The following is a 144,179-nucleotide window of genomic DNA, read 5'->3' on the forward strand; positions in this document are numbered from 1 at the left end:
AAATTAATTTTAATATAGTCAGATTTATAAATCTTTTGTTTTAATTTGTATTTTGGGGGGCCTTGTTGAATAACTTATTCCCTACCCCAAAGTCATATGTTCTATGTGTACTTCAGGACTGTTTAAATTTTTGCTTTTCCTCTTTCGAGCTTCCATTTTTCTGGAATTTATTTTTGTAAATAGTGTGAGGTTTGTGTCCAATTTGATCATTTCCATATGGATAGCCACTTGTTGCAGCATCCTTTATTGAACTGTGCATTCTTTTCGCATTGATAAATAATGAATCTCTGGGCTTCCCTGGTGGTGCAGTGGTTGAGAGTCTGCCTGCCAATGCAGGGGACACGGGTTTGTGCCCCGGTCCGGGAAGATCCCACATGTCGCGGAGCGGCTGGGCCCGTGAGCCATGGCTGCTGAGCCTGCGTGTCCAGAGCCTGTGCTCCACAACGGGAGAGGCCACAACAGTGAGAGGCCCGCGTACCGCAAAAAATTAAAAAAAATAAAAATAAGGCATCTCTGTCAACTACCTATTTCCCATGTAAATGGTCCATTTTTAGGCAGTCTGTTCTGTTCTACTGGTGTGTCTATCTCCTGTAGCAATACCATGATAATTAAATTATTATAGATTGATACTATATCTCAATACTTGAGAGAACATATACCCTTTCTTCTTCAAAATTGACTGTTCTTACCATTTTATGTAGCATTTTAATACCACCTTTTCAAATTCTGTTAAAAATTGGAACTTTGGCTCACTGCATTAAATATATAGTTAGATGTCAAGGAGGAAAGGCCGTTCTTACAATACCGAATCTTCCTATTCATGAATATAGTGCATCTTTTCATTTATTTAGGCATTCTTTTATGTGCTAGAATGTTTTCATTTTATCCATTATACCTTTTGCTAGGTTTATTCTTTAGATCTTTATAGTTTTTGTTGCTATCACTAATGATACATTTTTAAATATTACATTTTAAAATTAGTTGTTACTGGTGTGTAGGAATACTATTAACTTTTGCATATTGATGTTGATTCAGCAATCTTGTTGAACTTTCTTATTAGTTCTAAGAATTTGTGTTTAGAGAATCTTTGGTTTTCTATACAAGCAATTATCATATCTGCAAATAATGACAATTTTGTTCCTAGCTTATATATAAGGTACTAAAAAGAGAAAGGTATGAAATATACTTTGTTAATAGGAGCAGAGTTTGGGAAATTGAGAGAATGGTACCTGCTAAAATTTCAGTGCTGGAAGCCACCAAATACAAAAGTTTTTCACTAACTTCCATCCACCCTCCTATTATTAAACCTCTTCCCTATAATCTTACAAGTTAGGCATTTTTACTTCAATTCTGTTCTGTTTTACAGAACTTTTTTTAGGTGAAAATATATTAGGCTAATCATGAGACTAGATGCCAGTATGTCAAAGATCCACCTTGCTGCTTAGAGGAACTCCATTCATTGTGGGCTGTGGGCATACACACTGAGTATGATCACTGGGGAATGGAAGGTGGGATTTGAGTGTCCCTCTGTAGAAACCCCAGGGTCTCCTCCAGGCCAGACTGAGATCCACTTCTTTTTTGTGTTCTGAAACAAAGTAGGAACTCAGTAATTTTTTTCTTAAATTGCCCAGATATCTCCCTTTGTCTGTCAGAGCTTGAAATGTCACTGTTAGAATCTCATTCTGGTAGGATTTAAGGTTTATTCACGTTTAACAATCTTTCCAGTAAACATCCTTAGGTTGTACTTTATTCTTTTAATTTACTGTGTCTACAAACAAAGCTTACTTCGTACCTTCTTCCTGTTCCATTCCAGCACTGGTGTATAATATTTGACAAGTTATGCCTGTTTCCTCATCTATTTAAGTGGCATAATTTAAAGGACCTTATAGTGTTGTTATGAAAATTCAACTAAAGTATATAAAACTTTAGGACAGTGCTTGGTGTATAATAAGTAATAAATGTTACTTTTATTAATAAGTCATCATCATTGACCAGGAGACAGGAACAAGAGAACAAAACAGACACTAGGAATAGACACACAGGTATACATATACAAATTTTCATATGCAGGTTAACATATATAAGAAAATAAATGCCTAGGTGAAGAATTTCAATTAGAACAAAAAAGATCTATGAAAATATCAAATGGAAGTTTTAGAACTTTAAAATATAATCAGTTAATACCTCAGTAGAAGTTTTACAACAGATCAAAAGAGCTGAAAGGAGAACTAGTGGCGTACAAAATATTACAGAAGAAAATAATAGACTGAAGATGAAGTAAAAAAGGAAAGAAAATTCAGACTAGTAAATATGACACAAATGGGATATGGTGCAAATGTCTTAGATATGTATAATTGGAGTCCAAGAAAGAGTGATAGAGAAAAAGTGACAGAGGCCATAATTTAGAAGGTGATGAGCAAAAATTAGTTTTAATTAAGAACAGTCTCAGGGGGATAAATAAATTAGGAGTATGGGATTAACAGAGACACACTGCTATATATAAAATAGATAAATAATAAGGATTTACTGGATAGTATAGGAAACTATATTCAATATCTTATAATCTATAATGGAAAATAATCTGAAAAAAATGTCTATATAACTAAATCACTTTGCTATATACCTAACTATATACTAACACAGTATTGTAAATCAACTATGATTCAATTAAAAAAATAAGAAAAATCTCAGTTCACAGAATTAAGAAGTATTATAAATTTCAAGCAGGGTAAGTATAAGGAAAACCATACCTAGGGCATGCCATAATAAACATTTTTAGATAATTCAATATATATTTGTTTTTGTCACTCAGCATCTGTTTTTTAAAAACCGTATTGTAAAAGGTCTTCTATTTCTAGACTAGATATACTCCACTTATAGTTTACTTAAAATAGAAATTTTTGAATTTGTAAGCAATCTTAGTAGTTATGCAGTTAAATCTGCTCATTATGTCAATAATGACACTGAGGTCCAGAAAAGTTGTGTGACTTATTTAAAAGTACTCCACCATAAAAAGCAATATTTAAAAAAAAATAGTAACATTTTTAAAATGTTCAAAATAATGCAGTATAAGAACATTTAAAATTTTAATTCAAATTCTAATTGTCGTAGAAATCATTATTTATTTACCAAAATATTCATTCCATTCTTTATACTAATAGCAGAACTCTGATTTTGGGGTATCTGTGTATAATTGTTGGGAGACAATTCTCCATAAATATTTTTACATTTCTGCATGGTTGAAGACTTCTGAGTAATCACTGACAAGGTTTATTAAAGGATGATTGAACAGCTAACATATCTTGAGAACTAGCAATAGTTTATTTCTTAGAAGAGATTTAGAAATGTATCTCCCCAAAGATAATTGCTTACAATCCAAGCAAAGACTCAACCTATCTCTCACTTCTCCAGAGAACATTTGTTTACATTCCAGAGTAAAATTCTTTTTCTTTCTGGAGGAGAATATGGATAATTATGCCAGAATTCTCTCTATAAACTCTGAGTCTCAAAATTTTGATTCCTGTGAGTCAAAATTTTGACTCAGAGTCCCATAATTTTGACTCCTGAGATATAAATGCACTGCATCTGCAGACAGTATCTTAGTTCTTAGTCCTGTTGATCTGTGAGAACTTAGGGTGGGGGAACTGACTCAGTCTGTGAGTAATTAACTGTCTGGAGCTATGATCCAGAAACCTTGAGGCTCCTGTCAGTACTTATATATAAAAGTTTGACAGGATAAGTTATTTGCTTGTAAATAGGGTAAAATCTTCACCATTTTTAACCGAAGTGCCAATGTTCAACTAAAATACTGTACTTCCTGGCCTCCATTGTGGTTAAAAGTAGCAAAGTGACCAAAATCTCAGCAATGATATGACAGCAGAAGTTGGTGTTTAGGAATTTTAGAACATGCCCTTCTCCCTAATTTTAATGTCTTGAGCTATGGTTATGATGGCTGGGGATATAGCATTCTTCTTTTACCATAAAGTGATTTTGAGAAGGGGATAATGAGTATTTTGATGTAATAATGACAAAAGGGTTATTCCTAACCAGGAAGACATGCCATGAAAGAGAAGAGGGATTCTATCATCCACTCACTCAGTCAACAAATATCATATTGGCAGAATCTGTGTTGGGTGCTCTGGATACCAAGATGAATAAAACCTGGTTTTTACCCTCAAAAAGCTCAAATGGGGGAGGAAAGACAAAAGCTGATGATTAAAATAATTTGTAGGAAGAGCTATATAGTGACATGTATATTATATAATCAACCTTTATACTTACGTACACTTATAATTCCTTTGTCTTTCTCTTGCTTCCTAGTACATGCTTGGCTAAACCAATCTTGGTAATACTGAACTCTCAGACTAGTCACGCCTGTCTGCCTGAGGTTGAAGGGGGCTGAAAAAACACATAGCAGACTATTCCCGGAAATTTGTAGTCCATTCAATTTCTATTCTCTTAGATGAGATTTTATCTCTTCTCTCTTTTCTAATATTTAACATCTCCTCTACAAACTACCTTCTCCACTACTTTCATGGTCAACTAATGGATGAACTTCTTATTTCATTGAGAAGAAAGAAACAGTTAGAAAAGAACTTCCACAAGTTCCCATGAACACATCTACCCCTTTACCTCTACTTTCTCTTATGTTTTTATGGATCAATTTTACTATCTCATACGTAGGACTAACCCCTCCACTTACAAAAATTTCTTATCCCCTCTTGATATTTAAAGACATTGTTCCATAAATGTCCTCAACTCTTTCAAAAAATTTTCCTATTCTTTATTGGATTATTCTCATAAGTAAATGAACCCCAGGACATGTTATTCAAGAGGTGAGCCAAAGCCGGAAGAGATTTCCAGATCATTAAGTATGAGGAAAACTTAGAATGATAGAGATTGATCAATAAATGGAGACAAAAGGATAGAGTATCCATCTCAGCAAATGTCCACATGTATGACGGGTGGTCAGGGACCAAATGCCCCTTCTGATTCCCTGGCCTATAAATATTTTAAGGAATTTAGATGCAACTCTAAGACAGAAAAGTAGATAAATAAAACTTTGAAAAGATTAAGAACACTTTTGATTTGATTACAATGTTCTGGTTATCAGAGGAAAGGAAAGTTGTGATGGTTAATCTTATCTGTCAACTTGACTGAGCTAAGGGATGCCCAGATAGCTGGTAAAATATTACCTGGGGGTGTCCATAAGAGTGTTTCCAGAAGAGATTAACATTTGAAGAAGTAGACAGAGTAAAGGAGATGCACTTACTGAGTAAAGGAGATGCTGGTGGGCATCATTCAATCAACTGAGGACTTGAATAGAACAAAAAAGGTACAGAAGGGTAAATTTGCTCTTTTTCTTGTGCTAGAACATCCATCTTCTTCTGCCCTGGGACTTTGGTGCTCCTGGTTCTCAGGCATTTGGGTTTGGACTGGAACTACACCACTGCTTCCTTGGGCCTCCAAGGAGCAGATGGCAGACCATCTCAGCCTCCATAATCATTTGAGGCAATCCATCATAATAAATCTCTTTCTCTGTATCTATATATATATATATAACTCATTGGTTCTCTGTCTCTGAAGAACCCTGACTAATACAAGACCAAATATAAAATAGTACCATATAAATAAAATAGATATTTTTTGAGCAGGGGAACAATTGAATATGTCATCTCAGATCCTAGGTATACTACAAGGGTTATTTTAAAGTTTTATCTTATTTTTATTATAGATTTTGAGAGTATGACAAAAAACCTTATAAACTTAAAACTCTAATGTGAAAATGATCCATCAAATCACTAATCAAAAAATAAGACACACCATTTAAAGGTTCAACAAGGGGGAATCGGGAAGATGGCGGAGGAGTAAGATGCGGAGATCACCTTCCTCCCCACAGATACACCAGAAATACATCTACACCTGGAACAACTCCTACAGAACACCTACTGAATGCTGGCAGAAGACCTCAGACCTCCCAAAAGGCAAGAAACTCCCCACGTACCTGGGTAGGGCAAAAGAAAAAAGAATAAACAGAGACAAAAGGATAGGGATGGGACCCGCACCAGTGGGAGGGAGCCATGAAGGAGGAAAGGTTTCCATACACTAGGAAGCCCCTTCGCGGGCAGAGACTGCCGGTGGCGGAGAGGGGAAGCTTTGGGGCCGTGGAGAACACAGCAACAGGGCTGCGGAGGGCAAAGTGGAGAGATTCCCGCACAGAGGATCGGTGCCCACTGGCACTCACCAGCCCGAGAGGCTTGTCTGCTCACCCGCCGGGGCGGGCGGGGCTGGGAGCTGAGGCTTGGGCTTCGATTGGATGGCAGGGAGAGGACTGGGGTTGGCAGCGTGAACACAGCCTGCAGGGGGTTAGTACACCATGGCTAGCCGGGAGGGAGTCCAGGGAAAAGTCTGGACCTGACGAAGAGGCAAAAGACTTTTTCTTACCTCTTTGTTTCCTGGTGTGCGAGGAGAGGGGATTAAGAGCACTACTTAAAGGAGCTCCAGAGATGGGCGCGAGCCGCAGCTAACAGTGCGGACCCCAGAGACGGGCATGAGACGCTAAGGCAGCTGCTGCCGCCACCAAGAAGCCTGTGTGCGAGCACAGGTCACTATCCACACCTCCCTTCCGGAAAGCCTGTGCAGTCCGCCACTGCCAGTGTTCCGGGATCCAGGGACAACTTCCCCGGGAGAACGCAGCACGGCGTGCCTCAGGCTGGTGCAACGTCATGCCGGCCTCTGCCACCGAAGGCTCGCCCAGCACTCTGTACCCCTTCCTCCCCCAGGCCTGAGTGAGGCGGAGTCCCCAAAGCAGCTGCTCCTTTAACCTCGTCCTGTTTGAGCGAAGAACAGATGCCCTTCAGTGACCTACACGCAGAGGCAGGGCCAAATCCAAAGCTGAGCCCCGGGAGCTATGCGAACAAAGAAGAGAAAGGAAAATCTCTCCCAGCCGCCTTAGAAGCAGCGGATTAAAGCTCCACAATCAACTTGATGTACCCTGCATCTGTGAATACATGAACAGACAACGAATCATCCCAAACTGAGGAGGTGGACTTTGAGAGCAAAATATATTATTTTTTCTACTTTTCCTCTTTTTGTGAGTGTGTATGTGTATGCTTCTGTGTGAGATTTTGTCTGTATAGCTTTGCTTTCACCATTTGTCCTAGGGTTCTATCCATCCATTGTTTTTCTTTTTTCTTTAAAAAAAATTTTTTTTTAATAATTATTTTTTATTTTAATAACTTTATTTTATCTTACTTTATTTTATTTCATTTTATCTTCTTTCCTTCCTTCCTTCTTCCTTCTTCCTTCTTCCTTCCTTCTTCCTACCTTCTTCCTTCCTTGCTTCCTTCCTTCCTTCCTCCCTCCCTCCTTCCCTCCTTCCCTCCTTCCCTCCTTCCTTCCTTCCTTCCTTCTTCCCTCCCTCCCTCCGTCTCTTTTTTTCTTTCTTTCTACTTTTTCTCTCTTTTATTCTGAGCCGTGTGGATGAAAGGCTCTTGGTGCTGCAGCCAAGAGTCAATGCTGTGCCTCTGAGGTGGGAGAGCCAACTTCAGGACACTGGTCCCCAAGAGACCTCCCAGCTTCACATAATATCAAACAGTGAAAATCTCCCAGAGATCTCCATCTCAACACCAGCACCCAGCTTCCTCAACGACCAGCAAGCTACAGTGCTGGACACCCTATGCCAAACAACTAGCAAGACAGGAACACAACCCCACCCATTAGCAGAGAGGCTGCCTAAAATCATAAGTCAACAGACACCCCAAAACACACCACCAGACGTGGACCTGCCCACCAAAAAGACAAGATCCAGCCTCATCCACCAGAACACAGGCACTAGTCCCCTCCACCGGAAAGCCTACACAACCCACTGAACGCAACTTAGCCACTGGGGCCAGACACCAAAAACAATGGGAACTACGAACCTGCAGCCTGCAAAAAGGAGACCCCAAACACAGTAAGATAAGCAAAATGAGAAGACAGAAAAACACACCGCAGATGAAGGAGCAAGATAAAAACCCACCAGACCTAACAAATGAAGAGGAAATAGGCAGTCTACCTGAAAAAGAATTCAGAATAATGAGAGTAAAGATGATCCAAAATCTTGGAAATAGAATAGACAAAATGCAAGAAACATTTAACAAGGATCTAGAAGAACTAAAGATGAAACAAGCAATGATGAACAACACAATAAATGAAATTAAAAATAGTCTAGATGGGATCAATAGCAGAATAACTGAGGCAGAAGAACGGATAAGTGACCTGGAAGATAAAATAGTGGAAATAACTTCTGCAGAGCAGAATAAAGAATGAAAAGAACTGAGGACAGTCTCAGAGACCTCTGGGACAATATTAAACACACGAACATTCGAATTATAGGGGTTCCAGAAGAAGAAGAGAAAAAGAAAGGGACTGAGAAAATATTTGAAGAGATTATAGTTGAAAACTTCCCTAATATGGGAAAGGAAATAGTTAATCAAGTCCAGGAAGCACAGAGAGTCCCATACAGGATAAATCCAAGGAGAAATACACCAAGACACATATGAATCAAACTGTCAAAAATTAAATACAAAGAAAACATATTAAAAGCAGCAGGAAAAAACAACAAATAACACACAAGGGAATCCCCATAAGGTTAACAGCTGAACTTTTAGCAGAAACTCTGCAAGCCAGAAGGGAGTGACAGGACATATTTAAAGTGATGAAGGAGAAAAACGTGCAACAAAGATTACTGTACCCAGCAAGGATCTCATTCAGATTTGATGGAGAAATTAAAACCTTTACAAACAAGCAAAACCTGAGAGCTTTCAGCACCACCAAACGAACTTTACAACAAATGCTAAAGGAACTTCTCTAGGCAAGAAACACAAGAGAAGGAAAAGACCTACAATAGCGAACCCAAAACAATTAAGAAAATGGGAATAGGAACATACATATCGGTAATTACCTTAAATGTAAATGGGCTACATGCTCCTGCCAAAAGACAGATTGGCTGAATGGATACAAAAACAATACCCATATATATGCTGTCTACAAGAGACCCACTTCCGACCCAGAGACACATACAGACTGAAAGTGAGGGGATGGAAAAAGATATTCCATGCAAATGGAAACCAAAAGAAAGCTGGAGTAGCAATTCTCATATCAGACAAAATAGACTTTAAAATAAAGACTATTAGAAGAGACAAAGAAGGACACTACATAATGATCAAGGGATTGATTCAAGAAGAAGATATAACAATTGTAAATACTTATGCACCCAACATAGGAGCACCTCAATACATAAGGTAAATACTAACAGCCATAAAAGGGGAAATCGACAGTAACACATTCATAGTAGGGGACTTCAACACCCCACTTTCACCAATGGACAGATCATCCAAAATGAAAATAAATAAGTAAACACAAGCTTTAAATGATACATTAAACAATATGGACTTAATTGATATTTATAGGACACTCCATCCAAACACAACAGAATACACATTTTTCTCAAGTGCTCATGGAACATTCTCCAGGATAGATCATATCTTAGGTCACAAATCAAGCCTTGGTAAATTTAAGAAAATTGAAATTGTATCAAGTATCTTTTCCGACCACAACGCTATGAGACTAGATATGAATTACAGGAAAAGGTCTGTAAAAAATACAAACACATGGAGGCTAAAGAATACACTACTTAATAACGAAGTGATCACTGAAGAAATCAAAGAGGAAATCAAAAAATACCTAGAGACAAATGACAGTGGAGACGTGACGACCCAAAACCTATGGAATGCAGCAGAAACAGATCTAAGATGGAAGGTTATAGCAATACAATCCTACCTTAAGAAACAGGAAACATCTTGAATAAACAACCTAACCTTACACCTAAAGCAATTAGAGAAAGAAGAACAAAAATACTCAAAAGTTAGCAGAAGGAAACAAATCTTAAAGATCGGATCACAGATAAATGCAAAAGAAATGAAGGAAACGATAGCAAAGATCGATAAAACTAAAAGCTGGTTCTTCGAGACAATAAACAAAATTGACAAACCATTAACCAGACTCATCAAGAAAAAAAAGGAGAAGACTCAAATCAATAGAATTAGAAATGAAAAAGGAGAAGTAACAACTGACACTGCAGAAATACAAAAGATCATGAGAGATTACTACAAGCACTCTATGCCAATAAAATGGACAACCTGGAAGAAGTGAACAAATTCTTAGAAATGCACAACCTGCCAAGACTGAATCAGGAAGAAATAGAAAATATGAACAGACCAATCACAAGCACCTAAATTGAAACTGTGATTAAAAATCTTCCAACAAACAAAAGCTCAGGACCAGATGGCTTCACAGGCGAATTCTATCAAACATTTAGAGGAGAGCTAACACCTATCTTTCTCAAACTCTTCCAAAATGTAGCAGAGGGAGGGAGGAACACTCCCAACCTCATTCTACGAGGCCACCATCACCCTGATAACAAAACCAGACAAGGATGTCACAAAGAAGGAAAGCTACAGGCCAATATAACTGATGAACGTAGATGCAAAAGTCCTCAACAAAATACTAGCAAACAGAATCCAACAGCACATTAAATGGATCATACACCATGATCAAGTGGGGTTTATTCCAGGAATGCAAGGATTCTTCAATATATGCAAATCAATCAATGTGATAAACCATATTAACAAATTGAAGGCGAAAAACCATATGATCATCTCAGTAGGTGCAGAGAAAGCTTTCGACAAAATTCAACACCCATTTATGATAAAAACCCTGCAGAAAGTAGGCACAGGGATCTTTCCTCAACATAATAAAGGCCATATATGACAAACCCACAGCCAACATTGTCCTCAATGGTGAAAACCTGAAAGCATTTCCATTAAGATCAGGAACAAGACAAGGTTGCCACTCACCACTCTTATTCAACATAGTTTTGGAAGTTTTAGCCACAGCAATCAGAGAAGAAAAGGAATAAAAGGAATGCAAATCGGAAAAGAAGAAGTAAAGTTGTCACTGTTTGCAGATGACATGATCCTATACATAGAGAATCCTAAAGATGCTACCAGAAAAGTACTAGAGCTAATAGATGAATTTGGTAAAGTAGCAGATTACAAAATTAATGCACAGAAATCTCTGGCATTCCTATACACTAGTGATGAAAAATCTGAAAGTGAAATCAAGAAAACACTCCCATTTACCATTGCAACAAAAAGAATAAAGTATCTAGGAATAAACCTACCTAAGGAGACAAAAGACCTGTATGCAGAAAATTATAAGACACTGATGAAAGTAATTATAGATGATACAAATAGATGGAGAGATTTACCATGTTCTTGGATTGGAACAATCAACATTGTGAAAATGACTGTACTACCCAAAGCAATCTATAGATTCAATGCAATCTCTATCAAACTACCGCTGGTATTTTTCACAGAACTAGAACAAAAAATTTCACAATTTGTATGGAAATACAAAAGACCCTGAATAGCCAAAGCAATCTTGAGAATGAAAAACGGAGCTGGAGGAATCAGGCTCCCTGACTTCAGACTATACTACAAAGCTACAGTAATCAAGACAGTATGGTACTGGCACAAAAACAGAAATATAGATCAATGGAACAGGATAGAAAGCCCAGAGATAAACCCATGCACATATGATCAACTTATCTTTGATAAAGGAGGCAGGAATGTACAGTGGAGAAAGGACAGCCTCTTCAATAAGTGGTGCTGGGAAAACTGGACAGGTACATGTAAAAGTATGAGATTAGAACACTCCATAACACCATATACAAAAATAAGCTCGAAATGGATTAAAGACCTCAATGTAAGGCCAGAAACTATCAAACTCTTAGAGGAAAACATAGAACCCTCTATGACATAAACCACAGGAAGATCCTTTTTGACCCACCTCCTAGAGAAATGGAAATAAAAACAAAAATAAACAGATGGGACCTAATGAAACTGTAAAGCTTTTGCACAGCAAAGGAAACCATAAACAAGACCAAAAGACAACCCTCAGAATGGGAGAAAATATTTGCAAATGAAGCAACTGACAAAGGATTAATCTCCAAAATTTATAAGCAGCTCATGCAGCTCAATAACAAAAAAAAATAATCCAGTCCAAAAATGGGTAGAAGACCTAAATAGACATTTGTCCAAAGAAGATATATAGACTGCCAACAAACACATGAAAGAATGCTCAACATCATTAATCATTAGAGAAATGCAAATCAAATCTCCAATGAGATATCATCTCACACCAGTCAGAATGGCCATCATCAAAAAATCTTGAAACAATAAATGCTGGACAGGGTGTGGAGAAAAATGAACACTCTTGCAGTGCTGGTAGGAATGTGAATTGGTACAGCCACTATGGAGAAGAGTATGGAGTTTCCTTAAAAAACTAAAAACAGAAGTACCATATGACCCAGCAATCCCACTACTGGGCATATACCTTGAGATAACCATAATTCAAAAAGAGTCATGTACCACAATGCTCATTGCAGCACTATTTACAATAGCCAGGACATGGAAGTAACCTAAGTGTCCATCAATAGATGAGTGGATAAAGAAGATGTGTCACATATATACAATGGAATATCATTCAGTCATAGAAATAAACGAAATTGAGGTATTTGTAGTGAGGTGGATGGTCCTAGAGTGTGTTCTACAGAGTGAAATAAGTCTGAAAGAGAAAAACAAATACCGTATGCTAACACATATATATCGAATGTAAAAGACCCCAAATATGGTTCTGAGGAACCTAGGGACAGGACAGGAATAAAGACACAGATGTAGCGAATGTACTTGTGGACACGGGGAGGGGGAAGAGTAAGCTGGGATGAAGTGAGAGAGTGGCATGGACATATATACACTATCAAACGTAAAACAGATAGCTAGTGGGAAGCAGCCGCATAGCACAGGGAGATTAGTTCTGTGCTCTGTGATCACCTAGAGGGGTGGGTAGGGAGGGTGGGAGGGAGGGAGGCACAAGAGGGAAGAGATATGGGAACATATGTATATGTATAACTGATTCACTTTGTTATAAAGCAGAAAGTAACACACCATTGTAAAGAAATTATAGTCCAATAAAGATGTAAAAAAAAAATAAAGGTTCAACAAAGAGCGGTTTAACAACAATAAGTGAAGAGTCATATGGTACATTAGAGGATATTCTAATCAGCAGAAGAAGTAATAGGGCTCGGCAGGTGCTTGGGAAACCAGAATTTCATTGTAAATGCATTATACTGAAGTTACAATGCAAATCAAGATGAATTTTTTCAGTCCTCATTTTAACTGAAAGTAAATGAGAATTTCAATGGAGAAATTGCTCACTAAAAAGTTTCATATTCCAATCTCCTAAATGTTTTGCTTTTACCTAATTTTAACTACTTTTTTTAAACTTTAATTTTTTGCTTGATATAAGCTTGAATAGAATGTAAAGACATTTACCTGTATATCCGTGTATGTTTAAGACTACTGATTGTCTCTCTACTTCCTAGTGTCCAGGCCATGCAGAAACAAACCCAATTGTACGCTTTCCTTTTTCACTTGACTCAGTTTCACAGCTTGATGTACCATCAGTTTCAAGATTCTTCTAAATTTAGAAAATGAGTTTGACCATAACTTGGCACATATGAGATTCTTTTCCTTTGGTTTCTGGAAACATGACTACTGAAGCAAATGAACTTAGGTGGAAAGTATATTGACTGTTTTGTTTCCTCAAAAATATACTCTCTTAGGGTAATCACTGCGCTATCTACTAATGAGTTTGAGAGACTAATCTGACATTGATGTTTTTACGCAACATTTAATTGTTTCATGTTTAATTGCATTACAACAAAACTAACATCCATGGCAATGAAGATATAAAAGATATTTTATAAATTCAGAAAAGTAGAATGGAGTCACAGGGCAGATTTACCCATGGAAAAAAATTTACATGAAGTAGACTAACCATTTTAATGTTAAAGACAGAGGACACCATAAGAAAGCAAAGGCCAGCAAATTAATTTAAAAAAGGGATTTTAAGAACCAACAATAGATCCTAATTGATTGAAATCATAAACTATTCACTGCCTTTGTTTTAGAATAAGAATTGAGGTTTTAAGTTCTGTCCCCTTGTCTTTTATCATATGTTAGATATACAATTAATGAAGTGTCACAAAAATTTCAGGTAATAAAATACACTATAATAAAACTATCAACATATTGATGTTCATTCTTGGTGGTTATAGTGGTTTAATTTCTCCTTTATGAAATGAAGAATTCATTTTTAGATGACCTACATATGGCAATTCTAAGGTTACTATGTGCGTTTTCACCCTGTGAAAATAATTTTTATTAAAATGAACAGAAATGAAATATCTGGTATGCAGTAGAGAGGTAATGTATATTTGATAAATGAAAAAAATAAATTTATAAATTGTCTTAGAGACTGCTGTGGTGTGTGCAAGGAATGCACTAGGCCAAGATACTGAATTTGAAAAGAAGCATGAAATCCTGAAAGTCAATTTTTAATTTAATTTAATATTTTTAAAAGGATAAGAGGCATTATGAAAATTCTTCTTAAATTACTAGTAGTGGCCCCAGGGAAAAGATTTAAGGGTAAAAGATGTGATTACATTGATGTCTCTTAGACAAAGTTACCATATGTATGGGCCTAGAAAATATGATCTCATATAAACACACATCTATCAGTGGCTTCTATAAGTTATTAGCATATTTTTAACATCTAAATTTCTATAATATTAAGAAGTCAATTTATTTCGAAGTATTTATGTGGTGCATAGAAACACTAAACTGTTGATTTTAGGGAAAGCTAAAACGTGCAGGGATTCTTAAAATTTTACCTTCTCTTTGATTAAATAACTGAACAAATAAGTCAACAAAATTATATTATTGGCCAGCCACCTGGTAGGTAAGCAAATACAGAATCCCTCTCTTGATGAATTTTATGAGTTAGAGCACAAGACAGATATGAAACTGAATTTAAAGTGTGCTGAGTATACAGTGCTCTTGGTTATAGAACTAATCTGGCCTGGGCATTTGTGAGAATTGCCTGAAAATAACGTTTAAGTTGAGACTTTATTAATGGGAAGGAGTTAGCTGGGAAAGGAGAAAGAGGGGGAGAAAACAGGGGTTCAGGCAGAAGGAAGAGCAAGGCAAAGATCTCGAGGAAAAGTAGAATGTAGTTTGTCCAAGAAACGAAGTCCAGCATGGCTTGTGCATAGATTCAGGCAGAGAGTGGAAAGAAAGCAAATACGCAGGGGGAAGGTCACCGCCTCTCACAATAGTATATTGTGTGGAAATCAGAAAGCTTGAAACATTGCATGATTCCCTCAAAATGATCTCAGAATGGGTTACGTCAGTAAATGTTAACCTCCAATCAAATCCTCTTTCTGTATGGCTTTCTTCTGTAAGGGACTTACCCGAGGCCAACCTGCTGGCTGGTGGCAGTCTTCTAAACCTCCCCACCATACTTGCAGCTAAGTTGTGCCAGAGCTCTGGAAGATGATATGTCTGGAAAGTCCCATTGGAGGGCATCACATTTTTTTTTTCCCAGAATAAGTGCTAAGCATTTATTCTTTTCTTTTTTTTTTAACATCTTTATTGGAGTATAATTGGTTTACAATGGTGTGTTAGTTTCTGCTTTATAACAAAGTGAATCAGCTATATATATACATACATCCCCATATCTCCTCGCTCTTGCGTCTCCCTCTCACCCTCCCTACCCCACCCCTTTAGGTGGAAACAAAGCACCAAGCTGATCTCCCTGTGCTATGTGGCTGCTTCACACTATCTATTTTACATTTGGTAGTGTATATATGTCCATGCCACTCTCTCACTTTGTCCCAGCTTACCCTTCCCCCTCCCCATGTCCTCAAGTCCATTCTCTACGTATGCATCTTTATTCCTGTCCTGCTCCTAGGTTCTTCAGAAACAATTTTTTTTATATTCCATATATATGTGTTAGCATATGGTATTTGTTTTTCTCTTTCTGACTTACTTCACTATGTATGACAGACTCAATGTCCATCCACCTCACTACAAATAACTCAATTTCATTTCTTTTTATGGCTGAGTAATATTCCATTGTATATATGTGCCACATCTTCTTATCCATTCATCTGTCGATGGACACTTAGGTTGCTTCCATCTCCTGGCTATTGTAAACAGAGCTGCAATGAACATTGTTAATACATGACTCTTTTTGAATTATGGTTTTCTCAGAGTATATGCCGAGTAGTGAGATTGCTGGCTCATATGGTAGCTCTATTTTTAGTTTTTTAAGGAACCTCCATACTATTCTCCATAGTGGCTGTATCAATTTACATTCCCACCAAGAGTGCAAGAGTGTTCCCTATTCTCCACACCCTCTCCAGCACTTATTGTTTGTAGACTTTTCGTGATGGCCGTTCTGACTGGTGCGAGGTGATACCTCACTGTAGTTTTGATTTGCATTTCTCTAATGATTAGTGATGTTGAGCATCCATGCATGTGTTTGTTGGCAATCTGCATATCGTCTTTGGAGAAATGTCTATTTAGGTCTTCTGCCCATTTTTGGATTGGGTTTTTTGTTTCTTTGATATTGAGCAGCATGAGCTACTTGTATATTTTGGAGATTAATCCTTTGTCAGTTGCTTCATTTGCAAATATTTTCTCCCATTCTGAGGGTTGTCTTTTGGTCTTGTTTATGGTTTCCTTGGCTGTGCAAAACCTTTTAAGTTTCATTAGGTTCCATTTGTTTATTTTTATTTTTTTGTTTTTTTTTTTTGGTGGTACACGGGCTTCTCACTGTTGTGGCCTCTCCCGTTGCGGAGCACAGGCTCCGGACGCGCAGGTTCAGCGGCCATGGCTCACGGGCCCAGCCGCTCCGCAGCATGTGGGATCTTCCCAGACCGGGGCATGAACCCGTGTCCCCAGCATCGGCAGGTGGACTCTCAACCACTGTGCCACCAGGGAAGCCCTATTTTTATTTCCATTTCTCTAGGAAGTGGGTCAAAAAGGATCTTCCTGTGGTTTATGTCACTGAGTGTTCTGCCTGTGTTTTCCTCTAAGAGTTTTATAGTGTCTAGCCTTACGTGTAGGTCTTTAATCCATTTTGAGTTGATTCTTGTGTATGGTATTAGGGAGTGTTCTAATTTCATTCTTTTACATGTAGCTGTCCAGTTTTCCCAGAACCACTTATTGAAGAAGCTGTGTTTTCTCCATTGTATATTCTTGCCTCCTTTATCAAAAATAAGGTGAACATATGTGAGTGGGTTTGTCTCTGGGATTTCTATCCTGTTCTATTGGTCTATATTTCTGCTTTTGTGCCAGTACCATACTATCTTGATTACTGTGGCAAGGTAGTATAGTCTGAAGTCCGGGAGCCTGATTCCTCCAGCTCCGTTTTTTGTTTCTCAAGATTGCTTTGGCTATTCAGGGTCTTTTGTGTTTCCATACAAATTGATAAATTTTTTGTTCTAGTTCTATGAAAAATGCCCTTGGTAGTTTGATAGGGATTGTGTTGAATCTGTAGATTGCTTTGGGTAGTAAAGTCATTTTCACAATGTTGATTCTTCCAATCCAAGAACGTGGTATATCTCTCCATCTGTTTGTATCATCTTTAATTTCTTTCATCAGTGTCTTATAGTTTTCTGCATGCAGGTCTTTTTTCTCCATGGGTATGTTTATTCCTAGGTATTTTATTCTTTTTGTTGCAATGGTAAATGTGAGTGTTTCCTTAATTTCACTTTCAGATTTTTCATCATTAGTGTGTAGGAATGCCAGAGATTTCTGTGCATTAATTTTGTATCCTGCTACTTTACCAGATTCATTGATTAGGTCTAGAAGTTTTCTGGCAGCATCTTCAGGATTCTGTATGTATATTATCATGTCATCTGCAAACAGTGACACCTCTACTTCCTCTTTTCTGATTTGGATTCCTTTTATTTCTTTTTCTTCTCTGATTGCTGTGGCTAAAACTTCCAAAACTGTGTTGAACAATAGTGGTGAGAGTGGGAAACCTTGTCTTGTTACTAGTCTTAGTGGAAATGGTTTCAGTTTTTCACCATTGAGAACGACGTTGGCTATGGTTTTGTCATATATGGCCTTTATTATGTTGAGGTAAGTTCCCTCTGTGCCTACTTTCTGGAGGGTTTTTATCATAAATGGGTGTTTAATTTTGTCAGAAGCTTTTTCTGCATCTATTGAGATGATCATATTGTTTTTCTCCTTCAATTTGTTAATATGGTATATAACATTGATTGATTTGCGTATATTGAAGAATCTTTGCATTCCTGGGATAAACCCCACTTGATCATGGTGTATGATTCTTTTAATGTGCTGTTGGATTCTGTTTGCTAGTATTTTGTTGAGGACTTTTGCATCTATGTTCATCAGTGATATTGGCCTGTAGTTTTCTTTCTTTGTGACATCCCTGTCTGGTTTTGTTAACAGGGTGATGGTGGCCTCGTAGAATGAGTTTGTGAGTGTTCCTCCCTCTGCTGTATTTTGGAAGAGTTAGAGAAGGACAGGTGTTAGTTCTTCTCTAAATGTTTGATAGAATTCGCCTGTGAAGCCATCTGGTCCTGGGCATTTGTTTGTTGGAAGATTTGTAATCACAGTTTCAGTTTCAGTGCTTGTGATTGGTTTGTTGATATTTTTTATTTCTTCCTCGCTCAGCCTTGGAAGATTGTGCTTTTCTAAGAATTTGTCCATTTCTTCCAGGTTGATGATTTTATTGGCATATTGTTGCTTGTAGTTATCTCTCATGATCCTCTGTATTTCTGCAATGTCAGGTGTTACTTCTCCTTTTTCAGTTCTAATTCTGTTGATTTTAGTCTTTTCCCTTATTTTCCTGATGAGTCTGGCTAATGGTTTATCAATTTTGTTTGTCTTCTCAAAGATCCAGCTTTTAGTTTTATTGATCTTTTCTATCGTTTCCTTCATTTCTTTTTCATTTATTTGTTATCTGGTCGTTATGATTTGTTTCCTTCTGCTAACTTTTGAGTTTTTTCGTTCTTCTTTCTCTAATGGCTTTAGGTGTCAGGTTATGTTGTTTATTTGAGATGTTTCTTGTTTCTTGAGGTACAATTGTATTGCTATAAGCTTCACTCTTAAAATTGCTTTTGCTGCATCCCATAAGTTTTGCGTCGTCATGTTTTCATTGCCATTTTTTTTTTTTTTTTTTTGCGGTACGCTGGCCTCTCACTGTTGTGGCCTCTCCCGTTGCGGAGCACAGGCTCCAGACTCGCAGGCTCAGCGGCCATGGCTCACGGGCCCAGCCGCTCCACGGCATGTGGGATCTTCCCAGACCGGGGCACGAACCCGTGTCCCCTGCATCGGCAGGCGGACTCTCAACCACTGCGCCACCAGGGAAGCCCATTTTTTTCTATTTTTTGATTTCCTCTTTTTTGAGCTATTTTTTGGTTTCCTCTTTGATTTCTTCAGTGATCTCTTGGTTATTTAGTAGTGTATTGTTTAGCCTCCCGTGTTTGTATTTTTTACAATTTTTTTTCCTGTAACGGATATCTAATCTCATAGTGTTGTGGTCGGAAAAGATACTTGGTAAGATTTCAATTTTCTTAAATTTACCAAGGCTTGATTTGTGACCCAAGATATGATCTATCCTGGAGAATGTTCCTTGAGCACTTCAGAATAAAGTGTAATCTGTTGTTTTTGGATGGAATATCCTGTAAATATCAGTTAAGTGCATCTTGTTTGATGTGTCATTGAAAGCTTGTGTTTCCTTATTTATTTTCATTTTTTCCTTGGTGCTTTTAATATTTTTTCTTTGTATTTAATTTTTGATAGTTTGATTAATATGTGTCTTGGCATGTTTCTCCTTGGATTTATCCTCTATGGGACTGCCTGTGCTTCCTGGACCTGATTGACTATTTCTTTTTCCATGTTAGGGAAGTTTTCAACTATAATCTCTTCAAATATCTTCTCAGTCCCTTTTATTTCTCTTTTTTTTCTGGGATCCCTATAATAAGAATGTTGGTGCATTTAATATTGTCCCAGAGGTCTCTGAGACTGTTCTCAATTCTTTTCATTCTATTTTGTTTATTCTGCTCTGCTGTTGTTATTTCCACTATTTTATCTTCCAGGTCACTTATCCGTTCTTTTGCCTCAGTTATTCTGCTCTTGATTCCTTCTAGGGAATTTTTCATTTCATTTATTGTGTTGTTCATCATTGTTTGTTTGCTCTTTAGTTCTTCTGGGTCCTTGTTAAATGTTTCTTGTATTTTCTCCATTGCATTTCCAAGATTTTGGATCATCTTTACTATCATTACTCTGAATTATTTTTCACGTAGACTGCCTGTTTCCTCTTCATTTGTTTGGTCTGGTGGGTTTTTACCTTACTCCTGCATCTGCTGCATATTTCTCTGTCTTCTCATTTTGCTTAACTTACTGTTTTGGGGGTCTCCTTTTCACAGGCTGTGGGTTTGTAGTTCCTGTTGTTTTTGATGTCTGCCCTCTGTTCCTAAGGTTTTACCAGGGGGTTGTGTAGACTTTCTGGTGGAGGAGAATGGTGCCTGTGTTCTCTTGGATGATGCTGGATCTTGTCTTTCTGGTGGGCTGAACCATGTCTGTTTGTGTGTTTTGGGGTATGTGACCTTATTATGATTTTAAGCAGCTTCTCTGTTAATGGGTGGCTTGTGTTCCTGTTTTACTAGTTGTTTGCCATAGGGTGTCCAGCACTGTAGCTTGCTGGTTGTTGCGTAGAGCTGGGTCTTAGCATTGAGATGTAGATCTCTAGGAGAGTTCTGGCCGTTTTATAATACATGCGTCTGGGAGGCCTCTGGTGGACCAGTGTCCTGAACTAGGCTCTCCCACCTCAGAGGCTCATGCCTGACACCTGGCTGGAGCACCAAGACCCTGTCAGCCACACGGCTCAGAAGAAAAGGGAGAAAAAAGAAGGAAAGAGAGAGAGAGAGAGAGAGAGAGAGGGAGGGAGGGGGAGAGAGGTAGAGAGAGAGAGAGAAAGAAAGAAAAAGAAAGAAAGAAAGAAAGGAAGGAAGGAAAAGATAAAATAAAGTTATTAAAATAAAAAACAAAAACATTATTAAAAATAAAAAAATTAAAAAGTAATTAAAAAAAAAGAAAGAAGAGAGCAACGAAACCAAAAAACAAATCCGCCAGTGATAAGAAGCACTAAAAACTATAGTAAAAAGAAAACAAAGAAACAAACAAACAAAAAAATGGACAGACAGAACCCTAGGACAAATGGTAAAAGCAAAGCTATACAGAAAATCATACAAAAAGCATACACATACACACTCACAAAAAGAGGAAAAGGAAAAAAATATATATGTATATTTAAAAAAAAGGTAGCACAACCAACTCAATAAACAAATCTGTCAATGATAGTAAGCTCTAAATACTAAATTAAGATAAACATAAAACCAGAAACAAATTAGATGCAGGAAGCAAACCCCAAGTCTGCAGTTGCTCCCAAAGTTCACTGCCTCAATTTTGGGATGATTTGTTGTGTATTCCCTTATTCCACAGATGCAGGTTACATCAAGTTGATTGTGGAGATTTAATTCACTGTTTCTGAGGCTTTTGGGAAGTCTGAGGTCTTCTGCCGGTGTTCAGTAGGTGTTCTGTAGGAGTTGTTCCACATGTAGATGTATTTCTGATGTATAGGGAGGAAGATGATCTCCACGTCTTACTCCTCAGCCATCTTGAAGGTCCCCTGGAGGGCATCACTTTTTTTTTTTTTTTTCCAGTATGCAGGCCTCTCACTGTTGTGGCCTCTCCTGCTGTGGAGCACAGGCTCCGGACGCGCAGGCTCAGCAGCCATGGCTCATGGACCCAGCCGCTCCGCGGTATGTGGGATCTTCCCAGACCGGGGCACGAACCCGTGTCCCCTGCATCGGCAGGCGGACTCTCAACCAGTGCGCCACCAGGGAAGCCCAGGGCATCACTTCTGAATAAAAGCCAAAGCCTTACTAAGAGAAATCATTTTTACCCCTTTTACCTTTCCCCACTTTTGCTGTCTGGAAAGTAGATATGAGTCCTGGAGATGCAGCAAACACCTTACAACATGAGGATCAATCCTTGCATTTTAAGGGTGGTGATGGGAAAGATAAAAAGAGCCTGAGACTAGGCAGGGAGGATGGGACTTATTTTGCACTTGCTGTCACTGGCAGCCCCTAGTATTGTGCACTGCATAGATTATGTGGCCATACGCAGATGCCTTACCTGTGATCCCATTAGTATGTCTCATTGAGCCCCCTTATCAGAACTGAGCTGTCTATTCCCATTCTTATTTAAGCTGCCAAAATGAATATTCTGATAACTACTACCAATCACATTTCCAACTTTCAACAATGTTATATTTCACCTATTTATAGATCAAATATGAATGTTGAAAGCCTATGTATTGCCTGAAGAAACAATATTTTTGACAGTCTGCTCTTTTTATGTGAATATATAATTAGTGTCTTGGAGTACTACCTTCTCCCCCAGGCAGTGTTCTTCTAAACAATTCAAATGTCATCTCCTCAGAGAGTCTTTCCCTGCTTCCTTCAGGCGAAATTAGTTATTTCCAGGGCTCCTAAGGAACCCTAGGTGTTGACCACTTATCACTTATTATTCTCTTACAATTCTATGTTTGTATCTCCATCTTTCCTGTCAACCTGTGAGCTCTATGGGTACTATTTTATCATATATATTTTGTATCCCTATTGCCTAGAATGTTATACTATTAGCTTAGAATATTAGTGCTAGTAGTAATGTTCATTATTCTCTGTTGCATTGAAATTTTATTTTAATAAGCACTTATATAGTGCTTACCATATTCCTGACACTCTTTTAAATACTTTATAGGCCTTGTATGATTTAGTGAATTTTATACTCATAACTCCCCACTGAGGTAGACACTGTTATCATCTGTGTTTTATGGATGAGGAAATTGTGACCTAGAGGACTGAGGTAACATTCTCAAGGTCACAGATCTATTTAGTTATGGAGTTTGGATTAAAACCCAGATAACAATGTTTGTGTTTGAAATAGTGTCTCAGAATCAAATTTCAGATCAAGGAAACCTTAGAAATAATCTAATTTCCTTTGATATACAAAGAAATATTGTATACGACATAGAAATAGAGGCATAGAAATATTAGGTGACTTACTAAGTGTCAGAATGTTGACTTAGTAAGTGTCAGAATGTTAGCTGGTAAGAGCTGAGACTCTGGTCCAGCTCTCCTGATTTACAGGTTAGTGCTACTTCATTTGGCTCCCCAAACTGATTTTGTATCAGAATCATCTGGGAAGTTGTTGTGATAGTCCAGATTCTAGAGTCCACTTTCCAAAGATTCTGATTTAGAATATAGACTTTTAAAAATATTCACAAGATAAATTTCATTGTAAGACAGGTTTGAAAATTGTGAGTCAGTAGTATATGCATATCTGTCTAGGTTTGGTCAGAAAAACAGAACCAGCACAACTATTATGGGAAAAAGGTATTTAACATAGGGATTAAGATTTACATGAATTAGGGAGAAGCTGGGCTAATAAAGGTCTGGAAGAGGTAGAAAGAGGATCAGAGAAACAGCCAGTAATGACATTGGCCAGAAGCACTGGGGTATGTGGAGCAGACAGAACTTAGGGGGGAATCTGAGAAGCTACCATAACTATAACACGAGAGCATTTGAGAGGTCTGTGAAGTCTCTACGTCTGGGTGCCACAACCTCTACGGTTAGTGACTTTTACTTCACTTCTATTTTCCAAATCATACAGAAGTTCCTCTCACTGGCAAACTCTAACCCACAGTCACATACACAAGTTGGAAGATTCTGAGAATGTAGTCACTCCTTTAGAAGGGAGATAGGTGGTGCCAAGTGAACAACAGATTCAGAGCCTTCCTGATCCTCAGCTCCTGTGTTCACATCCTTGTATGATCCCCTCCCCTTAAGAGTGAGCAGGACCTGTGAGTTGTTTCTACAAAATATGACAAAGGTAATGGGATATATGTGATTATATGGGTTGGCCAAAAATTTCGTTCGGGTTTTCCCATTACATCTTATGGAAAAACCCAAACGAACTTTTTGGCCAACCCAATATTCACGTGATTATCTAAGATTGTAGTACCTCTCTTGCAGGAGTCTCTTCATCATTGGCTCTGATGAAGCAAGTTGTTATGAATTCTATAGCTGCAGGGATATGAATGTTGCCAACAACTATACAAGTGGGCAAGAGGCCTTTTCCTAGTCGAGCCTCAGGTGAGACCCTACCCCAGCATTTTGATTGTAACTTCATGTGAGAATATGAAGCAGAGAATACAGCTAAGCTATACTCAGAACCTTGACTCCCCAAAACTGTGAGATAATAAATGTGTATTATTTTAAGCCTGTAAGTTTGTTGTAATTTATTACATAGAATTGGATAACTAATATGACAGACAGTCTGGTACAAAAACACCTAATAGATTGCTGACTTTACTAGAACCTGAAATGTGGACCATTAGCTTTGGGAACAAGTAGTGAGCGGGGAGGGATTTTCATTGGACATGGAAAAATGGTGAGCTGTTTTAGTGAGTGACATTTTTGGTAAAACTCAGCGTGCTCTGACTTAGAAGAAAGTATATAGAGTGAATAATCTTGTAACTGTTTTAAGTGCTATTGAGACAAAATAATGAAATGGGAGCTGGTTGCAACTAACTGCATTTGACAAGGCACTCAATAAAGAAATAAGCTTGGGGGAAAACAAAGTGTTTGCAAGCAGAATTTAGAGGGAATGTAAATAATTCAGAAATTGCAGTGCTGTAAATGATACTACTTGTCAACAAATCCAAAGTGTGGCCATTATGGCATAGCTTCAGTTTAAAGACCAAATCAAAGCTGTGGCTGTGTGCAGCCTTTGTTAGTAGCTGGGAAGAGTTTAAGAGGATATTTAGTAGATTCTTTCATTTGGAAAAAAGGCTAAGGATATGGTCCTACAAAAGCCCAATGGATCCATAATTAAATCTATAGAAAGAAGCATGTCTTAAAAAAACAACTCTGGGGTGGATTTGGGCACATATAATTGACTAGAATCAAATACGTAGAGAGTTGTGTTTGAGACAGAGTGCTTGAGAGAGCTATGTTGCCAGCCTAAACACAAAGGATCAGAGATGCATTTGAGATGCAAAAGGACCTCTTGTTCTCACAAAAAAGCATATGTTCTCCCTTGACCTTTTCAGAGGTAGATGTCCAAAATGGTGAAAGAGGAAGGACCTCATAGAGAGCAGAGCCAAGCACTATGCAGAACAATGGACCAGAGAGCTATTCCTGGTAGAATAACTGGAACCTAATGAAGGAAAATGACCCTCTCCAGAGTAGAGCAAACTTGCAACATTTTCCAGCAGTATTTCAGAAATTTTGGGGAGTGGTAATTGCTATGGGCTGGGAAGTCTTCTGCTGTTTCAATGGAAATGTTATCTTAGTTATTCTGTCCATCTTTCACATTGGATGTTGGGCATATAACTTGCCTCTTTAGTTCCTATGTCTCTGGATTCAGTTGGAGACCTCTCTCTCTCTCTCCCTCTCTGTCTCTGTCTCTGTATCTGTCTCTCTATATGTGTGTGTGTGTGTGTGTGTGTGTGTGTGTGTATCACAGCATTCTGGATTTAATGTCTGACCATGTCTGATGTCATGATTGGGTGCGACATTTGGAATGTCTTCTTTTGGGAGTGGTATTTTGCATGAGGTAGGCACATACATAATTTTGAACAAGAAAGTGGAGTGTGATAGATTATATTATTTAGTAAATATTCACTTGTTTTTACCCCCACTTTCTTCAGAAAAGTGTATTTCCCTGCCCCACTGCTTTTGGACTTGGCATTATTACTTAATTGGTCAAAGGAGTGTGAGTAGAGGTGGCAGTGTGACAGTTATAGGTCTATACTTTAGAAGGCACCAGATATTTCTCTTTGTTCCTCAGGAAGCTATAGAATATCTTAATAAGAAGAACATAGCCCTGAGTGGCTGTTGTCCCTTCAGCCTTGGTCTAGAATGAATATACATGGAGTAGAGCCACAGACCTGTGAGTGTGAGAATAAATGTTTGTTGTTGTATGTCACCAAGTTTGGGGGTGGTTTGTCACCAAAAAAAGCTTAGTTAAATTCTTTGATTATGCTTGGGTTTATTCATATTCTGGCCTGCGACCTAATTGTAATACCCAGTCACTCTAATCCTTAGCAAATGCTTAATGCTTTATATGTAGATTCAAAACTATAGTAGAAACCATTATTCATTCATTCAAAAGTGTTCTAAACATATTAAGTACATAAGAGTAAAGGCCCATGATGGATGAGACCAACTCTCAAAGGTTAAAAAAAAGTGTATATATATATATATATATATGTATGTATGTATGAGTATGGAGAGGGAGGGAGGAAGGTGGTGGGGGAGAGAGAGAGACAGAGAGGGGGAGAGAGAGAGAGAGAGAGAGTGAGAGAGATTGAATTTTGGCCACTTAAATCTTCATTGTCATTACTGCATCATCAGTGTGTACAACCCTAGGGGTAGGTAGGGAAGAAAACAGAAAGATACAAGGAACTATGAAGTAGAAAGTTAGAATGTTATAAACCAGGGAATCCATCTGTAGTTATACTTGGAGCAACTTAAAAGGGTCCTCATCTTCATATACCTTGGGATGGGTAGAAGTACATGGATTCAAGTTGCTCTGACTTCTGTTGTTAATGTTATTAGTGTACTTCCTGAACAGTGGAAAAAAATTCTATCTCTTCTTGTCATGTTGACAGCTTTTGCTACATAAATAGATAGCTATGTAGGCAGATACCAAGGTGTGAACTTCCCCCATGCATTTTAATTGGATGCTAGACTTGAAGTGTGGGATTGAGCATTTAAATGGTAAGCGTGCCCATCAAATAAGCCCAGATACCTGCTTTAACTCAGTAAAGTGGGCACTGCATAGTTAACAGTGGGACTAGTTTGTTATATATTAGCTTGTAGATCCCAGAAGCAGCCCTAAAGAGGGTGTTTTTGTGATCTATAGAGAAAATACATCTCTCCACATTTTTTTTTTCTTGTTAAATCATTCCCAGAATAGACTGCTTTGGGAAACAAACTTTGAACTTTAAGTTTTCTTCAGACCAGAGATAAAAACCCTTTGATTACTTTTCCCCTAGAAGGTTTTAGGTTTTTTGGTTTTTTTTTTTTTTTTTTTTTTTTTTTTTGGCGATAGTGAAATATGAGTTGATGAATATTAATTGATTCATGATTAATCCATTGATAGATTAAATAAATATTTACTTAGTGTTTACAAGGTTACAGGCCCTAGAATCATCAGGTTGAAAGCACAGAAATCGCCACTGCTATCCTGAGGCTTATATTTGAAAAACCAGTAAACTAGTAAAAAGTGATATATATGAGATGATTGTAAATTACAGTGTGTTGCAGAAACAAGGGACTAAGACAGGCCAAAGAAGTAGTCCCTGAAAAGGAGAAATTTAAGCCAAAGCCTAAAGTGGGAGAAAGGGGCTGGCACGTGCATATGGAGAGGAGTGCATTTTAGTAGAAAGAAAAGTGTGTGCACAGGGCCTCAAGTGAGAAAAGCATGGTGTCTCCAAGGAAGAGCAAGGAGGATGATGAGCAAGGCCCAGGAGAAGGATGGTATAAGATAGGGTTGAGGTGATAGCTGGGAGCCAGGTCAAACAGAACCTCGTAGATCATAGGAAGGAGTTTTAGTCAATGTGCAATAGACAGCCTTTAAAGGGTCAGACAGTGATATGATTGGTTTATTTTAAGATATATTTGGTCAATGTATGGAAAGAGTATTGGAGGGCCAAGAATGGAAGTAGGGAGACCAGTTGGAAGGGTTGCAGTAGGTCAGATGAAGGGGGATGGTGACCAGATTAAAGTGGATAAAATGGACTAGGAGAGACTCAGTGGAATCTAGGTATGCTTTAGAAGTAGATCTGATGTGACCCCATTGATGGATTATTTATTAAGGGTGAATAAGAGAAAAAGAGGATCTGCCTCATGAATTTCTGATTTGAGCCATTTAGTGAAATGAAATTATGATGGGCAGAAGTTGAAAGTTCCATTTTAAGATGTCCCTGAAGCATCTAAGTATTAAAGTCAAATAATTGTGTGTATCTGTTGGGAACTCCAAGGAGAAGACTGAACTGGAGATTTAAATGTGGTAGATATCACCATAAATGTGTATTTAAAGCTCTGAGATTCTGGAGATAGTCAGTTGACAGAGTAGAGAGATAAGAGAAGAATGCCTAAGATGGAACCCTGAAGAACCAGAGCATTAAAAGATTGGTTTTGGGATAATAAACCAGCAATGGAGATGGTACAGCCAGTGTAGAAAAAAGTGATGCAGTGTGGTATGATTAAACACACATACTCCTTTAAGTGAGAGCAAAATCATGAGCAGGAGGGACGTTCCTTGTATTTACAGAGAAGACACAGAGAAAAACAAATTTCGCTCTGAACCACAGACTCTGGTCCTAAAGACTAACTTCCCAGTGCCCTGGTTTGGCATTTCATGTCTTCAGCAATCTCACTCAGACATTTCCTTTCATATCCACATGTAAAAATTTTCCCCTCCCAAGCCTTTCTCTTCTATTGAGAAGAGATACCTAGGAGGGATGGCCTTTGATTGGGTGACCAAAAAATTTATGGACCAAATTTGCACCCTTTTGACAGTAAAAAGGGAGATTATGATGATGATAATGATAGTAATAATAATAATAGTAATATTAAAAAATTGATGTAAACCTAGAATGTCCTGGGCAAACCTGGACATGTACCCATATAAGCTTTTGAGAATATTGAAATTGGATATTTGCTGTTTTCAGTGCTCTCCTCACTTTTATACATTGCAGTTGTTCTTCAGGTGCTGCCCCAAACTCTGAGAGTTTAGTTTTCCTTTTCTGGATTACGGCAAGCTACTTTTAGCAGTCCAATTGTGCCAGTTGTCTCTGGGTATCTCCCATGTTGCTTAAGTTTCCAAATTTCCTCCCAATGAAGAAACCTAACATACCTATTATAAACCAAATAGCTTATACCCAAATCCATGCTAACCATTGATTACTAATTGGTTCATGTATTTCCTTTTATAAAAAGCAATAGAATCTGCATTGTAAAGAGGACATTCAGAGACAATGCATTTAACCCAGGAGACGGTTCATTGTGAAACATTCAGGCATTGAAAAAGGTAGAAACGGGTAATTTTGAGCATCCAGAACTTCTCATGCTCCATTTTTTTCTACTGTAGAACTTGCTGCCTATTGAATATCCTTATGGTTCCAGTCCTGGACTACATAAAAGTTAGATGGGATATTAAAGATGTCAAATTTATCCTGCAGAAAGGATGACTTTTAAGCATACTGAAATCATGTTATATTCCTCAAGAAGCTGGATCTTTTACTTGTTACAGGAAGTATTTCTATACTTCTTGTTCTGTAAAGAAAGGAAGCCCTTTGAGACAAGAGCATCCATGCCCACAGTAAAGGTTTAACCTTCCGCAGCAGGACATAGAGATAATTGCTTGGCCTTTTCACTGTTTCAGTCCATCCTGTGTTTCTCGTTTGTGGCTACTGTCTGCCATTTGCTTATGTGGTGCTGACTAATCCAAAGACTAAGGCTAAAGCCATTTGTCTGCAAGCAACTTAGACAATTTAATTCCTTTCCTTTGTATTCTTGGAATTCTCCCAGGCCCCTCTCCTGGTGGGCAATTTTTTTCTTTTTCTTATTTTTTCCCTTTGGAACAGCTGACTCTTTTTGTCTTTCATTGTCAATTTATTTTATAATCATTCTGTTTTCCTCCCACTCAAGGGAGAAACATTCTAAAAGTTCAGGAAAGAAGGAGGACCTCATGAAGTCTCTATAGTTAAAATTTTTCAGGCTCCAATGATGATGGCTTAGATTTGGGATAAGTATATAGCTATAAAGTTTTAGATTTGGGTTTGTGTATTATGTATATGAAATAAAAGAATGTTACCTGTTTTGTCTAACAGTTCTTTAAACCACATGCTAAGTGATTAGAAAAAACTTTTTAATTTCACTGTCACTAACCTTCCAGAATAGAATAAGGTTAAAAATAATTAATGTGTAGGCAAACCAGTAGGAATGATGAGAGAGACTATAAAGTAGGTTAGAAGAAAATCTCTAATGACTCGCTTTGTCATTTGAGCACATTCTAAACCTCCTTGGTTTTGAAAAAACTGTCGCTTTTTGGATTGGGAGGAAAAAAAATATTTTATTGAAGTATAATTGACTTAAAATATTATATTAGTTTCAGGTATACAACATAGTGATTTGATTTTTTAATATATTATGAAAGAGAAAATATATTAAACTTGTGTCAACTGTCCACTAGTTTCTTCCTCTCTGTCTGTCTTTGGTCTAGTTGCAGTAAAACTGGGACCATGCCAAATAGGGATATATTCTTAGAAAGAAAGTTTTTGAGTCAAAAGAGCTGACTCTAGAATTTTTTAATAAGCATGGTGAAAACCCAGATCAAGTAATGTGCTAGTACTGAGTGTCACATTAAGGAAACGGAACTGCATAATTATGAAAAGTAGAGAAGATAAAAACTTTTGGAAATATACATCTCCACTTGAGAGAGTCTCGGGAAGGCTGTGGTTACACTATTAAAGAGGGAATTAGAAACTAGATGACAAGTTCTATGTGAATTTGGTTATGGAGCACATCGCAGAGTCAGCAAGTCTATCTTAGAGAATGAATTACAGAATGAATGCATGGTCATAAAAACAGAATTAAGATAAGAATATCTAACGGTAGCTATAGTAGTGGAACAAGGGTGGAAAGAATGAGTAAAAATTTTAGATTTGGAAAGGCAAATCCTCCCTCTAAACCATAAATTTCTGATACACAGTTGAGTTCAGAAGTCAAAAAAAAAGAACTAGAAATTGTGTCACTATTGTGACATTTTATTTTCTAGAGGAAAGGTGTTATCAGATTCTCAAAGAATCTTTTTTTTTTTTTTATTTTGGCTGCACTGCGTGGCTTGTGGGATATTAGCAGAGTCCTAAGCACTGGACAACCAGGGAATTCCCTCAAAGGATCTTTGTGATGTAAAAAAGGTTTGAAGTCTATTTGAGCCCTATAGATGCACATATTCGTAATATTCTATGGCAACTAGAATAATGGGATTTAGGAAATCTTTTGTTTCAATACAACTTCCCTATTGCTTAAAAACAAATTGCTTCACAAAAATGTATGGAGGTTCCTCAAAAAATTAAAGATAGAACTACCATAAGATCCAGCAATTCCACTCCTGGGTATTTATCCAAAAAACCAAAGCCAAAACAAAAAACACTAACTCGAAAAGATATATGCACCCCCATGTTCACTGCAGCATTATTTACAATAGCCAAGACATGGAAACAACCTAAGTGTCCACCAAAGGATGAATGGATAAAGGAATTGTGGTATATAAATACAGTGGAATATTCAGCCATTAAAAAGAAAGAAAATCTTGCCATTTGCAGCAATATGGATGGACCTTGAGAGCCTTATGCTAAGTGACTTAAGTTAGAGAAAGACAAATACCATACGATCTCATTTATATGTAAAAATGAACAAACAAGCTCATAGATACAGAAAGCAGATTAGTTGTTGCCAGAGGTGGCGGGTGGGAGGGTGAGCAAAATGGGTGAAGGGTGTCAAAAGTTACAAACCGCCAATTACAAGAAAAATAGGTCATGGGGGTGTAATGCACAGCATAATGACTATAGTTAATAATATTATATTGTATATTTGAAAGTTGCTAAGAGAGTTGATCTTACAAGTTCTCGTCATAAGAAAAAAAAATTTCTAACGTATGGTGACAGATGTTAACTAGACTTATTGTGGTGATCATTTTGCAGTATATACAAATATCAAATTATGTTGCACACCTGAGGATAATATAATGTTATATGTCAATTATATCCCAATTTAAAAAAATGAGGACCAACCTAAGAATACACTGCTAGCACTTCTTGGAAAAAAAATTTCGTCAGGGCTAGAGCTCCTATTACTCCAGTGTTGAATGGGCATGTCAACTAAGGCATACTAGTGGTGGAACAATTATGTCAGATACATAACTTTGGGTAAGAAATGAAATTAATATCTGTATGCAACTGATTTTGAAGATTCTGCTAACCAGAGCTTTATTCATAGACTGCCTACTGTCTGTCCACGTATCCTCTGGGCCATTTTCCTGCTCTGGTCTTCACTGGTAACTATAGAAGGCAAAGACCACTTCATATTTGTTCATACTTCTCTTTATTGTATTACCAAATGACCATTAATGGGACTATGTAAATGAACCCTAATGGTCATTGAAACCAGATTTTTACCTGTAAGCAAATGCTTCCTCTGGAAAACATAACTGACTTAAAATAACTTGGCTCTGGTGCCTTTTCCTTCCCACTTGTGAGGCCTTAGGGATGACCCTCCTTTATCAGTCATTAAGTTCTTATATTCAGGAACTTTTGGTGAAGGGAGAACGCTACATTGCATTTTCATCCTGCCACATGTTATGATACATATAGCCTTGTTTTATAAATGTTTATCAAAACTGTCAGTTACTAGAGATTGAAACTGGCATTTCTATTCTTTACTCTTCAGTGACTCACAGAAACTTATCCTTTGACTCATCCATACACTTAAATCATTTCACACTTAAAAAAAAATGTTCTGGAAATAAAATGTAGGCTATTTGTGTTCTTTCCAAAATTAGTCCAAGAAGTAGGTACAGTAAAGCTATTTGCACTGTATCAACACTCTCCAGATGGTAAAAGGAAAAAAAAAGTGCCCAGTCCACATGCCCTGCTTCCTCTCCTCTTTCTGAATGTTCAGCATAATAATAATTGTTGGTCTTAAAGTTGAAGATATTTCATTGGCCTTTAAGCTGTACTGAAAACAAGAATTAATAAAAAATGATATTATTTGAATCACCTTTTGTTTGGGAAATATCTGGGTTTTTCTCCCTCTATAGCAAACTCATCCATAGCCATTTACTTCAGTTATTTCCACTAGGGCATCAAATTCCAAATTTTGTTGCCAAATTGCCCTCTTTGAGCTTCAGACCAGTACACACAACTCCTTTCCTAATAGCCACATTTATTATTAGAGTGATGTTGTAAAAGTGTAAATTAAATTATATCACTCTGTTGTTTAGTCATCCACTGACTTCCTATTTTTTAGATACAATTCAGTATCTTAGTGGAGTATAAGAGTCTGTATCATGTTGGCTTCCACTTGGCTTTCTGGCCTCAACTTTTATCTCTCCTCCCTTTGGGGCAAAGCATGGATATGCACCCTTTCTGAGCATAAAAGGAAGATTCTATTTCTCATTCACTCTTGCTCCTAAGTTGGGAACAAATGAGCACTTTTCATCAATGGAATGTGAATGAGAGGGATGGACCCCATTTGCAATACCAGCATTTCCCATATGATCCACTCTCTTTCTTGGAGGAGAAGAGTTCTCAAATGGCAAACCCACCTAATGGAAAGAGTCTGTATGCCTGAATCATCGCTTGGAGGAGAAACACCCAGAAGAGGAATCTGACCGGCTTTAGACAGCAGTGAGACATACATTTTCATCTTGTTACGTTGTTGAGACGTTGTATTATTTACTAGAGCATTTGTGTTTTTTCATCCTAATAAGCGTCCATCTCAAGGTGCTTTTTACATTCAGTTTCTTGATCACATCTAACTCTCTCCTGTTACAGGGTCTTAGTACATGTTAATCTTATCACCAGGAATGCTCCTTCATCTGCTCTTTGATTAATTCCTGCTCATTTTCCAGCTATCAGCTTAAATCTGCAATCTATATTGTTTCCTTATTACACTAAAAAAATCTGTATTTTTCTTTCGTAAAATTAAATACACACAATACATTAAAATTTGTATTGTGTGTGTGTATATATATATATAATATTGTGTTGTATTGTATTGTGTGTGTATATATATATTTAATTTTGCATTGAAACAGGAAACTATAAGCTCCATTTTCTTTGGTTTAGCCCTATCTCATAAAAATTCTGCTAATGCCAGAGGTTGCAACCTTGAACTAATAGTTGTTCACAAAGTATATGGGACAAATAAATAGTTGTTGACTCAGCTACAGTGGGGAAACATGACTCTGAGATAAAGAAGCATTCATAGATAGCTGGTAAAAATAAGGGCTGATGTCTCAAAGCCCTTTGATTTAGAGATTAAGACTGTACATCTTTACCCGTATTGTATGAAAGACCTCTTCATATCAAACCTACACCTGTTCCATATCTTGTAATCATAAAAATGTGCTAGTTTATAAGAAGTCCACTTGAGACATCTAGATTTTATTAATGTTATGTTCTGTGAAATATTAATACACACTAAATGGTTATCTTGGAAAAAATCAGCATTTAACCATCAGGATAGAAGGTAAAATCTTTAGGCTCTAACACATGATCCATGATCTAAGTGTGGTTATCTATTCACTGAAGGGAATCCTGCCCTTAGAGATAAAAGCCTCAAATGAGATTATGATATATACGGAACACCTAGGAATTGATAGTCTGAGCATATAGGTCTTTTCCTGAAATTCAGTCAAAGAAGGTATACAGAAAAGAACATTTTTGGCTAGACTGAAATATTCTAAATATGAGCAGAACTTCACTTGGTTAGAGATATATTTAGATAGATACAAATTTGATCCAGTTCACAAAATATCGAAAGCTAGGATACGCTCATAAAGGAGTGATCACTTCGTAAAAGGCTAACTCTCTGAATTGTGTCCTAGCAAATATCACAGTTTCTTGGGCTGAGCTGATAGCACAGTCTTCTAATCACTCATTCATTCATTCAATAAATATTGATATATATGGAGTTACTCAGGTTCTGTTTTATGTATTATGAATAAAAAAGTATACAAAGCTGACAAAATCTTCTGCATTCTTGGATCTAATATACTAGTAGGGGATGATCAATGATAAATAAATTAAAATGAGTATATTACCCAGTAAATTAGAAAGTAATAAGTGCTATGGATAAAAATTAAAAAGGAACATTGACAGCAATTTTTTGGGTGGGGGAGTTATGCATGAAATTTAAAATAGCATGACCAGGGAAGGCCACACTAAAAGATAAAATATGAGCAAGGCTTGAGGCCGGTGAGACAGTCACCTATGCACGTACCTGGGGAAAGACAAATCCAGGTAGTAAAAACAGGAAGTGTAAAATCCTGATCAGGATCCAAATTTTAGAAAAGAATTCTTGAGTGTCATTTTTTCCTCAGCATCTTTGGTGCACAGGTTTACGCAGAGAGTCAAAAATATTGTGAATGCTGCAATTCTTAAGTTGGGAATGGAATCATGGTTGCTCATTTTATAATTATCCTTTATAGCTCATACCTACATTGTATACATTCTGTTGCACTATGTACCATGTATTTGTATCATACACACACACACACACACACACACACACACACACATATCACACGTGCACACATATTTGGGTAATGCTAGCTGCTGAACCAATAATCCTGCGAAGTATAAGACTGAAGTTTATTTCTTACTCATGTGAAAATCAGGGTATTCCTAGTTGGAGGACAGCATTTCTTTACGTGATGATTTTAAAGACTGAGATTCCTTCCATCTCATAGCTCTGTATTGGCAGACAAGGAAAGAACTGAGTCCCATTGGTAACTACTTTTAAAGAAGCCAAAGTATTTTTAAATTGTTAAATATATAATACATACGAAAAAGTGTACATATAATTTTAAGACAAATAAAATGAATACCCTTATATCCTCTATGCAGTTAAAGAATCAATTATTATTGGGCCTTCAGAGTCCCACCCCAATCATTTGTTCCTTCACCCAGAGGAAATCACTATCCTAAATTTTCTGTTAATCATTTTTTTGGAATTTGCCATTTATATGGGCACCTCTATTTAATGTGCTATACCATTTTTTCCTGCTTTTAAGCTATATAATTGGAATACTATTGCATATATTCATCTCTGACTTGGTTCTTTCATTTAATATTGTTTTTGTTTGTTTGTTTTTTGTTTTTTTTGCGGTGCGCGGGCCTCTCACTGCTGTGGCCTCTCCCATTGCGGAGCACAGGCTCCCGACGCGCACGCTCAGCGGCCATGGCTCACGGGCCCAGCCGCTCCGCGGCATGTGGGATCTTCCCGTACTGAGGCACGAACCCGTGTCCCCTGCATCAGCAGGCGGACTCTCAACCACTGCGCCACCAGGGAAGCCCTTAATATTGTTTTATGATTCATCCATGTTGATACTTGTGGTTATAAGTTACTAATTTCACAAGTGCTTATTATTCCACTGTATGAATGTACCACAATATAGTTTTAATTTATCCTTAAATGAACATTATATCACTTTTTCCTCCAGTTTTTTTTGTTGTTGTTGTTTTGTTTTTATTTTTTTGGCTGTGTTGGGTCTTCATTTCTGCGCGAGGGCTTTCTCTAGTTGCGGCAAGCGGGGGCCACTCTTCATCTCGGTGCCCGGGCTTCTCACTATCGCGGCCTCTCTTGTTGCGGAGCACAGGCTCCAGACGCGCAGGCTCAGTTGTTGTGGCTCACGGGCCCAGTTGCTCCGCAGCGTGTGGGATCTTCGCAGACCAGGGCTCGAACCCATGTCCCCTGCATTGGCAGACAGATTCTCAACCACTGCACTACCAGGGAAGCCCCATTTCCTCCAGTTTTGAAATATCTCTTGCTACTACACATATACCAGCAATTCTCTAGGGTGTTGTTTTGGATATTTTTTATACACCTCTTCAAGTTCTTTTACTTTCATATGTATCTTTAGCATTTTATGAACCTCAGCTACGGCCAAGATTGATATGTTATACTGATCAGCCATATACCTGAATCCCCAGACTCTTCCTGCCACTTTTGGGCTTGAGAAGTGACTGTCACAGAGCGAGGTATCTCTTGTAGGGCAAACTTTGACCAATGAAATAAAGAAACTAGGAAGGAATAGATGGATAAATTCTCTGTCCCTTCTTTCATTCCCTGGCCTGTTCTAATGCATGTTTTCTTGTGTAGAGCCTTTTCAGAATCATCCCATATGACCAAGTGGGATGCAGCAGCTGTCAAACAACAGCTGTTGTCCATTCTCAACTCCTCTTGAAGCAGTTACCAGTACAGTAACTCATCACCTTGTATTACTTTCCATCTTTTCCTGTCTTGCTTTCATTTTTCCCTCACACTATTTGTCCTGGGATTGCAACTCCCAAATTAACCACTGGCATTAAGGCTCTGTTTTTTAATCCAGGTGAAAATAGTTACATCTATACAGTAATTTCTGGATCGTGGCTTATTAATCTGTTTTCCAAAATGTCCCAGCAGCAATGGATGAGGGTTCCCATTGTTTTACATTAGATCAACACTTGGAATTGCCCAACTTTTATATTTTGGCGGTTTGAAATGATATCTCCCTGAGTCCTGATTGTTACAGTTGTCTTCCATGACTGTTGTGACAAACAGTAAGAACAATTAGGCAAAGCTCCAGGCCCATGTCTTGGAAGACACTCAGTGGAAGTTAGTTGTTCCTGCTTTCCGGTCAGTTCCTATCACCATAAAGCTTTTGCTAAGGTGATGACTGAATTTATACTTCACTACTGAGACATCTTTACTTGAATATTTAAGAGGGTCCTGCAACTCAGTAGTGCCCAAATGAGCTGATCATTTACCATGTGCTCAACTCTCTCAATTGTGCTTCTTTTCATATGTCCTAACTTGGTTATCTTCCAGTCATCTAGATAGAGAACTGATACTTGCCTTTATTTTCCTTTTCTACACTTTCTTATCTCATATATCAGTAAATCTCATCAATCAAATTTATAATATGACGCAATATTCTACTTTTGTTCTATTCTTTAAGGATCGTAAATGGTTGTTTTTTTTTCCACAGATGATCTGTGTCCTTGAAACTTCTTAAAAACAGGAAGATAGCATTTACATTGACGTTTCAACCTTGGGGCTGTGGTAGGAAGAGGAGGGCTTACTGGTAAGTTAAGAAACAAATTCCTAAAAAGGTACCACCCTTTCACTAGTTTCCTTACCTTTTTACTTTTCACATTTGTTCCACTGATGACTTTTCCCTATGATCATAACCATATCTGAATTTTTGCATAATAAGCACAATATCAGTTTAATCTCTGAATCCTCCATAGAATTTAAGACAAGGACTAGAACTAGTAGATACTTCAACTTTTTTTTAATAGATAAATTCTCATTTATTATTTAAAGTTTTGATTTGAATGAAAAGGATCTAGAAACTGAATTATACTGAATATAGGACATTAGCGTTATCCTTTTTGTTCATATTTATAAAGACCCAAATCATAAGTTCTTTTGTATGAAAAAACGTTGTTTTCCCTTCTTATGCATTTGTGATCCATTTTATTCCCTCATTTCTGTTTTTTAAATTGCACTTCCATTTCTTTTCTTCTAAATTTTCTCTTTATCAAATTTATTTGAACATTTTCAGCTTTTCAATGATAATAAAAAACTTCTACATCATCGTGGAGATGTTTTTATCTTGGAGAATGATCGTAACATTTTGACTTGTGATTTTCTGCCAATCAATTCAATCTTAATCTTTATTTTAATCATTACTGTGAGTGAAAAATGTTTAGATTGCAAAGGTTTGAAAAGAAATAGGAGCAGTTTCTTTTCACTTTGGGCGGTTGACAGAAGCTGCAACACAAGCTGCCTTTGTTGCAGGTAATTTAAATCACAAACACCTACCCATGTTTAAATTTTGTTCTGTAGAGCAGTTTGTATTTTGAAACTGTTTATGGCATGCAATTTTATTCCTGGGATTACCACCATAAATTGATGGACAGAATGCCTGGAGAGGGAATTTGTTTAGGAGGATAAAAGGTGAGGGAATGATGAAGCTGGGTGAACTCAAATGGCGAAATTATTTAGTCTCAAATTAGGTGAACACCTAAATCACACAGGTAGATGTTTACCTTAACCATTATATCCTCAGGTCTCCCCAAGATGAGGTGAAATGTTAATTTTGCTGCTAGTGAAGCCATTTATGTTTGATCAAAGATCAACTCGTTCTTACTCTCTTTTTGTGCACTAGAAACTATACTGTTTCTCTCCCATTCATTTATTTGAAGAGCTAGAGGAAAAAATGCCTTTACTCTCAGGTTCATTTCAAATTTTCACATGCAATTTTCCAGGTTTTTTTTTTTTTTTTTTTTTTTTGCGGTACGCGGGCCTCCCACTGTTGTGGTCTCTCCCGTTGCAGAGCACAGGCTCCAGACGCGCAGGCTCAGCGGCCATGGCTCTCGGGCCCAGCTGCTCCGCGGCATGTGGGATCTTTCCGGACCAGGGCACGAACCCGTGTCCCTTGCATCGGCAGGCGGACTCTCAACCATTGCGCCACTAGGGAAGCCCAATTTTCCAGGTTTTTAAATCACTGTTCTTTTAAAATATTGGTTTCTGTTTCCTCAACAATCTCCAGGTCTTTTGACCTCTTTCCAAATTTTATGCGATCCTTTTATGGGAGGAATAATGTACAATGTGAAGAATTTTTTGTGCCTTGATATTTCTTAAATTGTCACATTCTATCACTTTTCTATTTCCTTATGTTTTCAAAAGAAATGTCAGATTATTCACTTGATAAAGTTATGCACTTGAAAGTATTGCAGTCTCTTCTCAAGGCAACTGAAAACATCCTTAAATATTTGTAAAACATCTAGGTCTAGTAGTCAGTAATTTAGGTCATTGACTGAAAAATTATTTATTTTTACTAAAATGAGATGCAAGGTTCAGCCAGCCCATCTGGAAGAATAATTACCATGACAACGAGCCTACTTGGAAGTAAAATGTGGACATAGATCTTTTTAAACTGAAATATTTATTTTGTATGTACATACAATATATATTTATATATACATACACAGACACACACATATGTATGTACACAATACACACATACATACATATATATATAAATATTTTAAACAATGTAGCATTGGCAATCGAACTTTTGGATCCTGCCTATTTCTGGGATCTATTTTTGATGGGGCTAGCAATTAATTTCATAACTTAGCTATCAAATGCATTGACATTTGAATATAGATAATGCCAAAAATTACTCTGAAAAACAATTGATCATCTTCACCCCAAATGATGATGAATTGTATTGCTTATTGACTTAAAGAGGAAGTGTTTTGGAGTTGAGGACTCTAAGTTTTAATTTTTAGTTTTGAACTGTGCTAATAACGTGTGAAATTATGCCAAGGCCCACAGTTGAGAGTCATCCTACATATCCACCTGTATGTCCTCAGCTGTCATTGAACATATCTGTGTCTTAGCATCTTCATTCCCAAAATAAGGAAATTAGATGGTGTAAATTATTGTTCTAAACTTGTACCTCATGAAACTCGTTAAATTCAGTAACGTATGAAACATTTGTCCTTTTACTGTGAAATGAAAACCTGTAATATGTTTGAAATGAATATATAAATGAAAATATCTTCAAGATATATTATAAATTAAAAAATCAACTGATATACACATATAAGCCCCATCATAATTTCATACACTTTCTCAAATTTCACCTCTGCAAACTGTCCCTGACTACTCTGTATTAAATACTCCAACCTCCCCACCCAAGTCACTCTCTGCCACCAAACCTTGTTCTTTTTATTCAGAATAAGTACCACACCACTTGATATTATATTGAATATTTATTTTATTTGCTTATTTCTTTATTCCTTTTTTCCATGAAAAGTATTTTCCCATGAAAATTGTAGGTGAAAGTATTTGCCTTGTTCACTGGTTAATCCTAGTATTTAAAAATAGTGCCTTGCATAAAATAGCTGTTTATGGTGTGTATATATACACCTTGGAGACATGACAATTTTTAGGAACAATACATAAAAATTGTTTGCCATTTAGAGTATGGTAGGAAAGAAAGGGGGTTTAATGACATTTCCTTTTCATTTTGTACCCTTTGTACCATTTGAATTTATCGTGGGCTTCCATTATACTCATAATAAAACATTTATGAATGTAGGCCATTAAACATACCACCAAAACCCTGAAGCCTAGCAAAAATCTCTGGTGATGATATTTTTAACTCATGGGCCTTGTTAAGAACCTCAAGGGTAGAAATTAGATCCTTGGTTTCTAAAGGCAAGAATATGAACTGCTAAGCTAAAAATAAATATTAAAGATAAAATTATAAATGTAAAATGCTTGTTTCCTCATACTAGAGATGTTTTAGATTCATTCATTTGTAACTCACTGATAATCTGGATAAATTTTGCCACTGAAAAAAGAATATGAGATGGTTTTGCTTTTCTTGTATTTTTTAATGTACTCCCCCAAATTTTCTGTAAGGATCATTACATAATTTGCAATTATTTAGGGCTGTAAAGAATAAAACATAACTCCTCCAAAAACAAACAAACAAAAAAACATAGTGCTTAAACACATTAGGGATGATTTTTTAATTTACACTTGAGATATTTTATTGCTATTTTACCAAAATGTAATCTCACTTTTCAAATTATTCTCAGATTTTTTCTTTTTTTATTTACAGTATATCAGGTTAATAGCTATAGAGCTACCTCTTTTTTTTGTAATAGTTTTGTAATATTATGCAATATCTTTATATGACACTAATGATTTCTGTCATGGTATATACTGATAGACATTCAATTTTTTCTTGTTTTTTTTGGTTTTGTTTTTTCATGGTCTCATATAACAGAAATTTGGAAATTGAGAGTATAAGACTTGTATGATACTTACCTTTCAGAAAGGCATTAGGAACCCAGGCTACTTCTAACCTGGTCCACGGTCCTTCCCAAGGGCTACAAAAGCACCAGTCATCACATCCACATTAGCAGTAATGAATTAGAGGGAAAAGATAAAAAGAGCACATTTCCATGCAGAGTCAGCTCTCTCATGGAGTCTTCTCCAATTCCCTCCCCAATGCATCTGCTTAAATCATTATCATTTTTGGCAGACCTTAGCCTCATGGCAATGTGTAGCTCCAAGAAAAGCCAAGTAATGTATTCTTGTGACTGGTTATCTTAATGGTCTGAATAAGTTTGATATCATTGCAGTAGAAGAAGGGAAAGATAGATGTTGGATAGGTATGGAGTTTCTGCCATAATCAGTTATTGTTTTGCAATCATAAATATATGACATATATACGGATGCAAATAAAACCAAAACAAAGCAAAACAAACACCCTGGTAAAATCCTCTACTTCCTGGATATTCATTTATTTTTTCCTCAGGTATACATTCCTAGCCATGCAAATGGGCTTTCCTTAGAGGAAAATACTAGTTAATATTTGGGATGGAAGAATCTTGTTGTAATTTCTCTGTTCTTGAGAGCGGGAGTTTTTGTTCATACCTCTTTGTAGTTCATGAAAGAAAAAGATGAAGAAAGAAATTATGTTGCTAAGATGAGCAGAAAATGTGTTATCTCTATGGAGATTGGGTGTTTGAAGGACAAGCTGTCAATTTTCTCAGTGCTTTGTCATAAAGCCACTAAACAGAAGAAGCAGTGAGTTTAAGGCAGAATATGGTAGAGGTCTTAGGATGGGAAGAGGTCATGGATGGATTCCTCCAGTGACTATAGTGATGAAAAGAGTGGTTCACACCTGTTGTTTTCAATTTTCATATACAACTCATATTTTCTTATTGACAACATTATTTCTGTTTAATTATACCTCTTCATGTAAATCCTTTGAGCTAGGGTATTCTTCTGGGAGACAGTTCTCCTATATTTCTGCATGCCTTGCAAGCAGGAGCACTGGCTGCCTTTTTATCCTTCGAGGATGTTTGTCTAGTGGACAACCTTGGGAGATAGAGATACTATCTCTTTGCAGCAAAGTTCAGGTTTGTTTACTGTTCAGAATTACCTTAGTCCATTTGGCCTGCCATAACAAAATAGCACAGGCTAGGTGGCTTATAAACAACAGACATTTACTTCTCACAGTTCTGGAGGCTGGAAGTCTGAGATCAGGATGCCAGCATGGTCGGGTGAGGGCCCTCTTCCCCGGTTGCAGACTTCTCATTGTATCCTCATGATGGAAGGGATCTCTGTGGAGTCTCTTATAAGAACATTACTCCCATTCATGAAGGCTCCACCCTCCTGACCTAAGCACCTCCCAAAGCCCTCATCTCCTAATACCATAACATTTGGCAATTAGAATTTCAACATATAACTTTTTTGGGGACAAAACATTAAGATGAAAGCATGTATAATAAAGATAATGTCTCCCTTGGGGGGGGAAAGTTCAAACAGGCTTACTGTCCATGTAAAAGATTCAGGTTACCTAAGCTTGGGATTCCTCTTGTGCACATATCCCCTCGCCCTCTTTCTGTTGCCCTGCAAGAATTGCGGCTTGGCAAAAATGCAGAAAATGACAATACTCTGGGTATTGCCATCGCTGTGAATAATAAACTTTCCATGGTCTCTGACTCAGGAATCTTGTGTCTTCTGCTGATATCCATGAAACTATGGCAGGCTAATGCGTTAGTTAAAGGTAGGCTAAGATCTCATATCATTTACAGTGCTTGAAAGGGTCTTCACACTAAGACAGCCATATGTAAACAGCCATGGACTTGCAGAGATGATGATGTCACCCGATATGAGTGACCTCTGCAATTGTCAGAGTCCATCTAATCTAATCTAACAGTTCTTTTGTGGGGGTCATGACTGTGAGATATATAGAGAGAGCACTAATGATTGGGAGTGGTGCATAAGCCAACAGATGCACTGGTTAAGCCTTAGAATGGAGAGATCTACTCATACATTTTTTTTTTTTTTTTTTTTTTTGGCCGTACGCGGGCCTCCCACTGCTGTGGCCTCTCCCGTTGTGGAGCACAGGCTCCGGACGTGCAAGCTCAGTGGCCATGGCTCATGGGCCCAGCCACTCCGCGGCATGTGGGATCCTCCCGGACCGGGGCACGAACCTGCGTCCCTTGCATCGGTAGGCGGACTCTCAACCACTGCGCCACCAGGGAAGCCCCATGCATCTTTAAGAGTCAAATTCTTCAACATGGGCACCACAGCAGTTCTTTGACACCTGGGAAAACTGCTAATTCCTGAGCAGTAATATGCATTTCCAGAGTGTGTGATTTTCCTTGCTTTTCCATGTTTACTTATAATATGCCTCCCTGACTTAAAGTAACCAGAATGTGCCTCTGCCTTTTTTTGACTGGAAAGAGATGAGCTAACAATGGGTGGAAAGATGATAACCTCCCCAAGGGAAACATGGGCCCTTAGGATAAGGATTTATCAGACACAAGGTTTAACTAAACTATGGTCCTAGTATTTCTTGGATAAAGAGATTTAGAAATCATGAGCTGACAATCAGGTATTAAATCTGCTAGCAACAGAAGATGCTAAAAAATGAATTTAAACAGCTTATCTGTGTTGGTACAGCATTAGGACCATTTCAGAATAACTGATTATCATGTGCTGAGGATTTTCTACCTGTTGTGTTGCAACACCTGTTTTGAGAGTTAGAAGTGATGTCCCTGAAGACTGATTAATCAGGTAAAATGGAGCAGTCTCAAAAGAGGGGTTTAAGAAAGCAAAATGTTCATTATTATATACAACTGACAGTTTTTCAGGTGCAACTTAGGCAGATTAAAAAAGAAAGAATCAAAATATGTGGATTTTATCAATAGCTCCTGTTTTGGTCATCTAGATTTTAGTGGAAAATACTTACTCAGACAAAACTCTAGTACAAATTAAGAACTAATAGTCTGCACTGGGAAAAAAGAATCCCATAGCCTCTGATTCTCTGTACTGAAGTAAACAGTGTGTTTGAGCACCTAGGGAGGAAAGCTTGCTTAGCTTTTCTTGACTAATGTTAACTCAAAATTTAGACCATATTACTATAGCTAATCACACTCAGATGGCCTTGTGTGAGACAACTTACCTGAAGGGAAAAAAAACGCATCGTCTCACCATCTAGCACAAAATGAATATATGATGCAGATTATTAGAATAAGTTTGCCAGATCTGGTAATATTTTACTAAAATATTAGTAAGTAATTGTTGAATGTTTCCAAAAAGGTATAGATCTCTTTCTCTATCTCTCTCTCTTTCTCTCTCTCTTTCTCACTCTCTGTCTCCTTCTGTATATGTGTATGTGAGTGTGTGTGGTGACCATATATATCCTGGATCTGAATCTCCTAACTTTGTGTTTAATAATCACATAGATCCCTTATCCTGAGCCAAACCATCATTTTCTAAAGAGTGTTCTGTGGAATACTAATTATGTTAAATGGAAAATTTGACACCAAAATTTACTTAAGTCCTCTACCTTAGTTTCCATATTTCCATATCTGTAGAATGAAGATAATGTCAGAAAGTTGTTATAAAGATTGTATGAGACAATATGTATTAAGTACCTGAAAAGTACCTGGCACATGGAGCTACTAATCACCGTTGTCTATTGGCATTATTTCTCTCCCACTTTCTGCCCAAACCTTTGATTTCTGTTTGCTCTTGGATGCAACTTCACAATATTTGGAATTCTCTCTAACCACTTTTTATAGTAAACCTCTATAACAAGGTTTCCCAGCCTTTAACACTCAGGGCTATTGCCTTACTTTGGAAAAACAACAACAACAATCTAAATTGAGAGTCAAAAAATGACCAGTGGCTTTATTCTTCTATCTAATATCTACCCTTCTCCTAAAATCTTGAAAACCGTTGATTTAAGATATCAAAAACTAATGACATCACAATTTAAGAGAAATGGAAAAATCTATGGATTTTCAAAAACGTATCTATTATATTGGAACACAGTGGAAAATGTTGAGTTAAACTAACATTTGAATATTAGGTTGAAAACTTACCTCTTCTTTGTCCTTTTTCTGTCTCAGTCTATTGAGACGGGAACTTCTCTCAACTTACCAAGAAGGTCCCTACCCCTCTGTTCACCTACCTTTCTAACTCTTCCCCTAAAGAAGAAAATGTTGTTAGTCTAGTCACCGGACCTCATTATATCAGTGGGCTGGGCTACCATGCCTTAAATATAGTCATCAATTCCATTTATAAGCACAACCTGGGTGTGATGACCTTCTAGAAGCTGGTTCCATCATGCCTGAGTGCTCTGTTTCAGCTTCTCTAACTGTGGTTAGTGAGTAAGCAGTCCTGCCATATACAGTCATGTCATCTGCTCAGAATGTGGATTCACAGTCTGCTGTACCCCCATTCCACATTCGAGTAAGTAGAAAAAAGTTTGTAAGCCAGGTTGCTGCTAGTACAAAGAGGGCTATCAATAAGCATGTTGCCAGAGCCCTAGAGCAGGGGTGCAAAGAGAAAGAGAAGAAAAGGAAGGATTCCATATGTGCTTCTTTCCCTTCATTCTTAACCAAAGGAGAGTCTTAATGCAAAGTCCTTTGATTGGAAAGGACATAGATTCATTACTCATAGAATTTCCAAATTCTGAAAAGCTAAAAGTAACCTGATCTCTACCAGTGATGAATCTGCCCCTGAGGAGATTGCCTGGAAAGGGAGAATTTCTCATAGCAGGTGGATATGTTCATTTTCAATATAAATCTAAGGGATTTTTTTCTCCCATTTTTAGCTCCTAGAGTAACTTCCTGTGTTATTTTTTTTTCTAAACCTTTCTTAACCAACCTCAAGGTGAATGATAATGTTGTATTTGACCTAATTATGAGTTTCAGAGACATGAATATTATTGAAGGCTGAACCTTAATAGCAAGTCTATTTGCATGTCACTTAAGCCAGCAATTTCTGCATTTTTAGAATTACAAAACATGCTCTCATGTTTGGCATAATTTTGAAAACTTTGCAAATGTGGCCACCCATCTTTTAAAGTGTTTATCTAATTTAAAATATTATGTACTGAATTCTTTGTTTAAAATCCTTTCTTTTCCTTGTTCAAATAAAAAAACCAATTTTTGAAAGGAATACATTTTCAATAAGCATATTATTTTATTACTGTAAATGCTTTGAAAAAGGCTGAATGTCAGACAGATATTCTCAAAAAGGCCAAAAATCATATCCGAAGTTATGTCTATTTTTTTATTTCTACTTTGCCAGCTTCAACGTTTATGCCAGAAAGAAAATGATCGACAGTAACATAACTTGGCAACACCTTTTCTCTTAAAAGCTTCTATACATAACTTTAAAAAAATAGAATTTCTTCATTTAACATGGAATGACAGAACAATTTGGGGGTGAAAAATGGTCAGTTGTATCCCTAAGCCATGTTGCCCTTTCCCTGCTTGAGGAAACAACAAAGACAGTTTAACACTGATCTCTGTTAAACTTTATTTAAGAAATGAGCATCATGGACTGAATTCTGTCAGTATCCACAAAATCCACATGTTGTGATGACAACAAGAAAGGAAAGAAGATGAAGAACTCAGTCAAATACCTACTGGGATAAGTCTGTATAAAGACATAGATTAAATGTGTCTTCACAGTAGTTTTTTTGAAGGCGATATACCATCTTTTAAAAATTCCTAATCTGAAATTTCCTTTTTCACTTAACACATTTGTTATTGAGAATATTCTCTGTGCACAGCTCTATGCTGGGCACTGGGTGAGAGTGATGGAGAAATAGAGAATTGGCAATATGCTTTGCAAAAGAACATGCAACAATTTTATAACACTGGGAAGATACAACTGTTTGTGTCAGTTTGAGGGAAACAGAACAGAAATCCAGAGGGGGAGAGCTCTAAATCAAGCATAGATTGGAGCACACTAAAAATCGTCTCCCCACTCCTATCCCTTTCCTTCCACTTTGATCCCAGCCTGCTGCTGCTCATCTTACTCTAGTTCATGATTATACATCACTGCTGTCATTTCCTCAGGGCTGCTTCCCTGGCCCTGTTCTCTCCAGTGCAGAATTAGATGCCCTTTCCAATTTCCATGTTCTTATGCTCCACAAGATATGAGACCCAAGTTTCATAAGTTTTCTGGAAACAGGTAATTTATATCACTGTTCATTTACCCTGAAAGTAAAGACTCATGTCCACTATATAGTAGGAGCTCATCAATTGGCTGGAAAAAATAGGAATGACTTTTGGATGGAGTGGGACTTGAGATACACCTCAAGAGAGTGAAGTATAGAGAACTTTATTGCATACTATGATGAATCTCCCTCACTTGCTCTTAGGACTATAAGATTGAATCAAATCAAAATGCTGCATAAGATCATTCAAGTAGAACTATTGAAGGATAAAAATTCTGTTTTTCTGTGGAGAAAAATTAATTACTCTCATTAAACATATACTCATGAAAACTCTAAACTGTATGTGGAATATTTCATAATTTTTTTATTTGTCCTTATTAGGGTTGGTATTTACGGATCCTTGATATTAATTATTTTGTTCAAATAAGTTATTATAAATAGTGTGTTCAAAGAATTTGATCTAACTCATAATATTGTGGCATTCCTAACAATTCAGTTGTTTTCCAGTATTGGTAAATGTGCTGTTAAACTGGTCCACTGTTGTGTTAATGTTAAGAATGCATGCGTGCTTGGTTTAAAAATGGCTTGGTCCCAGATAGGCCAGATAATTCATCACCACCAGTTATTTATATTAACTTGTATTAGTTATGTCCATTAACTGGTTAATCCAGGAAAAGAATCAGTCAAACACATAGACTCTGACTAGCTGAATCATCTGACATCAATGAACAATTTTTTTCCTTCTTTCCATCTCTTTTCCATTTCATTATTTAGATTTGGGTTTAGGGATGTGAATATTAGTAAAGAAACAATCAAAAGAATTCATGTGTGAAACAGTTTGTCTCTTTTATAATGAGTATAAAATTGTGTTCAGAAATGAACACGATTTAAACACCTTGCAAAATTATTACTAAGGTAACAGAAGAGCCCAAAATAAATTGCTGCGAACTAACATACACATTTCTTCTTCTTTTTTTTCATACTACTTTATCATCTACTCAGAACTACCCAATATTGAAAGTGTGAGTTGGAACAGAGTCATAGCTCCCCTTCAAACATACCGAAGTGTCTATTCCTCTTCAAATGATTATCATTGGCTGAACCCGTACGAGTCATAACTTAATCTGAAGTTTGCCTTTTAATTAAAACATCTTTTAAGTAGTGGTGATAAATTATGTATTTTTGGAAGCCCACCTTCCTTGTTCATGTCTTCTAAGTAACGCATCACTAGTCAATTTGTCTTTTAATTCTTTCCCTTTTGGAAAAAAGTAGATCTTGTGCCCTTCAATAGTTTACTTGAATGAATACTCACGGTTTTGAGTTGATTCGTTCTCATACTTCTAATTTTCTGTTGTCATCTCTAAGATAGATAGGGGTCACTTGAAAAAAATGGGGAGGGTGACACAGAAGGAAAACAGACTTCTAATAAAGGAAACTATTCTGCTTCTTTCCCCTTTTCTTTTCTGTATACTTGTTGGAATTGTTAATAAGTTGTCTTGCTCTCGATTTTAATCAGGCAAAAAGGTTTGTCAGAGAATGATCATGGAAAGATCAACACTTCTTTCTGAATTCAAATTATAGCCACATGACAATTTTTATAGTTTCTAGGTCACATTTACATTTACCTAAATTGAGTAAATTAGGGTCACACAAAACCCTTGTGAATTAAGTGTAACTATCACCATTTTGCAGGTGGCAAATATGATGGTCAGAAAGAGAGCAAATCAGTGTAGGTTGCCCAGCTAGTTATTTCTGATTGGACTTGAATTCGACTCTTCTGACCCTGCAGTTTTTTTGTTTTTGTATTTCATTTTATTTCCTTGGTGTACCAAAGATCTGATTAGAATGTAATTGCTTTGTGTATGAAATGATTTATTAGATTAACTGGATTCAGCAGGGTGCAAGCAGAAAACAGCTATTTTTTCCTTTACACCCCTATCCTGTTGATTCTCCTTCATCCATTCCTGACAATACCTTGGTAATTGCATAGTCTTCCTGCCACATTCAGGTAAATTAGATCTCAATTCCAGATATAAAATATCCTTTACCTTCAAAAATTCTGCCTTTCACTCAGTTCAAAGCTTTTTCCTTCCCCATTTTGGGCTTGCCTCCAATAGGAAGGCTGCAGCTATAGCACAGAAGAGGGAATTTAACATTAAAAAAAAAAAAATAGTTCCATGGCAAGTACATACTAAGTGTTAGAGATATTTCAGTGATCCAAATAGAGATTCTGCCCATAAGGAGCTTAAATTCAGTTTACATGTTATAGAAAATGGAAAAAGCTGAGCAGAGAGAACGTAAGTACTAAGTATCGTGGTGGGAGAGTGTCAGGTTGCAGAAATAAATATGTTGGTGGGTAGGCCTTGTGGAGAAATGGATATTTGATAAAGCCTTGAATAATGTTAAAGAGTCATCCATGCTAATATGTGGGTTGAGAGCCCTCTAGGCAGAGGAAATGGGGAGTGGGCCTAACACATTCAAAGCACAGTGAGAAGACCAGTGAAGGTAAAACAGAGTGAGTGAGGTGGAGAGTAGGAGATGTAAGGTCATAGAAACACAAAGAGCCAAATCGTGGTAAGTTCAAGTCTTCCAACAAGCAGAAGCTGAGATAGAGTTAGGAGTGCAAGAGTTTAACAGGGGCAGCATCCTATGAATCAAAGAGGAAGAGGGAGCCCCATTTATTTGTTTTTGCTTTTATTTCTTTTGCCTTAGGAAACAGATCAAAAAATACTACTATGATTTTTGTCAAAGAATGTTCTGCCTATGTTCTTTTCTAGGAGTTTTATGATTTCAGGTTTTATATTTAGGTCTTTAATCCATTTCGAGTTATTCTTGTATATGGTGTGAGGAAATGTTCTAATCTCATTCTTTTACATGTAGCTGTCCAGTTTTCCCAGCATCACTTATTGAAGGGACTGTTTTTCTCCATTGTATATTCTTGTCTCTTTTGTTGTAGATTAATTGGTCATAGGTACATGGGTTTATTTTGGGGCTGTCTATTCTGTTCCATTGATGTATGTGTCTGTTTTTGTGCCATTATGAGGCTGTTTTGATTACCATAGCTAATATAATATTGTAAATCAATTATATTTCAATTTTAAAAAAAGGAAGAAGGGGGCAGAATTGGTTAGGGAAAGCCTTCAGACTGCAATGCAAATCTAATATCTGAAAGTCTGAGGAAAGGAGATAGAATTGGGCAGGGACTACCTCACTGTGATTCATATTTAACATATTCTCAGCTAAACCAGTGTTTCAGAGCAAAGATGGCCTATAAGAGGAGTCTTGCATTTGGCTGGTCTAGTTTCACACTATATGTACATCATTGGCTGGGGACTCCCTGGGAAGGGTGTGGCCTCAAATACTGCAGCAGATACTGAGGTCCTGCAGTTAGAAACTCTCAGCTAACTATACCTCAAGCAGCTGGATGTCAGGTTATTTTTTGAAAGGACATCTGAGCAGCACACCTTCATGTCTGCTCCAAGCCTTTAGGCCATTTTATGATTTTGATTTTTAGTCTAAGAGAAATGGGTGTCTATGTAGAGGAATGCATGGTTTTGACTTAATTTTGAACAGAATCACTACGGCTGTGTCAAGAATAGACTGTAATGGGCAAGGGTAGAAGCAGGGAGGAGGTTAATGCAGTAATTCATGAGTTAATGCCCTGGACCAGGGCAGTGGCGGTAGAGGTGATATGAAATGGTGATATTCTGGTTGCACAGTGTCACATAGCTGCTCACTGATGTGCTGGCTTCTTCAATACTACCCTTGCTCTTCTATTCTACTCCTCATCCCCAATCATTTTGTTGCTTCAGATATTCTAGTGTTGAAGCTAAGGGACAGAAGATATGTAGGGTCAGAAAATTTTTACTTGGCTACTGGAGTAGTAATGGTAGTAGTAATCTAGTATGTAATAGTAGTAATTAGTAAGTAATAAGTAGTAATCTAGTAGTAGTAGTAGTAATCTAGTATGGAAGGCTCTGTGGTGACAGTTATCAATGCTTATATTCTATATTTAGGGATTAAAAATTCTTGTTCTTGTTGTTCTTCTAAGATACAACTATTAGGTTCCTCTGACTATAATTTTCTAGTGGGGTCAAAAATCTCTGCTGTCTGGCTACTTATATTTTCCCCTCTGCTCTTATTTTCCTACAATCCACTCCATAACAGACTCACCCGAAAGAGGTTTTTTTGGATGGAGACCTTTCGATATAACTCTGAGGGGTTTACGTATGTCTCACAGAAAACATGACTACTTGTCACCACAAACAACACAGTACAGCTTTCTCCCTCTGGGGTTATCTCTCTTCCTCTTCCTTTTTTTATTCTTTTCATCAGTGAGTCATGTGCCAGGCTCTGAATTTTCAACATTTCGAAAGATACAGTCCAAACTCTTCAGATGGTTCTTTCAGAGGATTCTTCACTTAAGGGGGTAAAGTGCAAAACTGGCCCCAGTTCTCTACTGTCCCTGTATTCACACTTCTTGCAACATGATTTTACAGCTCCTTTCATCAGAGGGTTGAGTCTACTTCTCCACCCTTAAATATGGATTTAATCTGGGCTGGTAAAAGCACTGTTGGGTCAGTCCCAGTGCTAGTACTCAAAAGACCTTGCATATTTCTACTCTCCCACTTGGGACCCCTATCACCTCTGCCAGATGAATAAGTATGGGCTAAACTGCTGGAAGATGAGAGGCCACGTGGAATCCAGATGAACTATCTCAGCTGAAGTTTCACTAGGTCAGCCCTCTCTCACCTGATCAGACAGCTAAATGAAGAAGCATAAGTCCAGCCATAAGTCAGGAGACTGCCCAGTGGAATGCCACCCCAGTAGTTGAGCCACATAATTACAAGCTAAATCAATGGTTGTTATTTTAAGCCACTAAATTTTGTGGTGACTAGTTATGTGGCAAAAAGTAATTGGTATGCTTGGATTCAGTTAAGGAAAGTAACCCCACCATACTATGAAGTTAAAAAAAAAAGCAGACACTTCACTCTAAAATTACTCTTCTTTCTAAAGAAATATTCACTTTCCTAATCAATATTCAAGTCTTTCTTTATCTACCTTCAAGATCAGCGATAACCTAAATGTCATTAACCTGATTTTTTTTTTTTTTTAATTTATTTATTTATTTATGGCTGCGTTGGGTCCTCGTTGCTGCGCGCGGGCTCCCTCCAGTTGTGGCGAGCGGGGGCCACTCTTCGCCGCGGTGCGCGGGCCCCTCATTGCAGTGGCCTCTCTTGTTGTGGGGCACGGGCTCTAGGCATGAGAGCCTCAGCAGTTGTGGCACGTGGGCCCAGCAGTTGTGCCTCGCGGGCTCTAGAGCGCAGGCTCAGTAGTTGTGGCACGCGAGCCCAGCCGCTGCACGGCATGTGGGATCCTCCCGGACCAGGGCTCGAACTCATGTCCTCTGCATTGGCAGGCGAACTCCCAACCACTGCGCCACCAGGGAAGTCCCCATTAACCTGATTTTTAATGGTTATCACTTAAATTCTCTAAGGGTGGCGTGATGTTTCCTTCTAGAATGTTCAGACATTAAATAAATATTCTCGGCATTGGAGATTCAGCCAAAAGTGAAAATAAAGAGGAAAGTCTTATTTCAGCAACTTTTTAAAAGGATCATGTACACTTCAGCCTTCAAGAGGTGGGATAGATTAGTGGTGACATGTATGGACTTCAAAGTCCTAGTTAGAAACTGAAACTCCACTTATTTGATACCTGGACAAGTTAGTTAACTTCTTTGATGCTCAGTTTCCACATGGTAAACTTGGAATAAAATAGTATCTATGTCATATGTTGTATGGATCAAATGAGAATATCTAAAACACTTAAAATCATATTTGGATTAGCATATGCATGCAATGAAAAGTAGATATCATTAGTATCGTGTATCACTTAGCACAGTGAAGGGTATGACAAGGGTACAATGAAAATATATTGAAAGATCCAGATGTCTGGAATTATCATGCAAATCCATGTAGGTATATAATTCTATGTGTCTACATACCTACTATGCTATTTTAATTTGCATTCATGAGTCATTTGGTGCATCTATGACTGGTATATGGCTTAATAATCATTTAATATAAAAGATAAAATAAATGCAGCCAAGTTTAAAAGAAATTATTTATGTCACTTGAAATATGATTCCATCAGCTGTACCAATCTTGAGGCTCTGAGTCCTAGTTTTAAATTCTGCAAATGACTGACTGAAAGCCTCCACCAGTAATTAAAATTTTTCCGTTATATCTTTTTTTCATTTACCAAAGTGATTATATATAAAAAATCAACTTTGTAGTCATAAACTTTAATATATTAAAATATGGTAAGTGATGATTAGCATCCTCATCCCTATTTATACTTGTTAGCATGTGTTTTTGTTATGAATTATATTAATTGAATATATTAGGCTTCCTACAGGTTGATGTAATATTGATGCTGTTCTACATCACAGTTTATAGTTAATGATGCCTGCCCTCCAAAGTGATAGAAGTAATTATTTTGATGGTTACTCAAGCCAGTGTCAGTAATGATAGAGGGTGAGTTGATGACTAGAGATACAGTTATGAATAATTGAATATTACTGGTGAATATCTCAGTGGTTTTAAAACATTTCTATCAGCTATCTCATAAAATGATCCCTGCAACTACTGAATTAACAACTCAAATTTAAAAATCATATAAAAGCTCTCTCATTAAAATAACTTGTGATTAGCCAAGTGTTTACCCATCCATTGTCAAAAGCTGATAAGTTGCAAAAGAAATCATTTTTCAGTTACAACTCTGTCACCTACATGTCTTTATCACAGTTAGAAAAGCATGACAAGAATGGCAGACATTCTTTTTTCACAAAGCTTTTTTCCAGTGTGAACACTGAATGCCTCTGGTCATTATTTTCCCCACAAGAATGCATTAACATAATTTTGAGTCTTATTACTGTAGATGTGTGACAGAACCAGTGTTATCCTTGGCAGCATCTTATCATCAATTAGTCTCAGAGCTGGGTAAATGCTTCAGCAAAACATAAAAGGCACAACTGTTCAAACAAAACTTGCAAAGCTGTTAAGTGTTTCTACATATTTCTGCAAGACCTTTTTTGGTTTAAATTTTGTTGAGATACAGGTTAAAACTCTTGTTATTTTGGCACTCTTTTAGATTCCTGTTCAGAGGAACTGTCTCTGTGTGCTGAGGCTTTGATATACTGTGAAAATTTATGCCATCATGGTAGCACATTAGAAAACACGTGGACTGTTGTCTCACCAAACTGACGAACTGCTTCTACAGCACTTCATATTGGTTCTCTTCCAGGCCCCAGTGGCAGAACTTAATCCATCAATACAGAGTTCATTCCATTGGCAAAAGACTCTCACCAATAGGATTGGGTTTTTTGTTTGTTTATTTAACTTACCAAGAATATGTCACTCTCTAATTTCCACTTACTGAAAATATCATCTGCCTCCTGAAACTACACCCAGAAGAAATTACATTTTGATGTCCTTCAGATATTTGAAGACACCATCACGTTTCTTTGAATCTTTTCTTTTTCAGGTTCTATTTTACTTTTTTTTTTTTATTCCTTAGTGTAGTGTGTATAACTTTAGTGGGCAAAAATGTAATATCCTTTATTCTTCTTTAACTGCACTAAATTTCTGTCACATACTCCCCTTCTACCAAGAGGCAGAGACTTTATCTCAACCAATTCAGCATTCCCACCAGTTTCTCTACGTTCTAAGTGTCACAAGTATTGTAAGACCCCACACTGACGCCCAATAATACATTTTATTTCTGTAGAGCATTTGGTTCATGAATGTCAATGCTATATCCTCTTCATCTCAACTGCACATGGCCTTCAAGTCCCCTGGATTTTCAGAGGCACATTCACTCTGGTGGAAGAAAGTATATTTCATCTTCCATGAATCCTTCTCATAAAACATGTCCTCTATAATTCTGTCCCAAGCCCATTTGCTTAGACTCTCAAGTATATATCTTTTATCCTTGAACTGTACAAGCAAGAGGAAAATTTTGGATTCTTGCTACTTTCCTGGACGTAACCCCTAAAGGAGGGATGGAGGTCCCTATGTCTGGATTCCCCAAACTCCTTCAATAGGTGCAACACGTCTTCTCTTTATGTCCATCTCCTCCTCTCAGCCATAGTTTTTTAACGTAGGGTAAGTGCAATATCTTGATATTTTATTGCTGCTTACAAATCTATATTCTCTTGTATCTAAAGAATTATGTTTTCAGATTATCTGCTATATTAACACTCTCTTGCTTTAATAGAAATATCTAAGTGTAGTCTACTTTGATGAATGACTAGAACCTCCAAAGCAAACACCAGGAATTAATTTCAAGCTTAATCAACTTATTACATCTACTTCTGAGCCTATAACTACATAAAGTAACATTATACCTGTTATTTTCTCCAGGTAATTATTTTATAACATTTCCGACAATGGAACTGCTCTGTTAGTTTTCCCTGTTCCCTCAATTTTCCCCGAGTCAGTTTCCTTTAAATTTTAGTTTGAACTTCTCTTTATGAGTACATGTCAAGTAGTACTTTTAATTCTCCGGAGCACCTCTTAGATTCTTGCCAAGAGTCTGTCCATCATTGCTCTATAATATATCTTGGCTTAGAAACCAAAATCCTGTCTTTTCATGTTATCAATATAACCATCTGTTTCCCTCTAATGCTTTCTTCACTTTTAATGCCATGACTTTCAGTTTTATTCCCCCAATTTTTAGTATGATACACAGAATATCTACATTCATTCAAATGAATCAGTTCAAATCAAAGCATTCATTCATTCATTCGTTTTTATATTCTTGTGTCTGTTACATTGGAGAGGCTTGATAACCACTAAGATAAGACCTCTGAAACAAATAATTGAACATATAATTCTATTGACTGAGTGCTATGATTAAATATATGAAGACTGAGGTGGTGAGTGGTATCAAGGGAAAGAATCTTGAAGGAGTTCGTAGCTTAGCAAAATTTGGGAACAGATAAAAATCTGTAGGCAACCATCAGGTAAGAATTACTGCAGTGAAACGTTCAAGGTAGGGGGAGCAAGATGAGTAAATGCACAGTTGCTTCTAGAAAAAAATAAGTTCGTCTTTGTTAACAAAGAGAAGATTTTAAAGTGAAAGTTATAAAAACTGGGGACTAGATCATAAATGTATTTGTAGGCTGTATTTGTATTTATTGTGAAGATTAGAGAGTGTTTTGAGGGATTTTTTTTTTTTTTTTTTCGGTACGCGGGCGTCTCACTGTTGTGGCCTCTCCCGTCGCGGAGCACAGGCTCCGGACGCGCAGGTTCAGCGGCCATGGCTCACGGGCCCAGCCGCTTCGCGGCCTGTGGGATCTTCCCGGACAGGGGCACAAACCCGTGTCCCCTGCATCGGCAGGCGGACTCTCAACCACTGCGCCACCAGGGAAGCCCAAGGGATTATTAATAATGGGATATTGAGTGTCCATTATGTGTTATCTTACATACTTTTCACAGGTGTGATACGAAGGAAACGATGTTCAGCAAGGTTAGGAAACTTGTTTCAAAACCAGATGCTTCTTCCATTACGTCTCTTTGACAATGTCTAAATAAAATAGCAAGAAGAGGAATGGAAAGGTGGGCACTGTTTCAAGAAATATAAAGTCAGTAAAATGACAGGGTACTGTGGCTGAGTAACTGAAGTTAAGAGAGTAAGAATAATAAATAATGGTGACAAGTGACTGATTCTAGTGACGGAGTAGGTGGGCATACTCTTGATTAGGCAGGGAATTCAGGAGTATTCCTGATGGAGAAGATAAATTATGTTTCAGACATTTGAGTTTGAAATCCCTGAGAGCTGTCTGAACAGAGATGTAAATTAAGAGGCTGGCTATATGGTTTGTTGTCCAGGAATTTAAGTCTAGGGTAAAAATACAGATTTAGAAGAATAGGCCCTAATTGATGATATGAGAGTTAAAAGAATTCATAAAAGTTTTTAATGTGAGAACAGGAGAGAGAGAGAGAAGTACAGACCCCAAGAAAGACACAGACTTACTAGAGAATGGACTTGAGGCTATGGGGAGGGGGAAGTGTAAACGGTGACAAAGCAATAAAGAGGCATGGACATATATACACTACCAAACGTAAGGTAGATAGCTAGTGGGAAGCAGCCGCATAGCACAGGGAGATCAGCTCGGTGCTTTGTGACCGCCTGGAGGGGTGGGATAGGGAGGGTGGGAGGGAGGGAGACGCAAGCGGGAAGAGATATGGGAATATATGTATATATATAACTGATTCATTTTGTTGTGAAGCTGAAACTAACATACCATTGTAAAGCAATTATACTCCAATAAAGATGTTAAAAAAAAAAAAAAAAAAAAAACTAGAATGTAAAGGACGGGTCCAAAAATGTAAGCCTGGAAAGAGACCAGGAAGAAGCAACAGGAGAGAGAGAGGACTAAAAACAAGTGATATTCTTGTTAGGGAAACACAGAGGTGAACAGATACTGCTGAGTGATTAGGGCAAAAAAGGACTAAAATGTGTCACTGCATTGTACAATGAAGAGGCAAGTTGTTATTGTGATGACAGCAGGTTCTGTGGAGTGGTTGGGGACAGAAGGAAAATTTCAATACCTTGAGAAATGATCACCAGGAAAACCTCTTCTATTATAGTCTCTGGGGATGAAGACCCTGGACTTGTGTAATGTCCCAGCTCAGGTTTGAGAGGTGAGTGATGTCTGAGAAAATGACAAGAATGAGTGTATATCACTCAGAGGAAACGTGGTTGTATTGAAGAGAAGGGAATTGAATGTTTGCTTTGCATTTAAGTATGGGAGAGACTTGAGGACTTTTCTAGCCCAAGAAAGAGGAGTCAGCAGGGGGCGAATGGTTGTATACAAATGTGAATGAGGAAATATTTGATTGAGTGAGGTTGTTGAGGAAAAGTGATGTGGGATCAAGAAACTAAGAATTAGAAAGGCTGACAGGCCTTGCTTGGCTTACTTCCACATTTTAGATACATTCACCCTCTAGGAATGAACTGTCCAATATTGTAGCCATTGGTCCCTTGTGGCTCCTGCGCACCTGAAAAGTGACTAGTCCCAATTGAGATGTACTGTGATTATAAAATACACACTAGACTTCAAAGATTTAGTATATAAAAAAGAATTTAAAATATCTGTTTAATAATTTTTATATTGATACATATTGAAGTGAGATTATTTTAGATAGTGTTAAATAAAATGTATTATTGAAATACATTTTACCTGTTTCTTTTTAATGTGCTGTTAGAAAATTTTAAATTGCATATGTGGCTCGCAATAAATTTCTTTTGGACAGTGCTGCTCTAGAAAGACCCTGCACCTCCAGTTAGCACCTATGACTATCCTTTTACACAAAGCATGGACCCAGCAAGCAAGCAAAACATATATTACTCCAAAAACTAGGCCCAGAATTCCTCTTGTCAATCCTTGTTTTTGTCTTGTGAGTACTTCCTCAGAAGGTCAGTCTTAACATACAAAGGTCAGGATAGAGGCCTCTTGTGTAATTTAAATCTTCTGTAGCATGTAGTTCCTTCTCTTTGTCACATGTCATATTCTCTTACTGGTTCTAGTTTTCTTTTGCTCCTGAGCAATTATTTTTGTTGCTGTCAGTATGACCTCCTTCATTTTTGTCCTTCCTTGGGGTCCTCATCTTTACTAATAATTTGCTCAAGCTCTTTCCTTTCCTCTCTAGTAAAGAGATGGGTCTTTTTTGGAGCAAAGATAATTTGTCCCAGGCTCAAGTAGGAAGAGAAATGCATTCGACTTTGTAAGTGATTAGATTAGAATTTTTAAAGGTCTTAGGTCCCAGGTTGGTCCACCTTCCTTGGCCTGTCACCATGAAAATGTCCTCTGTAAACTGTTAGGATAAGTGTCCCTTTTGCTATGCCTGTTAGTCCTTGAGCCTGTGATCAAGATACTCCTGGCAATTCTTATTTGTTGTCTGTCGACATACTGTTCTCTTGCACCCTGCTGCCCCCATGCATAGGCCCTAACACCCCTCGCAGACTTGCTGAGTGTTAGGAATTGCCAATCATTTCTACCAGCTGGGCATCATTCTCCTCCAGAAAACATAAATACAGACTGTTGACCCAAATATTCTAAATTTTTCCCTTATCACTCCTTGTCCCTTGCTGGGCCTGTTAACTGAGGTCTGGTATTGAAAAATGCTGGATTTTATCTTGTCTACTGAAAAGCCAATGAAAGTTAGGAAGATTACAAGGATATCTATCTCTTTACTTCCATCACCACAGCACTCTATGTTGTAACAGTCCTGAGACTCAGTCTCAGTGCTAATTCAAAGACTTTACACATATACTCAATATCCTTTCCAGGCTCTATAAAGAACTTAAAAATCAGGTGTAAGTTTTGGCAAAGGTAGTTTTAAACTTGTGAGAAATAGTTCACTTATTTTAATGGAATTTTAATTAGAAACCCTCCCTAGTTCCTCTATCACTCAATGCACCTGTTAACAATTCTCAGCCATCAAAGACAAATGATGTGTTTATTATCACTAACTGGAAGACAATATGTAGATTTAGTTAAGTTTCCTCACCAAAAATTATTCTGTTGCTCCCTCTGTTTTCCTCCAGAGTTCTCCTTTATTAAAAGATATTTCATTGCCAATATCCAGCTTCTATAGTTTTCTGGCATGTTCTGAAATAGAGGGGCATTTGTCTAAATGATTCTTTGCTTGTCTTATAGAATAGAAAGAAAACTTGAGGAAAACAACATTCTCCTTTCAGCTAGTTTTTAATTAGAAAGCCTTTTAGGATAGCAATTTTTCTCCTAACTAAAATTTACTGTTGTGCAATTACACAGATTTCAGTTCCAGATTGTTTATGCTCTTCATTCATTTAAAAATTGATAAAAATCTATAGTGGAAATATAAAAGTTAATAATTTTCAAGAAAATCTGATTTTTACTGGTAAATGCAATAATACGTATAAATTTGAAAATCCCAGAGTTTAGCAATAATTTTTCTTTTTTAATTCATATTTAATTGACACATAAAATTGTGTTACTTTAAGGTGTAGATCTGACCCGTTTATATGTTGCCATCTGAGTACCACTGTAGCTGTAGCTAACACCTCTATCATGTCACGTATTATTATTTCTTTGCTGTGGTGAGAACATTTAAGATCTAGTCTCTTAGCAACTTCAAATTATATAATACAGTATTGGTGACTGTAATCACTATGCTGTGCATTAGATCTCCAGAAATTATTCATCTTCTAATTGCAAGTTTGTTTTTGTTTATCCACATGTTCAACAAATTACACTCCACCTTTCTGGAGAGATCTGGTTGTTCACCTGTAAATGATTTCAGTTTTCAGGCACCCTTTCTGCCTGTCATATTTTCATAGAAAACCAATATATATGTTCCACAAACTGGGAATGCTCTATAATGCATTACCTATTGGCTTCCAACTGCAAGAATGAAAAAAGTGAAAATAGATTCCTTTAAACATTTTATTTTATATTAGAGTATAGTTGATTAACAATGTTGTGATAGTTTCAGGTGTAGAGAGCAAAGTTATTCAGTTATACGTATACACGTATCTATTCTTTTTCAAATTCTTTTCCCATTTAGGTTGTTACAGAATATTCAGCATAGTTCCCTGTGATATATAGTAGTCCTTGTTGGTTATCCATTTTAAATATAGTAGTGTGTACATGTCAATCCCAAACTCCCTAACTCTCCCTTCCCCCTACTCTTCCTCCCCCCCATCCCCATAACCATAAGTTCGTTCTCTAAGTCTGTTTCTGTTTTGTAAATAAAATAGATTAATGCTATTAAGAATGCATCAACAAATTATTCTTCAATAGCTGCCTTTCAAGTGGAAATTGCCTCAGATGACTTTCTTACAAAAAGGCCATTGCCCCTCTCTTCTGTAGCAAGCTGTGGTCAGAGTTATCACTAATTCCATCCTACTGCTAACACTGGCACATAGATTCCTGAGGGCTGCTGTGCTGCATTGTGCAAAAAGCATCCTTTGTCATTCCTGATCAACAACTATAAAGAAAAATTTAAGCAAGATTTTTATACTGTTATGGTCAGTGAAGACATGGGTAGGACAAGGAGAAATTCCATAGTGCCCATTGTTATTAAGTGATTATTATGCCTGCGGCTGTTCTGGGAATCATAATATTGCGGTCACCTCCCACTGAGAAAAGAGGGGATTCAGCTCAGTTGCCACAGAAAGTACAAAGGGATGATAAGGCTTTCAGAAGAAAATTAATTGTTACTGAATGATTTATTTCCAGCCAAAATTAACTGCTGCACATGACTCCAGAAATACCAAAAAAAAAAAAAAAAAAAAAAAATTCAGACATCAACAAGGCTATCTGGTTTATATAACAAAGGAAATCTGCTGGAAACATCCATAATTTCTTGGCCCATAGACAGTTCTCTAAGCCTCCCTTTGCCACCTAATGCCAAGAGTAGCATATTTTCCCATTCCTTGTTTCTGAGGGGTTGGATGTTAAGAGGAGGATAAATGTAAGTTTATTTATTTTTCAGAACTTCAGCCAAAGCCAAGAACAATGAAATAGGTTCCAATTATTCCAGACCTCACGGCAAGGTGCTTAAATAGCAAAGTGGGCCAAGCTAGGAGTGTGTGAAATGAGTTCTATCAGTATTGACTCATCAACCACCTCAAGGCTAAGCCAGCAGAAGACAAGAGATTTATTAGAACATTCAAGAGGGTAAGAAGAATTTCTTTGGAGAGAAGTGTGCTATATATTCTAAGCCCTTCCACATGGGGTGAGAGGAAGAGAGTGCTTCCCCAGCACTGCAAAAGCTTAACAGGTGTAGCAGATGCAGTGAACATCCTGCTCAGAGCCCCTTAACTGGGCTTATATGCTCAGCCCCTGACTGAGGATGCTTGCAGCCAATGGTAACTGGTGCAAAATGTGTGCACCCTTGTTTACATTGGGACCAATTCTGTTCTTTCTCCAGAGACCCTCATGGGATCAGCTGTAGGGAGACTTCAGCTAAAACCATGTCTTTTCTTACACTATCCTGCTTCTCTCACTCCCTTTCTTCTGAAAGACTGCCTCAATAAATTAAATGTTCTTATATCCCCACCTCAAGCTTTGCTTTAATGAAGCTGACCTAAGAAAACAGATATCTGCAGCTTGTGGGACATAGGGTCTGGTACTGCTTCAGACCTAGAAAAGTCTAAATATGTGGGACTGTGGCCCATAGCCAGATGCACCACCTTGGACAGCAGGGAAGTGAGTCATAAGCAGACCCTATAAAAGCAAACCAGCTCCAAGCTGTCTTGAATAGAACCTTGCCCGACCAGGCCTTTTTTCAAGGAGTGAAGCAACATCTCAGGTGTCCAAAAGCATTAAAGGACTAGATACACATAGTCTCACATTGTCACTGAAGGTAGTTATCCCTAAGGGACCCATAACAAGATCCTTTATGAGAAACAAATGGGATTTAAAAAGTTACACCCAGAGGGCAGTACTGTGAGGTTATAATTCAGGCACTAATGTTTATTTTATGACTATTGTTTCTCCATTTTCTGCCTGCTCCAATACTGATGGGCCTACATCAGCAGCTACTGAGGGGAAGGAGGTAGAGTGAAGAAATAGGGGAGAAATGCTCCATGATCCTCCTCCTTCACTGCAGGCTTCTAGACCCAAGGCAGGTCTAAGCTGAGTAAATAAAGACATTTTATATTGGATGAGAGTGTGAAGATTTGGTATTAGATTATACTAGATATTTTACTACTTGAGAGTTAGTGGGAAAGCCATGGAAACCTTGAAATTCATACAAAAGTTAAAGGGAAACAGACCCACTTAGAATAAAGTTACCTTCTGCTTGTACCTGACAGATTCCAGCTTGTTCATGAAACCCGTGGCTTACCTCTCTATATATTCCAAATATCAATAAAGCCCCTCTGCTTCTTGCTATCTAGTGAATTACCTTGAACCCATTTATCCTGCTACCTGGGTATATCAAAGTCTTTCCCAAGATTTCCTTAGATTCCCAGGAAGATGTCTGTTCTCATGGTCACATTTGTCTCTGGCAAACTCTGTTTAGCTTACATCAGCATTTCCTTTCCAAGTATCTTCAACAAAGTAACTCAATGTCCAAAAGGTCTAATGGAAATTTCTATATATTGCCCAGGATATGAGCTCTTTCCTTTGATAAAGAGCTTAATTCCCATCTACTAACTTTCCTAGCATTTCTGGAAGCTAAAGTATGGGCAGTTATGAAGTATAGGCTTTCCCAGTCAACTGTGTATGAGCCAGTGGCACAAAGAAGCAGAGGCAGAGGAGAACTCATTTATTTTACGAGTGGTGGTAGTAACAGCCAGCTATAGGCCCAGCAGTGTCCAGTGTCCTCAACCAGAGGTGACAGCCACATGCATGAAGCATCCTTTGGTGGTCTGCGGAAGCAGCAATCGACAGGCCAGATTCTGTGCTGTGGTTTGGCTGTGATTCTGTGTTTGATTTCTATTCCTTTCTGCCTGTTTTCTGAGCCAGTTTCTTCAGACTTCCCAGAGATTCTGTAAACTACCACCAAATGTTTCAAGAATATCTCTTTCTACCTAAATTACCCATAGTCAATTTTGCTTGCTTTAATACAAATCTTAATTAAAAACACAAGAATTGAAATATAAGTTAATAATGTGTTAGGGTCATGGAGAGGATCACATTGAAGAATGAAAGGCTTTTTACAACCTTGTTTTGTTCTCTCTGGGTTATTTATTTTTCCCTCCTCCTATCCATTTACTCTCCCCCTTCCCCTCTTCTTCAAGAGACTCAAATATCATATCTTCCTTTTATTAGGAAGAATTCAACTCATTTCAGATCCTTGCTCAATCCTAAAAGGTGCTCACCTTTATAAAGGGAGTTCCAGTCAACTGGACCCATACACTTTCAAGGCAGACAAGGTTATAAAAATTGTAAATAAATAAACAAATAAGGGTTTGTTTATTTGAGAAGTATGATATATATATCTCATATATCTCACATTTGTCTACATTTCAGGTAATTATTTCAAACCTAAGTTGTATTTATTACCATTATTTACAGTCTATATTAGAAGACTAGGTCTAATGTGTTTCAAAATTATAAAGCATATAGTGATTATCATGGTATATTTAGATTTATTTCAGCCAGTGTTCAGACAAACCAATTTAATTACTTAAATTTGGGAGAGTAATTTGAAAATCTATAAACAAGTATACTTTACATGAGCTTTACATGATACATTGAGGCACTTATAGCCTAAGGATTACTATGAAAAATAAATGAACTGTCTGGTAAAAATAACTAACATTCATTGGAAGCTTACTGTGTACAACATGCTTTTCTAACTGCTCAACATGTATTAATTCAGAGGATCTTTTTTCTAACAGGATGTATTTACTTGGTACATTTTAAAACAATGGTTATATTGGTCATATGTATTAGAAACTATAAAAAAATCAAGAAAATGTACATCATACATTTGTATATGTATTTTTTACACATAAGTAAAAAAGCTTATTATAAAAAAATCAATACAAAGGGGTGTTTAATATACAGATAAAGAAAGAATTATGCTTCAGGTAGTTTAATTTGTTAATGTGAGCAAATAGCTTGGGGATTCAGAAAATAGCTTTGGGATCCTGTAAAGTAAGCAGTGTTATTACTCCCATTTTATAGATGAGAAAACTAAGGCACTACATCAAGCTCCTATGTCTGGAAAGTTGCAGAGCCAGATTTCAAACCCAGGGAGTCTGGCTCAGGAGTTCAGGCTTAGCCCTGGGGCAGTGGTGCCTTAAAGTGAATGATATTAGTACCATACAGGAAATAGAGTAAGTACATGAAAACGGTCAGTTTTTCTTATTCTTTTTTCTCCTTTAGGACAAAATTTTACAATATCAAATATACCATTTGGCATAAATTATGCAACCTTAAAGTACCACCAACTTTCCCAACCCTGGAATATAATGATAAAAGCAATGTGACACCAGTACAAATGTTAGATGTGTTTCAAATGTTTGTAACCTCCAAGATTCTAAGCTTTAACTATTGGCCTTACCTCCTTAAACCAATACTATAGACAGTAGGTTCCATTTCTCTATCATTCACTACATTTTAGCTTAGAATTATATAACCTCTTCTTCCACAGTTACACTGGAACGCTCATGATATTTTAGCCATTTTGAGCGGGTTCTTTTCTTCCTCAACCTCGAAATATTATTTTCACCCTTGTAGCTTCCTTCTAGATTCACTCCCTTCCCTTTGCTTTCATATAACCATATGCTTCCAAATCATCTTGCTCATTCAGTACTCCTCTCCTTTGTCTTATGTGCTTGCTTTTTGTACTCTTTTCATTCCCTGAACATCCTTAAAAGCTTGGCCATTGGACCCATACAGTTCTTGTTCTACACTAGCCCCTTCTGCCAGCTCAAGTCCATGGTCTCCTCTATCACTCTCACACTATTTCCTCACCGAAAACATCTTCAGCCCTTATTGTAATCCAGTTATGTTTACAGTAAAAATTGCCCAAGGACACACAGCTAGAAAGGCACAGACTGGAGAATTGAAGTCATTCCTATCTTCCTTCTCAGTCTATGGTCTTAACCTGTATATCTTATTAATTTATGATTTGATTTACAGGACATCTCCACTGGGATAATCTGCAGTCACTTTAAATTTAACAAATTTGTCCTTTCTTGATATTTTTCTTATCTATTTTAATAAAATTCCCTTCTCTTCTTTGCCTTTTCCCTTAATGTGCAAAATATATTTTTATACTCTCCATATTTTCTCCTGTGACAATCCTTTTAATTTGTCACTGTCCCCACTTGCTAGCTCAAGCCTAAGGTAAAAAACATGGTTATTTACTTACCCTTGCACCTGTATTTATTCACAGTACTATTAAGTGCTCTTTTTTAAAGAAATTAAATTTTAATTATTTTTTATTGAGATATAATTGACAGCTAACATTGTGTCGGTTTAAGGTACACAGTGTATTGGTTTGATACATTTATATATTGCAGTGTTAGCCAACACCTCTACCAGTTCACATAATTATCATTTCTTTTTTGTGGTGAGACCAATTAAGATCCAGTCTCTTAGCAACTTTGAAGTTTATAATAAAGTACTGTTGACTATAACCACTATTCCCTGGTATACAGTTGAACCTGGAACGATACAGGTTTGAATTGTGAGGGTCCGCTTATACACATTTTTTTCAGTAAATATGTTTACAATCAATGGTTGGTTAAATCTGTAGATGTGGAATCTGCTGAAAAGGAGGGCTGACTCTGGGACTAGAGTACAGTAGATTTTGGTATCTGCAGCTGGTTCTGGAACCAATCCCCCTTGGATACTGAGGGATGATGACTGTATATATACAATGGAATATTATTCAGCTATGAGAAAGGAGGAAATCCTGCCATTTTTGAAAACATGGATGACCTTGAGGGCATTATGCTAACTAAGTGAGATAAGTCAAAGAAAGACAGATACTGTATGATATCACTTATATGTAGAATCTAAAAAAGCTGAACTCATAAAAACAGAGAGTAGAATGGTGGTTACCAGGAGCTGGGAAGTGTGGAGATGTTGTTTAAGGGTACAAACTTGCAACTATGTTTGCAAAGTTCTGGAGTACTTGGTTCTTCAAACACAACTCTCTTGATGTCACACTTGTTTCTCAAGAATTTATTTATTAGTTTTATACCCAATTTCATAGCTATATATTTAAAGTCTTTCCTTAATTAAGTCTGTTTCACAGGTATCCTCTGCTTTTTGAAAGTTTGCTTTACACTACTTCACTTTTACAAAAGACTACATTAGTACCTGTTTTTGCTAATTGAAAGAAATCTGAAGAGGATTTTCGGTTTTATGAAAAAAGCCAGAAAGTGAAAATAGTGTTCAGCATTTCTTTAGCAGCTGTCAGTTATACAAGCAGCACACACCCCAAGCAGTGAGAGTGGTACTGCCAAGCTTCTTCCCCAGGAACGACTCTCAGCATCTCAGCATCAAGCTGCCATAGCTTTGAACTGTATCTGTGAGCATCTGTGATTTATTTCAGTTTATTTTGTGCATCTGTTAGCAAGATGTGTCCTAAGGTAATTACTTCTTCACTTTATGCCATTTCAGCTTACGAATGGTTTCATAGGATCTCTCTACTTTTGGAAAGTGTGGGAAATCTGTATTTAACCAAAGTTCTTGGGATAACTCCAACATGGATCCTCCACAAAATTAAGCCAATTTTTTTCATCCTTTTCACATCCAAGCTCACTTCTGTTTCTTTGACTTGTCTGAAGTCTAAACTTTATCCATGTTTATTTTAATAAAATGATCTTTTCCTCTTCTGATATCCTACATATCTGATTAAAAACTGATTTGTGTTATTCTCTTTTTTCTTCCACAGAAATATAAATACAGATTGAAAGTGAGGCAAGAGATGGAAGAAACTTAGAAACTGCATGACCTTAGGGATCATGTAGTTATTCTGCTTAATTTTATAGATAAGGAAATGTGGTTAAGAGAGGGTCTTTTAAATCCTGGATCCTCAACCGTACATGATGCTCTCTCTTTGGCATTTATTACAGAGGATTTGGTCTCAGAAGATGCTTAGTAAGATGTGTTGCATTTATTTTTATTTAGAAATGGGAAGAATGTCCTGGTAAAATTTAATTTTCACTGGGACTACTTAGGCAAACTCATTTCAAACCAGCCTCTGGGAACTTTAAAACAACAGAGTAATGACTCATTAATCTACCTTCCAGATCTTGCTAACATAAAATTTATGACTTTGGCAAATAGCTTTCAATACCAGTGATACCATCTGTTACTCTTTCTGGTTGAATCTTTCAACATTGTATGTCCCCAGAAGGGAATATGAACCCAAGTAATGTACCAATCAGAACATAAGCTAGGGTCTGAATGAAAAAAGGGAAAAGAGTTTATTAAATGAAAATCACTATGAATATCTATAATAAATATTATAGTTTCATTTTAGCAAATTAAGTTGCAAAGCCTTGGTAGTATATAATGTATCTTCACTGTTCACATATTCCAGTGTTTGATTTCTAAATCACTTTTTCTGAAACGTACACACCTAAAATAAATACTATTCAGGACCAACACTAGGTAAAGGCAGACCTAATTTCTATTTGCTTGGGCTCATATAAAAGATAAGCTTCTCTGCTGATAAAGTTTTATTCATAAGTTCAGAATTATTATATCTCTTACGTCTTCCAGGATGCTCATTAGGTAAACCTGGTATATTTTCTGCATGCCTTGTTATATTACTCATTTATGTCATAGATAGTTTCAAATATGTCTGAAATATAAATTTCTTGAGATCAGGAACTATGACTTATTCAACTTCCTTATACATTAGCAGGTAGTCAATAATGATGACTTTTTTCTTCATTGAATTTGTGGCAAATCAGTGGCCACACATACAATATAATACATATAATCTTTACTGTACCACGGAATGTAAGACTTTCCTGTATTCTTTATGTTCTGTTCTCTCTTCTGCATTCTCTGTTTATTTTTACACCAATATTGTCCTTTGTCAATTACTGATGTTTTAACGTCCATCTTGAAGTCTAGTAATATATGTCCTCTGACTTGCTCTTCAGGACTGTCTTGCCTAATTTAGGTTTTTGCACTTCCGTATACATTTTGGAATCAAGATATGAATTTTTATAGAATGGGCTGCTGTGATTTTGTTTTGATTGTATTGTCTTGACAGTGAGAATGTAGTGATCAATGTTAGAACAACAGACATCTTAAGAATATTGAGTCTTCCAATCCATAAACAAGGTGCAACTCTTCCTTAATTGTATCCTTTTATGTCACTCCACAGTGTCTTATACTTATCTGTAGGGAAGTCTTTCACAGATATTTTTTTAAAGATTTATGTCTTGACCCTTGATTTTTTTTGATGCTCTTATAAATAGTTTTTTTTTAATTTTAGTTTTCTGATCCTCTCTTTTTAGAATATAGTAATACCATTGAGTTTTGCATCTATTGACCATCCTAACATCTTATTAATTCAAATATTTTGTAGTTTTCTATGTATGTAATCATGTCATCTGAGAATAAAGACTGTCTTACTTTTTCCTTTCCAATATTTATACCTTTTTAAAATTACATTATTGCACGAACTAGGACTTCCAGTACAATGTTATAGAAATGACAACAATGACATCCTTCTTTTGTGCCTGATCTCAAGGAAGTCTTTGAAATTTTATCATTAAATATGGTGTTAGCTGTAGGTTTTGTATTTCTAGTTCTTCATGAACATTTATCAAATACTTGTTCTATATCTATTGAGATAATCAAATAGGTTTTTCTTCTTCCTTTCATCAATGTGGTAAATTACTTTGTTGATTTTCAAGTGTTAATTTAACCTTATGTTCCTGAGATAAACTTGAGATTCAATATGATAGTATTTGTTTATAATTTTTGCACCTATGCTTATGAGACACATTGGTCTGTAATCATTTCTCATATCTGTCTTAGGGTTTGGTATCACCTTCAGAGGTTGCCACTTTCTCTGTTCTCTGAAAGACTGCAAAATATTGTTTTGCAGTATTTTGCAGTACTAAGCAAAATATCTTGCTTAAATGTTTATAAGCATTCATTAGTAATAAAATCTCAATTGATGTATTCTGATTTTAAAAAGGGTTTTTTTTTTTTAATTATCACGGATTCAGTTTCTTTAAAAGGTACATGATTATCCAGATTACCAACTTTTTCCTGTGTTAGTTTTAATAAATTTTTAAAGGATCTAAAACATTTTATCCCAGGTATCAAAATTATTGGTATAACTTTAAAAATAATATTCCATTATTAACTTTTTAATATTTATGACATCTGAATTAATATCCCAATTTTTCCTTCCTGATTTAATGATGTGCTTTTTCTATTTATTTTGATCAGTCTTTCTACAAGTTCATCACTTTCAAAAATTAAGCTTTTGCCTTTTTGTTTGCTTTTTTTTTATACATTTATAAACTGTTTCATTGATTTCCGGTCAAAGCTTTATTGTTTCTTTCATCTGCTTTCATTGAGCTTAAATTGCTTTTGTTTTTTTAGCTTCCTGTGATGGAAACTTTCATCACTCTTTTAACAACATTTTTATTTCCTAACATATGCTGAAATGCGTGCTTATTTCCTTCTGACACAGACACTCTATATCCACTAACAGAGTTCCATTATTCTTTCTCTGGACATCTTAAATCCATTCTTTTAGTCATAGCTCTGAATAATATTGGACAAGACACTTCACCCTTCCTAGGATGAGAAAGAGTGAAGTGAAGGAGTTAGGGAAAAAATGAAAAAGATAGGAAAGATAGTTGGACTAGAACATTTCTAAAATTCATTCTGGTACTAAAATTTTGACTCTTTAAATAGCCTGAATGACTTTACTCCATGCTTTCCAATCATCTTTATATAAAAAATAAGCAGTCACTGTATGCTCAGTGTAAACAAATGGCTTTTTACATCTGGAAAGGCCAGGTGAACTGCTAAAGGGCTAGACGAGAACGACCAGGATGCTCTGGGAGGTATAATCACTGGTCCCTTTGGATGGGTCTTATCCCATAGGGGGCAAAATGTATGTATGCCTAAGGTATTAACCTGAAACTTTCTTATGTTAAATCTTATGTAGTCTGGGAAGAACATGTCTGACTCATATATTTTTCTTTTCACATAAATTCAAGGTTAAAAATTTAAATGTCTATAGGGAATGTGTATGTAAATGAATGAAAGAGCCAGGTATAATAATTCTGATATTTCAATATTATTATTTTTCATTTTTAATATTGCAGCTGAAACTTAGCATTGATGTAGATGAGACAGTGAGAAGTAGGACCTCAGGGAAAGTGGAGAGCATGTAACTTCCTGTTGAAAAAGGTTGGCAGCTGCTCTGCTTGCGCGGATGGTTGCCATGCAGGAAGATGGGCTTAGGGTAGCAAGACATTCCAATTTCTCAAGAAACTAAGAGCTTAATATGATATTAACATATTGTTTTATTTCTGGAACATTTCAATAACTGTCCATTAAAATCTATGTTCTTTGATATGTACACTTGTCAGGTTAATAATTTCTTTTGGGGATCATAGATGAGAAAGAATTAAAATAGTCTTTTTTTATTAGTTCATTAATTAATTCAGCAAATAGGTACTGAATATTGATTAAATGTCAGACAACCATGCTGGGTACTGGGAATAAAACAGCTAATGAAACCAGACTGGGTTCCTGCTCTCCTGGCACTTTTAGTTGAGTAAAAGGTATGGGCAGTAATAAAATAATCATGTAAGAAATGTAACAGTACCATTGTAAGAAGTACTGTGACAGGGCACTTAAGACAGGGAAGAGCTTCAACTCAATTCCTTAGACTTTAATATAGAGAAGAAATGATAAAACACATCTTTTATGCCACCCAGCTTCGAGGGAAAAAGAGAATAAATAATTTACCTCCTTTTTAAGAGGTTTTAAAGAAGAATCCTCTTTATATGGAGTTTTACATGACTCCCTTCAGGGATCATGAGAACCAATGGATATGTAGATTAAATTGGGGTTATCCAGAGGAAGGTTTTTCAGACAGCAACTATTGTTCTTTTCTTTTCTTCTCCATAATAGTGCCCTTAACATTCTCTGCTTGCTTAGGAAACTTTACTCCCTGACTCTTTTATGCTCCAATTCTTCATAAGAGTTTTCCGGGTCTGCCTCAGGAGAAAATGGAAGACTTTATAAAACATTTAGAGATCATGTGAGTAAATCAAATACACACAGGATCTAGGTTTTAGCACTGAATGACTAACCTATCAGGAGAACCTCCCAATGACTCTTCCCTTGGGTGAAACCCAGGTACCTACTGTGTAGGGATTCCTTTTCATTTATGATTCTGATCCAATTAACCAGGAATATTTATGTTGGAATACCTAATATCTTGTATTGGCTCTTAATATGTATCAGATATTATTCTAAATATCTCATAAGCATTAGTTGATTTAATCCTCAAAAGACTTTGAAAATAGATGCTACTATTATTTCCATTGTACAGATTAACAGACTAAGCGTGAGACAAATTTAGCAATTTAGCAAGATCAGATTGCTACTAAGTGCTCAGCCTGGCTTTGAATTCAGGCTTTTGACTCCTAATACTATCACTATTACTTTACTGCTCAGTATTACTTATCCTATCTTTTTATGTTTTTCCTGAAATCAGGTTTGATCCCTACCTATTTTTGATCCTATTCTCTGCTACCTAGAATACCACAGTAACTGGCTGATGTTTTACCAAGTAGTTTGAGGCCTCAGAGACCTAATTTTTATTTGGCAATGATCTAGGCAAAGAAGAAGGATTAGAGTTACATTAAAAAATTAGTGTTGCTCAGGGAGCTCTAAGATGTGTTCAGAATTTTAAAAGGACATGGGAAAAATAGGCTCCTTACCTTGAATAATAGAATTGCCTAGAACTGCAGTAACAGGATCACACAAAATACTTATGTCCCATAGGTTGGAGCTCTGGAGAAATTATAACAGCAATAATAACCATTTCAGTTGTGTTGGGGCAAAAAGAAAGAAAAGGAAGTCAATGGAATAGTATCAATAGATAGTAGAAAGAAAATTCAACAACTTTAAACTTTTTGTTTTTTTCTCTTTAGTCAAAAAGAATGAACTTCAGACTCTTAGAAGGAAAAGTAACCCGAGGTAGAAAAGAGATCTGAAAAGTATTTGGTTGCTCTAAGGGGATTCATGTCTCCTCGTCACCCACATAAATTATACAGGAGAGATGAGATTTAAAATGGGACGTTTAAACATGCTAAAAGAAGAGAGATTAGTTGTTTTGTCCCCCATGGCTCCTGAGAATTGCTTCTTGTATTATATTGATTCATCCTCCGGTCCTTGCTCTCCTAGGTTTTTTGATCCAGTTGAGGTAGGTATATAAATTCTTTAGATGTCTTAACAGACATTTGTGAGTGCAACCTTCAGGTGAATTTTTATACCTCTTTCTCAGTTTCAGTGGATAACATGAACCAGCTTAGCCCCTATGGCAGAATAAGACAAGCTTGAGTTTAGAAGTCAGAGGATCCAGCTCTCTCATTTATTCCCCAGTAGAATGCACTACAAAAGTACCTTATTTACAGGTCTATGGTGATAAATAAATGAGCTAATATAGGTAAAAAGTGTTTTGACCTTATTTACCTTCATCATTAAGAGAGTCTTTTACCATTTATTCACTTTAACCAAAATATTCCGGGAACCCAAATGAAATGCATAGGGAAACTCATATTTCATTTTTTAAAAAATAAATTTATTTTATTTATTTATTTTGGCTGCGTTGGGTCTTCGTCGCTGCGTGTGGGCTTTCTCTAGTTGCGGCGAGTGGGGGCTACTCTTCATTGCGATGTGCAGGTTTCTAATTGCAGTGGCTTCTCTTGTTGCAGAGCACGGGCTCTAGGCACACAGGCTTCAGTAGTTGTTGCACGTGGGCTCAGTAGTTGTGGCTCACGGACTTAGTTGCTCTGCGGCATGTGGGATCTTCCCAGACCAGGGCTCAAACCCATGTCCCCTGCACTGGCAGGCAGATTCTTAACCACTGCGCCACCAGGGAAGCCCCCATATTTCATTTTAAATGAAGACTTCTAATGCCAATTTTTAGATTACATATACCAAGTATACCAAAAAGCACTTTGCTTTGGACAAAAACACCCAGGGCATTGGACTTAAATTAAAATATACTTTAAACTGCAGCTCTGCCATTTAGTGTGTAACCTTAGGCAACTGAGGAACAAAGATAACAATACCAACGCCATAGGAATAGTCAAAGAATCAAATATAATAATCCTATAAAATACTTGGCACAGTGGCTGGCCATAAATGTGGTTGGTTCAGTAAATGTAAGATATTATTATTGTTTATTATTGTTATTTGTAAAAGCTGTAGTCCCTTGGCTTGGGTAATATAATCCTTTGTAACAAAAGTCTCACTTTTGCTGAGATATGTTTGATAAGCCTCTTGCATGGTAGACATAAGCCTCAGGGCATGTAAGGAATTGTGCTCAGGCTCCAGAGGATAAGAGCTCTTTAGCAAAATACAGTAATTTGTAATGTAAAAGAAGGAAAAGGGAAAAAGAGACAGAGATGGAGGAGGGGGCAAGCAAGTTGGTAGAATGTTAAATATTGCACAATGTGACTTACCCCTTTTTATCTCCAAATCATCAGTCAACTCTCCATTGTTTTCTGTTTTTTTTTAAATTTTTTTATTTTTTGCGGTACGCGGGCCTCTCGGTGTTGTGGCCTCTCCCGTTGTAGAGCACAGGCTCCGGACGCGCAGGCTCAGTGGCCATGGCTCACGGGCCCAGCCGCTCCGCGGCATGTGGGATCTTCCTGCACCGGGGCACAAACCCGTGTCCCCTGCATCGTCAGGTGGACTCTCAACCACTGCGCCACCAGGGAAGCCCTCCATTGTTTACCGATGCTTTGTTTTTGTGGATGTATGTGTGTGAGTGTGTGTGTGTGCGCCCCAGAGAATATGAGGCTAAAAATAGTTGAGAAGTGTACAGCTGCCATCTGTGTGTTATATCCTCAGTGTTGATTCATGTTTCTTTTGATAGGAATGGTAGAATTCTCGTGTTGGGTGAGGAAATTGGTGGTGAGAGGCTTGGCTACAAATTCTAGCTCATAATTGTTAAATAACCTTGGCCTTCCAGTTTAATTATCTTCAGGATTTTCATGTGTAAAACACCAGTAATTATAGTTAACAGATGCTCACAAAACCTATTGGGATTGCCCATCAAAATATCAGTGGTTATATAACAGTATAACAGACATGCCACAGCTAACAACAACCAAGGCATGAGAGGAATTGGATAAACTTCCTGGCATTTCATGCAGGATCTTTAAAAGTGATAACCAAAGATTTTTAAGTCTTTCTCTCATGAAGAAGGCTATCATGGCTTTTCTGTACTCACTGTTCAAATATATAAAACAAAGCAAAGACAAGTTTCACCTTATTTTCTACTTTTTATATATGTTTTTCTTTCTTTTCATATCCGCTCTCTTACCTGCCAATCTTCTCTGCCTCCACTTTACCTCTTTCTTCCTAGCAAATTACTTTGGCTTCTGTCCATATTAAATAAATTCATCAGTGATAAATTTGCTTTGCTCCTCTGGCATACATTGATTGAAAATCTGGTAGGTCAAAGGCCTGTGGGGGACACAAAAATGACTCAGACTTTGACTCGGTTTTTGAAGTAGACCTGTTGCTTTTGTCTGACAGCCCTTTCCTTGAGGGAGTCACCTTTCAGAATACAGAGGTGGCATATGACCATGGCTAGAGCCAAGGATACGCATATGAGCCAAGCAAGGTCAGACAGAGAGTCTTTTTCAGTGATTCACATGGAAAGAAAAATAAAGAAGCATTTTCTACTGTGGTTGTTGAACTAAGATAATATGAACCTAGAGCTACCAACAGCCATCTTTCTGCCAAGTCGACTTCATGCAAAATGAATTCAAATGGAGAATTGCATTGTTAAAGTGCCCTGTCCTAGGATTCCCAGGAATATTGGGCAATAAATTCCCTTTTAGCTTAAGCTAGTTTGAATTGGCTTTTTGTCACTGGCAATCCAAAGTGTCCTAATGAATATAGCCTTCAAGAGTTTATAGTCTAATAAGAGAATACAGCTGGAGTGGCAAATTGTCCTGAGGTGACCACATTGAACAGTGCAAGTATTTCCACTTGTGACTGAAAACAACAGTAGTTTTGCAATGATATATTACCTATTACCCTAGCCCTGTTTCACCTTGATTCCTAGGTCCCAAAGTTTCAAAGGAACCTCCAGTTTTAGTAGTGGTGCTATGGATATGTGTGTGGGGTAAGAAGAATGAAGTTGAAGCCCTCTTTTCAACATCTCACCCATAATGTCTGTGAGGCTCCCTAAACCACTATAAATAAGCATGCGATCTAGGTGAAAAAAATCATAAAATTAACTAAAACCATATGATAAGTATACAAATGGAATTCCAACCCCCTAACCTTTCTTTCTAACTGGATTTCCACCCCAAAACTCTGCCTATTTATTTTTGGAGGTACCACTAGCTGCATTAACTAGGAGCTAGGTTTGTACTAAAATCCTAACACCTGTTAAAACCTGTCTTTGGACGTATGATAGCAAATTGTGAAAAAGCTACTTTTTATATCTACCATTGTTGATGAAAAGTTAATCAGTTGATCTAAGAAAGAAATGGAAAATTTTATTCAAGCCATATTGAAGATTGTAACCTGGGAACAGCATCTCAGAAAGCTCCAAGAACTGTTCTGCCCATTAGAAGTCAAAGCACAGTTATATAATTTTTTGAGACAGAGGTCTATACATGAAATGATATATTATTAATAGTTTACATAATCTAGATCTGCAAGTACAAAGTGGTGGGTCATCCTGACCCTTTACAAGGTCAAGAAGGAATGTTACCTTTTAAGGACTTGTCTCATTGGTGCTAGGAGAATGTCGCTCTTTATGGTTGAGTAGGTACTTCTGCTGATGGAGGAGGTTTGGTCAATGCATAATGCAGATGCACAATGCACAGTAGAGGGGAGAGAGGAAGCCAAGGAGCAGAGAAGTTTTTTTGTGTTTAAATTTACCTCGTTTTGCCATAAAATATTAATTTCATTTCACACCATCTTTAGCTTCCTTCTTTCAAAAATGCCTTTTTAAACTATAAGTGGCAAATAGTACCCTTTCAGATTCTATTTTAGAGTGTTGGTAATAACAAAGGTCAAATAATAAAGTTTTTTTTTTTTTTTTGTCAAACCCAAGTTCCTGTGCCCGATGCACAGTTTAGGCAAACAAACTGAAATATTAGAGTTTGGAGCAGAGAAAGGTTTATTGCAGGGCCGCACAAGGAGAATGGGTGGCTCAAGCTTGAAAACCTGAACTCTCAGACAGTTTTCAGGGAAAGATTTTTATTGGCAAAATTTAGGGTGAGGGCTACACCCTAAATTTTCTTTCTTCTGATTGGTTGGTGGTGAGGGAATAGGGTGGTGTTCTAGGAATCTTGTCTTCAGACTGAAGTTACCATCCTCCACCAGGGTGGTGGCCCTAGTTCCTGCAGAAGAACTCAAAGATATATTGTTATGTATATTCCTTGAGGAGAAACCAGGACCCTGCCCCATCTGTGCACTATTGTTTCTTTTTTTTTTTTTTTTTGCGATACACAGGCCTCTCACTGTTGGAGCCTCTCACTGTTGGGGCCTCTCCCGTTGCGGAGCACAGGCTCCAGACACGCAGGCTCAGCGGCCATGGCTCACAGGCCCAGCCGCTCCGCGACATGTGGGATCTTCCCGGACCGGGGCACGAACCCGTGTCCCCTGCATCGGCAGGTGGACTCTCAACCACTGTGCCACCAGGAAGGCCCCACTATTGTTTCTTGACTGCTTTTCCTTTGTTTCTGCATTCTCTCACTTCCCTAATTAGTAACTGTTTGAATCTGCCCTTTGGAACTCAGAGAAAGTCTAGGAGGCTGAAGCCTTTTACAAACTAGAAAACAGGGACTTGGAAAGGATTTGTATGGGGGGTGCACGGTGTCCTGCTCAATTTCAGTTTGATGAGTGCAAAGTACTAAACACACCTTATTGATAAAAACCGACAAATTATAATATTCTTCTTTCTTAAGAGTTGAGCTTTCAATCTGTTATATATCATCCCACACAGCATTGTGATGGTTAGGAATGAACTCTTCAGATAGTAAAACAAACTACAAAGTCTCTGTAATTAAAACAGTATGTACTTATATAGGACTAGACAGACTGATGGATGAAATAGGACAGAAAGAACACAAATTAACCCAACTGCATTCAGAAAACTAGGATATCAGAAAGATGGAGTATCAGATCACTAGGGAAAAGGTGGGTTTTGGGGATTGATATATACACACTACTATATATAAAATAGATAACTAATAAGGACCTACTATATAACACAGGGAATTCTATTCAATACTCTGTAATGACCTATATGGGAAAAGAATCTAAAAAAGAGTGGATATATGTGCATGTATAATTGATTCACTTCGCTGTACACCTGAAACTAACATAACATTGTAAATCAACTGTACTATAATAAAAATTACTAAAAAAAAAAAAAACAGTGGGTTTTTAAATAAATTATGTTGGGAAAAGTGTAGCGCCATTTGGAAAAGATTAAATTAAATCAGCTATACCTCAATTAAACGAAAAAAAGCAGAGTTCAAAGATATCTAAATGTAAAAATATATATATATATAGAAGAGAATGTAAACACTGTAAAAAAAAAAAAAAGAGTGATCTATGTAAAAATCTGAAGTTGGTTACCTACAGAGAATGAGGGGGCAGAGTGGAAAGAAAGGCAAGAAAATGACACCATCCAGTGCTCATTTACCATTCCCAAAACTCTAGGGCCCTTAAGAACTATGCTCAATTTACTTTGCCTGTGCTCTCTAAATGAAACAAATGGAACAACAAAGCCTGAATGACAGCACATCTGTTTACAACATGGTTTACTAAATAGTTTAAGACCAATATTGAGACCTACTGCTCAGAAAAAAAGATTCCTTTCAAAATGTTACTGCTCATTGACAATGCATATGGTCACCCAAGTGCTCTGATGGAGATGTACAATGAGATTAATGTTCTTTTCATGCCAGCTAACACAACATCATTTTGCAGCCCATGGATCAAGGAGTCATTTTGACTTTCAAGTCTTACTATTTAAGAAATACATTTCATAAGGCTATAGTTGCCACTGTAGACAGTGATTCCTCTGATGGACCTGGGAAAATTCAACTGAAAAGCTTCTGGAAAGGATTCACCATTCTAGATGCCATTAAGACCATTCACAATTCACAGGAAGAGGTCAAAATATCAACACTAATAAGAGTTTGGGAGAAGCTGATCCCTACCCTCATAGATGGCTTTGAGGGATTCAGGATTTCAGTGGAGGAAGTAACTGCAGATGTGGTGGAAATAGCAAGAGAATTAGAAGTGGAGCCGGAGATGTGACTGAGTTACTATAATCTGATGATCAACTTCAGTGGATGAGGAGTTGCTTCTTATGGAAGAGCAAATAATGTGGTTTCTTGAGATGGAAAGATGAAGATGAAGATTGGTGGAGATGCTATGAAGATTGTTAAAATGAAAACAAAGGATTTAGAATATTACATAAACTTAGTTGATAAAGCAGTAGCAGGGAATGAGAGAATTGACTCCAATTTTGAAAAAAGTTCTACTATGGGTAAAATGCTATCAAATAGCATTGTGTACTATAGAGGAATCTTTTATGAAAGGAAGAGTCAGTCAGTGCAGCAAACTTCACAATTGTCTATTTTAGAAATCACCACAGCCACCCCAACCTTCAGCAACCATCACCCTGATCAGTCAGCAGCCATCAACATCAAGGCAATACCTTTCACCAGCAAAAGATTACGACTTGCTGAAGGCTCAGATGATGGTTAGCATCTTTTAGCAGTAAAGTATTTCTCATTTATGGTATTTTTTAAAGACATAATGCTGTTGCACACTTAATAGGCTACAGTGTAGTGTAAACATAACTTTTATAGGCACTGGAAAACCAAAAGTTTGTGTGACTCACTTTAATCCTACATTCACTTTATTGTGATGGTCTTGGAACAGAACCTGCAATAACTCTGATGTGTCTGTATATACTCCCAGTCTTGTAGTCCGGAAATAAGAGCAAACAAAACTTGGACTCTTTTGAGTGGACTTGTTTTGTTGTAGTGGTATGGTGAAGCAATTCTGAAATTATTTTAGTTGTATTAAAGGATTAAACAAATGTGCAAATGTTGAAGTTATTGGGAGCCACTATTCTTGGTATAGAAGAGAGGAGATAAAAAGGTGGAATGAAAAAAAGCAAGGAGAAAACCTGTATAGATAGATTGGAGCAGAAGATATCAGTATGAACTAATAATAGCATGCCTTCAGTAACTGGTGTTATTTATCATTATCATCATCAATCTCAATTGCCCTGGTGACCTTTTCTCTTTCTGGATTGGGCTGCCGCTCTAGATAAGGAACTGCACTAGGATTCCTTCAGGCTCTCTGGAAGCTGTGGTGGCCAGTGGGGCTCAGTCTAACATTGACATGCATCTACATCAATTATTGCTTTTGTGAGTATTAATGCTCATCACTGTTCTGGATTCAGTCATTAAATTACTTTCAGTAGATATTGGTAAGTATATTGAGGTGAGAAGAAACCAGATTTGGAGTTACCAAACTTTCAGATCTTGTGCAACAACTTTAGTCCTCTGAGTATCAGTTTCTTCATGTGTAAAATTTGCTACTACTAATAATAGCTAACATGGATATAGAAATTGCTTTGGAATGCTATAGCATGGCAAGTGATAATACATTTTGATAATAACTCTCTCAGAATTGTTGAGAGGACAGGAAGGAAAGAAACGTATACTGAGTGCTTACTAGGAGGCAGGCATTTTCTAGGTTATTTAGCTATACATTCACAATTAATCTTTACAACACAGTTAAAAATGCATTGTATGTCCCCACTTTACAGATAAGAAAACTGAGAATAAAATAGACTAAATACATATCCTAAAATTCCAAAGCTCTTGTTTCAGGTGTTAGGATACTAAAGCCTTCTGTTGTCTACCACTCTCTACTGAGAATTAAATGAAGGAAGGGATGTAAAAGTATAATCTGTAAAGATTTACATGAACATATTATTGTAATTAAGGGAGAGAAAACAAACACACATAAAACAATTAGAAAACAATGTATTCTTAAACCAAATGATACTAATATGGTAGCAAGTGCAGTTGGAGTTGGGGGGTGGGGAGAATCAAAGTATTGATTGGCAGGGGATGGACTGTAGAAGGCTCCATGGGAAGGATGGGACTTGAGTAGGCCTTGAACAGAGAGCATTTTGATAAGCGGTAATAAGTAGAGAGGACATTCTAGGCAGGGAGAATGGCATAATTTAAAGGCACACGGGAAGGGGCATGTGCTGCAATGTCCAGGGTATCTGCAAAAAACACAAGTAGACAGGACAAATAGGCCTGGTACCAGATAGAATAAAATTATTTTTTATACTATTCCATAAAACCAGATTTTTGATAATCTTTCTTTGTAACTTAGAATCATGATGCACCTGAGTAACCACTAAGATTTTGCTGACCTCTCTGTACTGGAAGTACTTTCTCTAATGGATACTGGTGTACTTGGTCCTGCAAGCTTTATAGAGATAAATGTATGCAGCCACAGTGAAGGTCAGTGGGAATTCTGCTTTCTAAAAAGCTGTAGAATCTAGCCTTTGACAAAGCATTCTTTATCAGTGAGATGAAGAAAAGGATAGAAAAAGCTGTCTGATGATGGATTTTGCTCTGCTCTGCTATGATGATGGATATCATTTTTAAAGTTATTTAACCAATGTAAAAAATAAAGCTCCCAACTTTTTAAGAAATGTCCAAAGAGTTGTGTTTACTATTCGTATATTATGCCCCACCCTTATCATATTCTGCCCTTATCTAATGTGTTTCTCTCTTTAGATAAAACTTTCAGTGATTGGAAGGCTTTTTCAGCTCTGAACGTATATGGATTTCTCCAGTTTGGGATTTTAGTTTGCCATACTTCTTAATTCTTGTATGTAGTAGCTCAGCTGACAACAAAGGATGATGTAATATATATTCCATAGATTCCCCCACCCCCACCGCCACTTTAGGCAAGAAATTTCCAACACAGTAGTAAAACTATGTTCCCCCAAATCTGGAAAACACATAGTACATTGACCAGGTATAAATACCACATTACATTAAAAAAAATACCATTTTAGTGAGGAATTGAGAAGGACATAAAAGTATAATTATAAGGATTGAGAATTTCCTAACACTGATGAAAGACACTAAGCCATAGATTTTCAAAAGTACTTAGAACTCCAAATAAAGAGTGAGAGAATTTATGGCTAGTAGACCCGCCTTATAGGAAATTCTAAAGGAAATCCTCAGACTTCAAGGAAACAATTCCAGATGGTAACTCAATTCCAGAGGAAGAAATAGAAAACAGCAGAAGTGGTAAATATTTGTGCTAACATAAAAAATTCTATAAAATATTTTGCATTATTTTTCTCCTAACTTTAAAAAAACACAAGATTGTATAAAGCAATAATTATAAAATTCTATTGTTGGATTTATAATATACATATAAATGTAACATATATAACTAATAGCACAAGGGAAGGGGAGAAAATTTCTAAATTTTACTAAATATAATTAGTATTAATTTGAAGTAGACTGTGATCAGTTAAGATTCATATTGCAATCCCTATTATGAACACTTAGAAAATAAATCACAAAATATAGTTTTTTAAAAAGTAAATTTAAATATTACACTAAAGATATCTATTTAACACAAAAGAATGGAGTAAAGGAGGAAAGAGGAAAAAAAAAGACTGCAGTCATATGGAACACATATAGTAAAATATAAAGTCAACTATATCAATAATTATATTAAATATGAATGTTCTCAATATCCCAGCAAAACTACAGAGATTGTCAAGATGGATATAAAAAAAAAAATCCAACACTATGGTATATACCAGATACACATCCTAGATTCAAAGAGATAAATAGATTGAAAGTAAAAGAATGCAAAAAGAAAAAAAAGTCATGTAAACAGTAACCAAAAGAGAAATCAGTGGCTCTTTGAATATCTGACAAAACAGGCTTTAAGATGAAATATTTCTAAATGGTTAAAAAAGAAACCACAAGGGAGATTGGAACATAATTTGAACTCAATAAAAATGAAAACATAACATATCAAAATTTATGGGATGTATCTAGAACATCGACTAGAGAGAAATTTATATATTTAAACACATATAAGGAAAGAAGAAAAGACTCAAATCAAACATAAGCTTCTACTTTAAGAAATTAGAAAAAGAGAAAAAATCCAAAGCATGCAGGAGGAAGGAAAGAGTAATGATTAACGAAGAAATAAATGAAAGAGAAAACAGAAAGCCATAGAAAATCAGTGAAACTAAGAGTTCTTTGGAAAGATTAATAAAACTGACAAACCTTTAATCATACTGACAAAGAAGAAAAGAAAGAAGCCAAAAATTACCAAATTAAAAATGAAAGAGAGAACATTACTACCATCCGTATTGAAATGGTCACACAATTTTAAGTCAACATACTAGACATCTCAGATAAAGTGGAAAAATTCCTAGAAAGATGCAAATTGTCAAAATTCATTCAAGAAAAATGGAAAATATGAATAGACTTAAACAAGTAAAAGAATTGAAATTCCAATTTTTCCCATAAAGAAAGCCTAGGCCCAGTTGACATCAAATGGTGAATTCTAGAAAATATTTGAAGAAATAACACCATTTCTTTACAAACTCTTTCAGAAAATATAGGAGGAAGGAACATTTCTTCCTCCAGCAATGCACTAGTAACAAATTCAAATATAGTATGAGAAAAAAACAAAGCAAAACTATAAACCAATACCAATATGCCTTATGAACATAGATGTAAATACCCTTAACAAAATATTAGTAAATCAAATCTAGTAACATATTAGAAGAATGAAGCCCTGGGATTTATCCCAGGAATGCAAGATTCCTTTAATATGTAAAAATTAGTGAAATAGACCATGTTAATAGATTAAAGAGCAAAAGTCACATGATTCTTTTAAAAAAATACAAAATGGGTGTTGACACATTCTAACACCCATTCATAATAAAAACTCTGATCAAACTAGGAATACTGGAGAACTTCTTCAACTTCACAAAACATCTAAGAAAAACAAAAACCAAACTGAACCAAGCCAAACAAAAAAGCCACAGCTGCATCACACTTAATAGTGAAAAGATAACTTCCTTCCCTATAAATAGGGAGCAAGGCAAGAATATCTTATCTAGATACATGTATAATTTACTGTACAATGCAATAGGCAAAAAATATGTATCTAGGTGTGGGTTTTTCACTCAGAGGAGATATCCCCCTGTTAGATTTCATATCTTATGAGGGACTTGGGTTTGTGTAAATTAAAAACTCAATGAGATGATATTTCACATACACTGAATTGGCAACAATGAAAAAGTTGCAATGGCAATTACAAGTGCTGTTGTGAAACTGTGTGCTAACAGTATTGTACATTGGGACAATCAACTTAGGAACCAGTTTTTCATTGTCTAGTAAAATTGAAGACATAAATTTTCTACGATACCAGCAATTACAACTCCTACATATATACCCTAAATAAACTCTTGCATATGTGTACCAAGATATATAAGCAGAATACTTATAGAATCGTTACTTGTAGCAGCTAAATACTGAAAAAAATCCAAATATCCATTAACCTTAAAATGAATAAATAAACTGTGGTATGGTTACACTTCAATGAAAATAAGATAAAAACAAAACTAGAGCACAAGGGCTTCCCTGGTGGCACAGTAGTTGAGAGTCTGCCTTCTGATGCAGGGGACACGGGTTCGTACCCCGGGCCGGGAAGATCCCACATGCCGCGGAGCGGCTGGACCCGTGAGCCATGGCCGCTGAGCCTGTGCGTCCGGAGCCTGTGCTCCGCAACGGGAGAGGCCACAACAGTGAGAGGCCTGTGTACTGCAAAAAAAAAAAAAAAATTAGAGCACAAGTATAAATGTCACAAATATTAGTATGAGTCAAAAAATTAAAAGAATATGCACAGTGTATAGTCCATTTACAGGTTTAAAAATGAGTCATATTACTTTGGGACGAATATATAGATGGTAAATTATTTAACAGTTAAGGACTCAATTATCACAAAATTGTGGATAGTAGTTGCCTAATGATGTCAGCAGTTGGGTAATTTATTTGCAGAGATCATAGAATGGAGGTTGAACACCTCAATTTTTTTTTCTTGGAGTTAAAACGAAAAAGTCATAGTGATTTAGGCATCATAATATAAATTATATATTGGCCCTCAAAAGCACATGCTTATTTAGGAAGATCTGTGGAAACACTCTGGTTTGGAATGTGTGAGCAACAAAATGAGGGAGAATACGAGAAGATATAAATCTCCTTCCAGATTAAAGAGAGTCTGTTTGGTAATGTTAATGGAGAAGAGAAGAAAGAGCAAATGATGAAGGGTAGTAACTTGTATCTGTGTTTCATTTCAGAATTTACAGTGAGTTTTAATTATATCATACATAGGAACTCTGGATGGAGACATGGTTTATATCATGCCCATTTTACAGATGAGAATGTGGAAGTTCATGGAGTGTAAGCGTCTAGAACAAGATGGCTCAGTTACATATCTGAGTTTATAAAAGAAGATCAAGGCAGTGAATAACCAAGAGGCATAAGACAAAGCCTCTGGTGTGAGGAACTTCTTTTCATTCACTTACACAGAGAGCAATATACATAATCCAGTGCTAAATGTTATATTCAGATTAAATACTGAAAGAACGTTCAGAGATGAGAACAATTCTTCATCACCTTCCCTGCTTTTGTCCCTGGTATAGATCTAGATCTGTGTGATGAAATTGCTCAACATGAGGCTGGTATTGCACTAATAACTTTCATCTTGGAATATAATTAAACAAGGGATAGTCATATTAAAGAAGTCAATCTTAATTCTTCAAGGCTGTCTGGTTTTTTTTACTATTTTCACTACCAAAAATTACCATGGATTTGGGTATGATTAAATTTCAGGATGTGTTATTCTTCTGACATCTTTTTCATAATAATGTCCAGTAATAAAACTGAGCTCTATTACATTTGCTGAAAATTAATAACATCTGCACATAACCCAATTATGTTTTGTTTCTTTTTTAATTGTTTTAATTAATTATAATGATTATTTTTTTAAATACAAGAAAATCAATTCAAGTCATTTTATTATAAATTAAGGTATTGATTACTCTCTGTAGAGTGAATATTTTCTAAGGTATAAAGAGTATGCTTAAGCATGCATCAAACTTTACACCTCCTGGGAATGTACAGTACACTGATTTCCCTTGTTTAAAAAAAAGGTAATTTATTTCACCCATTGTGTTTAGACAAATTACTTTAGTTAACTGTGGCAAGATCATTAAGCATAGTTAATTTTAATGTAAATCAGGTTATTTATAAAATAAATAGGAGAACCATTTATAAAATAAATAGGAGAACCATTATATATATACATATATATATATACATATACATATATACCTGTACTTTTTTTATTATTATTTTTTTTCAGTACGCGGGCCTCTCACTGTTGTGGCCTCTCCTGTTGGGGAGCACAGGCTCCGGATGCACAGGCTCAGCGGCCATGGCTCATGGGCCCAGCCACTCCACGGCATGTGGGATCTTCCCCAAGCGGGGTACAAACCCGTGTCGGACTTTGTAGAGCAGGCGGACTCTCAACCACTGCGCCACCAGGGAAGCCCTATACCTGTTCTTTTAGATGGATTTTTGTTAAGGCTAGTAATTTTTAAAATTGCTGTGATTCGGATTTCAGCTCAATAAATATTTCTCAAGAACATTCCATGTGCCAAGTTAGTATCTAGGAGCAGAGCCTGAGACAGGGATTCTTGTTCAAGTGTTCGTAGGGGAAGGAAATGAAGTATGAAAATAGAACAGAGGAGGAAAGTTAAGCCTAGAAGTAGTTTCAGTTTGACCCAGCTTTGGTCTGATCCCAGGGAAGCTCTAGAGCACACTTGTTCTGTAGACTCTGTCCTATCTTGAAACAAGCAAGGGGGTACACCCTTTGTACCCCTGTGTCAGTCAGTCCTGGACTGGGGACAACCCTATGTGGGTGTGGAGAACTCCTTTTGTCTGAGGTTCTTTGTTGGAAAAGAAATGGGGGGAGCTGTGAGTCAGCTTTCAGTGGGTTGGGGACTAGATACACTGGTTTGTGAAAGGTATTCTGGTGTGGCACCAACAACATCCACTACGTATTATAATATAAGAAAGAGATTCTGCCCTCTAGATATTTACAATCTTAACAAACACTGCCACACTCTTATATTGTAAAGATATCACTCCAATAATGTCTGCCAATATATTCAAGGAAGTCTCCACAGAATTGGAGACTTAATGGAGATCATGGTTAGACTTATCTGTTTGAACTGAAAGCATCATGCAGAAAGCAGAGAAAATGAATTCAAAACTGAGTCAACAGTCTTATTTAAAGAGTGATCACAATTTTTGATTCGGAGTCAGAAAGCATATCTCCCAAATCTCCTTGCTGATGTATTAACACAATAGAAGTATTCCCCAGTCTCTACCCTTGGACTGGTAACTCCACACAATGGCAGTTTGTGCTTAAAGAAGTCTCCTTGCCGTGTCATAATTGGTTTGTAGGTTATTGGAAGCACCGCTAAAGTGTTTTAGGCATAGCATTGATTTGATTTTATAAGCACTGAACCTTATTAGGATTCTTTAAATCAGCCTCCTAGAGACTGACTTAATTTGGTTTTCTTTGATATTATTTTTAATGATCCTACATATGTTTGATCTTTTTTTAGCAGCAAAACCACATTTAATTTTTTTAGATGATATGCAATTAGTTGATGAATTTTCTATCAGTTTAAACTTCAGTACACTTACAAAGTAATCCTGATCACAGCAGGTTATCATAATACAATCTGGATCTGTTAATAATGAAAACTGGCACAGCTGGAATCCCAGAACAACAGGAGATTGAGGCACACACCCAAAGACCAAACTTAATTACAAAAGAGAATGAGCCCCTCGAGTAGAGGTCATCATTGTTTAGGTTGTCTTAGGTGCAAAGCATTTTGGCTCTCGGGTAACAGGTGATATATAAGCTTGACATTCTTAGGATGGGGTGGCCACCAGGGGAAACTGACTTTGTTAGTGCAGCTCCAGAGAGAAAATCCAGGCAGACTGAGTGAACACCACAGCCAAGAAGGTGCCGTCATTGCCATTGTGATTTGTGAAAGCGTTAGGTGCCAAAATATCTAACCTGACAGACTCCTACTTATTGATTTGTCAGGTGGTAGGATATTGGTCTCTTCTGGAGACCTGGGATGACTGGGATGACTGGATGAGAATAATATAAGGGGCAACAGTAGATTTAAGTTCTGTTCTAAATTTATTTGGTAACATTTGATTGAAAACATTTGTTTAAATTGTAATCCCATCAGATAAGTGTCACACCTCAATTTTTAAAGTGATGTTCTCTTCTTTCAAGTGAAAAATATTTCCTTCTTTCAAGCATATTATGATTAGACTGCAAAGTTTATCATCAGCTTCCAACATGATACCTGGTGGTCACAGATTATTTGTTGAATGGGTGAATAAATAAATGACTAGTAGAATGATGACTTTTGTTTGGGGAGGTATGGAAGAACGAGAAACTTCCAAGCTTATTCCAGAAGATAAAATAATATTCTTGGCTTAGGAGAAATTCTGTTACTTATTTCTGGGTTAAAGTGCTCTGATTGTCTTCTGAACAACCATACCCTCCTGTGGCTCAGCTTCCAAATATAAAGTAATTCTTGCCTTCTTATGTCTTTTGTTAAGGCATTTACCTATCATTTTATTGAGAAATACAGAAAAGAGGCCTATAAAGGGTTGGATTGTCAATTTGTTTTGGATAAAAATTGTTTTGAAGACACTTGATTTCAATCTAAGTTAAAAACAACCCTCAGAAGGGTTACCTCTCTGGGCTATTTTATTTATTTTTTCCTATTAATGTACTCCATCTTAATCTTAACATAATTGCTTCCGCTGAGTTACAAGTAAATGTAAGATGATCTGCCTTTGAATATCTATGAGAAAACCATTTTTTTCTATATTTCATAAAACCATGGCTAAAGAGTTACTCTTTGCTCTCATTCAATGTCCTCCAAACAGCAGTTCTCATGATCAATTTCCATAACATTTTATTCCAGAAGAAATGATGTTGGCATACATGAATATCTAAAATCTTTTCTGTTGGCTGTCTTGCTTCATTTAAAAACAATCATTTAGTTTTATCTACAAATACATTTTATTTTTTAAATGCGTTTTAATCTATATGTATCTCAAATTATTTTATGAATAGGCAAGAGATCCATAATAATGCCTTTCGTGAAAACTTGCATTATTATGAATAAAGAGGTAGTTGAGTTATGGTATGAAAAGAGCATATTGTATGGAATAGCATGACCTGAGCTGTCTTCCTAGCTGTGTGATTTTGAAAAAGTTACTATGTGTCTTGGCTGCTGTTTTTCTTTGAAAAAATGGGGATATGAGTCCTAACATCCAGTAACGCGCTGGAGCTGATTGGCTGGCAAGGGCTGATTGTTAAGTATTCATGAACTTTACAAACCACTTTTTTTTTTTTTTTTACAAACCACTTAAAAAATATATATATATTTATTTATTTTGGGTGCGGTGGGTCTTTGGTGCTGCTCGCAGGCTTTCTCTAGTTGCGGAGAGCGGGGGCTACTCTTCATTGTGGTGCACGGGCTTCTCATTGCGGTGGCTTCTCTTGTCGCAGAGCACGGGCTCTAGGCGCATGGGCTTTAGTGGTCGTGACGGACCAGGGCTCAAACCCATGTCTCCTGCATTGGCAGGCGGATTCTTAACCACTGCACCACCAGGGAACCCCTACAAACCACTTTTAAATCATTGGTAGGTTGAAATTGGCCATAGTGAGAGTATTTATGCCACAGAAACTGTCATGCATTATGAATCAGGGCTTTTTTTTTTTTTTAAGAGCCAGATTATTAGCAACAACACTGATTGTTATTATAAAGAACAAATGATATAATGTATGTAAAAGTGTTTTGTAATCCTCAAAAATCTGTGCTTAGAAATCAGTGTAGTAGAGCCAAAGTGATTTATCATTGAATTGTATTACATATATATATTAATTATTTTTCAATCCATAATTAAAAATATTCATTTTTATAAAAGATTATGAAGTCTTATGAAAAACAATTTAAAATTTAAAAAAACACATTTATCTCTGCAGAAATATTAGTGGTAAGGTAAGTAATAGATTTTTCTTTCTTGGCAATATGAAACAATTCAAACAAATCCACATGGGCTATAAAAGGAAAATGAATTCAGGTGAGCAGAGAAGAAAGCAAAAAGTAGTAACTTCTAAGCAGAAAGGGAGTTGATCAGGAAACCAGTTATTGGAAAAACAATTCCATTTACAAAAACTTTAAAGTCTTGTAAGGACGTTTTTCCAGTTTTATTGAGTTATAGTTAACAAATATTGTATATACTTAAGATGTACAAGTTAAGGTTTGATATACATTGTGAAATAATAATCTCAATCAAGCTAATTAACATATGTTTCCTCACATAGTTACCATTTTCTTGTGTGTATGTATGTGTGTGTATGGTGAGAACACTTAAGGTCTACCCTTTTAGCAAATTTCAAGTACACAGTACAGTATTGTTAACTATAGTCACATTGTTGTGCATTAGATATACAGAACTTATTCATCTTGAGTAATTGAAACTTTGTACCCTTCAACTAATATCTCCCCATTTTTCCCCTTGCCCCAGCCCCTGGCTGCCACCATTTTTCTTTTTGCTTTTATGAGTTTGACTATTTTAAATACCACATATAAGTGAGATCACTCAGTATTTGTCTGTGTTTGGCTTATTTTCCTTAGCATAATATCCTCCAGGTTCATCTGTGCTATCAAATGGCAGGATGTTTTTCTTTTTAGGTAGGGAGTTTCATCAAATGGTAGAATTTTTTTAAGGCTGAATAATATATATAAAATATTATATATATTCCAATATGTATATTATATACAAACATATAATATTTAACACATTTTCTTTGTCCATTCATCCATAGACAGACATTTATATTTCTATACACAAACAATGAAGTATTTGAAAAGGAAATGACGATAATATTTCCATTCAGAATAGCAACAAAAATAATAAAATACTTAGAATAAAGTTAACCAAAGAGGTGAAAGACTTGAACACTGAAAAGTGTAAAACATTGATGAAGAAAATTAAAGACAGAAAAATGGAAAGACATCCTGGATTGGAAGAATTAATCCATCCTGGATTGGTTCATGGATTGGAAGAATTAATCTTGTTCAAATCCCCATACTACCCCAAGTGAGCTATAGATTCAGTGCATTCTCCATCAAAAAGCCAATGGCATTCTTTACAGAAATAGAATAAACAATTCTGAAATTCACTGAGTCACAAAAGACCCTGAATAACCAAAGCAATCTTTAGCAAGAAGAACGAGGCTGGAGGCATCACATTTCTTGATTTCAAAATTGTGTAAAACCTTTAAATAAGAAAAATATATTTCTCATATTATTAGATTTCCTATGCATGTAAATATAATGTCTAGCTCTTCTCTCTCAAAGATATTCTCCCTGAAATGTCTGCACTTCAGAGAGACAACAGTAACCAGAAGTTTCCTTCTCTAGGTCTCATGCTCTTCAGCATCTCTACCAGAGACATATTTTTTATCACTCTGCTCCATCTTGTTCTTCAGTTGTTTCCATGCTGGCTTTCAACCTTTTTGTTCCTTCTCACACTTCCTTCTCTTTCTCTCCCTCCCCCACAACCCCCATTCTCTGGAGGTAGGTGAGCTCTAATCCAATGACTGGTGTCCTTATAAGAGAAAAGAGAGAGAGATTTGAGACATGAGACACAGGGGAGAAGGCCATGTGAAGATGAAAGCAGAGATTAGAATTATGCCACCACAAGGCATGGAAGTCTGGAGGCCCAGAAGCTGGAAGAGGCAAGCAAGAATTCTCCCCTACTGCCTTCAAAGAGAAGGAGAACCCCTGTTTTCTTGTGGTCTTTTTTACTTTGCCCATCATTCATTTATCATTCTAGGATACTGAAAAACTTACTTCCTCTTCCCTTGAAGCATTCCCAACTTCAAGTCTTTATTCAAGTATTCTTTCTGCAAGGAATGCCATGCATCCTCCTACATGAAAGGCTTGGAATGTCCGAACACAATTCACCCTTCATGATTCAACCCAAATATTATGTCTGTAATGATGTTATATTAGTTTCCTAGGGCTATAACAAATTACTACAAGGTTTGGAAGCTTAAAATAACAGAAGTTGGCATCCTCAGAATTTTGGAGGCAAGAATCCAAAATTAAGGCATTGGCAGGACCATACTCTCTCTGAAGGCTCTGGAGAGAATTCTTGCTTGTTTCTTTCTGCTTCTGGGGGTTCTGGGCTCCCTTGGTTTGTGGCAGCATAATTCTGATCTCTGCCTTCATCTTCACATTGCCTTCTCCTCTGTGGCTCTTTGTCTCAAATTTCTCTTTCTTTTCTCTTGTAAGTTAACCAGGCATTGAATTAGGGCCAACCCCTACTCCCAAATTATTATAAGTTCACAATCACAGGTACTGGGGGTTAGGACTTGGACATATATTTTTCAGGGACACAATTCAATCCACAATAGGAGTTTCCCTTCATTCCTTAGCCAAAATTTTTCTTTCTATCAACTGAGATTTCCTATGGCTTCATCTTTATGTCACTTAATGGTGGTTGTCATGTTCTGTCCTATATTGACAGGACATGTTTTATACTGTTATTTGCATACCAGTGTGATCTTCCAAATAGACTATACATTCCTTAAAGATTGTATTTGGTTCATCTGTATCCAGAAGAAATCTTAAACCAAGCCTTGTATGAAGGGAGGTTTGATAAATATTCGTTGAAAGAATGCTTGTGACCAAGCACGTTGAATTATCATTTGTATTTATTCCTTTAGCCCCACAGTTGCTACAGTTCCAAATCTTTTCAAAACAATCCTGTGACCAGGATAATGCAAAGTAAATGTATTGTAGATGAATCAACTGTATTATTGAGAATTATTTGCAACCAAGCAGTATTCACCTCAAGGAAGAACATTCTAACTTAAAGAATTTCCCAGTGTTTATTTTTTATTATGTCAAAGTAAACTTCTCTAATAAACACAAGTCTGTTTAAAAAATCCACAGTAGCAAAGATCTAAATTTCATGTAAATTTTTACATCACATGTCAAAGGCTTGCAGAAAGACTCACTTCTGTAGAAGACAACTGTCATCAAAAGTAACAAGTCTGACCAAAATGTTCATTGCAGCTCTATTTACAATAGCCCGGAGATGGAAAGAACCTAAGTGTCCATCATCAGATGAATGGATAAAGAAGATGTGGCACATATATACAATAGAATATTACTCAGCCATAAAAAGAAACGAAATTGAGCTATTTGTAATGAGGTGGATAGACCTAGAGTCTGTCATACAGAGTGAAGTAAGTCAGAAAGAGACAAATACCATATGCTAACACATGTATATGGAATTTAAGGAAAAAAAAAAGTCATGAAGAACCTAGGGGTAAGACAGGAATAAAGACACAGACCTACTAGAGAATGGACTTGAGGATATGGGGAGGGGGAAGGGTAAGCTGTGACAAAGCGAGAGAGAGGCATGGACATATATACACTACCAAATGTAAGGTAGATAGCAAGTGGGAAGCAGCCACATAGCACAGGGAGATCAGCTCGGTGCTTTGTGACTGCCTGGAGGGGTGGGATAGGGAGGGTGGGAGGGAGGGAGACACAAGAGGGAAGAGATATGGGAACATATGTATATGTATAACTGATTCACTTTGTTATAAAGCAGAAACTAACACACCATTGTAAAGCAATTATACTCTAATAAAGATTAAAAAAAAGTAACAAGTCTGTCATATAAATTTGTGGAGGTGGAATTTAATACATTGTAACTTTGAGCTGGAAGTTAAACATGAACAAGAAGTCAGAGTAACCAAGTATTCAAGTAAGAAACACCTTCCCATCTCTAATAACAACATGCTGTGCAATTTCCATAATCTTTAAAAAAACTTGCCCCCTTAGGATTTGCTGATAGGTAATCAAATGTAATTTTCTCCCTTCTTAAGAGTTTATTGTTTGATATTGCTTAGTCAAATTCAATAAATGACATTTATCATTTTGCAAATATTCAGTTTATTCACATATTGTAGGATTTACATTTATGTTGGATCAGATTGTTTGATTGGAATTTCAAATCTGTAAAGCTTCAATTTCATCTAGCTGCAATTATGTAAAAATCATGAGTCAATTTCCAAATCAGTCTATATTTATGCTTTTACTACATCTAGTAAGGGTTGGGTGTTTGGAGCAGCTTCTGGCAAATGTTCTTGCCAGAACTGGATATAAAGATTGTATGAGAAAGACATTCTGCACTCTCGCTTTATGATTAGAAAGCTTTCAGACCATTGTTCCATATTTTAGGGAAAGAAAGTCAAATGTTATAAGCTTCTGTAAGTCATAGCCAGACCAAAGTAAAGTTGTGACAGCATGTATCAACTTGGAAAAAGGCAAATTAATGGTGAAGGAAAATATGTCATTAGTCACTCTGTATGTGAAAGTAGAAATTTACCACTTGGGAGATTGTCATGTAATTGTCAATGTGACAAAATACCTCTGGCATATTTGCACAAACTTCCCTTAGGGACATTGTGCATTTAAAGGTATAAAGATAATGCTGCTGATAATCCCCTCCACATGAGACCTGGCATCCTATGCTCATGTCTCTCTCTGTGAAAAGAAAAAGTCAGGGAGACTTACCCATGGTGGAAGATTCTAGGGTCAGTGAAGGACTGTGATTTGCAGTATATGTCCTCCTGAACCTCACCTGACAGCTGTTTCTCAGTTTACTTTCTATATGCCTCAACCTCACAAGCAATTGTCAGTTCTTCAGGATTTAGAAACATCTTTTATGCTTTTTATGTTTCCTACACTGTTGAAGATAGGAGGCAGTGTGGCTTGACAGATACTTGGAGTAATCTGATCATTCAACAGTTATTTCCGGAACACTTAGAGGGGCCACGTTCTAAAGCAGCAATGGTGAGTAAGGCTATAGGACAGTAGGTTTCATTGCCCTCAGTGAAGCTTATCTGAGATGATAGCAAACAAAGCAACAATAATAAAGCTAGTTAAATGTTGTGATAGGGAAGTAGAGTGTACCAGGAAAGCTCATGGCATAGGCACACAACATAGAGAGGGAAAGGCTGGTCAAAAATCTCCCAGATGAAGCATGTATTAATCTTTGAGTCATAGGGGGAGAAGAAGGAAGAGATTAAAATCACATGTGCAAAGACTCAGATACAAGTGAGAGCCTATCTTCCTTCAAATACGTGGGGGAAATGTCCATTCCATTAAAACATAGCCAAATTAATTCCATTTTACTGTTGATAGATCAACAAGAGAAGGTCAACAGTCTAATAAACGGCATCACTAAATCAACACTTATTTTTTCACTTCAAACTTAACTGTGCATGAATGCAGTTAGGACTTTTCTTTGTCAGGTAAAATATCTCAGCTGCAAAGCTCTTTGCCTCCACTGGTGTGAATCACAGCACTCTGTCCCAGTAGCTTCACTGCTCCTTCTTTTAACTGCCTATGAATTAAAATACACATATATCAGGAAAGGTCTAGACAGGAATAAAGAAACCACTCTAAGAATTCCAACCATAGGGAAGTGAATACAAGGCATTGGCTGCAAAGATGTTTGAAGGGCTGAAATTTTAAAAGAGAAAAGCAAGGTGGCTGCAGGAGAAAAATGGTGACAGTGTGAAATCCAAAGCTGATGCTAATTGTGAGCTGGAGTCCAGGAGCCTGAAGCTTCCCTGTTGGATACACCATCCTGGACAGTTCTGCATCTGCTGGGTAGGTGCTGCTTCTACCAGGGCTCAAATTACTGAAAAAGTACTACTTCTGTCCAGGTTGCTGAACCTAAAATCGTCCTACCTATGCTGCAGACATCATAATTCCCATCAACTGCCATCAAGTGCCATACTATTGGAACTAGAAGGAGAAATCCTTACTTTCAATCTTTTCATCTCTCACAGGTGTTCCTATTGTCAGACCATAGCTCTACTCGGAAATCAGCTAACGATGGATCATGGGAAATGTAGTTTGCAGATTCCCCCTCCAGCAGTGCAGAGAAGAGTAGGGAAGAGTGGGCATGGGGACTAAGAGACAGCTAAATGACCTCTCCAACTTAAGCTCAGGATTGGAGCTGGCCTCGACATGAAATCAACTAAAAGCCAAGATAGAAATATTGCCCTGTCAATTTTTTATGAGGATTTAGCTGGGTGAAAGTTATACTAGAATCTCACGGAGGTTTACATTCAATCAAACAGTGAACAAATGTGGCTTTTAATAAATAAAGTGTGGGGAAAGGCCATAAGGTATTACTCTGATGTATCTAGTTGGTATTCAAAGCAGAGAAGGAGAGCATCTGTCTCTACCTAGATTTTCAGTTAGTTGGTACTATCTCTGCAACCTCAACATTTTTCAAGGAAAGTTGTGAATTTGTAGGTTATCCAGTTTTTTCTTGCTGTAGGTTTGGAGTAATGCTCTTTCACACTGTCTATCTACATCCTAAGCAGAGGCTAGAAACCCACTGCAATCTTGATTCTCTCATTTCTGTGGTTGAAGATATTTGCAGCTTTTCCCTTCCTTATTTTATCTGTTTCTTCACAGATAGTCTTCCTAGTTCAGTGATCCACACATTCTATTTCAATTTAGTTTTACTGGTATTTCCCCCTCTTGTAATATAATAGATGCTTCCTTTGATCAGTTCTGCTCATTCAGCTTAAAGTCTTTCATAAATTCTTAAAGAGATTTTTCTTGTAGGAATTTATTGTAATGAGGAACTACTTGTTTTATGCAGCAAATAAGGAAGCATTCACCCTGCTTATTATAATTGGCACAAAATAGTGCCAATTATAGGAAAGCATACTAAAAATGGTGATTAAGAAGCTAACTTTTTCCATGCTGAGTTTTGGTATGATGGTTATTTAAGACTTTATATCTAAAAACTGAGGCAGGATACATTTTAAAGTTGATGTCATTTCTTTGTGATGTATGATTTTGAATATCTTTTTAATTCTAAAATTTCTATTTATTTTCTTACACAGAAAGAAAACAGGATAAGTCTCAGCAATGTACATGTTCAACACTTTCTTAAAATGGAAACTTCATGAGTTCAGTTCCATAACTGTTCTTAGTAACCTGTTTTGTGATCTTTTCTTTACTTATTTCATATATATAATTATATGCATGTATAGTTATATAGTTCAGACATTATTATTATATCTTACTTATACTTAAAAGGGTGTCTGTTATCTTATAATCTCAAAAATAAATGCATTCTTTGCCTGCTCTTCTTAAAAATTCTACATACCTTTATGCTATATCTTCGTATACTAATATGATATACTTAATACACCTTCATTTTTAGGTGCTTTATTTTTACTTACTATATACTTTATTTTTAAGTATTGTATACTATAGACTTTTCATGACGTTCTGAGTGGTCTAAAATATTACCATTCCAATTTCATAGGATACATTATCCTCCACTCTAAAATTGTTGTTTTGCTAAAAGCTAGTTTCCAATTTCATAGGTGACCCTACACAATAGCTGAGATCCAAAAGGAGAGGACAGTTGGGAGTACTGGGGGTCATGTATTTTCCCTGGCTTCAGAGTATCTAAGGACCAAATATGATTTAGCTTTGTAGTGATGGGAAGTCGTATAGCAGAGTAAAGCCCACAGACTTTGGAGTCAGGCAGACATAAATTTGAATTCTGGCTCTACCACTTGTTAATGCTAACTATATGACTTCAGACATTTCAATTAACATTTTAAGCCTTAGTTTCCTTACCTGAAAGAAAGGAACTAATAATGGCAACTAACTGCTAAGGATTATTGTAATGATTAAATAAATTTTTTTTAAAATTTAATTTCACACACACTCTCTCTCTCTCAAAGGTCTTAGCCAAGACCCTATACAGAGTAAGACCCACTGTATAGGAAGTATAAGTGTGGTGTTGATAGCTTGGAGGCAAGAGGAAGTCATGGAGGGAAATGAAGTATCATTTACTGAGGATTTAGTATCAGACAGGCACAATGCTAAGAACTTCCTATGCATGACTTTATCTTATCCCTACAGTAACACTAGAATGTAGGTATTATTATTTTCACTTTGTAGAATGAAGGGAAGGATGAATTAATGAGAACTTGAGGCATACAATATTCACATCTCTTTCCCAAGTTTAGACAGCCCAAATGACATACCAGAATTTAAACTAAGGACTTGAAATATGTGATTTCTTCTACATTATTCTCTATCTTTTCTGCATCAGTCCCAGAGAGGAAAAAACAAACCTATATGTCTTTAAAACAGATGGAATTTAATATAGGGCATTGGATACAGGTCATGGAAAAGCTGGAGAGCCAAGCAGGGCATTGAGAAAACACAGAGACAAGTCAGGAAGGGGTTACCATTTCTAGAATAGAGATCTAAGCAAAGAAGCAATGTTACTAATAAATTCTGGGGACCGAGGTCACCTGGTGAGAATTGGAACTATGATGGAGCTGTTTAAGGGAACAGGAGCCAGGGAAGCATCCCAGCAGCTGAGAAGACACCACCATAAGCAAAGAGAGGACAGGAGAGACATACCCTGGCTTCTCCTTTCCTCCCACTAACTCTCTGATCTTCTGTTTCCTGCCATTGTCTAAAACTAGTCAAGCCACCTAACAGAAAAATAAGGAAGATACAGGCTGCAGGGATCAATAATGCTGTGATACAGAGCAGAGCAAAAGCATGTAAAATGGACCTGGAAACAAACTGCCAAGGATAGGCACTGCAGATTCCTCTATACTCCCTTCCAAAGTGTCCCCACTCTCTCTAGCCTATTTTGAGTGTGCATGTGTCAAAGACTCTCATCTTTTTTTCCACTTGGTCAATTTTCAGTTATATATTTTTACACAACTGTTAATTTTCTCTGTTTTTCATGTCATTTATGTAAATCTCTTGAGGACTGGGATCCTATTAGTTCAGTCTGACAGATACCCAACCTGTCCCCCTCTTGAGAGAGGTGCCTCTAGACACTGAATGATAATGAGTGTGGGTTTTGAATTGTGGCAGATGAATGCATCTTTCATGTACCATCTGCTTCTTGAAGTGAGTTGCAGACAAATTGTTTACATTGGCTCCATGTTTAGCTGCTACCAAATTAGCAGCCATGAAGTTTTTTGTTCCTAAAATGCCTGAGTAGGACTTATTTGATTTCTTTACTAGGCAAGTTTGTGTTGATTTTTGTATTTATGAACTTACAACTTTTATTTATCTTGGTCGTCTTTTGACATGTTGTTGTTTGTTTGATTTATCTTTGGCTGGCTCTCCTGGCTAGAAAGTAAGTTCCATGAGGACAGAAACTTCTGCATTTTGCAAAGCCACCTGGCTCAGAGTAAGCACTCAGTTAATGTTTGTGATTCAATAAATGCACGATCTGTCTAACCAATGCTTCATCTATTGTTGTATTTTTAGGATTAGAAGTTGTCTTCTTTTATGTTTTGAAATGCATCACAATATCTTGACAGTTAACGTTATTAGACTTGTCTTAGATGTCACAGTACCTTTTGTTACTATAGCAACCATTTTCCCTATTATGATTGTGTAGATCTTAGAAGAAACTTAGGTAAAATTTATCTTTGTTTGCATTTTTCCTAACATTTATTTAATATATTGAATACAGTATTTAACCATTTTCAGGATTTTCATCTGGTTGTAAGTTTATACAGCACAGTATTCAAGAGAAATCTAAGACTGCTTTCCCAAATTCAAATAATTCAAACCATCTCTTATTAAAAAGATCTCATGGAATTGTGGTTATTTTACATAGCCCCAAATTGATTTTCATAAGAACGTTGAAATATATTCTGGTATTCATTGCTTAAATTATTTATGTCTGCCCCACCAAATTCCCACTAGTTTTTACAATGGCTGTGTAATAGTGGTGCAACTTAGGATGAGCTGATTACCTTCTTAAGAGTCTCATTATAAACATCAGATAAACATTTTTGGTGTCTCCTTAAATAGTAAAGTCTGTGATTTTAGTAACTATACTACAGTATGTAGAGATAGAGGAAGAGCTGGAATGCTGTTCCCACCGGGCCAGGACAGATATTTGCTCAACATCCCTGATTTTGAGTTTGGACAAGACCCACAAACTAATGCAACACAGTAAGATATAGACCCAGGTTCTGGAGCTAGGCTGCCTGGGTTTGAATCTCTGCTACTTATTAGCTTAGAATATTGGGCAAGATACTTAATCTCACAATAACTCAATTTTCTCTTCTTTAAAATGTAATGATAATAGCATCTACTTCAAAGGGTTGTTATGGGGATTAAATGAGTTAATAACATATGTAAAAGTGTTTGGAACAATTCTTGGTACTTGGTAAGTGCATATAAATGTTAGCTGTTATTTACACGATTATAAAAGTAATCACATGTCTTCAAGGCTTAGAACAGCTCAGTATATATACCATCCAAACTCCTTACCATGGACTGTGTGGTCTTACATCACCTGTCCCTTGCCTGCCTCTCAACTCATCTCATGCTTGTCTTCCTTACCTTATTCTAACCAGTAACTCTGATTGTCTGCAAGTTGCCAGGCATGCCAAGCTATCTCCCATTTCAAAGTCTCTGTGTCTGTCAATTTACCCACCTGGAAGCTTCTTCACATGAATGGCTCCTTCTCATCTCTGGGTCTCAGCTGAAAAATACCTTCTTCCCAGAAAGTCTTTCCCTATATATCCTATGTAATTATTACCCCCATCCTGCTATGTTTTATTTTCTATCACAGAAGTTTTTTTTTTTTCTTCCAAGTCCATATAGTAATTTGCCGTTTTTAAAAATTGTGTTTTTCTCAGTGGAATATAAGTTCCTGAAGGTCATGGAACCTCTGTGTATTGTAAATTATTTTCAGTGTCTAGCATAGTGCCTGGCATACAAGATAAACTCAATAACTATTGGTACAACACATAAATGATAAATTAATAAATGAGTGAATATAATGGATTGCATGTTTTCTGTTTCAAGCTTCGAGGAGATAAAACCTTAGAATAGTGACAAATAATGATTATGGCAAAAGCAATGTGGCTAGACTCTCTGCATTATTAGATATATGTAGATGAACATTGAACTTTCTGAGTATCTATTAATTGTTTTAGCACTGTTTGAGGTCATATGAAGATCTGAAAAAATAGGAGAGCCCATGAAGACTTTGAGATCTAGTATGAAAGTGTATAGTTAAGAGCTGAGCTGTGACGTATAGACTCCCTAAGGAAAAAGAAGATTCCGAAGTTAAGAAACTAACTAAAGAAACTTAGTCATGGCTCACGAATGCATCTTCCATTATATTGGGACATGGTTCTGCCTGTAAGTTCCACGTCTAAACTGAAAACTCCACGAGGGCAGGGAGCAGGTTTGCCTCGGCCCTTTCTCCCCAGCAGCTGTCTCAGGCACATTTGTACGTAGTCCCTGGTTTTTGAATGAAGGAGAAAAATGTTTTACATCTACCATATTTATCTTTGAGAAAAGAGCCCAAATTCTAAGTTTACTAAGTAGGAACAAAATATGTGGTTATTTAAAAATATATGGTTAAAGAGGTTCTTAGAAATTATTGCCATGGCAAAATACATCATTTCATTTAAAGCTGCAAAATTCTATGAAATGGATATTCTTAATATTCCATTTTACAAATGAGACACTGGGGCTTAGATACCCACTGAGCTATTAAATGATAGAGCTGCTGCTGAAATACAGATTGGCCTCATTCTAGAACCACAAATCTCAAGCCCTCACTGTAGTAGTCTATCTTCTCCTATATGTTGTAAGGTGGTGGATACAGACTTTGTGTGGAACACAGAGCCATAGTGCAAACTTTATTCAAATAATGGTGACTGACTACTAGCTGCAGTTTGGAATTGTCAATATATTTATTAGGGCAATGGTACAGGTGTCAGAGAAAATTACAGCTAAATAGCACATGATTCTGTGAAAACAAGACATTTTGAGTTTTAGCCTTATACATATGAATTGTTTCCTGGAACAAAGTGAATAAATACATAATCGAAAATTATTTCCTGAGAGGGAGCAAAATAGGTAGGTAATCATAGAGTCTACAATACCCATGTTAAGGTTGAAGGTGTGTTTCTGTATTTTGAAGCCCTAGTTTTACTCACTCTAGTTGTCTCTGAAATGTATGTTTCTCTTTCATTTGAAAATTGCCAATGTTGCTCTTTCTCCCAAGTCCCAATAGAAAAGTTAAAATGGTTTATTTATTTATTTATTTTTGGCTGTGTTCAGTCTTCATAGCTGCGTGCGGGCTTTCTCTAGTTGCGGTGAGTGGGGGCTACTCTTCATTGTGGTGCACGGGCTTCTCATTGCAGTGGCTTCTCTTGTTGCAGAGCATGGGCTCTAGGTGCGTGGGCTTCATTAGTTGTGGCATGCGGGCTCAGTAGTTGTGGCACACGGGCTTAGTTGCTCTGCGGCATGTGGAATCTTCCCGGACCAGGGCTTGAACCCGTGTCTCCTGCATTGGCAGTGGATTCTTAACCACTGCGCCACCAGGGAAGTCCCAAAAGTGGTTTATTTAAATAAAATGAAGCACATATGGATTTTACCGCTGCATACCAGATTTTAAGAATTGGAATGTGTCCTTAAGGCGTTTGAAATAGGGCAAACAAACTTTAATGATTAAATATAGTCATTAAATATTATGATTAAAATAACTGATGTTTCTGTTAAAAAATTAAGGGAATGACAGTACAATATATCAACCAAGGAATATTTGGAGAGGTAACTCTTGTACAAGCCAGGTGAAGGGCTGAAATTAAGCATCTTTCAATACCCTAATTAAGACATTCCTGTCTTACAAAGATTTTGTTTGTTCCATGTGTCACTTAGAATTACCATAGTGCCCTCCCTTGAGCTACTGTCATTTAAGCATGTTTTTTGATAGACAGGTACAGACTGATGCTAATAAAATTCCTCTAATATGAAGCCTCCCACCATAACTACCCAGACACTACAGGACATAGAGTAAATCACTCAGGATGGATTTCCAATCCTTCCAAATCAGGCTACAGCCTTTCCTCTATATATGTCCCATTACTCCCTTTCACAATGTTCTTGTCCAAATAAGATTGCCTTCCATCCCTCTACTTTTAAGAAGGATGTTACAGTAACTGGTAAACCTCTGGTCTCTTTATCTCTTTTTCTCTTTATCCCTTTCAATTTTTGTCTCTTTATCAGTTCTTGCCTGTAGGAGTAACATCAACAGTCATGCAATGCTTAGAATTACTAGTTAAGAGCAGGGACTCTGCATTGATATTCTAATGTGGGTTTTCCCACTTATTAGGGCACAGCTTTGGGCATATTACTTAACCTTGTGGTAGACTATAAATCTCTCTACTTCTAAAAGTGTGACTTTGTCATGTTTTTCTTGTAGATGGAGTATATTTCTCTGCCTTATTGTCAAAATTGACCATAAGGTTTGCTTTGCCAGTAGCATGAGAGTTCAAGCAGAAGCTTTAAGAGTAATTGAGTGGTTCAAGTCCCTCTTTCTCTCTCTTTTTTTCTCTCTCTGAGCTTCAGCCTTTTATTAGAAGGAAAAAACACATGGAGTAGAGCTTCAGCAGCAATTGTAAACAAAAAATGGTTTGTTTTTTTGTTATTGAAAGCCATCCAATCCAAGAATTATTTGTTACTACAGCAAAGCTAACCAATTCAAATTTTATTTGTAAAATGTCAAGACAACAGAAGTGCCTACCTCTTAAGTTTTGTGAAGGTTAAATTTGTAAGATTTCACATATCATTTCAGGTTAGTGCTTGGCATATAGCAATCTCCTAACTAAAGATATCAATCAATGTTAATATCATTTTAAGGAAAAAAACCTTTTTTCTCCATAATCAGATACTAAGTATTTTGAGAACAAAGGTGATGACTTAATGTAGATGAGGAAATGGAGGAAAAAAGAGACTACACATTTTTGGTATACTTACTTTATTCTTCGGCAGGATATCTACATGTTTTTAATCATTTCAACCCACAAAAACACTGAGTGGTAAATACTGTTATAACCCTTAGCAAATGATAAAATTGAGCCTCAGAAACTTAAGAAAGTTTCCCTAAGTGATATAGCTATATAAATGTGGGACCCAAGGTTTGGACCTGGTTCCTAAATTCATATTTTCCCATCATACAAAACCTTCCATGCAGTAGCTTGTACACGGTGAATTCTTATAAGATTATTCCTCAAGCTAATAAAAGGGCTCCACTAACACAACTTCCAGAGCATCTCATACCTCATCTGTGTTATAATGCTACAGCTTTAGTTAGGTAAGTCCTTGTAGGAGGCTTTGATAGCCTGGGGAGGCTGAAGGTGATAAATGAGAACTGGGTTCATATCAAAATAAATATACTCTGCTCTGTAATCATATTTTATATTGTATAATCCCAAAGATGGATAAGGAGGACTGGCCCAAGTGAGCTGGTCATCAACATATTCAGATTAAACTGTGCATGTAAATACTGCCACCTTATATATGTAGATATGGACACAGAAGGACCACTGAGCAACCAGCAGTTCTGAGATCACCCTTAACTCACAAATATATGTGTCCACTGGTATGTGGCCCTTTTGGGGGTACCTGAATGCTTATACTCAGTTTGACAGTGGAAAATATCTACCACGTATCATGATTGTGCTGACTTCCTTCCATAACATTGAAGTAACTAAGCCTTGTTACATTTATCGAGCTGGAATCTATGTCTAGTCTCATTGTGAGTCTGAACTTAACACTCACATTGGTCAATACGGTGGTTGTGAAACGCTCAATGAATAAGTACTGGCTGATTAATACTAAAGTTTGAAATAATCCTGCCAAAGAATAAGAAATCTTTAATTATCAGTATTCCTGTCTATTTTATTTTAAAATGAAGATTTATTTGCAACTTTAGTCATCGTATTTCCTACAACATAAAGGATGGATATAAAATCACATATCTGTTCTCTTATATAACTATTGAAATAGTCATAGAAGAACCTCTTTGCATATTCCTAATTCCAAATACATTTAAATACTTCATACTTATACTTTAAAGAAGAAACTACTTGTCTTGTTTAAAATGGATTTTTTTGTATTTCAAATCTCAAACCTAGCATGCCTGAAAGAGCTAATTTTCCAGGAGAAAATAATATAGGATAGGAGGTCAAATAGGATATGATATAGAAGTGATGAATAAGATTTCTATCAATACCTTTGAAGGAGTAAATGAAGCAATTTATTGATGGAATAAAATGATATAGAAGAAAATTTCTCCTATGGGCATTGCTTATGAAATGTCAGGTATCACCAAATTAATTTGTGCTTTACAGTAACAATGTCCAAAAACAGGCTCTAGATCTTAAGAATAATGACCCTTTTTCAGATGCCATTCTGTTGAATTTCTTTGGCAAATCACCTTAAAGCAGTGAAGCTTCTTCACCCTTTGCCCAGTTATGAACAATAAAAGAAGAATGATATATTCTCTTTCACAACTGTTCTTTGCAACACTGAAAGGGAATTCTAAAAGCATTCTTCAAGATTTTTAAGGCATTCCTGTGCTCAGTTTTTGGAGTGAGAAGCTATCCCCTCTTCACAGAGAATACAGTGTGACTTAGTTGTAGATGACCTATTTCCCAGATGTGAAATAGAGATTCTCTTTTCCAGCTGTGATTATCTGCTAGCCTGGGGACGTCAACTTTGGGCTGACTGCTTTCTCCATGTTGTTTGCTTCTCTTCTCTCTTCATCTCATTTCTCTTGCCCTTAACTGGAGAGTAATAGCAGACAAAAGACTTGACCATTAACCCACATGCCTGACTCATTAAATTCCTTGCCTGGTGGGCCACAATTAACTCGGCTACAATATGCTGAATTAAAACACTTTTGAGAGCTATAAAAGTACTTTTTTCCGCAAAGGTCTTTATTCTTCCGTTAATGATACTTTAAAAGGTTTTGCATTCAGTCTGAAGTTCCTGATACTACTGACCTTACTTCAGGGGATATTGTGGGGTGTGTGTATGCGTGTGTGTGTGGGGGCATGTGAGCATGTGCATTTGCATGTGTATGCAGGTGCATACATTTATGGGTAAAATTTTTGGAGCATGAAATATTTCACTATCTTTGTATAATAAGAGACTATCTTGAGGAAAAACTGTTACTTTAAGAAAATTTATTTAGACATAGTTTAACATTTAAAAATGTTTCGAGATATTTCTCTAGTAAAAGTTTAAAAAGAGGATACACTGATTTTTAAAAACTTTTTGGGTAAACTATGTACTCCCTGTAATTAGAGTGTTGGACATTAAGTAACATATCAGAATGCTTGCAGTTCCTAAAATGTGCATCCTTTATTCAAGTTATGTGGTCAATTAATATGAGTGTCTGCTCTAAAAGACGATATGCATTGTATCTGCAAATAGTGTAGATATATTGTCTATTTGTGTATAAATGTAAGATGAATACATCTGTCTGTCTATGTATCTATCATCTATAGTCTTTTATTTTGTCTGCATGAGAGAGCTTTCCACCCTTCCTGTGAACTACACAGTTATTTTTAGACACAGAACCATGAACTCTTACATTGAAGGCCAACGTATAAATCACAGATCCACTTTTAGCTGTTCTAGTTGAAGCAGGGAATGGAAAATTTATTGGAAATCTTCACCCTGATGTCACAGAAGCAGCTTCATCTTAACATATTCATGACATGAGTCATCGTCTCACCCTCCTCCCTCATAAACATCTCCTACTTGATCAATGGCATTACCCTCATCCCTACTCCCTAAGCTGAGAACCTCAGGATCATTTTCCCTTCCCCCATCTCCTCCTGACAAAACACATCAGTCACCCAGTCTTGGTATTTTAATTTCCTCAAAAACTCTAAAATCATTCTTCTCTTCTCCATGCTAAATAAAGGTGTCTTAGTTTAGTCTCTGTGTTAGTATACTAGATAAGCTTTGGTAAAACGAGACCCCCCCCAAATGCAAGGCAGCCTGGTAGTCTAGGGTGGATAGGTGACTCTGCTTCCTGAGGTCATTCAAGGACCTGACTCCTTTTCTATTGTTGCATTTTCACCATCCATATGATCAGAGATGGCTTATCCGTGATTTCCAATTTCCAGCCTGTAGAACGAGAGAAGTGGTGGAGAGACTTGGATGTTTGCACATCACTTCTGTTTACATGTTTGGGGCAGAATTTGGTCACCTACATCCAACGACATACAAGGGTATGATGGTACATGCAAACCCTAGATGCAAGGCCATGTGCCACAGGCACTTACTCATTCAAAAGTTGTATTGAGCACTATCTTGTGTCAGACCCTGTTCTAGATGTTGTGGATTCAACAGTAAACAAAATAGAGTCTTGTCTCTCATGTTACTTACACTCTGGTGGGAGGAGGTCAATAATACACAAACAAGCAAATAAATTTATTTACTATGTTGAGTATTTTAAGTGCTACAAAGAAACATAAAGTAAGGTAAGGAAACAGAGAATAACAAGGTGCCTTATTAGATAAGATGGCCAGAAAAGACCTATCTGATAAGGTATCATTTGATGAGAGACCTGAAGAAATTGAGAGGAGTTAATGTGGATGCCAGTCCGAAAGAGGAGCCATGAGTGCAGAGGACTTGAGATGGGGTGACCTTGGCACATTCAAGGAAGAAATTTGGTGTGGCTGGAGAGAAGGAGGGGGAGAGTGCTAGGAAATAAACTTGAAGAGTTGGTTGGGGTTAGATTGTATAAAGCCCTACAAGCCATGATGAAGACATTGGGTTTAGTCTGAGTAGAAACAGAAAGACATTAAAGGGTTTTGAGCAGAGGCATGACAGGTTATAACTTTGGCCTATGAAACTGTGCCTATGCCAGGATGACAATCCTGAAACTGGAAACTGTTGAAGGCAGAATGTCTGTGGAAGCTGCCATTAAGGACTTACTGTGTGCTGTGCCTCATGCTAATGAAATATACTACACGGATTTTCCCCATTTGATCTTTACAACATGTATTTTTGGGCATCAATTCCAGGTCACTTTGGGATACTACTTTGCTTCCATGAGCTACAATTTATTCATCTAAAGAATGAGAATCATCCCTTGGTAGGGTCAGTGCAAGGACTGAATGATGCTTCACATAAGAAGCATAAAGAACAATGCTTCGCCCATAGTAGACAATAAGGACCAGATCCCTTCTTTCTGAGAACTCACTATTAGGTCATTTTCAGCCAGCAAGAAAATTTTAAGGGAGAAGTCTGTAGAACAACTGAATGCAAGTGAGGAACAAGAAAAGGGAAGAGAAATGAGAAAGGAAAAAGAGTTACTTGTGCTACTAGCCACTCAAAAATATTTTATGATAATGAGTAGGATTAATTAATACAAATAAAGAATGAATAGAAACGCACATGTAAAATTGGAGCTATACTTTCCCTTTCATAGTTTTAACTGCATATTCCTTGATTTTTATTTTCTATTAGGAGCCTCAATCCAGTGGTCAAAGTGTAATATCTCACTAAGCAAAGTGTCAATGGTATTTATCTACCATTTTCCTTTTATAAGGCTAAAGCCAATAACTATGGATATATTCAACTTACAAAAGTTAATGAATTTGAAAATATCTTTTTAAAGCAGATTCCAATTGAATCTTTTGGGAAAGGTGAAAATTCTGTTATAATAAAAAATAATTTCATTCAATAGGTCCTTTTTCTGCGTATATTGTTCATGACATAGATTTGTTATAATCATTTTAGGATTTCTTTTGTGTGTATGCAGACACTAAGATCCATTCCTTTTCTTCAATTGACAGCTGAAGGCTTGGGCCTCTCCTATGTTTTCAATGATTAATTCTAGTATAGAGGGCTAGAGCATTTTCATACTCAAGCGCTACACTGGACTCAACTCACAGCTCTGCCAATTTACTACTTGCATGACATTAAGCAAGTTACTTAAGCCCCTAACTTGTTCATCTACAAATTGAGGATAATAATTGTACCTACCTCTAAGGATTTATATGAGTATTTAATGAATTCAAACAACGTCTGACACATGATAAGCTCTCAGTAAATGTTAGTTATCACTGTAAGTAAGAAATACATTTGTATTTTCTCAAACCACCTGATAGGAAAACAAGATTCAATTTGAATTGAGTGTCAAGTTATTTTTTTCACTGTTAATATACATATTATGTTATTCTTCTACATTTTCTATATATGGTTATTCAGGAGAGGCTCAAATATTCCACTAACTCCTCATATGTGATCATTTCTGTATGTCTTCCCACTCCTTCCCCTCACCCCCATGGGAGGAACTTTGATAGAGTGGGATAGGAGGAGGCTCTTCCTAGGGAAACTCACTCAAGATGATCTTCAGTTAATGATGAAACTCCAGGCTCCCTGGCAGTTGGGAATCTTTGAGTGCCCCTCTTTGATCTCTGGAGATAGTAGGTGATGTGTATTCAGGTCTTGGTTGCAAGTGACAGAGCCCACCTAAGTATTGCTTAAGCAAAAAGGAATTTATTGTATAATGTAAGTGAAAACTCCAGTGGTCTGTTTTACTTCTGGCATGGCTCTTCCAGATAATCAAATGATGTCAGAAATATGTACCCTTTAAATTTCAGCTCTGATTTTCTTTCCTGTGCCTTTTCTTCTAAGGTAGATTCTCCCTCAGGTAGTGGTGGGTGCTCTTGGCCTATACCTTGACGGCGAAGGTCTATTTCCCAAAGGTTCTGGCAAAAGTGCCAGATTGTGAATGTGTCTTCTTTGCTTGGTTTAATTTAAATCAGCTATCTATCCATGAACCATTTATTGGGGGCTGCAGGATAGAGTATTCTGATTAGTCAGCCCGGGTTGGTGGCAAGCAAACACAGCAGATGTAGAGGATACCAATAATGTTCTGCTTCCCTTCTTCAGGACTGACATGTATACACTACTCTGTATAAAATACATAACTAATGAGAAGCTACTGTACAGCACAGGGAACTCTACTCAATGCTCTGTGGTGACCTAAATGGGAAGGATATACATAAAAGAGGGGATATATGTATACATATAGCTGATTCACTTTGCTGTACAGCAGAAACTAATACAACATTGTAAAGCAACTCTACTCCAATAAAAATTAATTTTAAAAAAGATGCCTATCATCTTAAAACAAATGCCCACCCTTAAAAACTCTCTCCCAAGAGAAGTCCTAGGGGCAAGGGCTGGCAGAAAGCTCTACCATGTAAGATATTGAAATCATTGCTAGTCAGCTGATAACTGATAAGCCAAGTTTGGTATAATAAAGTTCATTCATATGGGTCAATAATGTGGTAGCCAACTGTACAGGAATCTGTGATCCTTTCCTTTTTGGTGCTCATAAAACAATTCAAGGCTAGAGACATAAAAACATAAGCAGTAGAATCAAGTATCCTGACTAGAGTGTTGAAATTGACCACAAATATATAAGGACATTCTGCATATATAAAATTATACTTCAGACACAATAATTTTCATAATACCTTGAGCATATAGATTCACACCTGGGTTCTGTGGGCAAAGTGCAAAGAGGAAAACTATCTCTCACCCTGATGAAGTATAGGCAAAAGTCCGTAGATCTGGTAAATATCCCATGTGTTGGCAAGCTCAGGACTCCCTCAGGGGGAGGCTGATTGAGAAAATGACATGTTTACTCACTTGCTATTCTTATATGTCACCACAGCCTATCTTGAGACAGTAGGGGATGAGACTGATTCCAGTGTAAACACTGTTGTTAAATACAGTAATCCTGCTCAATGGGAGGGGATGTATTTTCTGAAGCAGTAGGCACAGAGCTGTGATATGAATGTTTAGGTTTGACTTCCCAGTGATTTCCTGTGTGAAATAAATAACCTGATAAAGGGATTCAGTAGGATGAAATATAGAAAGTCAATGCTGTGTGACAAGTTTGTTAACTTTATCTTTACATTGCTTGGCTCCTATTTTCCATCCTACACTCTCCAGGTTAGGGTCAAAGCAGTATCTCCTAGGACAGTGCACCTGCATCACATGTCTTTCACCTCACCACCACCCTCCCCTGCCTGAATACTTCACTCCTCAGTTACTTCAGGGGTTAAACAGGAATTAGATTAGCTATGAGAAAGGACTAACTAAATGGTGGCAAAGTAAATAGATGGTGGAAAGAAAAAAAGATAAAAATGCACATTTTTCTTCATTATCTACAATGGTTCTAAACAAGAATCAAATTTTGTTAAACATAATTGGAAAGCTCATTTAGTTTTATATATACTACATTGTCAAGATGATACATTTTTCTTCTTTTTCATCAGATTACAATTTTCCCTCAATATCTGGGAGGGCAGGGATTGGTTCCAGGACCCCTGTGAATACTCAAGTGCCTCACAGCCAGCCACCTGTATGCATAGGTTCTGCATCCGAGGCTATGGAGGGCCCACTGTACCTATAATTGAAATCAGTTTATTCAGAAGTATACTTCCTTTTTACAGATACCTAGGGATAAAAGGTCACATGTAGAAAAGTTTCATTAAATGCATTTGCAATATCTTCAAGAAAGTACTGATTAAAACCAAAAGAAACTGATCAAAGAGGATAAAACCCACAAATTTTCCAAAAATCTATATTATAATCTGTTGAAAATATATAAACCCATCCCTGGTTTCTTCTCCTGATATATAAAGATTTGGTCTTAGCAGCCTACATGGTTGTCTTTTAGTTCCATTCACTTTTCCTTCTCAGGGACGACTGGGTTCATGGCTACTTAATTTACTCCATCCACATTGAAAAAAACCTCGCATGTCAGTCTTGGCACTGAGCATTGAGAAAATTAAGTGCACTTTTCTTGCTATATTTATTGTAGGAATGACTATCCTGAAACCCTACATCAGAGAACATGTTTTTGTTCATATAGCTTTGACTTTGTCACAGTCTTGGGCATGTATATGTCACCAAAGAAGTACCTGAAGGGTTCTAGGATAGCTAGGAGTCATCTGTAGTCTGAAAAGTTCCTGCTAGATTCAGGAATTCAGGGTTTGGAAAGTTATGAAGAATCAGCTTATCTGACCTGAACCCAAGATTTCAGTTTGTTGGAGTGTGTTTGCCTGGGAGCCAGACACATTTCACGAGTAAAAATCCTGCTACTTTTCCTGTTATTCCTACCTTCAGCTTAAAGAAGTCCAAAGGTAATCTAGAAGCATATATGAGATGACCAAATGATAAGACTCATGCATTTAAAAAATTCACCCATCCATATTTTTAAAATATTCCCTATAGACATAAAATTTAAAGTTCATTCATTCTTTCAAGAAAGTTTTAAGGAGCACCCACCTAGTCCCTATGTGCTGTGAGTTCAGTGCTAAGCAGAACTGCATGGCCTGTATGCTGACAGAACTACACCGAAGTAAGACTGTTTAAGGGAGCTTCCAAAGAATGCACAAACTTTGATTTCAAAATACCACCAAAAAGTGAAAATCAACACAAGGTAATATGGATTAGAGTCACAACTTAAACACCATGACCAGAATTCTTATAGGAAGGGGGTGGGGCAGGTCAAGGAAGTCAGCCCATGGATGGTGAAGGTTTAGTAGCATTCAGATATACTAGGTGAGGTGAACTGTTTGGCACAAGAGAACATTTGGTTGTGGCATATGTTATATGTCAGGGATTAGTGCAAAACCGGGCAAACTAGTGGCTAAAAACACCAGCTTTGGTGTATAGCAGTAAGTGTTAACTATCAGTAGCAATAGAAATCAGATGAGAAAAGGGACACAGCTGAACAATTTCCATAACCAGATTAGAAAGCATAACGGACCAAAATAAATTTATAATTTATTCTACAGTTCTGTTGTGTCCAAAGTACAGTGAGAGATGATTCATCTCATTTTTAGGATGAGATTACTTGAACTTTCTCTATATAAAGATAAGAAAAATTCAGATTTTTCTAATATTTAATACAAGTTGATAATAGTACATTGTATATAAACTATAAATAAATGAACAAACTGGGTGCAGTGGACTGAATGTTTATTATCTCCCCTCTCCTCCCCACAAATTCATATGTTGAAATCCTAACCACAAAGGTGACAGTATTAAGAGGTAAGTCCTTTGGGAAGTGATTAGTGCCCTGATTTTAAAAGAGTCCCCAGAGAGACCTCTCACCCCTTCTACCATGTGAAGACACAGTGAAAAGAATGCCATCTATGATTTATGTCAGAATGTTCCACCTATGTTCTCTTCTAGTTTTATAGTTTCAGATCTTACATTTAGGTCTTTAAATCATGAATATTTTTTTGGATCTGTCTCCTAAGGCAAAAGAAATAAAAACAAAAATAAGCAAATGGGACCTAATTAAACTTAAAAGCTTTTGCATAGCAAAGGAAACCTTTCACAAAATGAAGACGACCTACAGAATAGGAGAAAATATTTCCTTGGTATGACCAACAATGTGCTAATGTCCAAAATATATAAATAGCTCACACAACTCAATATTAAAAACCAAGCAACCTAAACAAAAATTGGACAGAAGACCTGAATAGACATTTTCCCAAAGAAGACATACAGTTGTCTAACAGACACATGAAAAGATGATCAACATTGATAATTATTAGAGAAATACAAGTCAAAACAACAGTGATATATCACCTCACACCTGCCAGAATGGCCATCATCAAAAAGCCTACAAATAACAAATGTTGGGGACGATGTGGAGAAAAGGGAACCCTTGTACCTTGTTGGTGGGAATGTAAGCTGATGCAGCCACTATGGAGAATAGTATGGAGGTTCCTTAAAAAACTAAAAATAGAACTACCACATGATCCCACAATCCCACTCCTGGGTATATATTAAAAAAAAACAAAACAAAACACTAATTTGAAAAGATACGTGCACCCCAATGTTCATAGCAGCATTATTTATAATAGCCAAGGTATGGAAGCAACCCAAGTGTCCATCAACAGATGAATGGATAAAGAAAATGTGGTATATATACATATATATATATGTATAATGAGGTATTACTCAACCATAAAAGATAATGAAATTCTTCCATTTGCAGCAATGTGGATGGACCTAGAGAATATTATGCTTAGTGAAATACGTCAGAGAATGACAAATACTGTATCATATCACTTATACGTGGAACCTAAAAAATAATATATATGAATGTATATGCAAACAGAAACAGAGTTACAGTTATAGAAAACAAACTATTGGTTACCAAAGGGGAGAGGGAAGGGAGAAGGGGCAAATGAGGGGTATAAGATTAAGAGATTCAAAGTACTATGTATAAAATAAATAAGCAAAAAAAATATATTGCACAGGGAATTATAGCCATCATCTTGTAATAACTTTTAATGGAATGCAATCTGTAAAAATGCTGAATCACTATGCTGTATACCTGAAACCAATATAATATTGTAAACCAACTAACTATACTTCAATTAAATAAATGTCACCTATGAACCAGAAAGCAGGCTCTCACCAGACACTGAAGCTGCCGGTACCTTAGTCTTAGACTTCCTGGCCTCCAGAACTGTGAGAAATAAATAACTTTCTCTTCTTTATAAACTACCCTATCTATGGTATTTTATTATAGGAGCAAAAATAGACTAAGACCCTGCAGGTCTTAACTGATTAGGTGTGCAATTAAAAAAATGGAAACTATTGCCATAATTAATAGCATAGAAGAGTAGGGATAGGATTAAAATCTTGTTCTGTACTTCCATAAATTGAACCTAGGTAGTAATTTTGGCGTTATATATTCTACTAGATTAGTCTTTTTAAAAAATTATATGCTGCACATGGCTAGAAACAATTTTAACCAGTATACAAAGATTAATTACACCTGTAGTATGATATTAGCATTGTTTCACATTTTCAGTAATGTAAGTTCACAAACTTACACGATTTCCCCACTTCTTCCAAGCAAGTGAATGAGAATTATCCAGAGCACTGATATAAATTCACATTTTGAGACATAAATTCAATTTTGAGACACTATTCCAGTAATCAAGGAAAGTAGAAGACAGATCCATAGATGAGTTCATGTCTTCATTCATCTACCATCAATGGTGCTTATATTTCCCCAAATACAACTTATTTCTATTTTTTAAGACATTTAAAAAGAGAATACAATATATAAAATAAAGCCCGTATACACTCTCCAGAATTAACTCTTGCTAATATTCAGTTATATTTTATTTGTCTTTTTTAAAAGAATTAAAGCATTAAACATAAAGTCTCTCTGTCTCTCATCCCAGTCATCCACTATCATGGATTTTCTCTCCACCTTATTTTTATAGGAAAATATATAAACACAAGCAATATTGTTTTGTGTAGTTTTTAAAAATCTACATATAATTGTTTTATAGTATACATATTCTGCAACTTGCTTTGTTCATTCAACATTGTTTTGACGTCCAAAACAATGGACTATGTTTTGACATAGACAGTTAAATAGATCTGGATCAGAAGTGTAGTGTATGAAAATACATTTATTTTGTCTCTCTGTTGATGGAATTTAGATTGTTTACAACTTTCACTGTTAAAAATAATTCTGCAGTAAACCACCTTCTATATAACTGCAGGTAAGATTTCTCCAAGGTGTTTATAAGTACAATTTCTGTGTTGAGGGTATAGATACTAGTTCTTTCCAAACTGCCTTCTACAGTGGTTGAGCCCATTTATACTCCCAGCAGCATTTATGGGAATTACAATTTCCCTGCAGTTTTACCAAAACTTGCTGTCACAATTTTTTTACACCAATATTATCTATAAAATGATTCCCATATTTACTTGCATTTTAATTGCTAATGAAGTTGAATGTCTTCTCAAATATTTATTAGCCATTCAGTTTTCTATTTTTCATTTTTGTGAACTGTCTGCTCCTTTAGCCATCTTTTATTGAGACATTTTTTTTTTTTTGCAATTTAGATCTTCTCTCTGCCTTAGTAAAACAATTTAATATATACATTATATGATTCTATATATTTAATAATATATGGTATATAATATATACACCAAGTAACACATGTGTATACCTATATATATAAACACAAAAGTATGTATACACATGTGTATATACATGAGTATATAAACACACAAACTCTTTCAGTATGACTCAACTTTTCTGTTGGCTTAACTTAAAACACCCATACACTGTTCTCCTTTGTTCTTTTGCCGGGGCTTAGTAAAGATAGTAAAGTTAGTTTTCACGTATCGTTCACTCTGCATCTCATGAATTAGTCTGTTGGGGTGAGCTGTCGAATGAATACTTCCCATGGCTGATTTTATATTAGAACAAGTGTCCTGAGCCTTCCTTATGACATGTTCACCTTGAGAGTACATCTCTTTTATGTGAACATTCCCTCAGGCATGACAGATATGCTCCGGAGCTCCCTAAAGACAGCTTGGTTGAATGTCATATACTTTTGCCCTAAACCTTCTCTGTTCCTATATATATCAGGAGCACACATTGCTAAGTTTCCTTTGACCTAGGCAGAACTTAACCTAAAATTAGGCCTAAATATAAATTTACCATTTGTCATGATACATGAAACTTCATAATGGAGCCTCCTTTACATAGAAGGGTAAATTTTCCCTTCAGTGGTATGTGTTGGCACTCGGAAAATGGACAGACAACAATTAATTCAAATCAGAAAATTTCAAATTCATGTAACTCTTGTGGAAGGGATTCATTCTCCAAAATTAGCTGTATGTATCTTAAAAGCCACATTTTACTTTGCAGATTTTGAAAGACAACTCCAATAGCCAAAGTATCATCTTTCAATATAATAAGAACATGCTTGTAGCAAATTGAATTCTAACACAAATAAGGAGTCCCAGAAACTAAAATAATTTAAATTTATGGTGGATTGTTAAAAGATTGTTAGGTGCTTAGGATATATTCTCCCATGTGGTGACCAATACAGTTGGCATAAATAGAATAAGGTGATCCTATTGAGATTTTAATGAATATGGAATTAAAAATTCAGTTCCCACAGGTGTGGATTCTTTTTTTCTAAGTAGCACAGCTGAAATTTTAGATATGGTCTCCAAATAGGAGGCAGTGCCTATTAATTCATCCAAATATTTTTCTGTGCATGTCATAGCCAGGCTGAGGTAGGGGTTTAGAAAATTAGCTTACCTTTTAGGGATAGAGCCAAAAGTTAGGTAGGAATGGCCTGTGGACTTGTGAATTACACTCTTTTTTTCTCTTTTAAAAAGGAGTGATTTAGATACTGACTTGCATTCTTGGCTTATATTTTGAAAAGGTTGGCATAAAATTTCTTTTGTGACTCCATCCCAAAACATAGGTAGGTGGTTCTCAATGTTTGGTGTATCTGAGAATCATCTTAAGTAATGTTTTAAAATGAGGATCATATTTTTTAAAAAAATTAATTGTTTTTTCCTTTTAAATAGAATGTATTTTTTAGAGCAGTTTTAGGTTAAAAGCAAAATTGATCAGAAAGTACAGCGTTCCATATACCCTCTGCCCCCACAAAAACAAAGCACAGCCTCTCTCACTATGAACATCCTGCAAAAGAATTGTAACATTTCTTACTATTGATGGACCTACTATCATCATTAGAGCAGTAATGATACTATATTGATATATCATTATCTCCCCAAATCCATAGTTTACATTAGGGTACATTCGTCGTACATCCTATGGGTTTTTACGAATGTATACTGACATGCATCCTCCATTGTGGCATCAGTCAAAATACTTTCATTGCACCCCCATCCCCAATCCTCTGTGCTTCACCTATTCATCCCTTCCTCCCTTGAAACACCTGGTAATCACTGATCTGTTTACTCTCTGCATTGTTTTGCCTTTTCCCGAATATGTCATATATTTGAAATCATACAGTGTGAAACATTTTCTGACTGGCTTCTTTCACTTAGTAATATACATCTGATTCATCCATGTCTTTTCATGGCTTAATAACTCATTTCTTTTAGTCCTGAATAATATTGATTGTCTGGATACACTACAGTTTATCCATTCACCTGCTGAAGGACAACTTGCTTGTTTCCAAGTTTTGACAATTATGAACAAAGCTGCTATAGACATCTGTGTGTAGGTTTTTCTGTAGACACAAGTTTTCAACTCATTTGGGTAAATACCAAGGAGTACAATTGCTGGATTGAATAGTAAGAGAATGTTTAGTTTTGTAAGAAACTGTTTTCCAAGGGGACTGTACCATTTTGCATTTCTACCAACAATGAATGAGAGTTCCTATTGCTCCACATCCTCACCAGCATTTGGTGGTGTCAGTGTTCTGGATTTTTTGCCGCTCTATTGGATGTGTAGTGGTATCTCATTGTTTTAATTTGCGTTTTCTGTATGACATGCAGTGTGAAACATCTTTTCATATGCTTATTTGCTATCTGTATATCTTCTTTGACGAGTTATCTTTTAAGGTCTTTGGCCCATCTTTAAATCAAGTTGTTTGTTTTCTCATTCTTGAGTTTTAGGAGTTCTTTATCAGATGTATCTCTTGGAAATATTTTCTCCCAGTTTGTGGCTTATCTTCTTAATCTCTTGACAGTGTCTTTCAAAGAGCAGAAGTTTTCAATTTTAATGAAGTTCAGTTTATCTATTATTTCTTTCATGCATCCCACCTTTGGTGCTGTATCTAAAAAGTCATTGCCATACCCAACATCATCTAGGTTTTATCCTATGTTATTTTATCTTCTAGGAGTTTTATAGTTTTGTGTTTACATTTAGTTCTGTGTTCCACTTTGAGTTAATTTTTGTAAATTGTGTAAGGTCTGGGTCTAGAGTCACATTTTTTTTTTGTGGTACGCGGGCCTCTCACTGTTGTGGCCTCTCCCGTTGCAGAGCACAGGCTCCGGACGCGCAGGCTCAGCGGCCATGGCTCACGGGCCCAGCTGCTCCGCGGCATGTGGGATCTTCCCGGACCGCCCCCTGCATCGGCAGGCAGACTCTCAACCACTGCGCCACCAGGGAATCCCCAGAGTCACATTTTTTGCCTGTCAATTTTCAGTTGTTCCAGTACTATTTGTTAAAAGGGTCCATTGTATTGCCTTTGCTCCTCTGTCAAATATCAGTTCCCATACTTATGTTGGTCTATTTCTGGGCTCTCTATTCTGTTCCATTGATCTATTTGTCTATTCTTTTGCCAGTACCACATTGTCTTGATAACTATAGCTTTATAAAGTCTTGAAATCATGTAGGATCAGTCTTCCTTTTCCTTTTTAACTTTAATATTACATTGGCTATCCTGGCATTTTTGCCTCTCCATATAAATTATATAAACTTTAGAATAAGTGTGTTGATATCCACAAAATAACTTGATAACATTTTGATTGGTATTGTGTTGAATCTATGGATCAATTTAGGTAGAACTGACATCTTGACTATATTGAATCTTACTATCTGTGAACACAGAGTAGCTCTCAATTTATTTAGGTATTCTTTGATTTCTTTTATCAGAGTTTTGTAGTTTTCTTCATATAAATCTTGAAAATGTTTTGTTAGATTTATACAAAAACATTTCATTCTTCGGGGGTGCTAATGTAAATGGTTTGTTGTTTTTCATTTCCAATTCCATATGTTCATTGCTGGTATATAGGAAAGTGATCAACTTTTATATATTACCCTTGTATCCTAAAACCTTGCTATAATCACTTATTAGTTCCAGGAGTTTTTGTGTCTAATCTTTCAAATTTCTACATACACAATCCTGTCATCTTCAAACAATGGCAGTTTTATTTCTTCCTTCCCAAGCACTATACCTTTTATTTCCTTTTCTTGCCTTACTGCATTAGCTAGGAGTTTCAGAAACAATGTTGAAAAGGAGTGGTGAAAGGGGACATTCTTGCTTTATTCCTGAGCTTAGCAAGGGAGCTTTGAGTTTCTCACCATTAAGTGTGACATTAGGTGTAAGTTTTTCATAGATATTCTTTATCCAGTTGAGGAAGTTCCCCTCTATTCCTAGTTTACTGAGAGTTTTTATTATGAATGAGTGTTGGAATTTGTTAGATGCTTTTTCTACATTTATTGATATGATTATATGATTTTTCTTATTTAGCCTGTTGATGTGGTAGAGTAGATTAACTGATTGATTTTTGAATGTTGAACTGCCTTGCATATCTGGGATACATCCCACTTGTTCATGGTGTATAATTCTTTTACACATTGTTGGATTCGATTTGCTATATTCATGATAGATACTGGTTTGTAGTTTTTCTTGTAATATGTTTCTCTGGTTTGGGAATTAGGGTAATACTGGCCTCATAAAATGAGTTAAGAAGTATTCCCTCTGCTTCTATATTCTGAAAAGGGTTCTAGAAAATTGATATAACTTCTTCCTTAAATGTTTGGTAGAATTCACCAGTGAAACCATCTGGGCCTGACAATAATTATTTTAAAAGATTATTAATTTAATTTCTTTAATAGATATATGCCTGTTTAAATCATCTGTTTCTTCTTGTGTTTTGACAGATTATCTTTCAAGAAACTGGTCCATTTCATCTAAGTTATCAAATTTGTGGGGGTAGATTGGTTTATAGTATTCTTTTATTATCCTTTTAATTTCCATGGAATCTGTAGTGATGCCCCCTCTTTCATTTCCGATACTCGTAATCTGTGTCCTCTCTTGTTTTTTTTTCTTAGCCTGGCTAGAGTCTTACTGATTTTATTCATCTGTCCAAAGAACCAAATTTTGGTTTCATGGATTTTCTGTTTTCAATTTCAATAATTTCTGTTCTCATGTTTATTATTTCTTTTCTTCTGCTTACTTTGGATTTGCTCTTCTTTTTCTACTTTCCTAAGATTGGAGTTTAGATTATTGATTTTAGATTTTTATTCTTTTCTAACATATGCATACAATTCTACAAATTCCCTTTTAAGCATTGCTGTCACTGCATACCACAAATTTTGGTAAGTTGTATTTTCATTTTCATTTAGTTCAAATATTTTTTCATTCCTCTTAAGATTTATTACTTGACCCATGTGTTATTTATAAGTGTGCTCTTTAATCTACAAGTATTTTGGAATTTTTCAAGCTAAATTTCTGTTATTTATTTCTAGAGTAATTCTAATATTGTCTAAAAGCATACATTAGTTTAATTCTTTTGTGGTCTGAAAGACTATATTTTATGGTTTCTATTCTTTTAAATTTGTTAAGGTGTTTTTTGGCCTAGAATGTGGTCTATCTATGTTCAGGATCATATTTTGAAAAGTGCTACTAGATAATTTTCTTCATAACAATTTATGTACTGTAATAGCATAACAACTCTGAAACAACACCTTCATTTCCCAATGAGATAATATTTTTTTTCACATTTATTATTTCTCTTTCCACCACTGTGTGATAAAGTGTACCTATTGCTGAGATATCCCCCCAAGATACAAATAGATATTTTAATATTAAATTTTCTTTTGCACCTCCACCTGCATTAAATTTCCAACAGAACTATGAATGGCATTGGAAAATCATATATGCACCTGAGGCACATCTTATGTACTACCCTTTATTAGGGAGTTAATCTCAGAGAGCGTGAGTGGGGGGGGCGGGTTAAGTAGAATGAGGAAGGGGAGAGGGAAAAACCAATCTAAGGATACATCATCAAGTTGATTGCTCCTTTGTTTCAAGTAGGAGAGTTGGTGCAATCAGATTAATCTGGGTAAAACTGGTGGTAGTACAGCTATCTGCCAGGGTAGGGGCTGTGGGAGCTGGATCCCTTGAGCTCAGGGGTTTGGGAGTACAGTGTGTTACACCAATTGGAAATCCACATCAACTTCAGCATCAGTGTGATAAAGCTCCAGGATGAGAGCATTATCAAGTTGGCATTGTCTAGCATGACAGCTGAGTCCTGGATTAGATATTCAACCTTTATAGCAAATATTTACTACCTTTTACTCCATTTATTATTTTCCATTTTATATAACCAGGGCACAGCTATTATAAATTTTAAATGTTTTTTCTTTACTTCTTATAGGAAAACTTTAAAAATACAAAACATACAACAGAATAATAAGCTCTTATGTAACTATCACCAAGTTTCAACATCGACCAACACATGACCAATATTGTTTACAGAATTATTATATTCTTTTCTTATGTGTGAAGAGTTAGAATTAGAATGTGACCAGAGGCATAATGATCTTGATCAAGTTGGGGTAGGACTGGAGGTCTAGCAAACCCATCAATTTAGGTGAATTCCAGGGTTTGGGATATCACCAACATACTTACTATAATAGCTACTATATACTTGTTGCTTTATTTTGTTTATTTAATCAATCATCACATTCAACCTGAGCAGAAGAATCTGTCTCTAAAAGTTGCCTTTGAAGATATGCCTCAGTTTAACTTTTTAGTATATTCACTGAGTTAAGTATATAAAGGTGACTAGATAGCTTTTGAAAAGAATCCAGTTTATAAATCTAACTTACTTGTGACTCACAAGTAAATAACACTCAGTGTCTTGATGAATTAGTGTTATGCAACCCTAGCACTATTTTATTGAAGAGAATAAAAACCTAATTCTAGATCAGGCAATTTATTGTCCAGGATGCTCTGAATTTAATATCTGTGTTTCAGACCTGACCTGTGCAGGCTAGTTGCTGAATAATTAAGAAGAATGATATTCACCAATCCAGACTCCAGGATGACTGCTTTCAGTAACCATCTGCTAATGAAACCCCTGAGAATTCCCACAGAGCTGAGAAAACAAATGTTATACAATTATGCCAGGCATTTCTCACTTCCTTTATAGTAATACACCATCCAATTAACAACCTGGTGGGCCTAGGGTTTCATAAAATTTTGAATAGAACCTTTAGGCTTTCTCAAATCATATGCTGGAATTAAATATAAAAGGAAACAAGATCATTAGATGAAAACCTTATCTATAAATATTTCATTTCTTATCTTGGAATTGGACACTGAGTTTTAGTTCATGGCACTGGATCACAGAGTCATGAAGGACCTTGAAAGGTCATCTAGTCCAGACCTCTGCCTCTGAGAAGGACTGTGTCCAGGACATGCTGGCAAATAGCTGGGTCCCATTTTCCTAAAACCAATAGGAAGGAACAGGTGTACCCTTTTTTTTGGTCAAAAGACACAGAATATTATAGCATCCAAAAGTCTCACTATTCACAGCAGACTTCAAATCTCAGAGAAAGTCTTTGATCCTCCCTCTTTCCCACTGGAGGTCTCCAATACTTCTTCCTTAGGGTCTCCTATCATGTGCTTCGGGAAGAAAGAAACTTCAAGATAAAAGTTCAGCCAAAAACAGCACATGGTGTACTCTAGGGCATTGCTAGGTAGTACAACTTGACAGATAACATATTCCTAGCATTTTTTTCTCTTGAGACCCTTTTATATTATATGGCATCTCACCAGAGAGTACAGATAATTAACTATTTACAACTTTAAAAAGGGTCTATTTCCTTGATTAAAACATATTTTGCCTCATAGATAGACTCTCAGAGTACATAAGGGCAGTATTCCCCACCAGGTCACTACCACATGCATTGTCAATTTTGCAATGAAGAGATTGATACAAAAAGAAATGTCCTCTCCTATTAATATCTCTGCATTTCCTAGGACATGGGCTTGTACACAGTACACTCTCAGCTAATGTTCAGGTAAATAAAGGATGGAGGAAGAAATGAATGTACAAAAGATGAACAACCAATCTCTAATAACTTGCAAGTTTGAGAACTGAACTGACTGCTTGATAATTCGTTTTTCCGTTTTGTTGCTGCTTTATCCTCCATCTGATTTTTTAATCCTACTGTAGGTGATTTGTCATTTTATCTTCTGAATTTTTCTAAAAGTATCTCATATAACTCTTTGCTAATCTTATGTCTGCACAACTGCAAAAATATGAGTCCGGGTGAGTCTCTGTTCTGTTCTCCCTGACTGGCAAAGCCTTTTTTCCTTACTTTCTGGCCTTGTAATCTGGGAAATATTAACAAGGAGGACATTTCTTTCAGTATCAGTCTCTTCATTGTGAAATTGAGGATGAATTTGGTGAATTGATGGAAAGTGCTTGAAATACTCTCAGAGAAATTTATTTGGAAGTCATTCAGCACTTTCCTCATCATTGAAAAGCAATCAGGAAAAGTACAAGCTAAGGAATTAATGAGCTAGAAGTGAATATAATCAGTGATCTTATTAAACAATGTGTAGAAGAAAGAAATGCAAAAATCAGCATATAATGCACAAGAATTTTAGATCTATTATATTCAACCCTGGGAAAAGGAGGAAATTTCTAAAGTTATTAGGGTTTGTCTGAGTATTACAGTATTTCAACTCAAAGTACTATATAAGCATGGCAAAAACCAATAAAAGACAATTTTTAATAAAGTTATATCTTCCTGAACAAACTCAGCATCATTTTGGAATTAAATTCTGTCAGCTCACACAGTATCATGTTATTTTTCAACTTCTACAGAACAATTTCAGAGTTGAATAAAGGTGTTAATTATCTTTGTTGGAACATCATGTCCTAACTTGTTAATATTCCTAAAAGGCTATCCCTGAAACAAAGTATTGGTTCTCTGTAGGAATGCTTCCTGCTAAAGACATAAGAGTGGCTATAGCAGAAAACCTGTTTAGTACACGTCTTCCTTGTTTTATTAAATAGATGCCTTCATAGAACAAAACTGTAAATCAAATTTTATAAATCAAGTATGTTTAGGTAATAGAGGAGCTCCACTCTGTTTATCTAGATAGATGTCTGTCTGTCTATCAGTTTATCTATCTATCTACCTACCTACGTAGGACTCTTACCATGAATAACTCAAGAAAATATAAGCATTTGCTGTTAAATATATATTTTGAATTTCCTTAAGCAATGAAATCTACGATGTTTCTGCAAGTATTCTGAAAAGAATTATCTATCCCTTCTGTATAACAGCAGAAGGTAGAGGCCTTTGGCAGCAAGTGTCAGCAAGCTGCTGATATAAACTAAGAAAGCCTAACTTACGGATAGATTTCCTCTCCAAAAATTTCTGGAAGGCAACAGAAAAAAATGACAGGTTGCCTGGAGCCATCTTATTGAAGCAGTTACTACAAATCAACTAATTCAACCCCAAAGTGAAAAATAAATGGAATGTGATAGGATTTTGTTATAGCACAAAATCTGTATTTGTTGCTAGAAAATAAAAGAGTGTGAACGTGTTAATTTCATTTCTTAAAATGAGGGGAAATCAATATAGCATTTAAGAAATACATTCTGGAGGTGAAAATGCATAGAATATGCTTGGCTCACCACTTAATATTATTTTTCCTTAGACAACCATTCTGTTCCTTGTTTATGTCCAATTCACGGCAATCTGTGGAGCTGGGTACCGTCCAAAGAAAACTCCTTAGAGGAGAGATCAGGGTCATACTTAGCAGATGGATGCTTTATTTTCCCCTCAGCATTCAGGAATGTAGCTCACATCTGATCGTGTTGTGAGGCTGTCATCAAAGGGACCTGAAACTGACCTCTTCTATTTGAAGAGATTGAGGACATGAGAGCAGGGAGCAGATGATTTCCCTTATGCTGTCACCTCTGTGAACTGGTTCCCTAATGATGGGTGTATTTAAAACAATTCTGCAAATGATACCCAAGGGCTTGACCTCTGAGCAGATTTAGGCAGCTGCTAGGAGCAGGCAAGTTTTGAGAACGCACAATTTTCTTTTTCACTGGGAAGCCCTTTTTCCACTCCGAATGATTTCTTTTCCAACATTCAGATCTTTGCCTCTGTCTCAATAGCATTCTCCTGATATCTTAGTGATTTCTCAGGACTTAGCCATACCCATATGCCCAGCTTTTCTTCTTTCAAGTGTGTACTGCCTTTAAAAATTTATCTTGAGAAATTGAAAATACAGAGAACAATGCCAAAAAACAAAACATCTTATATTCTCTTCTATGCTAAATTAGCAACTGTTAACATTTTGTCATATTTGCTCTCAGTCTTTTTTGTTTATTTCTCTAAGAAATATATCAAATAAGAGAATTAATGTGGCAAGATAAAATTTTTGTTTTATTATTTGCTTTTCCTTTGGCACTGTCACAACCATCATAAGCAGATCCTATTAATCTGAATAAATACTTGTGTGCACAGAGATTTTCCATTCAAGTTCCCTTTCCAAACATATTTAACAAGAGGAGATAACATCTCTCCAGCACAGTTCAGCTGACAGTCTTACAATGTGTTCGTAATCTCTGATCCCAGACAGATGCCCTAAAAGTTCATCACTGGAAAATGACACTTCAGTTAACATTTCTTTCTCAGGATTAAAATGGGAAATGACAAACGTGCTTGGCCATTTAGCCTAAAACTGAGAAAAATCTTTAAAAAAATTATGATCTTGTGAAAGAAAAAATCAAAACCAGTCATTTTCTAGATCTTAAAGTACATAAATATTGTGCATTTCTTATATTTTCTTTTGTCACCTACAACATCCAAAAAGTCATGGCAAGACTTGGGGAATAGAACTTTAAGTATTCAGGCCAACTTTATGGCCAGAGACATATTTTGAATTTTTGGTAATGCATAAAACTTTGGTTATATGGGCCCCAACTCATCCTAATGTCTGACTTTTCCAGACCATTTGGGGTAAGAATTAAATGTCAACGCTTCATAAAGGCTGAATGCAGAGAACATGAAATGTATTTGATTTCCTTCAAGACCATAAGAATAAATACCAAAATCTGTAGCTGAAGACCGTAGTGTATCTCATTTAATATTACGTGGAATTTTATTTCAGCTGAAGAAATAACTTGTACTTTTTTTATTAGAAAAATATTGTGAAAGATTTCAAGTGTTTTAAAATGTGCTTTGGCTACTTTACAAGTTAGGTATGAAAACTTTACTGAGCTCCTCATAGAAAGTACCGAGATCCAGTGTATGGGGTATAGGAGGAAGATTCTAATGAGGCAGGGTGGAGTGGGTGCCGGGATTAAATTACACATGAATTATATAAAGGACTAGTGTATCGCTGAAGGATGAGAATCTGAATTCTCGCTCATGGAAATCACTGAGTGTTCACCCTCACCTCCTCTGGGTCTTTTCACAAAGCTTACCTTCACAGAGGTCCTGTATGTTAATTCCAATTTAGAATTGTGATTTCTGTCCCTCCCCAGTATGACCTATTTCCCTTCCTTCTTTGCTTTATAATTATTCATATTATTTATCAGCATCTGCCAGATTATATATTTTACTTATTTGTTTATTTTATGTCCCATCTTACTAGAATATAAGCTACCTGAAGACAAAGAGTTTTGTCTATTATGCTCACCACTATGTAGCCTGTATCTAGGAAAATACCTGACACATAGTAGGTTCTCAATAAATATTTGTTGAATGAATGTCTGAAAGAATATATAAAAATGGACACATTCAGCCATTTATTTTATGAAGATATTAATTTTGTTATACATGATTTCTTTTGCTTAAAGACACTAAAATACAACTCATTTTATGAGGCTAACACAACCTTGACAATAAACCTGACATGATCAGTATTAAAAAGGAAAATGGAAAAAATATAGGCTACGTATTCCATGAAAAGGGTGCAAAATGTCAAATGAAATATTAACGCACCAACCTCAGTAATGAGTTTTTTAAAAAAACTTCTGCCATTATTAAGGTGAATTTATCCAAAGAATGCTGGATGCTTAGTAGATGAAGATAGAAAAATCATATGTCCAGCTGGATAGATTCAGAAGTTTGATACAAATCAACATGCATTCATGATTAAAAACACATAGCAGTGTGGGAAGAGAAATAAATTCTTTTAACCAGATAAAGAGTGTCTACAAAACATACAGCAAACATCATATTTAACAGTGAAATGTGGAAGCATCATATTTGAGATCAGAAACAAGGAAATCTGATAACATAAATTCCTCCCAGCATTGACTAGGGTTCCTATCAACTACAGTAAGAGGGGAAAAGAAAAGAAAATTTAAAAACCAAGATTAAAAATAAATTACTATTCATAGATTTTGTTCATAGAAAGTGCCCAAGGGAATCTACAGGAATGTTAGAATTAATAAGAGAGTTCAGCAGGGTAACTGGATAAAAAATACCAAATATATTGTATTCTCTATAACAACAGTAGAAAGTTAGAAAATGAAATCTTAAATTATATGAACTATAGTATTATAAAAATATGAAGTATCTTGGAAAAATCATGTTCACAGTTTCAGACACTCAACATGAAGTTAATTTTTCACAAATTCATCTGTAGATTCAATGCAATTCCAAACATGTCCCTATATTTCTTTCACTATTTATTTATTTATTTGAAATATAGTTTACTTGCAATAATATGTTAGTTCCAGGTTACTGCATAGTGTTCGATATTTTTATACATTATGAAATGATCACCACAAGTCTAGTCACCATCCGTCACCTACAAAATTTTTACAATATTATTGACTATATTCCCTATGATATATGTTATCTCCCTATGACTTATTTTTTTTGAGCAGATAAAAAATTATTTTGAAATTGACATCAAGGAAAATTTATTCATTTTGGTGTGCAGTTACATGAGTTTTGGCAAATGCCTAGAGTCAAGTGAAGACCATCATAATCAAGATTCAGAACAGTTCTTATTTATTTTATAACTCGAAATTTCTACCTCTTAATCCTCTTCACCTATCTCACCCATCCCCTCACTCTCCTCCAGTGAACCACCAGTTTGTTCTCTATCCATCATTCTGCTTCTGTTTTATTGTGTGTGTTCATTTGTTTTGTATTTTAGGTTTCACATATAAGTGAAATTGTATGGTATTTGTCTTTCTCTGTCTGACTTATTTCACTTAGCCTAATACCCTCTAGGTCCATCCATGTTGTCTCAAATGGTACGATTTCATTCTCTTTTCTGACTAATATTCCATTGTGTGTGTGTGTGTATATATATATATATATATATATACATCACATTTATACGGATTCATCTATCGATGGATACTTAGGCTACTTCATTATCCTGGTTATTGTAGACAATGCTACAATGAACATTGGGGTGCATACATATTTTTGAATTAGTGTTTTTGTTTTCTTCTGATAAATACACAGAAGTGGAATTATTGAATCATAAGGTAGTTCTATTTTTATTTTTTTTAAGAAACTTCCATGCTGTTTTCCACAGTGGCTTTATCAACTTGTATTCCCACCAATAGTGCATGAGGGTACCCCTTTCTCCACATCCTTGCCAACACTTGTTATTTCTTGTCTTTTTCATATTGCCAGGTGTGAGGTGGCATCTTATTGTGCTTTTGATTTGTATTTCCCTGATGATTAGTGATTTTGGGCATCTTTTCATGTGCCCGTAGGCCATCCGTATGACTTCTTTTGAAAAGTGTTTATTCAAGTTTTCTGCCCATTCTTTAATCAGATTGTTTTGATATTGAGTTGTAGGAGTTCCTTGTATATTTTGGTTATTAACCCCTTCTCAGTCATATAATTTGCAAATATCTTCTCCCATTCAGCAGATGGCCTTTTTGTTTAGTTGATGATTTCCTTTGCTGTGCAGAAGTGTTTAAGTTTGATGTAATCCCGTTTGTTTATTTTTGCTTTTGCTTCCCTTGCCTAAGGTAGTAGGTCCAAAAAGAAAATATTGCTAAGACCAATGTCCAAGAATGTACTGCCTATGTTTTCTTCTAGGAGTTTTGCGGTTTCAGGTCTTACATCTAAGTCTTTAATCCATTTTGAGTTTATTTTTGTATATGGTGTAAGAAAGTGGTCTAGTTTCATTCTTTTCCATGTAGCTGTCCACTTTTTCCAACACCATTTATTGAAGAGACTGTCTTTTCACCATTGTTTATTATTGCCTCCTTTGTCAGAGATTAATTGAACATACAAGCATGGGTTTATTATTCCTACATTTTTTGTTGGACTGACAAAGGACTGTTATTTAGAATGTGTATATATGCATATGTGTATTTAGTTTATATTTATATCTATGTTTGTGTTTGCTGTTACTGAATATTTGTGTCTCTCCCAAATTCATGTATTGAATCCTAATCCGCAATGAGATGGTATTTGGAGGTGGGGCCTTTAGAAGGTGATTAGGTCCTGAGGGTGGAGCCCTCATGAATGAGATTAGTACCCTTATAAAAGAGTCTCCAGCCATTTCCTTGCACCTTCCACCATATGAAGACACAGGGAGAAGATGGTTTATGAACCAGGAAGCAAGTGTCCACCAGACACCAATACTGCCAGCACCTTGATCTTGGACTCTTTTAGTCTCTAGAATTTTGAGAAATAAATTTCTCTATGGTATTTTATTACAGCAGTCCAAATGGGATAAGCCAATGTTTAAATTTAGTTTTATATTTATATTTATTTTCAAAAAATAATAAGATAAAGTTAAGCAGCCTAAGAGGAAAAAGGCAGAAGATAGAACAGAATGTTATAAAAGAGAATATACAGTTGGCCGATACATATATTAAAAAATTTATTTAACAGCAATTACAGAAATAAAAATTAAAACACAATGAGAAATAAAAATACAAAGTTCATATTGGCAAAAAATAAAATTTTTGACAATACTGAGTGTTGGTGTGCACGCTGAATGAAGGAAACTCTTACATTCTGCATTGGGAGAGTAAATTAGTACAAACACTTTTAAAATCAATTTGACATTGTCTAGCAATATTGTTCCAGAAATTCAATTCCATGATGTTTTCTGTAGGATGTATGTTGCAAAAATGGTCACAGGAAAAAATTCTGAAAACAACCCAAATGTTCACCAAATACATGTTTTACAGATATAATATATTCCTACCATGTGATATTATACACTAGTGAAAATAAAAAGCCACAGTTACTCACATTAACATACATGAATTTCACAAACATGATATGAAGTAAAAACAGTAAATCACAGAAGAATGTGTATTATATTAATGAATATTTATTGAATAAATGGGTAGAGAAAGAGGAAACATTTACTGTTTAGGGATTTATATACAGATGGTAAAATTAAAGTATAATGAAAACAAAGGTATAATTGTCACAAAATTCAGAATAGAGGTCTTTCTGAGGGAGTGAGATTAAAAGCTAGGTATAGGGAGGTGATTAGGTTAGGTGACTGAGGAGGGATCAAGAACAGGGCTTTCAAGGTACTACTGCATCTTAATATTGGAATGTTTAAATGAATGTTCCTTTGTGTTTCATACAGTCCTCTGTATAGATGACACATACAGTCAAAAGTTATAGAAGGAAAACAATGTCAGATCTAAATTAAGAGATTTGTCTAAGGTCTTAAGGACAGAAAGTGCTAGAACCTTGATTGGACCACTTCTGTCTGAATCTATAGCAAGGCCTCAGCTGCTAAACCTCCACCCTAGCCTCAGAAAATAGTAAAGTGCTTTACATCTTGCCTACCCTGTCTCAGCTCCTCAGCTGGCACCCTTGGCTGTTCCTGCGTTTGTCTAAGAGTGACATTTGACTTTATGTTAAAATGGGAATAAGGAGGACAACTTGAGCTTGTTATGCTCCCTTTCTTATTTCTTCAAATCTATTCAACATACTTACTTGAATATCTGTATTTCTGATAATTATAACATCTGCAGAATTTGAGATCTGATCTTGTGATTTCTGTTTGTGATTATTCTTATTCATCGTTTCCTCATGAGTTATCTTTTGGAAGGGAGGTGACATTTTGCTCTTTGGTACTAACATTTTTGATAATAACACATTTTTGTGGCCTGAATTGAAAGCCCATTTTTCTGAAAAGATTTCTTCTTTCAGATTCCTAAAAATATGCTTAAGTGTAAAGAAACAATGATCTTTCCCTATGACACCAAGTTTAATAATAAATAACTATCTCAATTCTACTTAATAAATATTACATTTAAATATATATTGATTTAACAAATAGAAAATGGCTTGTTATACACCAGTAAATAAATAAATGTAACTGAAAGCTTTAGGTCACTTTTATTTTTTTTTGAATTTTATTTTATTATTTTTTTAATACAACAGGTTCTTATTAGTTATCTATTTTATACATATTAGTGTATATATGTCAATCCCAATCTCCCAATTCATCCCACGCCCATCCCCCCCGCTTACCCCGCTTGGTGTCCATATGTTTGTCCTCTATATCTGTGTCTCTATTTCTGCCTTGCAAACCAGTTCATCTGTACCATTTTTCTAGATTCCACATATATGCATTAATGTGTTCTGGCTTACTTCACTCTGTATGACAGTCTCTACAAATGACTCAATTTTGTTCCTTTTTATGGCTGAGTAATATTCCATTGTATATAAGTACCATATCTTCTTTATCCATTCATCTGTCACTGTGCATTTAGGTTGCTTCCATGACCTGGCTATTGTAAATAGTGCTGCAGTGAACATTGAGGTACATGTGTCTTTTTGAATTATGATTTTCTCTGGGTATATGCCGAGTAGTGGGATTGCTGAGTCATATGGTAATTCTATTTTTAGTTTTTTTAAGGTATCTCCATACTGTTCTCCATAGTGGCTGTATCAGTTTAGCTCACTTTTAAAAAGCCCATTCACTAAAAAATGTTTAGAGCATTCTGTATAAATGGTGTTAATAAAATATATGCAGGCTTATTCTACCCTTATTCCCTGAGAAGCCATTATTCAATCTTATTGCAATATGTCATAACAAAATCAGAAACTGAAATTTAAGCATTTCTATGCATTTGTGAAATATTCTGATTCTAACATTTTTTACAGTCTTGTAAATATTACTCTTTGAAATAATTGTGATAAGATTGATTTAATTAAAGACTACCCTAACATTTCATTTAGAAATCTTTTGTATGTTATATATATATATGTTTGTGTATATATCCAAATGATATATAGGTAGATTTTATTTATTGTGAAAAACGTAATTCTGAACTTAATTCAATTAGATGTACATATTTCAGAGAATATAAGACCCTTAAAAGCATAGAACAGTATTACTGCAATAGAACCTATGTGTAAAGTCACCTGGCCTAGAACATGAACCCTGTATTATTATCTTAGGTCTGATTTCTTTTTAATTTTTCTGGGTTAAAAGACTATCGCAGAGGAGAATTATAAAATCAGAGAATGTTAAACTTAGATGGAACCTCAAAATAATCTAATTCAACTCCTTAGCTTTAAAATTTAAAAAAACAGATGAAGCAAAATTATCTTTCTTAGGCCACTAAGTAGCCAGTAACAGAGCATCATAAAGCCTGGGTCTTTCTGATTAGTCACCAAAGCTTTTTCCATTACAAGATTCAGATTTGGCATTTATTGAATAAATACCTTCTACTCTCAAAGCACTGTGCTTTGAAATATAATCCCCATTTGTCTTTTTTTGCCTTAAGAGAACGCTGTGACTAGTAATCTAATGTATTATTGAAGTGTATGTGTATGTGTATGCACTTGAGGTAGAAGAGAGGCACTGAGTGGAAGAACCAAATAGCCTTGCATTTCTCAACCTCAGTAGTATTCAATAGCGTTAGCCAATTAGTCCTTCTTACATACTTTCTTCTCATTCGCATGAGATGACATTCTCCTGGTTTTCTTCCCATCTCCTTGGTCACTCCATCTCAAGTTCATTTGTTGAGTCCCTTCCTTTATTTGATCTCTAAATGTTGGTGTGATCTAGGGCTGAATAATAGGTTTTCTCTTGGTTGTTCTCTATCCAATCTTCTTAGACAGTTCTATCCAGTTCCATGACTTCAAATACAATCTAATACTAAGAATGCTCAAGTTAATTTCTCCAGCCTTGACCTTTTCCCTAAATTTATGACTATAAGGTACAATCACATACTAGATGTGTCTGTTTGGATGTAACAGGCATTCAGAAATAATGCATCTAAGTTATAATTATTGATTTTCTCCACAAATCTTTTCTCTGAGATTTCCCCATCTTATAAATGATCAGGAGCATTCACCTACCTATTCAAGCAAAGTTTAGGAGCCAGCCTTGATTTCTGTTTCCTTCTTCCACCACATTTAGTCCAACAGAAACTCCTGTAGATCCTCTGTCCAAAACTTACTGAAGAAGCTCCAAAGCCTGGAAGAGTACCTAGCACACAGTAGGTGCTTGACAAATATTTGTTAAATTTGTTTAACTTGAATATTTTCTGGTTTTACATTTATATTATGAAATTTAAAAACTTAATTTTATGAAAGCCAACTCTTTCCCTGGGAAACAATATCCAAATTACAGAATTTTATTTCTTTAAAATTTATGCAAGAGGAAATAAAGAAATAAATTGATGCCTTTTTAAACTAAGGATATTTTTTAAACTAAGGAAAAGGTCAATTTAGAGTGTAATTATAGCGGAAGACTAACATTTTGACAGCATTGTAAGAGGTCAGGCAAATTTGTGTCATTGTTTATAATGAAATATATGACAAAACTGTTATGTCAAATTTTCATTTGAAGTATTCCAGATAGATACAACCAATATATTCTACAGAGTAACAGAAATGTTTCCTATATTGGAAGTGGATAAAATTTAAGGTACATTTTAATTTAACTTTTATATCGACAATAAATAACAAGATGTAAAACGTTATCCAAGATAATTGATAACTTGCTTTAAAAAGACAGACAAAAATAAATGTAGAGATGAATACCATTATTGCCTCATATTGCTTTCATTTTTATGCCTTTTTTATAAAATAATTTTTACTGTAGACTTTATATCATATATGCCTTACAAATAGTTTTCTATTCCTACTCTCTTTTATAAGACAACTGTATTCTAGTTATTGGAAGATGCCCCTCTAGGACTTAATATGTCTCACGATATTTCTCCTTTGCCATTTATATTTTCAGAAAGTTAAAGAATAAGCTACCTACTTTATTTCTAGTTATTCTCTTAGTTTTCATGCATCTTATCTTTAATGGTAAAATTGTTGTTTGCATTAAATGGTATGTTAAAAATGTACAGCTTCAAAATTTGGAGGGAGTTTTCATTCCTAAAAATGAAAAAAGAAGTTACTTTAAGGATGAAAACTTAGAGTACAATAAAATGTATACTGTTTTGGTTTTTTTTTTTGCGGTACGTGGGCCTCTCACTGTTGTGGCCTCTCCCGTTGCGGAGCACAGGCTCCGGACGTGCAGGCTCAGCTGCCATGGCTCACGGGCCTAGCCGCTCCGCGGCATGTGGGATCCTCCCGGACCAGGGCACGAACCCTCGTCCCCTGCATCAGCAGGCGAACTCTCAACCACTGCGCCACCAGAGAAGCCCTGTATACTGTTTTTTGATCAAATTCCTCTTTGTACTAAATCAGTTAATCTCTCTGCTCTCTTTTACTCCCTCTTTTTCTTATTTTCTCTCTCTTTCTCTCTCTCTCTATCATCATGTGGTGTACATACACATCTAAGCTTGAAAATTATTTGGCCTCTAAAAGTCTGTTTTCTCACCTATAAAATGGATGACATGTAATGTATATAGTATAGTGTCATTTAGACGATTAAATGAGATAATCTATAGAAGGCACTTAAAAATTTTGCTCTGCCCACCATACGTACATAATATACTTGGATTTGTTGCCAACCTCTGCTATTATTACTACTATTGTTCCTTTTACTACAACAACTGCCACTTATAACACATTATTATTATGATTATATTTATTATATATTATATTTATTGTATATTTTTTATTATTATTATTATTTTGTAAGCTAGTATATGCAGGCATTGTGTTAAATTCATGCTTTAGCGAAAGACTAGATGACTAATAAATGTTCATAATATATTTAGTGAAAAAATATTTGCAGTGTTCTGTAATTCCCCAAGCTGTAAAAAAAAAATGTCAAATTATACAAGTGCATAGAAAAAGACTAAGAATTGCACTGAAAATTTAGCTAAGATTACCTCTACATGGAAAGATAAGTATTAGTTTCTTTTTCTTCTTTGGACATTTCTGTATTTCCAAAATTTTCTATCCTTAGCAAACTAGATTTAAGAATCAATCCCACACAACTAATATAATGCTATAGATCACCTATACTTCAATAAAAAAGATTCAATCCCACACATATTTGATACTCATTTTATGTGAGACACTTTGTGTCACGCAGTGATGAAGACCCAGTCCCTGACTTCAAAAAGGCCTCTGTGAGCAGGAGAAGGTCTAGTTAATACAAGATGGCTTTAATAATGACCTCCCTTGAATTCCCTCATCCTCGTGTAGAGAAAATTGTACATTCACATTTCAGGTCTGTGTCTCCTTCTTTTAGAAAATAGTCTGCCCTGGGTTTGGAGCCATGCTTACTTTCCTTGTGGTTCCATCACAAGCTCTGCTTAGTCGAGCCTCTTCATGAGACTCTTTCTCCCTGGCTCCCCCATAACATCATCAGTTGACTTTTACTCCCTTGTCTGGCAGTACTTCCTGGTAGCAAGCTGCTGCCTTTCCCTTGCTCAGTAGTTGACTCTCTGCAAATATTCCTCAATTGTCTCAGGACCGTGATTATAGTCTCTCCTTATTCTCCATTTCAGGCTACAAACCTTTCCTACCCAGCCTGTCAGCACTGTGGATAATCAACCATCCTCTGTTGTGTGCAACCGTAAAATCATTTCTTTGCTCTCTTCCTTACTCATCAAGACAGTTTCAAAGAAGAAGCTGTGGTGGGGCCTTGGGATCACAGTTTATCTCTGTTGCATGGAATGGAGTGGATGAAACATATTTTGATGCATAATATCCCAATTTCAGTTTATACACAGGAACCAAAGCTGCAAAAAACATAAATTTGATTCAGTCTACTGAAGGATCCTTATATATTAAAACCCAAATGTGATGTTTCACTTCTACAGTATTTATTTAAGAGAAGGTGTACGTGGATTATACTGGCTCATAAAACTAATCTATACGAAGCCGAAAGTGGATTGACTAGGTAATTACCATTTACAATAAAAGATGGAATAGCAAATGCTATCTTGGAAACACACACAAAAAAACCCCACTAATGTCATAAGTCAAGCAATATCCTTAAATTGATAAATTACCTACTCACAAGTAGAAACAAAAATATGTGCAGCTAAGCACTGAAATGTAGCTATAAAACATAGAGAGTTTTGCTTTGGATAATAAGACAACCAGCATTAAATTATTAGGAGAAATATTTTAAATATAAGTTACCACATGAAGTGATCAAATACATTTCAGAAGACTTTTTAGGATTTATCACCAGCTTTAGGAATACTAGGAGGTCCTGCTACCAATTACTTATTTTCAGAAACTTTTCTCTTATTCCAAAGTTCATTCTAAACTTTTTGGTCTGAAAATCACCTATGTAAGTACAAATAGAGAAGATGATAAAAACAAAATTTGAGAAGCTTTGCATTTTGTCATCCATCGTGTTATATCATCTGTGCTAAGCAATGGCTATAGCCCTTCTTTTTTTATTTCTCCATACATAAGGAAAAAAATACCATTCTTTTGCCTTTACCTTTTTTCACAAGCCTCGGGTTATTCTAGGATTTCTATTTCTAGAAACTATTCTGAGACATCTGTGCCTCTCCTATATTCATCCTACATCATGTGCCTTTTTCTCCATCTACTTTTTCTGCTTACTCCTATTAAATGTGGGCCTGCTAGAGCTGTCTTATTGATGATTTTTAAGATGTCACATCCACCCTTTTCCCTTCATTGGCATCATTTGCTAACATCTAATCAGATTTATGTTTTAGAAATCTTTTGATCTTACGTTTTCAAATTCTAGGCTGTGGATACATGCTTACTTTTGATTTTGGAAAGCATTCTTCTTAAAGTTTAGTGGACACATTTAATTTGCCTTTTCCTCTACCAGCTACCATGTGCCCTGGAATAATATGGCCAACATTTTTTATCACTCTTTTTGGTTAATGTTTTTCATGGTGCTTTAACCTTCTACTAATATGGTCTAAGGAAGATAAGGTCATGTCTGGGTTTTAAAAAGCAAAAATAGAGAACAAAACAAAAAGCAAGTAAGCAACTCCCACTCCTCCACCCCACCAAAAAAAATTACATTTCTTTATAGAACATTGCTGTTGCCTCTCTACAGAAGTGTTGTATACTGAGCATATGCTTTTCTTTTTCTTCCTTTCTACCTCCTTTCTATAGGTTTTTTTTTGTTTTTTAAATTTCTTAACCATCTAGTTCTTTTTCAAATAAGAAAGAAAAGTAAAAGGAGGTATTTATCAGATGTAAGCTTATTCCCATTACAGTTTAAGAAATTTAACATTTAAAAGAATAGACAAATTTAATAAAAAATATTTATAATGGTTAATGAGCTTAGAATGATTGAGGTATAGATTCAATTCCCCTCTGTTACAAAGACAAATGGTGAGAATCACCTATTTACATTCTGATTGATCAACAATATATTTTCTTAAAAAGTATAATACAACTTAATGGAATTGAAAATTACTAAATAAGAGGTGTCATTAAACAATGGCATTGTTATGCTTTCCTTTAATTATCTATATGCCTAACTATAGTGAAGTCAATTTATATTCAATCCAACATTAATAAAAACAGGCTGCCTAACGCCAACATAAGTATTCAATATTTTGTTACTCCAACTTTTATTCCTTTACATATGACTGACCTAAAGCTCAGTGACATCTAATTATAGATATGAAATTTAGTTGAAAAACACTTAGTTTTTTATGAAAGTTTTATATCCAACAATATCTTAGAAATACAAAGGAGGTAACATACCTCTGCTAGTGCTAAATTTTCTATCAGGGATGGGCTTAAAGCCTGGGAAATTAAGCTCCAAAGTAACTATTAACTGCACAGTCAGAGGCTGTCACATAGGCAGGGTGCTTTTGGAGAAAATAGGCCAAACTTTCAGTGGCAGAACAACATTGTGTTGACTCCTAGGGAAGTAAATTTCAGTTCTTGCCAATCAGCCCTACCTATGCTCAGTATTATGTATGTATGTCTGTGTGAAGAGGGGGTTGAAGGGGTAAGATCCCCAAAAGGAATGAGGCTAATCCCTTCCCTTTGGATCTAGTATTGGCTTAATGGCTGTTCAGAACCATATGACCCATAATCAAAGATTTCACTGTGCAATTTAAAGCAAATAAAATAGAACTGCCATCTTTATTTTGCCTTCATAAATCAAGTTTTGAAAAAAGTAATGAAACAAAGACTATTATATAGTAGCAAACAAATCCTTCCCAAGTGGTACATAATGATTAATTTATATCATTTTTAAGATGAATAATAGAACAACCAATGCCCTATAGCCAGAGACCACCATGATCAACTATAGTCAAAGAAAGTTAATTTATTGCTTTGCTGACATGAGAGTGAAAGCACACCATGGAAAACTATGGAGTGCCTCAATAAGAATATATTAGAAAGGACTTATAAGACTTGGGCTTGGGTTAGGTGATTTTGAGGTGGGTTTAAGGAAGAGAGGATTTGCACTGCGTTGGATGCTGTCAGGAAATTGAGGCAATTCCATGGTTGGCTATCATAATAATTCTTATTTAGAAAGTGAGAAGTTGAAGCAAGGGTAAAGCTGTAATTAGTAAAAGAGCAGCAGTTACTCATCAACCAGAATAGGGGGATAGTTGGTCATTTTTGTAGTTTGGACAATGGTCTTTTTAGTCTTGTTCTATTAGAGTCATTGGATGGCCTCGTCTGATGATGTCCTGTGAAATTTTTATGATCAATAGAAGAACATTGTGCTAGTTCAGAGCCCTGGCTCGTCTCCTAGCGATACCAAGGCCTATCTGGTCATGCCAGGCCAGCTCCCAGCTGACAGGGGCTGCTTTCCCCTTTCTTTGAACATATTAGAGGACTTAAACATCTTTCAAATAAATAATAAAATAATGAAACTACAGTCTGTTTACCAATAAGCATGGTGTTACCATTTTGCAAAGCATGATGATGTACATTGGATCAGAAGAAGAAGGAAAAGGAGGAAGAGGAGGGGTGGGAGGCGACGGAGGAGGAGGGGGGAAGTACAAGCAAAAGGACAAGAATGGCGTTCTAAGGAGCATAAGGGAGAGTTGGTAAGGAGACTTCTGAGATGACTCCCAATGATCCCCGATATTCACATTTTTTTCAGTCCCTTCCTTTTGTGGGTACTGGACCTCCTGCCTTGCTTCTAATAGATAAAACATAACAAAAGTGATATGATGTCACTGTCAATATTAGGCTATTTAAGGCTGATTTCTGTCTTGTTTGCTCTTTCTCTCTCTGTCTCTCTCTCTTGTTATACTTGTGTGCTTGCTCTAATGAAGCAAGCTACCACTTGTAAGCTTCTATATGGAGAGTACCATATGGCAATCAACTGAGGGAGGCCTCCTGCTAACAGCAAGGAACTGAAGCCTTCAGTTCATCAACCCATGAGGAACTGAATGAACAAGCACATGAGTGAGGCTGGGAGCCCATGTCTCCTAGTCAAGCTGTAAGATAATTACAGCTCCTGGCTGACACCTTGATTCCAACCTGATATAGGTCCTTAAGATGTAGGAGCCAGCTACGCTGCACCTGGGTTCCTGATCCACAGAAACTGTGCAATAAGAAATGTTGGTTATTTTAAACCATTAAGATTTGGGGTAATTTGTGACACAGCCACAGATAACTAATGCAGGACATCAGGGTGGGATAAGGGGGAGATGAGCGAGGAATCTAAAACACAGATTTTAAGGAGGCACTTGCTCTCCAGGCTGTGCAAATTCCTCACGCATCCTGGTCCAGCCCTGCAGGAGATATAACATTTAAAAATGAGGCATGAAAGTGAGACTGCAGGAAAAAGGACAGGAACTTTGACTATGAATCTGTTAAACCACTAGATACTACACCTATTTTGTGATAGTTCAATTCCACTGATATTCAATGCCAAAATTACAATAAGTACTCTAGGAACTCAGCTAAGAGTGATAACTAGTCAGATAAAACAGGAAATATGAGATTTTGCACAACACTGTACACACCTATTTTTAGGGAAATTTAGAAAATCATGTTCTTAGTTATGGTAGGAGGCAGAAGGCAGAAGAAGGAACTCTATTGCTTAAATGTTATGAAATATTTGCTATAGGAGAGTTTCTTGGTAATATCTTATATATACTAATTTTATGAACTAATCTCCCTAAACACCCCAGCAGGAAGTAGACAGAGAAAGGATAAAAGCGCCAACATAAAATATAAATGCACTCTAAGGCACAGCAGGAAGAACGTGAATGAATGAGTCATTTAAGCAGAACCTGTGTGTGCCAAAAGCCAAGTTGTGGAAGCAACAGTTTTTAAGGACTTCAAGAAAAAATTAAGTTATGTTGAAATGTCAAATCAGGAAATAATGGTGAGGTAAAAGAAAAGTGAAAAGATTAAACTATTTTATGATACTTTAATAGAAATTAATTTGATTTTAAGGACTTTGAAACACAAAACCTAATTATGGCTTTTGTAGTATATTGATAAAATATATGCTGGTATTGACCAGGCTTAATAGCTCATTATCAGAATTCAAATCACAGACATTTCAAGAAACCTTAGGCCAGCTCTTCTTCAGTCTCAGTGTGCATCTGAATCACTTGGAGATCTTACTAAAAAGTAGGTGCTGATTTAGTAGGTCTGGGGCAGGTCTGTTACTCTGCATTTCAACAATTTCCCAGAAAATATCTTTCTAACAGGCTTCCAGGGTACCACTTTTTAAGGTGAGTTGCAAGGTCTTAAACCTTGAATTTTAAGGTCCTAGAACAATAGTCTTTGAAGTGTGGTCCCAGGTCAAGCAATATGAACATCACCTGGGAAATTATTAGGAATGCAAATTCTTGAGCCCCACTCCAGATTATGGAATCATAAACTCAGGATGGTGCCCAGAAATTTCCTATCTATCAAAAGCTTCCAGGTGAATCTGAGACATGGGAAAGTTTTGAGTACCACTGTCTTAGAATACAGTGTTTCTGAACCAAGGGTACAAATCAGAAACTCCTGTGGAATTTCTTTAATTCCAAAGAGAATGTACTTGCCCAGTCCCCAGTTCTGGAGGGTCTGATTAAGTTGGTTAGAGAAGGAACCTAGAAAAAAATTTTTAAATCCTCCTTGGTTGGGTGGGGATAATAATTAAAAAAATGAGGAACGTTGTATTAGAGCAATTACAGAGAAGTTCAATGATTTATCCAAAGATTGAGAACCAGGTATAAAAGACTACCCCAATTTCATACAAGTTCTTTTCCTGGCACTTCAAGATGATATCAAGAGAACTGAAAATAATCCAAGATGGTCTTTTTCTCATGGGATGGATGTGATCCCAGAGTGCTGTTGTCCTTTCCTCTTGGGATAAAGAAACAGTCACCCATTCTGAATTGCTGTCTGGGACACAGCCTGCTCGGAGGCCTGCATTAGTCACTTAATTACATTCTCTTTTAGGAGTTTCACATTGCTATTACAGCATAGAACTTAAAGAATTGCTTGAAGCAGAGCTATGATAGCCACCCAGGCAAAGCTTTGAAAGCATAGTGAATATTATATATATATATATATATATATATATATATATATATATATATATATATATATTAAGACCACAAGTGCATACTTTTTAAAATGTTGTTTCCTTACTTTTTAAAAGGGGTTTTAAAAATAGGTTATTTTTAGAATTGGTGGTTTATTTCCTTCTAATTTCTGTTTTATAACTTTTCCAGTTTAAAACATATTTTGTTCAGCCTACATATTTTTATTACTATATAATAAAGATTTGTACCTAAAACAAAATCCTTTTAGAAAGTTCTTATTGTTAGAAGAGACAGCATATTGACAAATGTTTATCCTTGCACATATCTTATACATATGTTCTTAGAGAATTCACATATCAAAAGTATTTAATAGTACCCAGCACTCTTCTGGAATCCAATTCCAATGAGTGTCTCTGTGCTCTTTAGGGAGATGTTAAGAGGATTTTAGGGGACGGCCAGGTCCCTTAGATTCATGTACAGTGGTTCTGAATTGGAGTGATGCTGCTCTGCTAACTGGCTTTAAAAATAGATGGAGATATTTTGGATTTTACACTGAGGAGTGGCATTTAGTGGATGGGGGCAGGAACGCTAACCATGCTGCAGTGAGAGAGAGAGTGTGGCAAATTTGACTCAAAATGGCACTCCTTTGACAAACACTTAAGGAAGGAAGCATGGGTTCTATCTTGCAATCTCAGGGAATGGGGTGGAGAGAAAGTGCACTCTGGGCATATGGACCTCATTGTGAAGTGACAGGGGTCGTTCTATCCAGGGAATAGCAGCAGATGGAGGCAGCTAAGAGCACGCCAGGCCCAGGCTTTGAAAATACTCTTTGAAAGATCTGTTTGTTAAAAAATACACTCCTTTTAGAATGCTCAGCAAGAAAGAGCAACATGTACTCTTGAAATGATGTTGAAAAGCTTCTCTAACTGGA

Source organism: Aethalodelphis obliquidens, unplaced genomic scaffold (genome assembly GCF_003676395.1).
Source record: "Aethalodelphis obliquidens isolate GAN/ISIS:26980383/991018 unplaced genomic scaffold, ASM367639v1 scaffold6, whole genome shotgun sequence".
Lineage (NCBI taxonomy): Eukaryota > Metazoa > Chordata > Mammalia > Artiodactyla > Delphinidae > Aethalodelphis > Aethalodelphis obliquidens.